This window comes from Lichenostomus cassidix, chromosome 4, assembly GCF_008360975.1.
Source record: "Lichenostomus cassidix isolate B80296 chromosome 4, HeHo_3.0, whole genome shotgun sequence".
In the NCBI taxonomy this organism is placed as follows: domain Eukaryota; kingdom Metazoa; phylum Chordata; class Aves; order Passeriformes; family Meliphagidae; genus Lichenostomus; species Lichenostomus cassidix.
Genome location: NC_139484.1, coordinates 23488432 through 23596525, shown reverse-complemented (window position 1 = coordinate 23596525; position 108094 = coordinate 23488432). Strand labels below are relative to the sequence as shown.

The 108094-nt window shown below is 41.9% G+C and overlaps 1 long non-coding RNA gene across 2 annotated transcripts; it reads left to right on the top strand.

The window, feature by feature from the left end:
* The first annotated feature begins 2367 nt into the window (after window positions 1–2367).
* LOC146438060 (uncharacterized) lies at window positions 2368–72963 on the top strand. Of its 2 annotated transcripts, none has more exons than XR_014852017.1 (4): window positions 2368–2443; window positions 69264–69449; window positions 69638–69709; window positions 71528–72963. It is a non-coding gene; the product is annotated as an uncharacterized LOC146438060 (long non-coding RNA). The 2 variants fall into 2 exon arrangements; XR_014852016.1 differs by lacking the exon at window positions 2368–2443 and adding an exon at window positions 65449–65596.
* Window positions 72964–108094: the final 35131 nt, after the last annotated feature.

Here is a 108094-nt window from a genome sequence, read left to right as displayed (position 1 = left end):
TTTAAACTTTGGAATGTCACCACTATTTCCAGTTGTCTTGTCAGGCTGGGCTGCACTGAAAACAGTAAGTAAAACTTCTAATGATTACTTGATTCCTACTGAAAACAAAGGCAGAGGGTAACTTAGTTCTTGTCACCTGCAGTGCAAAGTGACAGGTCATCATCAGAGGAATGAGATCAGGATTTATGGAAAGACTTGCTCTATGGCAAGTGGGTGAATGTAGTGTGATGCTTCCCATGAATATTCATTCCCATTTTAAAAGTGGCTTTACATCAGCCATTCTGGGGTAGTTGGTGCCTCTGGAGACAATTACCCACTTAGGGGTACTTGCTAATTTGTTTGCCTTGAGTTTTTTAAAAGCAAAGGTCCTGTGCAGTGTGTTTTCCAAGTGAAAATTTTTTTTACAGAGATGGGAGTAATGAACAGCACCCTGTGGGGTCCTCTCCCCATGCCTGCTGCAGGAATGAATCTTCCAAATGCTCGGGGGGTGGGGAAGGCTTTTTACCATGGTAGTGAAGGGAACTGAGGACGAGTCAAAATATGGCTGCTACTGTCTTTCTGAATTCAGAAGGAAATTATCTTGATATCAGGTATTTTATAGCATCCCTCAAACTTCCTCTCACCTTTTTTTCAGATTTCATGCAATGAAGTTTTTTTTCCAAACACACACATCAGAGTCTAGATTGCTAACAGTGCTGGGTTAGGGCTGTGTCCAAATAACTGTGCTGAAGCTGAGTAACACCACCTCGCTAGGCAGCAGTTTTGCTCTTTATATCCAGGAGTGTGGCAGAAATGGGAATACACAGCACAGATAGAGGGGGCTGGTTGTCAGCATGCAAAGTTGGAGGCTGCAGCATGCAGGCTGACCAAGTCCAGCCTGCATGGGTTGTAGGAAAAGCATCACTCCAGAAAAGCTGGAGATCTTTAAAACCTGAGGTGCTGACCATCCTCTGGAGTCCCACCTGGCTCCCCTCTCTGCTCCCCACAGCTGCCTGGCAGGCAGGGACAGGTCTGACAGCCACTGGGAATACATTTGGTCTAAACATGCTGTTTAGATCATTAAGAGCCTGTTTGCATTAGGAGAGGGGAAAAGGGGCCATGCAGTGGACAAAAGAGCTCCTGCAAATCTTCCAGTGTTCTCCAGCTTGGCTGCAGGTGAACTGGTTACAGAAAACACGTATGTTGGACCACGTGGGACTAAAACCATGGGACAGCCCCTGCTCTGATGCCTGGGACATGAAAGGGGTCTGTGGGAGTTGCCAGCATCTCTCCTTGAACTGGTCCTGCCCCAGACTACAGTGATGACACGTGTGGGACCCAGAGGGAGGGGAGGATGCATGGAGAGGCAGCCCAGCAAGCCCCACCAGTGAATTTTTCGTGGGGTATCACTGTAGGTTGGTTATTTGGGTTGCATATGTTATTTCTGTAAAACATTTACTGCATTAATAAAGAATATTTTGCAGGGCTCTGCTCCTAAAAGGAAAACCAAAGTAACTTTGCAGGGTGTTGCCAGCCCTACCCACTCAGCTACTTTTAGCTTTAAAAGACCTTATCAAGTTGAACACAACTGACAGGTCATATTTCAAGGAAGCAAGCCAAAAATGTTTTCACTATTTAGCTGGGTAAATTTGAGTGCTGAGCAGTTTAACCCCAATGCACCCTCCTCATCTGCTCCTCACACACCTTTTAAAATTGGTTTTGTAAAGGAAAAATGTAGCTTGACTGTTTGTGCACTAAACATAAGTGTGTTTTCTACACTGTTATAAATATGTGGATGATCATTTAGTAGAAGGTAACCGGGGGGAAGGGGAAGAAAACCCTCAAAGGTTATTTCCATCAGTGTTTCCAGGCTCCACTTCCACTGTTATGCAATTAAATCCAATTCAGTTGATGCATTAGTTACCCAAAATGGAAAGACAGAAGGTTTATATCGCTTTCCATTATTATGGGTATGATGAAAGTACCACAGGACCCCATCCCTGATAGAGACTGCTATTGTCTGACACACAAAGCTGAGTAATAAACACAGTCCCCAGGGGAGATTCTCAGCTGGTGTAAATTATCACAGCAATTAATGTGCTATTTTGAAGTATGACAATTTACAACAGATGATAATCTTCCTCCTGGCCTGGAAGAATTACTGATTTTAGCACACGATTTGATAAAGCCAGCTACAATTGCAAACTGCCCTGATTTACATGCTTGGCTAAAAACTGCCTTCTCTGCCACGTTCCTCTGAGTTAAGATGATTAAGTGCAACATTTAGGTTCTCCGTCTTCTTTACAACAGACACCTGTTGAGCACCCTCCTTCCAGGTGCAGCCAGGAGTTTTTAGGCATTGCTCTTCTAGTGAAGAGAATTACCTCAGCCTTGTGAAGGCCACCTGGACCTGCCCTGTTAACCTCAGCCTGCCTGTGCTGTCTTCCTGCCTGGTGTCCTGGAGGTATGTTGCTCTGGTGGTGTGGGGTTTTACAGTTGCTGCCTTAAGGAGTCTCTGGAATGATCTTTGGAAACGAGATGGGAATGCAGGCTTTGAAAAGCAAAACAGCAGGCAAAGGTAGTGTAATTCTGCAGCTGTGTTGTGACCTGAAGGATAAAGAGTGAGGAGGTTAGTGGGAAATCCTTCCTGAGCCCCGTTCTTGTCACGGTAGCTGTCAGCATTGGCTTCTCTTTGCCTCGCAGGGTACACACATCCAGCACCTTTAGTGCACATGAGTATTTATCTGCTATTACTTTTGTTACTCCATTTGGGCTTTGGTGTATGCAGGACACCATCATCACAGAATCACAGAATAAGCTGAAGTGACCCACAGGGATCACTGGTTCCAGCTCCTGGCCCTGATGTACAGGAACATCCACAAGAATCATACCAGGGGTCTGAGAGTGTTGTCCAAACACTTTTTAAACTCAAACAGGCTCCATGCTGTGACCACTTCCCTGGGGAGCCTGTTCCAGTATCCAACCACCCACTTGGTGAATATTCTTTCTCTAATATCTTATTATGATCTCTGCCATTGCTGAAATATTTCTGTCTCTCCAGAAGACCCTTGAGGAGCTCTGCATTATTTAAAGAGGTGCATACAGATTTCCACAACATCTAAAGGAGAAATTTCAGAGTCTGGCTATGGATTTAGGCATCTAAATTATCTAAACTCCTGTCAAGCAAAGTTATTTTTTAATTTCCTTTTACTTTGTAGAGGTTGGGTTGCTGTTGTTTCTTCTATACACATTTGTTTTTAAACCTATGAATTACACTGAAAACTCACACGACTGAGGACCCCTCAGGTGTACTTTACACCTAGCACAAATACACACTAGATTGAATCCTGGCTTGATTTTTTTTTTTTTTTTAAATTTTTTTTTCAAATTTTTTTAGCCTAGAGATGTTCCAGATGCTACTGCTGTTACATGTATGCAATGAAAACAGGATTTCTTTTTTGGATCCTGCAGGATGTAGACATTACTATTATAATAATGGTTATGGTAATTTTCAAGATAGGCGATAAATCTATCGCTTAATCCATCTCTTCCTTAATTAGACAGCAAGCATAACATCACTATCTGGGATAGAAGGAGTCTCAAGTGAGATCAGTGTTTAAAATCTAAAATTCAAATAATCCTTTCCTTTCTGAAGATGGGGTGGAGGGCACTGTTTAAAAATAACAGACTCCAGTGATTTTATATGGTATCCTCTTGTCTTATCAAAAAAACACAGATTCAAATTGAAAAAGCTTTAGTGGTCCTAATGGAGAAAAGTCTTGAGTTTAATCCTACCAGGCATTTAAAAACCATCAGATGATGCAGAGCACAGATTTTAAGAGGCAAAATGAAATACTTAATCTTCATCAGTTAAAAAAAGGCCACTTCAATAACACAGAAGATTATGTAACTTTGAGGAGAGGATTTAAGTGGTTACCACAACCCAACTAAACCAGGACAATGGGAGCTGCAAACAGGAGATGTGAATGGGGGTTTTGGGTCTGACTCTGTGTTAGAGGGGACAGTGTGTGCAAATTCTAGACCTAACTGTGTAAGTTGAGACCCTGGCTCACCCAGGGCCCCCCTTATGCAGGAAAAGTCCAAAATATTTTAATAACTCAAAGGAGCAGGATGAGCCATGCATGTCCCTGAGATGCTGAAGCAAGGGCCAAAGTGGTGTGGGAAGGAGGTTTGGCTGCTCTAGCTCGTATGGGAATGGCTTGCTGGTCACAGTCTGTATTGTGTTTTACTGCCCCCATTTTAATCTGCTAAAAATAGTTCTTTTGGAAAGGTTTTGCAGCTAATTTTATTGGTTCAAGCAGCCGTTCAACTGCTGGCTTAAGAGGTCTCCTGCCCATGAACTGGAGATCTCATAAAGGGCTCTGTGCTCTTGCCTATGGCTTCTGGGTTAGTGTTATTATTACAGTGCACTTGGCATCAAACCTACATGAGCTGCTTTCTCCAAAGACCTTAGAGGTGAGAATAAATTCCAGTTTTTGCAGGAAAAATGAAAAAAAAGTGAGTCAATTGGTTTAAAATTTCATCCAGTGAGAGCTTGCAGGTGATCTGCTAGTGCTGTGTAACTTTTTATTCCATGAACTTCTAACAGAATGTGTTTGAAGCTGGGCTGTGGCTGCAGTTCATCCTTTCCCCTTTTATTTTTTTATTGCTCTAAACTTTTTCTTTCATTTAAAAAAATAAGGTGCTTCCTACACACTAATCTGAATGTTCTCAATGCCTTTGATGTAACAGGTGGCTTTGAGAAGAAAAATGTTTGTATTTAGGGTACTTTTAGCTGATTTGCAACACAACAAGCTGCTTATGTCTGTGGCCTTAAACATGAGTGGCAGGGGCTTGTCACTCATAAAACCTTATCTGATGCAGAAGATTTCCTCCATCTGGAGCTTCTCTGTTCTGCCAACTTTTATTCTACTGTGGAGAAGCTATAAGGATTGGATCATTAATTAATAGTGGTACCCTAAGGATATTGTCTCAAGCCAATGCAGAGCAGAAATAGAGCACTTATTTAGTTTTATTTAGTTATTTCTTTTCCCTGCCTTAAAAGACTGAAAAAAGTCCCCCCTCCCTGCCCCCCCCCCCCAATAAAACCAACTCACCCAAAAAAACCAAACCGCAGGAGCGGGGTTTGTTAGAGTGGCAAAATCTAGACACAGTGAAAGTGCTGCATGTGCTGGAGGATGGGGGAAGAGGGAGGAAAATCCCATCTTGCTTCACTCTCTGTCAGGAGCGTGGTGTGTATGAAACAGCTACAGTAGTTTACAAAGAAAAGCTCTGCAAACAAGGCTGAAAGCAGCATTCACCCCTGCCTCAACAACAGTCCCTGGGATATCCTGTGGCTGGGATGGACAGGGCCACTCAGGGTCAGTCTGTAAAGAATCACTCCTTTGGAGGAGATGTGCAGATTAATACCAGCCATGGGCCTCCCCCCACCAGCCATCTTTTTTCTTTTTCCTTTTTAGTTTTAATTTATATCGGCTTAACTCAGATCAAAATTGGGACCAGTGTGCCAATAAACCCATGACCACTGTCCTGATGGGATATGAATTGGTGGCCTTTTACTTAGACCTGCTTGCATTAATTTCATATACCAACATAATCATCTGGCATTAGCAACCAGATGAGGGTCTTAAAACAGGAAAATTAATGCGACATATCAGAGGTGACATTCACATACAAAATTCCCATAATTTTCTTGACTAGAATTCAGCAATTAGAAAAAAAAATGAGCCCATTATGTGCTGGAAGTCCTTTCAGACTGCAGGACAGCCTTGCAGGCAGGGAGTGCAGCAATAACACGAACCACACTTTGTGTTCAAACAGTACTTGACAGCATTAAATATAACACAGGCTCATCTACCCTTCACGTCTCCATTCAGGTGCCTGACAGTGGTAGCAGTGCTGTTTTGTTATGGATTGAAGTGCATCTTGACTGGCTTTTCTTTGCCCTTCAGAGTGTGCTGGAGAGATCGAGATATCCTTTTTTTTTTTTTTTTTTTTTGTGTACTGAGGGAGCTGAGGCGATTCTCTTAACTCACTTATCTTTCCCATGGGATGGACAGCCAGCTGTGGGGGCTCAGTGTCTCTGTAGTCCTGTCAGGGGCTGAGCTTCCTGCTCTCAGTTCAAGGGCAGCCCTGAGTATTTGGTGAGTGGCAAGGGGCTGTGAGGAGGGGATGAAAAATGAAGGAGCAACAGATCAGCCACACTGGTACTGTTTGACTTTTCACACAATCAGCAGCAGCGTGGAGGGATGCAGGGGTCTATGGCTGTGGGTAATCTATCCTGACAGCAGAGCTGGCAAGCTGTCTTTGCTTAATGGGACCTGGAGATAATTAGATTTAGCACTCAGGGCCAAACTGTGAACTTCTGGAGTGAAGGGGCTGGTAACTGGGATTACTCCCTGTGGTGGGGTTGGGGTGTCTGCCCAGCCAGGAGGTGGCTGGGGTGAAATCCTTGCTACAGTCCCCCTTGCATTCTGCTGAGCATGGGGCAATAAGCCAGATCCACAGCTCCTTCCTCAGGGTGAAATTCCTTTCAGTGTCACCTTATTTTGCTCCATCTCTATTGATTGTTTCCCCCCCACCAATGGTTAATCTCAAAGGAATACTTAAAAAAAGAAATACACTGATACAATTTTTTTTTTCTTTTTTAATTGTAGTCTTATACAGCATTTCAAACCGTTGTTAGGAAATAATAAAAGTTACAGAAGTCAGAGTGAACAGAAAGATGAAACACAATTATGCCAAAATGTAATTTAAAATGCAGATTTGCTGGGGAAACTGCAAGCCCCTAATTGCAGTGTTCTCTCTTATCGAGGCTTCAAAAGCTCTGTGTGCTCCCTTACTCCCTCCAGGAAGGGCCTCAGCCGCGGCTGTGCTGCCACACTCTGACCTCTCCGGTGAAATACGGGTGACCCAAAATAAAACCAAGAGGGAGAGGAGGTGGCTGGGGCACCTGCACCCCCTGGGACTCAGTGGTCTGTGGTGGGTGCCCCAGGAGGGGTGGGAGTGATGCTTTACAGGGAATAGTTTATGAACATGTAGGTCTGGAGAACACCACCCTGCTGCCTGCACCTTCAAGTCTGTAATGCCAAAAAAACCTTAATTGCACTTTGAAAAAAGCTTAGCTGAGAAACTGGAAAATACTGCAGCTATTGAGATGTCTTTTCACAGAACCTGGTTAGTGAAATTTGAAAAAATATACTTGGTTGTTGAGCAAGATGTTTGTAGCTCTAAAAAGTTCTCCTTGGTAGCTGAAATTCCTGGTTGGACTATGTAGCAGACAGCCCCAGCGCGCTCCACACACCACCATGGCCTCCAGGAGGGCACCTCTCACCTCTGGTTGGGTGGCCAGAGGCAGAGGGACCTCTCTGGTGTCCTTGCCCCTGCCTTCATGGGCTGCCACTGCCATGGGTTATGGTAGAAGTTCCAGTCTTTGCCAGCCAGCATGTGGATGTGTGGCGATGCTCTGGTCAATCAAAGAAGTCCTCAAGGACAACACAGAAGCAATTACAGCCCATGGTCTCAGCAGGCTGCCTTTCTGTGAACATCTCTAAGTGCTTTGTAAAGCTGTTTGTGTTTAAACCTTTGCATTAAGTAGCCTCCATGGTTTTACCCCGATTCCTTGCATGGCCTTGGAGGATCTTGGCCAGGCTTTGGGCTCAGCATCTCTCAGTGAATTCAGAAGAACTGGGTTATTTCTAACCAGTTCAGCTGTACTGTGGCTTTTCCCGCTTGTGGTCTGTCTCACTTTCCCTTTAGTTATGCTTAAGGTGTGAGCTTGAGGTGCCTAGAGACTGGTTCCTAGCAGGCAGTGGAGTCATTTCAGAAGCTCTGATTGCTGTGGGAGGGGCTGATGCCTCCATCTCCCCTGCACTTGATGGTGACAGCCACTGGGGTGTCATCGGTCACCCCCTGCCTGCCACAGGACTGTGAGGTTTCAGCACAAGGGGAAACAGCAATCACAGATCTCTGCTGAAGGCACAAACAGTCAGGTGCCTCTGGCCAAAATCACAGAGTCACAGATGGGATTTGCTGGCCATGTACTCACCATGGTTGCAGGACACATTTCCCTTTCCAGCCCCCCTGTGCTGTAGAGTGCTGTACTTTGCCAAAATTTTGGCAATACACTGAGCTGAAGCACATACTTTGTCGTTTCACTGGCAAGGTTTCCCAGAGGCTGGGTCACATCTGGGATGCAGGTAGGATGTCTCTCTGGTGCTTGCCAGAGCCTGAAGCTGTGGTGGGTCTGAGGGTGCTGGGCTGGGAGGTTTTTCTTGTGCTTCTGACCCAGCAGGGTGCTAATGTGAGCAGCAGAAAATCCATGCCAGGGTATCATCTTTTTAATGGTCCTAGATGGCATTTGGGAAGGAGTAGGTAAAAAAGAGGGTGAAGGCAGGCATACAACACTGTTTCTACTTGCACAAGGAGCTCAGGAAATAGTCAGATGCATTGTGCTGGTCCAAATACTCAGAGTCCTGCTCTGTTTTCCATCTTTCCTGTTGCAGCATGAGGTAGTAGAGCCAAATCAGCCCACTTGGTGACTCGTGTTTTAGTTTAAATCCACTTCCATTGATAATACGGGCTCAGATCCTGCGCTGAAATGTCTGAGCTGCATCCTGCCCAGTCAGCATCCAGAGTAGGAGCTGCAAGATAAGGAGTTGTGGGCCCAGATTCTGGGTAGCCATGTGTAAGATCTGCTGCTGCAGTGGCTCCTGATCGCTGCTTAATTTTGCTTATCGTTGCTCTGCCTTTTGCAGATTCTGGCCTGCTTGTTAGGGTTGCATCCTGCACAGCTGCTCTTCAGCCATGGGGGGCTGAGTTTCCTCTGTTATTCCCCATCAAAGGTGCATCTGAGCATGATAAGGACTTCACAGCCTCTATGCTGGCTCTTGTGGGACAGAATTGTCGTGGTTAATTGTCATGGAAATGGGTTTCTCAGGGTAGTTACTGGCTTCTCCTCTGGGCTTGCAGTGGGGGACACCTGTGGCACAGCCAGTCACATGCTTCTTTGGTCTGCCAGGGAGAGGGGACAGGGCAGGCAGGCTGGCACGTGTGTTGCTATCCAAGCTGGTTTGGGTAAAATGACTATTTCTTGGCACACCCAGCGCCGTTTAACTGCGTGAACAGCTTGCTGGCAGGTATGGCGCCAGCTGGAAGCACAGCTACAAATGTAAGCACGAGGAAGAGGCATTCACATAATCTGAGAATCAAAACCTGACTCTTAAAGGCCGGTGTGTTGTTTTTCCTGAGCTGGGATCTTCAATTATTAATGCAGCTTTATGCTGGAAATATGTATTAGATGTGGAAATTTTTGGTGTTACCATTTGTTGTTGACATTTCTGAGTTGGATTTTGCCAATCTCATTGACTTGATCAGCACTTCATTGAAAAATGTCCTGCATTTTCTCTGGAAATACTTGTATAGTGCTACTTACCTTATGGCCTAATGACATGGTTTAATTTGGCATATCATTAATGCTGCTGCTCACAGTGTGTCCTCAAAGCACCGCAGCAGTGTCTCAAGCCCTCACTGTGCCAGGGCTGGCCTGGAGGGTGGCAGCAGCAGTAGTTGGCTTAAGGAGCCTAAAGCAGCAAGTTAAGTTTCAAAATGAGCTTCTGAATGTTATTCCTGCCCCAAACCTGGGTTGGATGTTGTGCCCATTCAAACACAGGCATCACCCCACTCCTGCAAGCTTCTAATGGCTTTCATTCCAAGAGTGTCAGAAATCTAACCACAAGGCACAAACAGTAGTTGAAAAGATGTTTCTAAAGCCAAAATGTGGATCATCCTTAGTTTGTGTAGATGGGTGAAAGCAGCAGGCATTTGCCCTCATGCTAACTGCAATGTGACTTTAAATTTTGGAGCTGGAGGTTGGGTGCTTACACACAGTCAAGGGAGCTGCAGCCAATGGTTGTGGCTTGACAGCAGCAGAGTGAGTGAAATTATTCATTTCCACCTAGCAGAGCCATAATAAAAAACTTCTTGCCTCAGACAGGTGCAGTGCTCACCTGGCTCCTTCTGTGCTGATGGATGGGAAAGTGAATGAGGTTTTACTTGCCTGTGGAAAAAACATTCACAAAGAAAGCCAGCCTGAGCTCAACTCGTTGGAAGGGCTGCCAAGGCCTTTTAAAGCCATTTTTGGGGGTAGGGCAGTAGTGAAGTAATTATTATCTGAACGCATGCATACAGTAAAATGGGTATGTTTTCTAAATGGTCTCTTAAAGCAAAACTGAGTAGTAAGTAGGAATGCTTCCCTGCAGGCTGGCAGAAGGACACAGTTGGTATCACACATTTTAGCAGCTGGCATGTTAATGAGGCCATTTTTATTGAAATGAGCTAAATACTATTAACATTTGTGGACTCCCAACTGATTTCTGAAGCATTTATTGAACTTCAAAAACTGCCTCAAGAATCAATTAAAAATAATTTTTTAGATTTGATAGAAAGAAGACCAAAGGAAATTGTGCCGTCACGTTTATGTTTATCTGAAAAGATCTTACCTTTCTGTCGCTGACTTTAAAGAGTTCCCCCTCTTTTTTTTCCTTTTTTGTGCTCAAAATACCACTGAAAAATATCTCTTTGGAGAAAGTGGGAAGGTAGTTTGTAGTCAAGATGAGTTTTTGTTGGTGTGGGTTCCCTTCTGCACAGGAAGATGGTTGGTGTGCGGTTGAAAATGAATATATGGCTCTTTTATACAGTGGTTGCACTTGGTCAATTTTACCATTGAACTTAAAGTGCATTTAAATTATTAATTAAAATATTTAGAAGTTTTAGAAAGGAAGAAAGCAATGAAGAGGTGTCTGGCTTAACATTGTGGGGGATTGGATGACAAACAGTACTTCCCATTTATCCTTTCGCCAGGCAGATCTGGGGGAAACCCTTGAGCTTTGATATGTTTTGGGAAGCCTGAGCAGTCAATTCTGGGAGCAGTGGGGAGGAGCTGCCCATCCTCACCAGGGCATCTGGTGGTCCAGCACACCCAAGCCCACCATAGCATGGGTAGGTGAGGCCTTGTTGGCTCCTCGGCTGCTCCTCTTGGCTTTGGGAGAGCTGCAACCCGATATTTAAAGGATTGTGACAAGCTCTACTATCTTCAAGGCAGAGTCAATTATTCCTGCTAAGGTGAGGGGCTCGTTGGTAAAGACAAATGTTAAAAAGAAAAATCAAGCCACGTTCTTGAAAGCGACATTAATCTAAGCGGTGTGTCAGCCTGCAGATGCTGCCAGAGTCATTATCCTGAGCTGAAACAACAACCTATGCAATTTTATTTCCCTTGTTTTGTATTTTTTTGTCACAGCAGGGATTCATTGCCTGCAAATACATGTAATGTTCATCAAAGACAGTCAAAGGCTGCCCCAAGCCTTGACAGTGCATTAGGGTGGCAGGAGCCAGGCACAGAGTGGTGGCTGGGGGCACCCCCTGAGTGATTGGCTTGGGGTGTCCTGTGCAGCTGCTTCAGGTGGGGGCAAACTCACCAAAAGGGATGACTGACTGGTGTGTTGAAATAATCTGAGTAAGGATGGCTGGGCCATCGTGTGGACTCCCCCCAGGGACTGCAGGGCTGTAGGTCCTTCCTTGCTGTCAGATGTGCTTTATGGCTGGAGCAGAAAACCTGCTCATCAGCAAGGATCCCAGAAAAGCAAGCTTGTGCACTGAATACTGCTGGAGGGACTGACTTAAAAAAACTGGAGCAGAAATTTTAGTCTATTTCCCAAGTGCATCTTGCCTATTTACTGATGAATCCAGTTTGTGGCAGAAAAATCCTCTTGGCTCCATTTAACAGCTCTGGAGAGGAAGGCAGAGCGTTAGAGTACGATCTCCAGTTACATACCAAAAATACAGGCTGTTAGGTCTGCGAGACCACAGCCTGCCACAAATGAGCAACAGTGCAGCAGCTGAAATGAGCAGCGCTTCTGTTTCTGTACTCCCTCCAAAAAGTTGTAGCATTGCTTCTAATTTTGCCTCATATCTAACCTGAGAACTACTAGCCACTAGGATGATGATTTTTTCATTGGTTTCCTTTGAAAGAAAAATAGACAACAAAATGAACCCTCAAAAGAAGCACAAAGATCCCATTATGAAAGCACAGCCTGTGCAAAAATAAACCAGTAGGCCAAAAAAAAAAAAAAAAAGACTACTTGTTGTATAAATATGCCTAGAAGTGGTTGGATTTTTTTTTTTTTCCTCATTTGACTTGAATCCTTTCCCAAACTTTAAAAATATCCTCATCTGCAGGAAGGATAAAGAAACAAGAAGAAACAGCCTGTCACCCTGGTGCCTTTAATAGTAAACCTGTGCTTCCCCAAGCTGCTAGGCAGTCTCTGAGCCCACACTAAGTTGGTGGGAGCATGGCACACAAGAGAAGGAGACCAGAGCTCATCAGGAGGTGATGGAAGGAGCTCTTCCCACCCTTAAGTGCTGGAGATGAGACATATGCCTGGCAGGGCAGGATGTTGTGGAGGAGCGAAGGTGAGCATCTGTGGTGCAGGCTGGAGCTGTGGCAGCAGCATGGGAGGTGCAGGCTCATCCCACTAGCAGAGCAATGTCCCCCACCTGCTTCCTTCACCCTTCCTTGCTGACAGCATCCCTTGTGTTCTCATGCTTCTGGAGAACAAGCTTGATGCACTCTGCATGGATGTTTCAGGGATCTAGATCATGGCTGACAAAGTCAGCACACTACCGCTGGAGAAATTACTCAATGTACATTTCTTCACTCTTCTGAGTTCCATTTTGTCATATGAAAAGGCATGGATGATGCTGTTGCCTAAGTTAATTGCTAAACACTGATCTTTGTTATTTACCCCTGTGGCAAAATCTGGTTTAGCTGCTCGTTGTCTCTGAGGCTGTACAGTCACCTCAAGCTTCATCTAGGGAAGACTTTGTCCTTTCACCATTATGAAAATCATGGGCTGTTTCTCAGCATGTGAGACAGCCCTCTCAGTCAAGCACATGGCGACTCACCTTCTGTTGGGCACAAACACATCCAAGCAGCCAAGATGTGCTTCAACGTCTCTGTCACTCCCTCTGTGAATAATTTCTGTACTTTTATATTGTATTTATTTAGAGTCCGTGGTTAGTGATCTATCTGGCAAAACTTGACCTCTTTTAAGACTACTTTAATTATGCTGATATAGTACAGCTATGGATCTTGATTATTCTTTGAATATGCAGATTCAAAATACTCTTAAAATGCTTTCTGGTAATGTTTTGAGTAACCAGAAAGCCTCTTTCAGCTCCTTCATGCTGAGCTCCACATTACTCACTCAATTTCCAGGACAGGGGCAGCATGCAGGTAAGCCTGCTAAATGGAGGCCATGAGCATCAGTGTGGCAGAAATCCAAGATGTGCTTGTAGCTGTGCTGCAATTACAACACACAAGTAATTAACACACTTAAATAAAAAACCCAGCCAATGTGTTTGATGATAAAGGCAAAGTTCAAAAGCTCTGTCAATTAATCCCTGGGAAGGGCTGGTGCTCCACAAACCCAAGGGCTGTTGTGGGGCTGGAGGCTGGGCAGGGGTAAGGGCTCCAGCCCTGGCATTGTGCAACCAGGCACAAATCCAGTAGGTTATTGTTGGTTATAGCATTGCTTAAACAATTTGTATAGGTCTTTTTAGATGCTCAACAGTTTTATGGCAGCTGCTGCCTGGAAAGCTTCATGTGCCAGGACCCTGATTCTGAAATAGTGATTTAGGTGGTAACTCTTACTAAGACTAGTAGTTCTGTTTTACTGGGATGGGATTTTTCCCAGTAGTTAACCATGCAAGAGTTTGATGGAAGATGAGCAGCTGAAGATCTGAAGTCAGCAAGAGGATGTGATAACTGATAGGTGTTGAAGGAAGCAGAAAGAAGAATTATACTGAAATCCTGTCTCACTAATGCCATCATCTTAGTTATCCTTTCTGCCATACAGCTTCCTTTATATAGTTTATTCTTGGTCCTGTTTTTGTTTGGAGTATTTTTTGGTTGATTGGTTGGGGGTTTTTTTTGGTTTTTTTGGTTTGTTTGGTTTTTGTGGTCCTCCCCCGTTGTCCCCCCCCCCTCCCCGCCCCTTTCTACAGGTCTCCATTTTCTCCTGTTACTGTTCAGGGAAATCCACCTTATCCAGCCCCCACCTGTCTCAGTGCCTTTTCTGTTGCCAGGATGTTCCTGCTCCTCTGCCCAATTTGGCCACGAGGAGCACTGGCAATGCATCTCCTTGGGAAGCTTTGCAGTTTGGATGCTGTTTCACTTAAATTTCCATTTAAAAAATTAAAAATGTACCAGCAGCAGGAACCTTGCCCACAGGACTCCAGCTTGCCAAAGGAGGGGAGCCAAATGGCATTGGTTGCAGCTCCCTGTTCATACTGTGCCACTGGATCCAAGCATCATTTGCTGAAGCTGGATGATGAGATTGATGGTTCTAATATGATACAGTGAGAAGTATTAAAAAGCAGGGCTCGCTCTTGCCTGCAGAGAAAGTGGGTGGCTGCTGAAGAGCAGCACGAAAACCCTCAAAAACATAATGGCCATTTGTTGCCTGAGAGAACAAATGGCTGTTTTTCTTGCAAATGAGAGTTTAGTGTTGGCATGGGTAAGGATTCTCTTTCCCCCATGCCTCCTGTGCATGAGTCTGTGCCTGAATGAAAGTTTGGGAGGGAAGGGTTTGCTGAGCAGGGAGTGACCTGTACAGGCACTTGGAATGGGAAATCCCAAAACAAACACCGTGGCTCTGCTTTGATTGCCTATTTGCTGGGAAGGTGTCTGCCTTCCTGGGACAGGCAGCCCTCACCCAGCATGTGTGACAAGCAAGAGCTGCAAAGAGTTACAGAGATGAGTGAGTTCCTTGAGTGCCAGAATAAAAAATAAGTTCCGACAGGAGCCGGCATCTCCTTTATTACTCACTGAGTGACAGCACCAACCTCAGCTGCTGTACACAGCCCAGAGGCTTTAACTCGAGGTGACTCATTCAGGAAATAACATTTTCCCTCCCTCGCCATCCAACCATCCCACTCTTCCAGAGCGGTGATGCCCTCTCTGGCTGCTCGGCTGTTCTCCGTCCAAGCACATGGGAATACTGGCAGCCCAGAGCTCAGCTCCTTGCCCGTGCCTGCTGGTGGTTTGCCCAGGGCAGCAGCACGGAGCTGGGGGCTCCCCTGCAGACTTGCGAGGGACACGACAGTCGTTTTGCAGGGACTTGTCCCAAACCAAGCAGGCTTCTCGATGTGATGCTGCCAGAATCAGCGTTGCCCCACACCTGGCCGTGTGCACAGTGCTGTACTGAGCCCCTGCTTTTTCCAACTGCACTTGGTTGTGTTCAGACTTGGTTGTGTTCAGGCACCTCTCTGCCTCCCTAAAAACAAATGAACAAGAAAAACCCAGCCCAAACTTCCCCCCTTCCCAGCCCCCAACCCCAGCTCTGTGAGATAAAGGGTGTTACGACGAAATGAGTAAAATGAAAGTGTTTTCTTCTGAGCTCTGTTCTCTGATATTGCAGTGTGGTCAAAGCAAAGAAATTAGAGGTCAGGTGTTTTTAAGGCTTAAATAATTAATTTTTAGTGCAAATAAGGCATAAGGGCTGACATGGGACTAGACTCAAAGATTCCTGAGTAGCAGTGGGTGCCATTAGATGTGTAAAACCAGGGCAAATGGGACTGTTTGAGGACCTGGTACAGTCTTTTGAAGGTAAAGCTGGACACAAAATTGGCATTCAGACCAAAATCAGTGCAATTAGTAAAAACAACTCTTCTCTCAAGCTTACTATTTTTGCGAACACTCACTGTATCGTTGCCAGCCACTCATTGTGAAGAATACAAAGAGCTGCCTTCTGAATTATCTATTTCATTTATATAGAAACACCTTGAAATAATGTGATGGTGCTGTAGTCTTCTCCAGAAAAATGCTGCTTTAAACAGAAATCTCTCTGCCTGTAGAAATATAAAAAATGTATGACTCTGTAAGCACAAACTAAAAGGGCTGAATTTATCTTTCTTGTAACTTTGCTAAAGCTGATGCTATGAGCTGTGTGTGTATGAATGAAATCAGCCTGAAAAGCAAGGGAACCAACTTTATACCAGATTATTGCAAATGTTTGCAGATATTCCACTTTGCTACCAGAAGCACATCACTGTCACACAAATTTTAAGTACAATGTATTACATAAAACCAGAAACAGGAAGCTCTGTTTTGTTAAATGACTGAATATCAAGTATTTGTTATAAACACCACACTTTGTGAATCACTGGGAAAGTGCTATCACTTACATTTTAAGAGCCCACTTGCAAACCAGCAGTCACTAGGAAAACACAGTTTGAACCTTGATTTTGTAATGGGGTGGCTTAAATGGCTAGATTTGGTGAATTTTTGCTGTTCTGGATTGTAAGCAAAGTTATTGTTCTGCTGCTGTCTCTTCAAGGAATCATGCTGGTTTTTTTTCACTTCCCTGTGAATGGGAAAAACATAAAGCAAGCTGGCATCAAGGATTGTGCTTTATAAGAAAGGAACGAGGAAAGATAAAATGGCTACATATGGCAATATGGACAGTTTCCAACTAAATGGAAATAAGAGTCAGATTTTTGCAGCATATAGTGAGAACTGAACTGTATTTTTATGCAAATGCTATAGAAAATGCAGCTCAGCAAAGGCTATTTTCCTCCTGTTGGCTGGAAAGCATTTTGAGTGCCTAAAGACTTATATTTTCCACAAGAACTTGGTGAGAAAGAATACAAAGGGATTATAGAGCATCTAAATCCATTATGCCTACCAGAGGTTTCTTTTTTTTAAAAATCCAAGAATCAGCGATGAGGAGGAAATAGTACTGAGCTTGTAACAAGCCTAATTAGTGATTCTTCCTTGCTAGTTTGTTTGTTTGTTTGTTTGTTGTTTTTAAATGCAGGTCAAACCCAAATTTATTTATGTAGTAAAACACCAGGAAAAGTGGTGTATGTCTGTTGCTCTGAAAACAAACCAGATGGCATTAAGCCTGGGAGACTGTCAAAGAAAAATTTCTTGAGTAATCTGAAGGAAATTACCTTCATGTTAAGGTGTCCCAGAAAGGAGAGATAAGGAGTTTTAGGCTGTCTTGTTGTCACAATTACTTCTCCATACACCTGTTTGCCCTTAGAGGTAACTGGGCCTGAAGGAGACGGTCTCCTGCCACCGGGGAGAAAGTGACAATATATAAGTGTAAGCCAGACCAAAGAGCATCACGCTGGAGACTTGCCAGGAAGGGGAGCCGAGAGGTAAAATGTAGAGCCCTGTGTAGGGCAGACATTTGTTTTATAAGCAGCACAACAGGAAGGCTGGAGGAGCAGGCGATGCCATTTCTCAGTTGGTGTGGGTGACACTGGTGCCATTTGTGAAGGGGAGGGTGGCTGTGGAGAGGTGGTTGGATAGATTGGAGGAGCAGTGGGATGGATTGCAGAGGCAGGGTATAATTTCACCTGCAGATTCCAGGGCAGCAGCTATATCAGCAATACATGCTCCCAAGACTGGATAAGGATGAGTAGGAACTAAAAAGTCACTGTACATCCTTGTTTACAAATAGGTCAATACCCAATTCCTACACCGTAAGATTCATTCACACCAGTTTTGAGAAGGGGGGAATTCACATTTCCTGGCTGGTTCCAGGTCTTCCAAAACGATTTGATGGTGAAGATACCCCAGGGGCCATTTACAAACATGTCAGTAACCCTCAGAGTGGCCAATCTATATGCCACAGGATGAGGCGTAGGAGTTACCTGGACTTTTTGTAAAGTATTTTAATGAACAGGCTGAGTTCAGAGGAACAGTTCTAAAAGTTGGAGGGGATGCTAAAGAGACTGGAAATACATGGCTGTACTACTCAGAGAAGTAAGCTCATTTCACTTCACCAGACTTAGTTGCACTGTATAAGAGCAGGAGCAATCTGCTTATTAAAAGGGAAAACAAAAATGACTAAGAATGTAGTGGTACCACAGAATACTGTTTCTGGTCACGCTAAGTTTTCTTCAAATATATTAGCTTTGATCAGCTTGACGTGTACCTTGCTTAAAAACCAAAAGAAAAGCTTCATTCAAAGGAGTGAAATTAGATATTTTGGCAATCAAATATCTTGAACCCTTTCATACATTTGTTCTTTAATGTTAACATTAGTACCTGTCCTGGTAGGACTGGTTCCTGAAATTTCAAACATCTATTAAGAGATGAGTAAAAAAACCTCCTGTATCATTATCTTACTGGACATTTCAAAACTGGCCATCATTCATCTTAAATAATGCTGCTCTGCTGTGCTCCTTTCACTGCAAAACCCTTTTATCCATCATTTGGAGATAAATGCTAAAATGATTTGTTGGGATGAAAATACTGTCCTCGTCCCCAATCCAAAGCTACTGCTAGAAGCATGGAGGCTGAGAATATGCATTTCTCCACTGGCAGAAGCCAGATAGCAGAAACTGAATTTTGTTAGGTAAGTATTTTACCAAAATACCTTCTAGAATAGACCCTCAAAAATGTTTTCTTGTACTCATGGGGGAAAAAGAAAGAAAAGCAGTTCAGTGTATATTTTCTATTATACAGACCTTTCTTACTAGTGCAAAAGAAATTGTTCTGGAAACAAGAAATAACTTCATTTTGGTTATAGTTGTACACTCTGGACTTTAGGGATGGCCACATTACATCACTGGCGGCCAGCTTAAGCCAGAGTGCTTTAAGAAAATTGATGTTTCCCTTAGTTCTTTGCCGAGGGAATACTAGGGACAATAAAAAAAGCTTACAAAGAGACACACTGGTATAATTACCTGAGTAGTACCAAGAGACTGTTAAATTGAAACGCAGGAAAAAACTCATTTTGTGTGCCTGCTGCTTTCCCGCAGGGTAGATGCAGGCAGCGGTTTGTGCCCTTGCAGCAGATCATGGCCCTTGCAGAAGCCAGGTGTAATGTTACCTGGGGATCTGTGCTGTGCCACCACGTGTTAATTTTGTAGAGGGGAGAAAACCTGCTGCTTTCACTGCTGGCTGGGGTGTATTACTGGTGCCAGGACAGGGTATGAGGGATGAGAACATGGGCTGTGAAACAGCCCAAGCATTTCATGGAAAAAAATTTGCTGAAACTAGACCTAGACGATCCCCATGCCAATCCCAGTCCTGGGATGCCCACCCTGCCAACCATATCAAGTGCTTCAGAAGGGAGTGGGAGATGTTGCCTGCTTTGCAGCACTGCTACAGTTTCATGTATATCAGCCACCTGACTGGAAACAGCTTATAGAAATGAATATGAAAGATAACAGCAGAAATCTGAAAAACTGTGGAGAAATTAATTGAAAAAGTGAATGGTAATAACCTCATTTAGATTTTTGCAATGGGCAGCACAAATTACTTACAGCTGATAATGTTCCTCATCAGAGAGACTGCACCTCGCTCTCTTGGAAGACAAACACCCAGAAGCCTTTACGAGTCAGGTCCCTGACAGACTGGGAAAACCCATCCTTCCCCACGGTGTGACTGCTCATTTGGGCATGAGCCATGATTTGGCCCTGGTAAAGGGGTGCTCCCCAGGTGATGGCCCAGGGGGAACTTGGCCAGATGCTGACTTTGTTGGTTTGTTGACCCCCAGCAAAGGCAGGAGAGGGGCTGTGTTAGGACAGGTTTGTGCCAGGCTTGGCACATGAGCAGAAGGCTGAGGGTGGCCCTGGACAGCCCTGTGCCTCTTTCTTTAAGGGCTAAGCCTTGCAAGGTGTGCATACTCCAGCTGCCTGCTTTTACAGTCTGCCTCATTTTTCTACTACGTGATTCAAAAAGAAAAAAAAAAGTCAGATTGTACTTCTCAGCTCTTCTTAGAGGGATGAAAGTTTGCTCCTATGGAGCCCATTAGTGTTGCCAAAGGTTGCTTATTAAATGCTTATCTCTTATGGACCATCCCTGTAAGTCTCAGAGATGTCTGTCTATGCCTTTAGCACTACCAAATCACAAGCTGAAGGGGAAAGAACTTTCCTTGAAGCTTTAGCTCTGGAATTCGTGTGATTAAACTGGATTCTCATTTTCTGTTGAAAAAAAGTAAGTTTCCAGCTGCTGTGGTTGCAAAGAAAAGGTTGAAAGTCTAAGCCCAAAGTATGCAAAGCAAGAGAAGCAAATATAAAGAATATGAGGAGTTTTTTTCATTTAGTCCTATGTTTTGAACTACTCTTTTCTCCAGGAGGCTGATTCATTCTTTTGAAGGGATTGTGCTGGTTGTACTGTATTTTTTTGTTCCCTAAGGGATAACTTCAGGGCTTTTGTCCAAAACTTCTCTGCCCCATTTAGACATCTCTTAGAAAAATTAAATGAGAGGGAATTTGTTAGAAAAATTAATGATCTGGTATATAAATTTTTCACAACATTGTACATGGATGGAGTGGATTTGTAGAATTACAGGATTGCAGTGACTAATTATAGCAATAAAGTATCTGATTGTATTATGTAGTTAAATAGTCTCATTGTCTTGTCTTCCCACTCCTTGCTGTGACATCAGCCCATCCCAGACCATCACATCCTGCTGATGGCTGTGTCTTTGTTGATAAATAATGAGTCATTATATGCTCTGCTCTATGACTCGTGCAGCTGTATTGCCCAATTTTCCTCTCTCCAGAATGAAATCCCCCTTTGCAAGGATTTACTATGCTTTTAAAACAGCAAAGTTTGTCTTGTGACAAATGTGCACATCAGCAGAAGTAAGAATGAATGAAATAAGTTTTTTTTCTGCATGTTTGGTGCCTGAAGTAGGCTTACCTACTGTAAATTATGTATTTTTATTAGTAAATTATGTATTTTTATGTATTTTTATTAGAACTCCACCACCACTATGTACTGATGGCACTATCTACCACATGCTGAAGCCACCACTTCCATGCCTTGTCCCTGCAGGACACATTTGACCTGTAGAGCCCTGCTACACAGGCACAAAATTCTGCATGGAATATTCGGATGCTTACATGTAAACAGACACGTGGAAGTTACATGTTTTCACCACAAATACCAAACTCATTTAGTAATACTGAAATCAGAACTTCTTGCTCTCCGGTGTGTTGCTACCTACACAGCATACTCAGGAAGCTCTTCTAAAATGAAAAGGATAACAAAATCATTATTAAAAGTAAAAGAAATAATCAGAATGTGCTCCAAAAAGACAAAAATATGCTCTGACACTGAGAACATTGAAGAAATTAGTCTGGCACTCTAAATAGCTGATTTGCATAGTTGGGAGATAATTTTATTTAAATTTAAAAGTATGCTCAAGTATGTGGTGTAGCAAACTTCGAGCTCTGCGAACCTGCTGAAGTAGTATGAATTTCTTATCAAGAGCCAATGAGCAATCCAGTATGCCTGCCTTGTACAGATGAGTTGGGGGGAAAGATTCAAAGGTCTAACAGATCCTCAGTGAGGCAAGATACATCATGTGTTTAACTTCTTGCATGTTACTTGGGTATTTTGTAACTCACCCTTGGAAAGCTTGAGAGATCGGGTGACCCAGGGCGTTACACTGAGAGTATTCATGGGTAAAGAAGGGATAGTGGAAACCACAGTAAAACATTTCCTTGGGATGGATGGATGGAAGGAGGGAAGGAGGGATGGATGGATGGATGGATGGATGGATGGATGGATGGATGGTCGGTCTTTAATCCAAAGTTTGGCTGTAAGGCTCTGCTTGGTGACCTCCTGTGGGGCTGCACCTGTGTCCCTCAACAACCTTCTCCCACCCTTTGCCTGTGTGGAAGCACAGAGATGCAATGCCTGTCCCAGCAGCAGGATGAGGTGGTCAGGGTGTGCTGTTCTGCAACAATGCCTACACTTGGAAATGTTGCATGCATGTGTTTAGGGGGTGCTGTATAGAAAAATACCACCTCTCTGGCCTGTGTGTTGCACTGGGTGTGCCTTTCCTCATGAGCATCTCCTTTCCACTAGACCTAAAGTGATCCAGGAAAGTCCTGTCCTGAATCTCTCCCAGAAGGATCCTGAGTGAAACTTTCTCACCCCTGCCTGTTTGCCATGAGCTGGCCTGGGGCAGGTGAAGGAATGCTGCTTTTCCCTTGCTAACAGAAACGAAGGTGTTTTCACTGCAACAAAGCAGTGTATTTCATTGCAAAACAACTCTGTTGACTGTTTGCACATCTGTTCCTTTCTTCCCTGTATCACAGTCTCCTCCTTTGGGTTTCTGAGTGCTTTGGGCACCATTAAATACTGCTCATGGTGCACCAGACCTGCACGAGGAATCCCCTGCTCCCTAGCCCCAGCTGGGCACAGGAGGGACTGGCTTTGGACAAACAGAGAAGAGCCCCTGCAGCCCTGCATGGGAGATGAGTCAACTGCCCATTTGCTGCCTTTCTCTCTCTGCTCCTTCTGACATATTTTTGGGTGGAGGGATTGCAAATTTGATTTGTTAAATAGGTTTAAGAAAATATAAATGATAATTATAAAATTCCCCAAGTCTTTTTTTTCCATGATAAATTTTTTGTAGCTGGCAGTTAAAATAAGTGATTACCTCATAAATACCACTTTAATAGCCTAGTCAATGGTGTAGCCTCTGCTGTTCTGAGATTTTTATCTCAGAAAAGGGAGGAGAAAAATCCTTTCCCGTGGATTTATATTGCTGTAGCGGCTGCTGCTGCCGCTCATTGCTTGCTGAGTAATTTGGGGGGAACATATTCTTCTCACACAGGCAGACACAGATTGAGTGAGAATGGATGCTGTTGGGAGCTGCCCACCCTGTGTCCACTCAGCCAGCTGTGCCCTGGCCAATGCTGGCCCTGACCAGCATGTCAAGTGATCCAGCTGCAGCTTTCGTGGTAACAACCTCATGTTTTCCAAAGCCAGTCATTTCTGCACACATCCTCCTCCATCAGCAACAGGCAAGCAGGCCAGGACCCTGCCCACATCCTTGTTACTAAATTGGAAAGAGATTAATTTGGTGAATGGACTATTCACTGGACAAGGAATTGGCTGGATGGCTGCATCCCAATAATTTTGCAGTCAGTGACTCAGTGTCCAAGTGGAGATTGGTTACAAGGGATCTCTCTTAGGGGTCTGTATTGTGACTGGAAGTGTTCAATATCTTTATTATTGCTCCAGACAGTGGTGGCCAGTGCTGCCTTGGCAGGTTTGTGGATGACAGCAAGCAGAGGGTGCAGTGGATTTGCCTGGGGGAAGGGAAGGACCTGGACAGGCTGGAGGGGTGGTCCTGTGTGAACCTCAGAGAATTCAACAAGGCCAAGGGACACCTTTTTGACCCCTTTCAATACATAAAAAGGGCTTTTGAGAAGGATGGAGAAAGACTTATTACCAAGACCTGCAGTGACAGGGCAAAGGGCAACAGTTTTGAACTGAAAGAGGATAGGTTTAGGTTGGATGTAAGTAAGGAATGCTTTACTTTGAGAGTGGTGAGGCACTGGAACAGGTTGCCCAGAGAAGCAGTGGATGCCTCATCCCTGGCAATGTTCGAGGCCAGGTTGTAGGGGCTTTGTGAAAGGTGTCCTTGGCCCATAGCGGGGGGTTGGAGCACAGACGGTCATTAAGCTCCCTTCCCGCCCAAACCATTCCTGGGGCACGCTCGGATTTCAGGGTAAAACCACCAAACCCCGAACGCAGCCGCGCCGCCCCTCCTCCCCGCCTGTCCCCGGGAGCGGCGGGCGGCGCTGCGGGGCGGCGCCAGGGGGCGCTGCGGCCCCGCCGTTGCGGCGGCGCGGGGGCGGCGGGAGCGTTGATCCTAATTGGAGCCGACGCGCGGCTCCTCCATAATCCTCCGACATCCCCCCGCCGGCTCGTAATTCCTGGGCGGGCGCTGCCGCGGGCTCTGCGGGGGAGCCGCCGCCGCAGCCGGGCAGGTGTTGCCGCCGGGCGAGCCGCGCCGCGCCGCCCCCTGCCCGCCTCCCGCCGCGGGGGGCCCGGCGGCCATGTTGGCCCCTGGCGTGAGGGAGCGGGAGGTGCGGGAGCGGCGCCGCCGGCCGCGGGTAATAATAGAGCGGTAAAAGCTCCTTTGTGGCGGTAATTGGCGCACGTAGCCCCGGCGTGCGAGCGCTGGCGTCATTCCCGCAGAGGCGAGGGATGCCTGTGCTGCCCGCGGTTCCCGCAGGGGAGGATGGGGATCCCTGGGATGTGGTCCCTCCGCCCGCGGCTCGGGGCACCGCCGGAGCCTGCCGGGGGTAAACGCCAGGTCTGTCGTGTCCCACTCGCACGCAGGCCGTGTTGGCCTGTGCCGTGCGGCACTCGCTGTTCTGCTGGAGAGGCTGCTTGTGGCTGGGTGGTATTTGAGGGAAAAATTGGAGCAACTGGGTCACGCTCTAAGGCCGTGTATGTGTGGGTACCAGTGCTTTCAGTAGTAATACCGGAGACTTTCTAGGCTGTATCGGAGCTCTTGGCACAGGGGAGGAATTGAGTTCGGCATGGCTGCTGGTCAGCAGGAGAAGCTGCCAAGTGCTGTCTCTTCCCTCCCATAGCATCTGCCCGGCTCTGTCTGAGAGGTAGAGTTCCTTTGCTCTGTGCACTTTCTGAACAAAGGGCATGCATTGATTTTACTCCAGGGGTTGTGTAGGGCCTCTGGACCTCCAGTGCTAGAGCCATTGCAACGTGTGCATGTATGTGGGACAGTGGGGCAGAGATACCAGGGTTTGCCTGCTGGCTCCCAGCCCTGCTCTCTGGCTGGCATTATCAGGTGACTGCTCTGTCTCTGTATTCATGTAGGTACTCAATTTTTTCCTCTCCCTGTGAGCACACAAATTCATCTTGCTAGGGATGGTGTGCCTTCTGCAGGTTTGCCAGAAGTAGAAATACAAATGGTTCAAGCTCAGCCTTAAAGGTTTGGACCCTAAGGTTGTTTCCACACTCTTTTTAAACAGATGTAAATCTAGAGTTAACTGTGCTGAAAGAAGAGTTGTGTGGCACAAAACCATTGTGCGTTTCTGTGAACGGATACAGCTGACTGTCAGAGAAATAAAATTTTGAAGTGGCAGTGAATAAGCCAGGTACCTTGCTTTCGGCTGTAATAGGCAGAGTTTCTGGGGAGCAGATGTTCTTCCTCAACTCAACTGCTGGTCTCTAGCTGAACACGGCTGAGGAGGCAGTGAGGTCCCCTGAGCTTGTGTGAGGCATGAATGTATCTACAGGTTCTAATGATGTTTTAAAAGCAGAGTCCCTGCAATCTGATCCTTAGATGTAGAATTACAGTATTAGATGTGCTACCAGACGCGTTATAGACATGGATTAGCTTTACAGGGACCTGCCTTTGCATGTCTCTTGATGTGTGCAATTAAGGCAAGATTAATGGACATACTCTTCAGCAGTTCCGTGCTTTCAGGACAGATTTATATCTCTAGGTGGGTCCTGTAATCACTGGTGCCATACATTACACCTCTTGCTGATTGCTTGTGCCATAGTGTAAGGACTCTTTCAGTCCTTTACAGCAGGTAGGAAGTTGCCATTTCCGACAGGGCTGGGCAGCTCTTCCACAGCCTGGGCTCTTGTGTATTAGCAGGATTGATGAAGGTTTCTCCCATCCATTCACTTTAACATGCTCCCTGATCCCAGCAAATAGCTGTGTACTGAACTGGGACGGTGATTCTCTGACCTTTACATGAGCCTGGAACAGGCATGAGGAGAAACTGCACTAGTCTTCTCCTCTGTTTCTGCATGTGGACTTGAGGTAAACGTATCATCTAAGAGTATTCCATTCTCAAATGCTTCTGGTTTTCTTTTTTCTAGTGGCCACCTAGAGAAGCTTGTTTATTATATACTTTAAGAATGTTTGCTTTACAGAAGTTTCTAACTATTCGCTCTATTTAAATAGCTCTTCTCTCTCTTTTCATCAACTTTTTTCCCTTATAACACCTTCAAGCTTTCTTCTCTGCTATCTGAGAGTCACCTAGAATGGAAAGTAAGGATGTATTTATTCATTTTTGCTGTTACACAATCAAAGAACACTCTGCATTCCCCAATAAAAAATTATTTTCCCTTTTTGTGTGTTTACTATTGGATTTTATGCTCCCAGCCCCCCTGTACATTGTAATACCTTTCTAGCTATACTCTTTTCAAAATCCATCAAGTTTTTGTTTCCTCCCACTCAGCCCCGGCCTTTACATTCTGGAGTTATTTTTTTAATTTCTTCTTTGTCATTTTTTGTCTGTTTGAAGTCCTGGTTTTGCTTTGCCATTGTGTCTTCCAGCTTCTTAATGCTGGCTGTCAGGTTCCTCCTCACAGCTTCTCTTTTTAGCTATTCCCCTTGTGTGCAAAGCTGCTGGTAAACTTCAAAAGAGCTCAATCTCTCTTCTGGTTGTGTTTCTAGGGTGTTTCATTTGCCTGTGCCCTGTTGCCTTTTCACTTTGGAGCTGAGTATTACCTGGAGATGGTCACTGCAGTGTGAAAGGTGTTTTAGTTCTGAATGTTTGCACTTGGAAGTGCTGAACAAGTCGAGTGTCATCCTGGGAATGGTACCTCTTCTGTAGCATTACTGCCCAGGGTTGTGGGCTCATATTTGTCTAACACACATGCAAGTGCTGCACTGACATCTGGATTCAGGAATCATGTCTTTCTCTAGCTTTAATAATTTGTCCCTTGAAGCCTGGGCTGTGTAGGGAAGGTGAGTGAAGATGGGTTAATAAGTAGCAATTTCCATTGTGGTCTTGTGATCCAAGGCAGTGAACATTTGTGTGGATACTCCTTGGTAGAATGTCGCTTAAATATTGGCCAGTGCCTTGTTCTGCATTTAGCATGGGGCTCGAGCAAAGAGGTTTAAACCTCTGCCTGTCTCCTGCTATATTCAACAGCGGCTTAATGAAGTCTAGAGGACTGGACTTTATGATTTGGGATTGACCTGGACACTTCAGAATCCTTCCCACTTCTCTCATTCTGAGCAAATTTTGCTGCGATTTTGGTGTATATCCACTTACGTATCTGTTTCCTCTAGTGACTGTTACTGCTCATTTTTACTGGTAGCAGTTCTACTATATATGTGCTGAAAGCAGAAGTCTGAGGACCTATGAACTTTTTTCTTTTTTGTCCTCCCAAACAAATTTAATTCCAATTTTGGTGTATGTAGTAGAGAGTATCTCTTCATATTTAGTCAAGTAAATTTGGCTTCATAAGCCTTGGGTCCAGTTTAGCTGATTCTGTGGAATTGAAGGAGCCAGCTACCAACCCCACCAGTCCTTGTAGAGCTGTAGGATAACTGAGACCCAGAGTGGTTTCCAAGTGTGCTCACTGCCTGCCATATGCAGGAAGTTACACAAACTTGTGGAAATGTGCCTGTGGTATCTCATGGACTTTACTGCAACCAGTGGAATCCATCTGTGCCTTTCATTTCGCATAGGTACTGCAGCAGGAGAGCTAAACAAACGCTGTTTCTCTGTCCTTCAAAGAATGGTATTTGGTCCTCTTTGTGGGAAAAATATTCCATCAATCACATTTTTGATCCATAGTGATGGAACTGATGAGTTTTCTTACTTGAACACTTGATTCTTCTTAGACAAAGATGTGATCACTGAATCCCGAATCCCTGTAGTTCAGACTGTACAGTTCTTCCTAGAACTTGATCTCAGAGAAGTGTTTTAAATAGTAGGTTTGCTGAAGAAAACAAATTTACAGGGAGACCAGATCTACTTTGGTATGACAAGAAATTTGGTGAAGTTTATTACAAAAAAAAAAATCTCCCACAAATCAAAGAAAAGGTTAAAAGGAAATATTAAAAAAAACCCAACCCTAGTTTTGTGGGCATTTTTTTTCCTTTTCAGGTAAAAAATAGGGAGCAGAGTATTTATTATTTTAAAGGCAAACATTTCTTCCTTAGTTGTATTTTTTTTTTTTTGTTTGGTTTGGTTTTCCTTTCACTTAGCCAAACCGTCCCCCTTTGCTTTTACTTCAGGTAGATTCAGCTGAAATTTTTTCTACCCATGATTGTTTTTTGTTTGGCCATTGAACCAGATAATCCAATATTTGCAAAGCACTCCCTGGAGCTGCATGAAGAGGTAATGTTGTCATTATGACAGGTAGACCTCAGGAGATTATGTGGAAATGCGGGGTCTCCTAGCAGAAGCACCTTGGCCTTTAAATGTTCACTCTCAGATCCTTAGGATTTCCCTGCAGATCTCTGGACTCTGTTGTATTAGAGGGGGTTGAAGTGTTGAGGGGTCTATGGTTTCTCAAAGGAAGGAAGAGGAATAATGGTATTCAGCAACAGGGCATGGAATTTCTGGACTGTTCATGAGTATTTTTCCCCTGAGGGAAAGATAAGGCTTCTAGTGCTAAATTCTGGTATTTACTCCTGTGTATATTTGAAATTTATTTTCTTTTCAGTTTGTGGCTTTTTATAGTTCTGAAAATATGGTGGTGTGTATATATATATATGTATTTTTTTTTTTCTGCTATGGGTTCTTGCTTAGGTCAGTGTACCATGTTCTGTTTGTACAAAAATATTTGTTCCTAATTAAACTCACCTTCTTCTGTTTATACCAAAACATCTTGGGCTCATGAAAATTGCCTGACCTGTGAAGTTATCTGCTGGGACAAGGATTTTGCAGATCTCTCTGCACACAGAAATTCAAAATTTTTCCTGCCTGGCTCAGATGGTTAGTAGTGTAAATTTTCTAAGAAAATGCCCAGTGTTACAAGCAGCTGCAGGTTTTGTGCTTGTGAAACCTATTTGCACAAATATTAAAAGCCACCAAAGTCTCCACTCAAATCTGCCACAATTGCTCAGATCTCCAAACAATTACAATCTAATTAGAGCCGGCATTCAAAGTTGCCTCCAGCATTTGAAACAAAAGTAATTTAGCGGTAATAAAAGTGTAGATTGGCAGCTCTGGAGGCTGAACTCTGCTTATCCGCAAAGCATACCCGGGGTGGGAAAGAGCTACAAGAATCACCACAATGACTGAAGGGCCTGACCCCCTGCCTTGAGATGACAACCCCCAAGGGATGAACAAATGGGTAATTTTCTACAGGTCTCTTTACTGCCACTGCCAAGAGTGTTGCTAATTACTGACAATAATTAGTATGTTGTCTGTGGCATGAATACTTTTCTGCTAGGAAAAGCACCTGATTCGTTGTATGATAACAATCAAATGCCCATCATGTAATGATGGTGTTTATGAAGTTAAGGATTATTCTGAATTTGAACCACAGCCTTTGAGGTGAAAGGCTTTATCCTGTTACCAGCCATGTGTGAGGCACAGGGCTGTGATTACCAATTCATTTCATAAAGGCCAACCATTTAAAATTCTCTCAAACTAGCAGCTGCTGGAGGAATGAAAAAGCAGCTGGGTCTGGACAAATATCTTTTTTTTTCTCTGTGTTAATTTAAAAAGAATCCCCTCAATTCTTCCCCCTGATGAATGAGACTTTCAATCAGTGTTGAGCTACCACTGATGAATGATAGCTTGTCTATGTTTGCTTGACATAAGGAATTCTTCCAGTTCCAGAGGTGGAAGCTGTGGTTAGGCTGAAGAGCACCTGAGAAAATAAGCTGCTTCGTGTTACCAGTCATGCTTTGATGTGGAGGTGGGTTCTAGATGAACCTGCTTTAACAAGGGAGTTCTGTTAGATGATCTTAAGAGGTCCTTCCCACCACAACCATTCTGTGAGAAAATCTACTCCCTTCAGTTCCTTGTGGTGCTACTGGATTCTTTTATTGCTGTCACTTATATCCAAAAGCAGAGGAAAGAAACACTTTTCTTTCTTTCCTCTGTCTCTATTTCCCTCTCTCCAGCCACTGGCTCTAAAATATTATTTTAGCGTTATGAATTATGATGTAGAAAGGATCACTGGTGACTTCTGAAAACGCAAATCTTAGCTTTTGTCCAGCCAAGTTAGCATGCGCCTTTTACTGCGGCAGGCAAACCTTAATTCAGTTGGCAGTAGGATTACAGCAGGTATATTTACCCTCAAGAACACTCATTTTCCATTTATAATTATACTCTTCTCTGCTGAGTCAGGAGGAAAATAAAAATTATCATCTGTTTTAGATTATGTTTTCCTTGGACTGACATGAAGATTCTGGGTGACATTGTCAAAAGCATCCAATTTATGTAGGATCAAAAGACTGCAGCTTTCAAGATCATCTGCTCCTCAGATGTATAAGGGACATTAGAAAACAGTACCTTTTGGTTTCTAATGCTGAAGATGGAGACACAGATAGAAGGTTGCTGCTTCTATTACTGTTAGTATAGGATAAGATCATAATTTATGTTTTCAGATGAGGCTTTGAATTTGATGATCTTATGTGTTCTAACTGGAAGCCAAGTTGCCCCTGGGGCATGTTTAAAAAGAGTATGAGTGTGCACTAATAGTTCTACTGTAATTTTTTTCTTCGTCCCTCTGCAATATGTATTTCTGTCAGCCACGATCCACTCCAGAGGATGAAGAAGAGGGTAGGAAGCTTTGTGGTTGCATGTGTGAAAAAGTATTTTTTCTGGGGGAAATTACGATTTGGGGTTTTGTTTTTTGTTGGTTTTTTTTTTTTCTGTAACATTCCTCTCATCTACAAATTACTATTTCCTGTTTGCAAACTGTGTGTAAGCAAGATGCTTTTATGCCTCCTTCGTCAGTGTGTTCCACTTTCCCTCCAAGCAGACCCAGACAGAGGATGCTCCTCATTCCAAGGAGTATGTATGCCACCAATATTCATGCCTCAGTGATCTAGAAAAAATAATGTGTCCCACTCATAAGCCGCAGCTGATGGAGAGCAGTTGTACCTAGAGACATGCAGTGCAGGCCCTTTTCTCTTCCAATTCTGTTCCCTCATCCCTATTTAAGAAAAGCAGAATTCTGTGAACAACTATGACAGCCAGAAACCTGTCTCCTCATCTGACTGCATGGAGCTATATCAGCAATTTGGCCCAGCATCTAACCCAACACCTCGTGAATCTCACCAAAATACAAGATAACAATACAGATGGAGTAAGATAACAATACAGATGGAAGTATTTAAGTTAGTATACGTATGTAGAGTAATTTTTGTTGATAAATGCTGTAGAAGTTTAAAGCACTATTTTGTCTCACGCTCACATAAACTTGCATTCCTTGGCTTTGTATTTTGCTGTGTGGATTAAATTATAGCAGATATGTCTGGAACACCCGTTGAGGCTAAACAGTGATGCTTCAGTGTTTAATATCAGCTGCTTTATTATGGGAATTTGAATAAAACTTGACCTAAACAAGGCAGGCCTTCCTGCTATTTTTAGAATGTTATGCCATATCCTATGTCCGTGTTTCACAGGCCGGTGTGTAATTAATGATGTGTGTCCTTTCTTCACTTGTTAATTGATGCACAAGCTTTTGTGAAGTTTATAATCGTGCAGAAATGTGAAAAGTGGAAAAGGGAAGAAAAGGAAAAAAATCTGCATGCCTTGATACCACAGTAGAAGTGGGAGCAGGGGTGGGTTGCTCTAGGCAAGTTCAAAACTGGACTGCCTCACAGCATTGCTGGGATCCGTGAGCTTTGAACAGTGTCTGGCTCCAATGCCTCCATGATCCTGTTCAGAGAAGTTGTTTCAAATGTCTTTTCCTTCTGTTGCCCCTTGCCCTGGCACCTGGCAAGAGGGCAGAGGAGCCTCTCCGTCAATTTTCTCCTGAGTGATCTCCATCTCACCGTTGTTCGCTTTCAGGTTGGAGGCAGGTGTGCAGGAGACCATAGGTTCCTTTAATCCCTATTAAGAGCAGCAGATCACAGTGGCCCCTCTGGCCTTGTTCCCTATGACTAAGAAACTAGCTTTAGCAGCAGAGAGATTTAATCTTTCTAGTGGAAATGTAGTTGTGGTCAAAGGTCTGTGCTGCATCTTTTAGGACAGTTTCTTAGCTGTGTGAAGTTAATTGTGAGGCAGTGTCCGTTCCAAGTCACAGATTTTGGCAGAGGGCTTGTGCTACACTCTTGCCTTTCTGCAGCTCTGCTCCCTTCCCTGGGAGAGATCCCAAAGAGGCAAGCCACAAACTATGCCAGACGTGCAAAGAGGCCTCCTGCCCCTCTTAGAGGCTCCTTTATTTGCCTGCCTCCTCTTCCCATCACCTATCTGGTGACCAGAGGGAGGGAACAAGCAGTTCTGGGATGCACTACAAGCTGTGTGGGGATGATAAGCAGCTCTGTTTTTCTTTGTTATCTTTAAAACCTACCCGCTGTAGGCTGTCAGCTGCTTCAGGTGCTCTTGGAGAGCACAGTTGAGGATGAGCCAAGGTGTCTGAGCTACATGTTACTCTGGCTGTACCCTTGCCAGTGCCTGCAGCAGATAGGACAGGCTGATAGGAAGCAGCCAGTCACTCCTTCAGCAGTTGCTGCCCAGTTTTGTTCCTCCATCTTCAGTAATTTAGATCATACCTTAAGTGCGTCCACAACTACGTTTAAGCACAAACTGTTACCATAGTAACACTGGTTTCTAAATGCAGTCTATGATGTAAACAACTAAAATGACTGTCACCCCAAATAGTTTATTTCTTCTGTGTAGTTTATTGAGTATTTAAATCTGTTTTGGCACACACAGATTTACCACTTCTAAGTATAACTTGGAGGAGTAACACATCTTTTCTTACTGCTTCCATTTCAGCAGATCTGTTTCCATGTCAACAGCTCACATTGATAAAGAATTGACATTCCGACTGCATTTGGCAGTGTAGGATAGAAGGTGACAATTAAAATAAATCAATGTTTCTAATGATGCTGATGTTAAAACCATGCCAAAATACTGGGATTCCCATGCACAGTAGGCAGAGATTGCTTCTTTTAATCTGCAGAGAATGAGGCAGGAATTCTCATGGGAACAGACTTTCTTTGCAAGGTTTTTAAGCCTTCCTGCTTACAGATGCAGAAAGACTGGGAAAGCAAACTCTCTCTCTCTCTCTCTCACAGAAAAATGCACCTAGCATTTTGTGTGTATGTGGACATGTGTGTTTGCTTTGGCTCATCCACTTCTAATCTAGGTGAGGACTAGGAATGCATAAAGCATGTAATAAAAGATAGAATGCAGTTCTTGGACTAGAAACCTGTTTTGGGCTGAGTTTCTAGCAAAAACTATGAAGCAGTAGGGCTTAATTAATGCCCCCTCTTTCCGCTCTTGATTTTCTTGTACATTAAACATATGTACAAGTGAATATATGTGTTGACATTACTGAGGGACAAGAAACATGGAGGCCCAAAGGAGCATTTTTTAAGCCTGGAGGCCCAGAGGGGAATTTTTTAAGCTTCCAAGCCTGTTCAACAAAGACTGGCATTTCAGATTTTGTATTTGGGGGATGCTTTTCTCTGTCTCTGTGAGCAGCATGTAGATATGTAGTTGTTACTGTTGTGGTATCATCACTGTGCTTGTTTCCCCTTAGCTCATGAGGGCTGAGATTAGAGGCCCAATGAGTTAAGCACCCCAATTATACATGATATGACAGAAACGTGACCACCATTTTACAGGGGCAGAGAGGGAATAAAATAAGTTTGTCAGAGATGCAGTTTGGAGTGGAGGTTTCCAGGTGATGCAAGGTCCCTACCTGTGGCTGAGATGCCAGAAAATCCCTTATCTGGTATTGGCCCATGCTGAAGTCTAATGGCAGACATGGAAATCCATCCTAGCTCTCCTGATTTATAATTTACTCACCTTCAAGGGTGAGCAAAATTTGGGAGAACATTTCCATGGAGCATTCAGCTTGTGTCAAGGCACTCTGTCTAGTTTGAAGTAGGTTAAAATCCATAATTTCTGTGGCACCTGGGGGCTATAAATGCCTCCTAATGTTAGGCATGTAGGTGATGTGCCTAGTGATCTTAGTTACTGTGGATTCTCTTACAATCCAATGAAAAGAAATAGTTGTGTCCAAACAACAGTTCACATCACCTTCAGCATGTGTGTAGCACTGCCTGATACTGCTTTGTGAGTGTGCCAATTCACTTGCTACATCTTTCATATTATGGAATTACATAATTTTTGTGGGTTTGACAAGTGCACAAATTTACTTTGCTTAGTGAGGCTTCTATTTTTGAATGTAATTCTTAGGTATGGTTTTAGAAAAAGAATTTAAAAGCAGAAATACCAGTAAAAGTAATGTGATTCCTGGTACCACTGAGGTAAACCAAAATGTGGTGAGCTTTAGCTCTTGTACACAGGATCAGTCATTTGGGTAGCGGAGAATGTAGATGAATATAATAAATCACTCAGATTTACTAATGACAGCTTTATTTTCAGATTGCATTCTTTTGAGGATCTCTGGGCACTTCAGAAAAATCAGTGGATTATGCCTCACAGCAGCCCATAAGGTGTTATTATTACTATATTTTGTAAATGTGTAAGAATTGTTTTATTACTAAACAGGGAACTTGCAAAATCAGTCAAGTCCATGGCAAATAACTTCCCTATAGAAAAATCCCACTCTTTCAAATACAAGACGTGCAACATTTATTTTTCAGCAAACGAGTCATTACTGAATGACTTTAATTTGATTGTGCAGGAGTGAGATACTTTTAGGACATACACTGTGAATGTCACTGAAGTGCTATAGCATAGAAAATAGATTGCAGCCGAGACAGGATGTGTAATCTCTGTTCTTTGGTCTTGAATATTGGCTGTAGCTGACAGCAGAACAGCAGCTGGTTAGACGGGGCTGCACAATAATTAGGACTAAGAAAATCCAGCCCTCTCTGTTGAACTGCTGTTGGCCTTCCTTATCATATTACCTCATCTCCTTGCTGCAGGGATTGGCAGTCCTTCAAGGAGGAGTGCACAATGTTGTTTCCCCCCACCTTGAGTTAGAGGTATGAAAGTAGCGGGGGCTGTATGTGCTGCTTCTCAGAGATTGGGCAGAGTGAGGGGTCCTGTGAGGGGGTAGCCTCCAGTAGCTGTGGGACTTGGCTTTGAAGGGCACCAGGGTCGGGCAGGTGTCCCTCCCAGTGCCACTGCTTTCAGTACCTGACTCTGCCTGAGTTCTAGTGTCTCTGGACTCTAGAAGATTTTACCACACACTTGGGGCTGTTCCCTCTCAAGCTAAGTTTCAGTACCTATAGCCATTGTTCCATGGAGGCATGACTAACCATATGGTAGTGCTGCTTCTACCCATTTTATTAGCTAAATTTAATTAACAGGCAATTATAATATCTACACAGACAAATATAATAACATACTGTCATGCTTCATTGTAGATAATGTCTGTAGTAGCCAAAGCAATGTTATTTGACTTAGCATGAATGTGCATGACAGATGCCATCTAGAGTGAGATGAACATGAAGCCTAAGACAAAGTCTGTAGTAACATGTGGTCGCTGTTGTTCAAAAGCTCTGGAAACCCATCCGTAATCAATAACAGCGAAGTTCTAAAGAATGAAAGGGTGGTCATAATCATTTATATATGAGTTAATGCAAGCCAGAAGAAATGCATAACCAAACAGAGACAGGAATTGAAGAACAGCTATAACTTAGTCCAAGAAATTCTGTACTAGAGACCCTGACTTTACCAAGACCTGGGCCTAAGACACGGCTGAGAAACCTTTGTGCAAAACAGAATGAATGTTTAAATGAAGGATGTTAACTGGTCTTTGGATACAGCATAAACGGCCTGAAAATGTTAACCTAATTCTATCAGAATCTGAAAAAAAACTTTCCTCTTTCCACCCAAAATTTCTTCTAATTTTGCAGAGGTGCACTTGTGAACCACTAATTGAAAGAAAACTTTAAATCATATAGCTTAGCAAACACTGTTCCAATCCACCACTAGAAAGTGGAGAAGGAAAGAAATTAGCTATAACCTCTCATGTAGGAAAAAAAAAAGGTGGGAAATAATAAAAAAATAATTTTCCTAATAAATCAAATGTGTTACAGTTTAGGCTTCTGCCCTTCTAAAATAAATGAATGCAAGAGGTTGTCAGTGGCAAAAATACTACATTGTTGGATTTTAACAGAATTGTAAAACCCATTCCTCAGCCTTTGTGGTGATGTAGTGGAAATGCAAGATGCTACTCACAGTTCTGCTTGGTTTCATTCAGTGTCAGAGTTGCCTTTTGTTGTCAGTGGGGTGCAGTTCCTATGGAGTGAAACAGTGCATACAGCATGGACTAAAGTGCCTCAAAACAGCTGTGGGCTGCCTCAGGCAGTACCTCAGTGGTTAATAGGGATAATGAATGTGCACGCTAACAACAGTCGACACAGCCAGTTTAAGGATCAAGACCTTAAGGATCAAGGTTATTTTTGGGTAAGAGAAGGAAGAGGGTGAAGATGTACAGGCATGCAGGAATACAGTGCTGTGAGCAGATTTAGGGCCTTGGCAAAAAGCAAAGATTCTTCTTCCTTTGCTGTTACTTTGCAACAAAGGTTTTAACCTGAAACATACATAGCTAAAATATTGCTTCAAGCTGCCTTAAAGTTCACAGAGGCTCTCTTCTCCTGAGGGCAGGGTAGAGTGGAATGGAAGGGTAGTAACTAGGGTTTACCAAAAACTAGTGGGGCTTTCTGCTGGGGTACACATTACTTTGCCACATTTTGAAGGGATAGGGACTCCCCTCCTAGACTCTTCATGCTGGTGGAGGTAGGTGTGCAGACGCAGAAATGTGGTACCAGAGAGAATGCTACAGCGTTTCAAGAGTAATCGATTTTTGGCCAAAAAGAGAGTGAAAGAGCATGCAGGGACGCATGCAATATACTTGTCTACCTTTCCTGCCCTGGATGTTCCAAGTCTTCCTGCTCTTTTTCTAGTCCACAGCAGAGGAGCCATACAGCAAGTTGACCTGTTGCTCCATTCACTCTCCTGTACCTGTAAGATGACAAGCTGTTGCTACCACTGGAAGAGTGGTACTGGGTCTCTGGTGACAAAGTAAGCAGGTGCCAGTGACTGGCAAGTGCATACTGTAGCAAAAGGGAGATTCCAGGGTGTCAGAAATGTCTCATTTTGGTTCTGCATCTGGATGTTTAAATGCTGAGTCAGCATCCCAGTGCACTGTGTTATTCTGGAAGAAAGTTACTCCATTTACTCCTCAGGTTCCTGATTGCTGGGGTCACAGACTGGCCTATAATTGCAGCTGTCAGCTCACTGTTAAATAGAGAGATGTAAAATACCTCCTTGCACATCATTTATTAACATTTAAAACCCATCAGGGGACATATAAAACATTCCTTTTTTTGTAGCATTTATAAACTACTGAGGAGCGCAGAAATATTCCACTATATTAATTACCGTAATTTAGGTGATGTCCATGGAGAGCCAGTGAGCACAGCAGCTATGATTCTCCCCCACAATTCTCTTATTTCTGGGCACTGAGGTTCCCCTGAGCCTCTTCCAGCTGCAAATTCTCCTGGCATGAAGCAGGGTAATGCTGGAGAGTGAATGTATTTTCAGACCATGTATACATGAGGGAGTTGCACAAAGATTACTGGTAAGCCTGCTTAGTTAAACCAATGGAAAATGTGGCATGGACAGTCTTATTTCATCTGGTCACTTCTTTTAGATTTGGATTAGGTTTGAAATCAAGTGAACTCCCATTTAACATCTTTAAATAAAGACGTATGAAGGCATTCACATCAGTTTAACTTGAATTGTTTCAGTCAGATTTAAATGAAACTGGTGAAACTTTCTTGTACTGAGGTGCCCTCAGTAAGTACAAATTTCTGTCTCTATTCTACAGAGCAGAGGAGCTGCAGCTCTTCTGGGTTTTCACAAGGCATAATTTTAGTCACCTCTGCCAGTAGCCAGTGGGGATTATAAACTTCGCTGGATGAGGGTAAATCAAGTGAGGGACATTTAGTGGTCAGGATAGGAACATGAAGGAAGGCAGGTTTACTTGTCACTTGATGAAAATGAGCACAGCAGCTTATTTGACCCTCTACAAGGCTAGTGTTGTGAACGGTTGGGCCTGCCATAGCCCCGCAGTGTCTTGTTATTGTCAGAGTATCCAGTGAGGCTAGCACAAGCACAGATGGGGTAGTCCAAGTGATGCATCTGACTGGGGAAGGGTCAACCTGCAGCATGTATAGATGGCAAATTCCCTTTAGAGCATCTGTTCCTCTGCTGGGCCAATACATAGCTATTGGCACCTATGTGTGAGAGCAAGAGAATGGGCAGGTACCTAATTCCCTTTGGTTGTTTCAGCCAGCTGATGCAAAGTAAGAAATGCAGCTGCTTTCACTTAATGAAACCTTTGTAGTGGGCATGTTCTTCTGCAGTAGTGTGACATTTGGAGAATAGAGTATGTTATGCTGAATGTCATCTTGACTTTCCCCCATGAAATAATTTGAAGTGTGTTTCCCAGTGGCACATGCTGAGCTGTGAGAATTGTTGCTGAAAGCACATAATGTTGTGTATACTTAATTTTAAATGACTCCATCATGGAGAAGTGTTAGGGAATTACTGTGGTTTTGAAGGGTACAGATACGTGGTTTTCTTGATCAGAGGTGAAGCCATATAAACACTGCTTGTCACTTGTTTGTTATGCATTTTCTGTGTCACCTGTGTTTCAGTAAGTGTCCCAAATCAGCGATGGAAAAGCACTGGATCTATAGCAGTAGGGTTCTTGAGTGGAGGGGAGCTGTTTAGATGCAGTGCCCAAAGGGGAATTCTTCTGCAGAGGTATTCTTCCCGTTACTGTGCCGCTAAGCCATATATCATTGGAGGGCTGAAATTTGTTTTTATCAATTCAGGAACAAGATCCTACATCTGTTCCTAATTACAGGTAGGGGTCTCAGAGGAGGTCTGAGTTATCGTGTATGTGGATATCAAAATGCATAGCTCTCATTACTTGAATAGGTAAATAATTTTATTCATCATCTGTGCAGGGACATAGGAAGCATAGCCCTGGAGATGTTAACAATTAACAGCAATCTCATCTGTATTACTGGCTATCAATATCTTCAGCTCTTCTGCTCAGTAGTTTTATTTTGGCTGTTTAAACTTTCTGAAAAGGGGTACTCTTTTTTTTCATGTGAATTGGACATTTACAAATATATTTCTGGTTTTGTTCAGATTGAATTTACATCATATTTTTCTACAGAGGATATGATTCATGGTTTTTGCTTTCTGTGGGGGAATAAGGGACCAAGTGTCTTATGTAAAATCTGCACTTCCACAGCTTGTGACTGGCTTTCATTCAGGTCAAAGTGCTAACCACTGTGCAGGACTGCTTCCTGTGCCTGAAGTGGATAATTTCCCTGGACCCAAAATTTTAGTTTTGGCAGAGCTGGTATTGTTTCTTGTCATTTTGAGGGCATCTGTCCCTGTCCCATACAGTGTACAGTTTTGCCTTTCAGTAAATGCAAGGATTTGCTCTTAGTTTTTAAAAGACCTTGCCCCACTGTGGGGTTATTCTAGTTGCTTTCATAAAGGTCACATGTAACAAATGTACCAACCCATATTGATACAATTTATTGCTATTGATTCAAACAGACATGAGAGAAAAATAACAAGAACACTACTGTTAATATTTTTAACTTGAGCTGGCTTACCTGTAGCACACTGGTGCCTTTTATTGAAGTCATCTGCGTAGGCACAGAGTATAGGCAAGAAATAGAGTTAGTACCACATACCAGATGCTGATATGACTCCTCTGTGTAGTTTAACCATGGCACTACAGCATGGCTCTTCTCCCTGTAGAAACTGTAACTCAAGGGTTGTTTACTCAACCCCCTGTTAAACTGTAACTGCTGGGAAACTTTCTTTTCTGTTAGAAACTCAACTGTATTCCAGGCAGTGCAAAGGACTGCTGACAGATTTGTTCTGCCCGCTGCTAATTGTGGTAGTAGAAGTGCTTTGATGGTTTCTGTGTATGAAGCTGGGAAATCCCTCTGAGAAACTTAACACATGCAGTAATATAAAATACCCTGATGCTGTTACTTGAATTTTTCAGTTTGTTGAGGTGAACAGCAGTTACCTGCAAATGGGAACAGGAGGCAGTCTGGTGGTTTCAAATCGGTGCATTTAATTTTAATTCAGTACCAAGCACATTGCTGGAGTTATTAGTAAAGCAATCAGTTTGGAAGCAACTACAGCAATACGGGTGGTAAATAGATGGCAGCATGGATTTATTAAAAGTAAATCATACAAACTAACTTAATTTCTTTCTCTGATAGGATAAAAAGCTTAGGAATAAGGTACATACACCAGAATCGTGTATTTCTGTTTCACGGACATTTTTCTTACAGTTCTGAGTCTCATAAGAAAATTAGAAGTGTGGATAAGATATAATTTTATAAAATGTGATGGATTGTAAGTCATTTTGAGTGACAGTAAATATATATGTCAAGGTATATCTGAAGTGCTTGTCACATTGGTGCTTATATATGCATTAATAACTCAGTTTTGAGAGAGGATAGTGCTGTCTTCTAGGAATCAATTCTGGCTCAAATACTAAGTTAATGTGCTCTATTTTCATTAATTGTTTTGATGGTAGGATTAAGATTTCGTTGATTGTATGTGTAAATGATATTAGTCTTTTTGGGACTGCAAATACTATGCAGAGAGTAGTCATTAAAATACCTGCTTCTCTCTGTGTTCCTGACATATGCACTAGAATCTTGGACAGGGAATATGTGCATAGCTGTGCCACTTCAGAATTTTGTCTGTAAAGAAAAGCTGCTTCTGTTCCACCTGGGACTAAGAAATTGTCTTTCTGTCTGCAATTACTCTAAAAAACCCAAACCCCAAAAAACCTCACCTTGAAAAACTTACATTAAAAGAACATTAAGGTTGTAAAGCCAACCACTGAGTAATTAGGAAATAATAGAATTCAAGTGGCCTGTATAATTTTATTTCAGCTTCCTAATGCATATGTATTATGAAGCAGTCTTTAATTCCAGGAATTCACAGTATTTTTAACTCAGGATTCTCCTTAGGTAGCTGTCTGCAAAGGGAGGAATTTCATCTAGACAGAGTCTGGCTTCATGCAATTTCATGAGAAAATACTCAGAACTTCATTGCAGGCCAGTTTGCAGCCCACCACTCGTAATTATATTCTTGCAAAATGGAGAAGTGCAGGCAGAGACATTGAAGCAATTCAGAGTAACATTTCAGAAGCACTGCAAAGAAACACGTGGTTCTGAAGTGCAACAATGATTAAAGAAATTGGTGAAATGAATTTAAAAAAACAAACAAAAAACTTTAACAATCCTTCCAAAGTCAAGTTTCAGTGCAGCTATTTTGCAAGGTCTGTAATTAAAGTCATAATATGATCTATACATACACTGAATCTTTGTGTCTGAAGGTTTGCACTGTTGCCTTAGATGCATGACAAGTAGGCATTTTCTGTTGGATGCTCTGGATAATACCATTAGATGCACAATAATTAGGTGTTTTCATCTCATTAATATTCATTTTCATACATTTAAATGCCACTCTTATAGCATTTGTTAATTAACATACATTTACAATGGTATATTCCTCTTCCCCATTCACCCATTCTGACTAATTTAATGAGCTGACATATCAGATGACTTCTCTTACAGGATTCTGCTGTTGTGTCTTTGGTGGGAACAAAGGAGTGGTTATCGTGCTGTTTGCAAGCGGTATTAGTGTGGCTATTTTTTCTCATAAGGAATCTGGGCCATGGAGAATCTGCTCTTAGTGATGCTGTTGCAAAATAGAGGGCTCCTTACTGTCTATTTCCTTTTATTCATATTGCTAAAACCTGCATCTCAGAAGTGAAGTTTGTGCCCTAATGTATTATTCAAATTGAAGGCAAATACATTTTGTACCCCCAAAAGTCTGTGGTTTGTGCATATCAGAGAGTGGAGTGCAGCCTGTGAGACTGTAGTGAGGGACACACCAACATTAAAAAAACCCCAACCACTTACTCATTCTTTTAAGTAGGGCTAATTTAAAAGGTAAACGAAAACATTCAGGGGAGTTGAAGGAAATTCCCATATCCTGATAATGTCTGCAAGGAGGTAAAATAGTAACTGGAATGCTGCTGTATAATTACACCTGCTGGGGATATTCATTATGATTCTTTGGTTTCTCTGGAGTCTGACTATTAGTATTAAGTTAGACAGCTTGCCTGTGTATCATACAAATATTTTAACAAACCATGCACAGCACCTCCCACAATAAAATCTGTGGTTTCAGTTTCTGTGTTGCTGCTGAAGGACTAATAATAATAATAATAATAATAGCAGCAAAACACATACAGAAAATAAACCTTCTGTAGGTTTAGCAGATAAAGTTTTTGTGACAGTACACTACAGTTTTTCAAGTCTCATTTCACCAAAAATTAAGGTGGAAAACTCCTGCAAAATTCTTCATCAAAAAGCAATCTCAGCAGTTAACAGATTATTCAAATTCAAAGGGAGAAAACACACCTGGAGGGGAATTTTCAAAAAGGCTCAATGTCAACTTAATTCTGTTCCCACTGAAGTCAATGGGAGTTAAGCCAGTACAGAGCGTTTTTAAAAATCTTAACCCTGGGATCTGCATACCCATCTAAGTTCGATGAGGTTTACTCTTTAGGAGATTCCAAGTTATTAAGGGAGAGATTTTCAGTAGCACCTGAGGGATTTAGAAGCACAGTTCAATTAGTCTTTCAGTGCAATTTGTGCTTCTAAATACCTGAGACAGGTTTGAAAATCTCACGCTAAAACCCTGTCTCAGCTGTTGGTTAAAGCCTCAGTGCACATGTCTATTCTGATAAAAATAGGATTGCAGTGTGAGGCACATGCAGAATTTTGTGTGTGGTTGGATGGTACGCCAGGAGAATAGGCTGTCACATCCTCGTTAACTATAAATGAAGGGCACTGTCAAGTGAGGAGCGTTTGAACAACACTGCAAACACTGCCGCTGCCGCCATCCTGTGCTGGGCTCTGCTTAATACTGAGGAGTCACGTTCCGTGACCTGTGTTAAACCGAGAGGCATAGAACTCCCTGAAGATGCAAGGAGGGTAAGTTAGTATTCATTTTGTGCGCGATGGAAGGATCTGGTGCCCCACTTTTTGGATTGGCATATCGTTTAGGAGTGATGGATGCGGTTATACGTCAGTGAACATGATTTACATGGGTTTAAATGGCTCCTTTTGACGTGGTTTTTATACAGTGTTACTGCAGCCACCCAATAAAACCCTGCCCTGATATTGCACTGAAGATGATCAGATTTAGGTGTCTTGACAGCCCTTGCTTTTTCTGCTGGCAAGAAGAGACATAACCCTCCTTTCCCAAATTTCATGGAAGAGAAAACACACTTCCTTTTAAATGTCTGAAAGAGAAAAGAGCAGAGAATTCTGTCAGTCTGTTAGAAACTGGGAGATTCATCTGTGGCTCTTAGGAGGAAGGGTTCAAAGTCCAGTGTTCCTTCATTTGAGGGCAGCTTGGCTGGCAATGCCAAGTTAACCCCCTCACTGTTTTGACGCTCCAGCTATGACATGCCATTGGTTCAAAGCTTAGTCTGCCTTCATTGCTCACAGGATGCAGTGTATGTTTCACACAGAAATGGGCAATATGCCTCTTTTAGAGGTCAGATTCTCCTTGAGATACATCTAAGCACTCCCACTGATGGAAAGTACTTGGATGGCTACTGAACAACATTACTGCCGGAATGATGTTTTTTACCATACTGGTCCTCCTCAAGACCTCTTGTGAAAGTGCCTTGCTTTACATTTTATGTCTGCTGTGGTGTTCCTGAACAGTAATTTGGGAGTCAGGAAGGAGGAAATGGGAGTAAGAAGTTGATAAAGAAGCTGTTTTCCTTTAAAAAGGATGGCTAAAAATGGATACTAAATTTGACTTAGTTTAGTGTGCAGTCCACCACACAAAAATGAAGAGGAAGCTTGTAATTTATTGCAGGGGCTGTCCTAGTCTCTCTGAAATTAAGCCTAACAGAAAAATCAGTCTTAGTCTTTACTTGGGTAAGCAGATGGGTGAAAGAAAGTAAGTCTGTTTCTGTACCGTCTCTTCTTCCCAGCAAGCCTTGTACTCATGTCACGGGGAGGAGCAGCAGGAACATTACAGCAGCAGACCTAGAGAAATGCCAGATGCTCTTCTGTGAGCAAAGGGGGATGAAGCAGCAGGAAATGAAAGGAGTCTCATCCTGATGAATGCAGAGAGGTAGCAAGCTCTGCAAAGCAGGGTGAAATAGCTCCCCACTCTGTAAAAGGAAGGAGTCTGGGAGGTGAAGTAGCTGTAATTCACACAACCCATGCCAGCCTATTCAAGGGACTACTGTGTAATTCAATACAGAGTGAAGAATTACCATCTTTATACACTATTGAACCTAAACCAAGCCCACAGCCAAACAAATGTTTGAAGGGAAAGCATTTGCACTTGTACTGGAAGTAACAGTTAATGAATGGCTCTAGAAGCTTCAGATTACGTTAAGAGTTGAGATTTACTGTCTGAGTAGGATATCTCTTATGACAGTACTTTTGTTTAAATATAGATTCCCCTCTGGAGCTGCTTGATAGAAGAAAATACAACCAACAATGTTATGGAGCTCACATTTCAGGGAGAAGGACTCTGCAGAGAACTGCTGCTTCCGAGGCCTTCTGAGTACCCTAAAGAAGGAAAGCTCTGTGTGTCAGAAGGGTGGAAGAGGATTTGTAATAGGCAGTTCCTAAATTGAATAAGGCAAGGCAGTGTGTGGCTGGCTCATCATCAGGACAAAAAATGGTTGCATTATGGGGAGGCAAATGTCATGGAACCTGGGATAGGTCAGGAGACAACTGAATTAGAGGTGAGAAAAGTGAATCAGAGAATGGTTTGGGTTGGAAGGGACCTTTGAAGGCCATATAGAGCAAGCCCCCTATAATAAGCAGGGACATCTTCAACTATATCAAGTTGCTCAGAGTCCTGTCTAACCTGACCTTGAATGTTTACAGGGATGAGGGTCTACAGCTTCTCTGGGCAAATTGTTCCAGTGTTTCACCACGCTCACAGTAAAAAATTTCTTCTAATATGTCTAGTCTGAATCTACCCTTTTTTGGTTTAAACCCATTCCCCCTGGTCCTATCCGTACAGGCTCTGTTAAAAAGTCTGTCTTATGAGACCCTTTTATGTAGTCTAAGGCTGCTGTTAGGTCTTCCCAGAGCTTTTTCTTTTTCAGGCTGAACAGCCACAAGTCTCTCAGCATGTATTCACAGCAGAGGTGCTCCAGCCCTCTGATCATTCTGATGGCCCTACTCTGGACTCACAACATCATGGCCATGTCTTTCCTGTGCTCAGCTGGATGCAGCACTTCGGGTTGCATCTCACCAGAGAGAGTAAATGGGAAGAATCAGCCCCCTTGACCTGCTGGCCGTGTTCTTTTGATGCAGCCCAGGGTATGGCTGGTTTCCTGGGCTGCCAGCACTCATTCCTGCGTTGAGGTTCTCATCAACCAGCACTCCACGTCTTTCTCCTCAGGGCTGCTCTCAATCCATTCTCTGCCCAGTTTGTATTTGTGTTTGGCATCACCCCAAGCTACATGCAGGATCTTACACTAGGCCTTGTTAAATTGTATGTGATTCCTATGGGTGCATTTCTCAAGCTTGTCCAGGTCCCTCTGGAGGGCATCCCATCCCTCAGGTGTTTCAGCTGCACCACATAGCTTGGTGTCACATGCAAATTTGCTGAGGGTGCACTCTATCCCTTTGTCTACATCACTGGTGAAGGTGTTAAACAGTATCAGTCCCAGTACAGACCCCTGAGAGACACCATTGTCACCAGTCTCCATCCAGACATTGGTTCATTTACTGCAACTCTTTGAGTGTGACCATTCAGCTAATTCCTTATCCATGGAATAGTCCACCCTTCAAATCTGTGTCTCTCCATTTAGAGAGGAGGATCTTGTGGGGGACTGTGTCAAAGGCCTTACAGAGGTCCAGATGGAGGACATCTGTAGCTCTTGCCTTGTCCACTTAATGGAAAAGCTGTTGGAGTAGTCACAGGAAAATGTAGCATGAGGAGAAGGATGTAAAGAAGTGAGGAGAAGACAAAAGTGTCCCTATGACCCAGATAAAAGACTGAAGAGCTCTGGATAACTTTTCTGATTTGGGCTGCAAAAATGTCTGATGCACAGAGACTCCTACATAGTGGTCAGTCTCAGAACAGCCACTTAATGCAGTCTTATTTTAGTTTAGATTTTGTGAACAACTGCAGCTCCTGTTAACCAAGCACTGGAGATATCCTTTTCATGATTCTGCATGACTTGCCTGGCCTGTAGGTTAGATCCAGAATGATGGGTAACAGGAGGTTTGACAGGAGCTCTGCACAGGTTGGTGATTTGTAGAGTAACATTTTCTTCACTCTTGGTCTGATCTTGGAGGAAGTGAGTCACTGCTATCTTTCTTTCATTTACTTGGAAGTTGTGCTGGTAGCAAGAACACATTATAGAAGAGTCAAATTTGCTATCCTTCCTTCCCATACTTGTGTCTCTCTTGTGCTAACTTATCCCACTTGATGCAGAAGAAACCACTCCTCTTGAAATGGGGTCCATGAACAAGTGGCTCTAAAAGGGACAGAGGAGCTGTTTAATTACTGACTTCTGTTCATCTCCACCACCCAGTCCAGCCTACTCCTGCCTTTACCTGGCTCAAGGGGAACAGATGATAGGGCAATAGTGCTGTAGTGTTCCCATCCAGGCAGAACTTGAGATCTGTTCAGCTTCATGGGGAAGTAGTGACCCTGGACCAGCAAACCCTCTGCAAGGTGTTAATCCTGCTGTAAGGATGACAGTGGTGAAAAGCTGCCTTAATGTTGGCATTAGTAGGATGGGCAGGTGTGGTGTACAAATAGATGATACAAGAATTTCGGAACATTCCTTGGGGCTATCCATAAGATGGTGCAAATCCAGGTTCTCTGAAGATGCTTCTCTTCCCTGACCCCCAGATGAGCTGTTCTCACAACACTGAAGCTGAAGGCTGGGACAGAGGGCATATCCTGAGGTAAAGTGGTAATAGAAATATATACCACAATTTGTGCTGTTCTCCTTCCTGACGTAATCAAGCACTGTAAGTTTTACACACCAGTGCACAGATTACTGGCATTTACTAGGAAGAATGAGGAGCAGGCTGGCAACTGCTTGGAGGCACATGGAATATACAGGCAATTGCTCTGGAGCATGGGGAACACACAGGCAATTCAATTCCCAACTGGTTTCTAGGCAGGAGCTACCAATTAAAATTAAAAGAATAAAAGACCGCAAGCTTGGGACTGATGATACACTCTGGAGAGAGGAGTTGCCAACAGCTTGTGCTACAAAGATGCCTCTCTTTCAATGGATTTCAAATGGTGAAAGAAACTCAGGTAACAGATCATTCTTTTCTTCTGGCTTCCCTGATTTTCATGTACTCAGTCATACAGCCAGAATTCCTACAAAGACAGACGGGGCTGCTCCCCATGAATTCCAAACAACGAGCCAGCCTTTTGAGAGCTGATGCAGTGAATATGCCAGCAGTCAGCTATACCTAGGAAGTGAGATTTTAAAACAGGGCATCAGGTACCTGAGCAGAGAATATTGAATGATGAGGCTCAGATAATCTACTAATGAGAGCGTGAGATATATGTATATACAGACAGATATAGATATATATATAGATGAAATTATGTAGGAATAAAAAAATTATCCATCTGATGTGCCTTTCACATTAATTGTTTATGTCTCTGAAGCAGACCTCCCCTTCTGATGAAGAAAACTGAAGTCTAAGTGAGGTTATTAGACATATATGGGATCTGCAAAGCTGTGTCCATCATAGTGGTCTCTGAGGATCATGTGGAAAGTGTGTAAGTTTTAACTGTAATTACCAAACTGGAGTTACCGTGGGGCAGATGAAGTTGTACATCATAATCTGTCATTGGTTGTGAAGTCAAAACATGCTTCCCTTGCCTCTCATGTGAATGTTGATTAACTAGTCAAGTAGAGCCTGCTAGTGAGGAGAATTTTCACAAAAAGCAGTGAGTTTACTCAATTTTTAAAATTATTTGTATAAAAGAAGATAAAGATTCTTAGTGCTTCAGGATGTGGAAGTCACAATGGTGGTGCAGGACAAGAATTGTGATCTTACCTGAATTCCCTGCCAGCCAGAGAAAAAGCCCTGCCCACTGGCCACTGAAAAATGGTGGCATTAATGCAGTCAAAATGTCTGGAGGTAGCGTATGCATTGTTTTAAGATGCGTTTTTTCACATGTGGCCTTTGCTTGGGAATCAGAGTAAGAAAGTTAAAACCTTTCAGGCACTTTGCCTCTGTTGGGAAACTTAGGAACCAGACTCCACACCACAGTACCTCAAAGTCATTGTGGTTCCTCTTGTTAACACAATTCTGCTTCAGTAGGGTTTGCTTTGTGAAGGATAAACTGTGTGGCTTTCAGATTTCTCTTTCAGAGAGCTTAATGCAGAAACTGATCCACTAGCAGGTGCAGGATGGAATCATTAATTATTGCTTAGCTTAACAAACTGCATCTTAAATTATGATATCGATTACAATGCTGAATGAAAAGGCTGAGCTGGCATTATAGTATTTGACACAAGCAGCATTTTAAAGTGTTCACACTGATTGCATGATGCACCAGTATTGTTTTTGGAAAGCAGTAGGCTTAAAATACGGCACTGTATAAAGTGCTAGGTGCTTCTGGATTCATTTACTTAAACTTTGATTAAAAAATTTTATATGGCAAAAGGTGCTCACCCAGAGTTCTTGTTCTCCTTAACAAGTACAAGCCAATGTTTGCTGTATCAGTTCACCAAATTAATGACATTAAAGCACAGCAAAAATACATTTGCAGCATCCCTAGTAAGTTCTGTAGGATCTCCTGACAGGATAAACATGTCTTTTCTGCCCTCCTTTTTTTCCCTCCCCCCCAAACGAGCAATAAAAACATTTTGCATAAACAAATTCCAAATTACAACTAATCATAGGAAAGCTGACAAATGTATGCTATGCTAGTCTGTGAAAATACTAATCAAAGCAGTCTGTCAATTGTTAAAGTTAATGATTTAGATATGCAAAACTCTGACTAAATTTTTGTGGATAATTACATAATTACGCCTGGGTTAACACAATCAAAAATAGCAATTGCATGCTCCATCTTGAAACCACCACGGCAGTTCCCTACTATCTTTTAAAGGCCTCCTTACTCTTGTTCCCCCTGCACACAAAGAGCAGTAGGAAAATAAAAAACTGGGAGTCACCTGGGAAGGAAAAGCAACTGTGGTAGGTGCCTCATACCTATTCCAGTCACTCTTTGCCCTCTGCAAAAACAATCCTCTGGAGAACAAAGAACCTGCTAGCGTGGGTGGAGGTGTGGGAAAAGACAGCCAGATAATGGAGGATTGGAAACAGGAGAGTTATCTGCTGTAACAAGCTGAAGGAGCAGCGCCTCTACCCATGGATTAAAATGTGTGTGACAGTGAGCTTTTCCTGGGGGAGGCATTGCAGGTTGAAGGGGAGAGAGTTTATACTTTGTTTTAAAGGTTCTGTTGTGATGAAGGAACCCAGGACTGGCAAGGCTTACCTAGGTCATTCATTATTTCATTAAATTATCAAATCACTCCAAAGTTCCTTTTGAACCCAGACAGCCCCCTCACAGGTGTTTGCCCTAGAAAGTGCTATCAAGCTCTTCCATCCAAGCCCCATCCCTTGGAGCTAGGAAGTGACCCCTCCACCTGACCACATGCTTAAAGACTTTGCTGATATGCCAGAGGAAGGGACATTTTGGCAGAGGGGAAACAAAAGGGGTAAGCAAACCAGATCCTGGTGGGCACTGGTCTTTTTTCAGCTCTTTGAAAATAGCTCTGAATCTATTCTAGACACCTTTGAAAACCCTAGTCCTTGGAAATCATAATTTTCTTTTGCAACACGGCTTCTTTTTCCTTCTCATGTTGTCTTCTTGCTCTCTTTTTATACTAGGTCTAACTAATACTGTATAGAGATTGCAGTTGTCAGGAATCTCAAGAAGGTGACACAGTATAAATAAAATGAATGTTGGGCTCTTTGCTGAATGTCACATTAGCTGGGATGGGGTAATGGTAGTGATGGGGATTTAAAAAGTAATATATCTCTTGTGTAATTTTTTATCATAATTTTTCTATACAGTTTCAATTAAACAGATGAATGACCTAAATGAAAAAGAAATAAAGTGGAAGTATAAAATCAGTCCCTGTCAAGAGCTACGTAAAAAGACCCAGTGCCCCAGCCTTCTGAAACTAGCTGCCTAAATTCCAGAATCTGCAAGTAGGTGAATTGACTGGCTTTACTAGTGGCTTACTACTAGTAAGGATGTAACATGTAAGGAAAGCAAATGCTTATTGATGCAGATGCATTCACACCACCAGCCCTCTGTCCAGAATATGCTGTCAAAGTCTGCTTTACCTCATTGATGTTATGAAGTCCATTATTGGTTTTGATATATTTTCAAGTGTAACTATTAGAAATGCAGTTGGTGAGTTGCTCAGTGTGGATTAAGGGTGTGAAATTAAATAGCAGTGCAGTTGGATGTCTGAATGAAACCCAAAATGTTGTTTTGGAAACCTCGCAAGCACCTGGAACAATATCAGAACTCTGAGGCACTATTCAGCAGACTTACACTGCTTACTTCTGCTGCACTGATGAAGCAAAAATAAACTTCCTGTACTTAGACAGATTTTAAACATTTTTCTACAAGACAGAAACCAGATGGAATATTTTCACAGCTGACACAAAAATTCACAGTTTTCGTGACTTCTGTGATACTGTGATTTATACAGGGACTTTCTGTATCAGCAGCCCTGAGCAGACAGCTTCATGCCATTCAAGCTTTTAAACATTATTTGGATTGGTAGGTCAAAAGATTGTATTAGCTGTGTGAAACGTGAAATATCAGTGGATTTAAATGATAGTTCTGTGAGCTGTTCTGTTTTCACATCTTGACTGTAAGTCATAGTAATAAAATATGTTAAAAGTACACTGCTCCAAAATGGATAGCAAGCCCTTAAGTCATTTCTAGAAGCAAACAAGAAATTCTTATGTCAGGGCATGAGCACAAGGCAGGCAATTGCTTTACGCATTTGCTAGATCTTTTAAAGGGGGGGACGTGAGTGGCAGAAGGCATTCTGTGTGGGGCTGCATGTTTCACAGGCAGTATTTTCAGATAAAGATAAACCTGACAAAAAAGCACTGATTTGGGGAGGTGGATTTTTTGTTTGTTTGATTGTGTTCTCCTGCTGGGAATTAAGAAGCGAAGTCAAAATTGCTGGCAGACCAGTCGGAAGGAACTGGTGGTTTGTGTGGGACCTGGCAGAGTTTAATGCAGGTAGGGGTTTTTTCTACATGTCCTATTTCATTTGCCCTCCATTTGTGCCTGGATTAACTTGTTGTTCTTTGCAGTCGAGATTCTTCCCATCTTTGTGGGAATTCACGGTTTCATGGGAAACTTGTCTTGACCTGTACCTGGAAAAAAAACCTTCTGAAATGTATTGATTTTTCTGGTTTTACAAGACTTTCTCTACACATGAGAGCAGTATTTCAGCAACCCTGGTGGCTACCTGCCTGTTTCCAGATGCAGTTCCAGATTTTACGTTTTCCTTTCACAGTCGTAGCTGATGCGACTTCTGGCTGTGTGGTATCCTTCCTAATCTGGAGCAGCATCTTGGTGGTTTTAATTCTAATACTCTAATTCTAGTTCAGTTTACTGAAGGAGGCAGTGTTGGAGATATTCCTTATATGTGTGTATTTATAGGATCCCATACTCTGAAAATCCACTTTTCTCCCTGTCCAAGCAAGGTGGTTTGCATAGGACTCCAGAGATCAGAGAATTGTCTTTAATCAGGTGTTTGTTTAGGAAGGATTGTCTTATTGTTAGGGAATGTAATTTAATAGAATAGTAGAATGGTTTGGGTAGGAAGGGACTTTAAAGACCATCTTATTCTAATGCCCCCACCATGGACAGAGACACCTTCCACTGGACCAGGTTGCTCCAAGCCCCATCCAACACTGGCCTTGAATGCTTCCAGGGATGAGGCATCCACAGGTTCTCTGGGAAGCCTGTTCCAGTGCCTCACCACCCTCATAGTGAAGAATTTCTTCCTAATACCTACTCTAAACCTACTCTTCATCAGTTTGTGGCCATTCCCCCTTGTCCTATCCCTACATGGTTGGGAGCTGTGGAGCTGGATTCAGTGTTCTAGGTGGAGCCTCATGAGAGTAGAAGGGAAGGATCCCCTCCCTTGGCCTGCTGGCTGCACTGCTTTTGATGCAGCCCAGGACACATCCTTATCCGTCAAGTGGTCCATCCTTCAAATCCATGTCTCTACAGATGAAAGACAAGGATATCGAGCAGGACAGCACCAAGTGTTTTGTACAAGTTCAGGTAGATGATATAAGTCCCTCTTCCATCATCTACCATTGCTGTAACCCTGTTATAGAAGGTCACCAAATATGTCAGGCATGATTTGCTCTTAGTGAAGCCATGCTGGTTGTCACTAATCACCTCCTTATTTTCCATGTGCCTTAGCATAATAGTTTCCAGAAGGATCTGCTCCATGATGGTTTTGGGCACAGTTGTGAAACTGACCAGCCTGTAATTCCCTAGGTCTTTCTTTTTAATAATGGGGGTTATGTTTCCCTTTTTCCATTTTCCAGTTTCTTGACAGCTCTGAGAAAGATGGAGGTATATGCAATTGTAGGTGATTATAATATGTGCACCTCACCTTTACAGAAGGATGTATTGTGTAAATCATTATCTGTTAACCATTTATTTTGATCTTATGCAGCCAGGGCAAGGGCAAGGCTCAGTCTCCAATGTGTTTTTCCTGCCTAACCAGTTCTTAAGACATGCCAAAGTATCCTTCAGTCTTTTGGAACATGTGTGCCAGACTCAACTCCAATGCAATGGTCAAACGAAATAGTGTTGAACCACACATATCCTTTACAGTGAAATGAAACTTGATGTTGTTGGACTCCCACACACCATCTTCCCCCCTAGAAAAAAGGTGGAAATACAGTAGAGACAGAGCAGGAGGATGGTTAATAATTTATAGCAAATCTTACTGAATTTTGTGTAAAATATTGTTTCCAATGCTATCTGTTGAAAATTGGCATACAATGAAACATTTGGTGATAACATATGGAAGGAGGTGTGAGAGACATTTGAAGAAGCTTTTCACTTTTCTGTACATGTTTATAATCTAGTGTCCTCAACATTATAGATACTACATATTGAAAATGTCTGTATGCAACCTGGCTTACAAAAAAAAAAAAAAAAGTGCTGTTAGGAGTAGAAAACACTGGCATTTTCAACATTTTACTTCCCCATTGGACCTTTTTTGCCTGTTTCTTTTCTTTTTTCACCCCCAGCCAGCTTCAATGAATATAGATACTGTTTTTACAAGGTTCATGCCAATGACCAATTGTTTAGGAGGCTGTAGCACAAATCCATGCTGTTCTTCTATAGACAGTCACTGAAATCCAGGAAACCACATTTTAAATATAATGCTGATACATATCTAGGGCAGTTTAAACAAATGCAGTCAGTTTTGCAAGATACTTCCTTTGGCTACACTGATCTGGCAAGTTTTACATATATATGTGCTTAAATCCCATGTGTACTTGCTTTGAAGTCAATTGGATTACTTGTATGTTTATACACTCTGGTGGTTTGAGGCTTTAAAACATAGGAGGACATTTGACATTTAGAAAAGTAGAGCTGGAAGGGGCCTCAAGAAGCCCCCCTTCTGCAGGATTGGTTATATTTATATCATTCCTCAAAGAATTGGGTTTTTTTCTAGGCTGTTCTTAAAAACATCTGGTACAAGAGATTCCATATTCTGCAGTTTTCCCAGGCTCCATCCCAGTGCTTCACTATCTTCGTTGTTATAAATGTTTTTTCTGTAATGTCTGACCTGCATCTGTCTTGCTGCAAATTAAAGCTGTTATTCTTCAAACTTTCTAACATGCAACAACCTTGTGTGTGACAAACTTGTACACATTCAAAGTCTTAAAATTGCCTTCCCAAGAATTCTCTTCTCTGAAGACACCAGAATTTTCAAATCATTTCCCCTGGACACATTTTCTGAACCTTTCTTCACTTCCACTGTTTTTCTTCTGGGGTTGTCCAATTAGACCATCTCTGCCTTGCAGTCTCCTTCTTTCCATCTCCCATTGTCATCCCTTTTCTTGCCACCATGGTTGTTTGTCAGCATCTCTTCAAACTCTGAGCCTCCCTACTTGCAGTTGTCCTATGCATGCCATTTGTATAGTCTGCAAGCACAGTAAGTGTTCTGTGTCATGGCCAGATGATTTATGAAAGTACTGAAACACAATCATATCCACAGCAGAGTTTTCTAATCCTCCTGTCCCCATAGATGGCTTTGACTAAGAGCAAATGATAACTTTCTCTACATATAACACCCAAACACTTTCGTACCTGTCTTGCAATTTTGTTCAGCCCGTGTTTTGTTAGTGTGCATGAGAGTGACATTTGAGACAGCACCACAGGCTTTACTAAATCAGGAAACGTGTCATCTCCTGCTCTGCTTCTGCCACAAGGCCTGCTCCCATATGGTAAAAGGAAATTACATTGATTTGACAGGATTTATTCTCTAGAAATCCATACTAGCTGCTATTCATTTCCATGTTATCTTCTAGACACTTACAAGTAGTTTGAATTCTTGTTCTGGTGTTTTTCTGAGGATTGAAGACAAATTGACTGGCTTGTAACTCCTGAGTTCTGCTTCCTCTGCTTTGCAGAGCTGGATGTTCTGTTTACTTTTTCCCAGCCTTTTAGTACCTCATCTTCTATTTTTGCATTCTCAGAGGTGACTGTACAATTATTCAGAGAGCTTTCAAGTGGCCATATAAGATTCCTGAGTTGAAATGCATTGTGCCCAATCAGTTTGAAGACCTCTGACTTATTTAAGGGCATATTAATCTGCTCGTTTTAGGCCGTTATCTTCCTGCTACTGTAACTTCTGTTCCTTGTCTTCACTGGCACCTGTGTCCTGTAGAAGTTTTTTAGCAGCAATTTCAATTCTCGTAAACTTTATTTTGCCTTGCATGAAATCTCTCAAATTTAGATTGACTGACAGAGTTAAATCCTGCTGATATCGATGGTTGTGTTGCTTTTGGATTAAGGCTTAATTGCCGACCATGGAAAGAACCTTGATTTTTGGTTCCTTCTTGGACAGTCTTGCTGAAGAGTGACTGGAACTAACTGCAATAATGGGACCTGGGGTGGGTTGTGATTTGGGATGCCTGCTGACCAACTTGTGTAAGGTAGGGTTTGAGCTCTTGTATTGATTTGTTTTCAACCAGAACAAATGGTTCAGCTGTCACTCTGGGAGCTTAATGAACACTTATGCCACAGTGTCTGCTCCTCTTTGTTAGATCAAAGAATTTATTTTAGCAAATTGTATGTTTAGAGAATAAATTGACCACATTGTATTTACCTGCTGAAGTTCTTGTTTGTGGTGGCACTTCCTCATTTGCAGTTCTTCACTGTTGGTCAGGTACCAGAATGGTAGCTTCATCCTTTATCTGCTTCCCTAAAAAAGTGAAGTAGGGAGCATCGTTAGAAACTTGCGTACATTTTCGTGCATGACAGTTTCTGTAATGTCATTTTTTCCTTAGTCAAAAGAGGAATGTTCAGTTAAGGTTGCTCTTGAGCTGGTAAGAATTCACTGTATATAAACTAAAACTTTCTGTGCTAATTATAATACATTTATGAGGGCTTCTGGTTTCCTTCCTATAGGAGAGTATTTTCATGCCTATTATATTTTTGCATAAGCTATTTTTCAGAAAGGAAGAACTGTAAAAATTCAGTAGCTGAGATGGTAATTTTAAAGAGGTGCAGTGAGAGACTAGGCTAAAAGAAAATGAAATATTCTGTATAATTTCATGGAATGTTCTAAGAAAATGTGTCAATTTTATGAGGGCTCTTATGGAAAAATTCTGATTTCGTGTGGATTCAGGTAAAAAGGTAAATTTCATGGGATTTCTGAAAATGGCTGGATTTCACTGGTTCCATGAAATCTATGACAGCCATGGAAAAATGCACAGTGCTTGTCATGGAGGAAATTTTTATTGCAGTTTGCAGAACTTTTATTTCCTGTGTGCATCTGTTCCTCTGACACATATTATGCATTCTGGACCTCTTCCTCATCTTGTAGTCTCTTCCTGTGAATATTTTACCCTTCTTGATGGATGCATAGCGCTCTGATCCTCAGATGATAGAAACACATGACTGCCTACAAAGGAGGTTCAGTGAGCGAATGTGGGTGGGGGAAGTGCACAAAACGTAAGAAATACTAAATACACTCCTGGGGATTTTGTATTTTATGGTAATGCCAGCTTATTTCATGCAATATAGGAGGGAAAATAATCAGGACTAAGGAATGGGAATGATTTATTATATTCAACATGAGATCTAAGCAATGTAGCATCAAAAGCCACCTACCTGCAATCTGTAGAGTCTGGGCTTGTGTGGAGGGTCCAGCACAAGACCATCTGAGGAGCATATAAAGCTTCAGAGGAGAACAAGTGTATTGTGGCGTCTCAATCTATCCTGTAAGCAATGCTCTCGCTGGCTAGGACACAAGTGTGACTGTAGCATCCTTGTGTTGTTCCCTGTCTTCATAGAGGCAGCAGAGCTGAAATAGATCTTGCTTTTCAAGGAGAGAAATTAAGACATAGAGGAGAAAAGGAATGCATCCTCAGATAGGGCTTGAAAATCAATGATGAGGTGAGGTAAAAACTTACAGGAAGTCTGTGTCAGAAGGGCATGGGAAATGACAAAGAAAAAGCAATATTAGATAAGTGCAGGAATTGGAAAAGAAAGAGTTGTGAAGCAGATTAAGCCAAATCTATGCAGGGTTTTAAATTAAGAAGTCTGAACAGTGTCTTAAGACAAACAGGGAGCCATCTGATTAGCTTTGATTTAATGATATTTTTTAACATGTTTGTGTGCCTGTGCAGCCAGAACTGAGAACATTCCTGACAGTGGAGAGAAGCCTCTTCTGGGGAATTGCCTTCCCCTTAGCTGAGGAAAGATGTGGAGTGTCCTGGTTTTGGCTGGGATAGAGTTCATTTTCTTCTTAGTAGCTGTTGCAGTGCTGTGTTTCGGATTTAGTGTGAGAATAGTGTTGATAACACAGGGATGTTTTCGTTACTGCTGAGCAGTGCTTACACAGAGTCTCAAGGGCTTTTCTGTGCCTCATCGCATCCCACCCCACCAGTGAGGAGGCTGGGGGTGCACAAGGAGTTGGTAGGGGACACAACTGGGACAGCTGACCTCAAAGGATATCCCAAACCAACTGGTGTCATCATGGTCAGCCTATAGAGCTGGGGGAGGAAGAAGGAAGATGGGGTCATTTGGAATGATGATGTTTGTCTCTTCCCAAATAATTGCCATGTGTGATGGAGCTGTGCTTTCCTGGGGTGGCTGAACACCTGCCTGTCCATGGGAAGTGGTGAATGAATTCTTTGCTTTGCTTTTTGCAAATGGATTTTGCTTTGGCTATTAAACATAGTCACCTTTTGTTATATGTTTTTGAAGGAGGTTTTGGCCTGCTGAGACCTCAAACTGCTTTTCCCACTTCACCATCAAAAAACCTACAGTCCAGCTCTTCTTTGTATCTGTGCTGCATTTCAAGGTTCGGTTGGATAGGACTTTGAGCAACCTTGTCTAGTGGAAGGTGTCCTTTCCCATGGCAGGTGATATTTAAGTTTCCTTCCAACCCAAAGGATTCTATAAATCTGTGAACTCCATGAATTTTCTCACTTTTACATTTTGATTCTCTTCCCCCATTCCCACCAGCAGGGAGTCAGCAAGTGGCTGCATGGGGCTTAGTTGCCAGCTGGGGTTAAACCATGGCATGGAGAAACATCACAAAGTACAGCAGAGGTGATGGTACCATGGCTTATTAATCATGCAGGAAATGGAGAGGACATAAATATCAGGGTCCTGGGTGATGTCCTGTACCACTCCCACTTCCGTGAGAAACAGGAAGCAGAAAGCTGACACTAAGGCTGGTTATTGATGCACATCAAGGCTTGTCTTTAGCAAATACTTGTATTTAGCACAGCCAAGGGGAGGTTCTGAGGGGCAAAAGGAACAAATGGGAAGCAATTTCAAGGGTTTGAAGGAGTTGTTTTTATTAACTGCAGCAGACACTGGTATTTGTGCTGCATGTTGCACTGCTGATTATTGACTACTACCCCCTCTCTTCACTGAACCTAATAAGTTCCTAGGATCTGTATTCCCTTTTGCTCTGTTTGTGTAAATGCTAAATAGATTTTTGCCATGTATAATGCTTTCCAGAGAAAACATCATCACCTTTTGTTATATTATTTTGAAGGAGTTTTTGGTCTGCTGGGACCCAGAACTGCTTTTCCCACTTCCCCATCAAACAACTTGCAATCCAGCTCTCCTTTGCATAATCCTATTTCAAATACGAATAATATGAATCCTCCAGTTTATGCTAGCAAGGAAATTTGCGTGGTTATATTTCATCATTGCCTTAGAGAAGAAGGGCAGGGCGGCTGCCAGGCTGTCTTTGTACATATTTTCTGTGCTGAAATCTAGTGAAGAAACTGTAGTTGCCTTAATAACATATTCAAGATTTTCCCCCCCCTCTTTTGCTAGCTCACAATATGAGCAAGCTGTGCACAGTATCAGCAGTGCACTTGTAGTAGATAACAGCCTACCCACCTCATCCTCAAAGTGTACAGGTCAGACAAGGTCCTACTGTCTTGTTTTCTGGCTTCAGCATCCTGATGTATCTGGCTCTGTCTTGGTGACACTCAGATCTCTCTAGTGATGCCTATATCACCTCTAGTTTTAGTGAGCTTTTCAACATAGAAAGGTGTGTTCAGCTCAAGGACAGCAAAGCCTGTAAGGAGATGACTGTATTGGCATTGACCAAGTCAACTTGCAGGCCAGGGAGCATGCACAGGGAGCTGTGGGGGGTTAGAGTGAGTGGTCTGCATCTGGCCTGTGTTGTAGTGACCTCTCCTTTGCCAGGGAGCTAAAGCATGCAGTGTTGATTACCAGCAGAACTTCTCCAACCCCATTCTTTGTGTATGACAGAGCAGGGTTGGAGTCTGTGTCTCACTGGGGCTCCCATGCTGCACCTGCTCTCTGTGGTGTAGGAATCAATGCCCAGCGTGATTTCTTGCAGGGCCAGAACAGGATGTGTTGGTACTTCTAGTCAAGAACATAGATCAGTTTTGTTGTTTGAAACTTTCCCAGTTGCTCCTTTTCCTTACATCCAGTGTATGGTTGTGTTTTGTCAAATCAGGTAGGAAGAAATTGTCCACTTGGTGTAATATGTTTTGGCAGACTGTCCCTTTTGCCCCAGAAGCTACTTGTGCCAATATTCTATCTATTCTATCAACTAAATATTCATGGCTAATGTATAGAAATTTATTCATGCTGATGGGTCCCACTTGCTGAAAGTGTTCTGTTCACACCAGATGCTGCAACTTTGGCCATACATTTGTGGATTAGCACACTTGATTAAATATGAGTATAGAAATGGAGATCTTAGTGCAAGGGCACAGGCTATGTCAGCCTTTAATCTCAAGTGTACCCCAAGAGCAAGGTAGATGGATTAGTACTATCACATGTAAGTATATAATTTCACCTCTCAACCTCCTTGATTGTCTCCACCTTGGGAATCTCCAAAGATCCATAGAGAGATGTGAGGCCCTAGGACACCTGAGTTCATATTACCTGTGGTGGTGGTTTCTTTCCACCAAGGAAGAACTAGGTGACAACCCAGCTATGTCCTTTTGAGTGTTTCCTTTCAAAACAGTCAGAGGCAGTGGGACTTGGAGTGCCTGACGCCCTGCTTTTTGCATGTATCTGACATCATCATTTCTTCTCCAGAGTAAGCTGGCTAAATTAATTTGATTTTAAAGGAGTGAAGCACTGAGACTGTGCCTGACATTTTCAGAATTCCAGGACGCTGTGTTCCCAAATCAATATGCTGATTTAGTAACATAATTTATGCTCAGGAAGGCCACGTGACACTCTCAGACCCATCTATCTTAGTCGAGCATTTCTATTAGAGCTGTGCAAATCCTTTCCAGGACTGCAAGTGAGATTTTAAGAGTTTCCCAGTTGAAGGGGATAGTGTGGAATTACAAACACCCTGCTATCCCCTGCACCAAATACCAGATTTGAATACACCCCTTTTCTTGTTTGAGTCTCAAGTAGACCCTGACACAGGAGCACCTCTGTATTGCTAGCAGTCAAATACACAGGTGCACACATGCATCGATGTGCAGATATAGCAATAACAGCCTACTGCCCATAAACAGTGCACTTACATATGCAGATAAAGAAGATCCATTTTTAAGCAGGCACTTTTGGGAATTAAAAGATGCACTTCAAAAGGTAAAAGGGTACCTTGAGAGGTTTAAGTCCTTCACAGACTTAAATAGAATCAGAATAATGCACAAACGTAGTCTGAGTGTCTACATGAAAACAAACCTGGTACCATTTGGCCAGGTAGCTCATTTAATATGTATCAAAAGTGTTTCGCTGTAGGCCATTCATGTTTATGATACTCATGGAAACAACATATTGAAGTCAGCAATGGCTGAGTCACTCAAAAAGTGATTTTAGGACTTTTTTCACTCACAGACAATGTGAGTGAACTTCTTTGTCTGGCAAATGAGTTGATAAAAGTATATTAAAAAAATGCTACTTTCCTTTTCATGTTAAACAACTGGTGGTATAGCTTTCTTTCATGACACAATGCTTTGAGTTTATACTTCCTTTTACTTTAGAGGTGCTGGCAGCTGAATCTCCTAATAGTGCTAGAAAAAAACTTTGTTATTCCAAGGTGCACAGAAAGTCTGTGTTTTAAATAGTGAAAGAGTTGATTGTAGTGGTGAAGTTGCCCACCTTTTAAAACGATACCACTTTTTTCTGTGTAGGCCCAGCTTTGATTGAGTCTATTTCAGTACCGTGCTGTTTACCTGTAGGGACATTTGTCTGATTACAACTTTTAAAAACAGGCTTAAATTTATGTTGTAAAGTGTCTGCACCTTACCAAAGGATACGAAATTTCATCTAAGTGCATTTCTTTAATCCAAGTAGCCCAACTACTCCTGAAGGCATCACATCTTTTATGCCCTATGCAGTGGCTGGCAGAGCCTTGTACAACAGAACCCTTTGTGCTCACCAGGGAACCGTGATTTGAAGGATCACTAAACTTAGCCATTTTGTATACCAATCCACAAGGCAGAACTTTAATCATGTATTTTCAAGGTTAGAGTGTTCATTTTGGCCTCATACTTGCTAAGTGGCATAGAGATGTTATGCACAGTACATGGTAATGCTATAATTTATTGCTTTCTAAAAGCCACCCAAAGTACTGCACTGTAATCAAATAGCACTTCTTGATGACATTGCGTGCTCCAGATATAGCCTGAAACAGACTGACACAAATAAGTCATTTAAAGGTGCACAGCCAATCAGAAATTCTTGCCAAATGGAGATTTGTGAATAAGCTGTTTTCTATTTTTAAATTATGGCTTTTTCTTAATGAGACATTTGCTAACAATGAAGCTATGTACATGCATTTGGTCTGTCCCTGCTTCTCTAAACAGGGTAACTGATATGGCCATATTCTGATCTGCAATGTGGGACCAACCTGAGCTTAGTTTGTCTCTATGAGGAAAAAAATAGTCCTGTTATTCCTACTCCTTACTTGACTTTGGTTACTGACCAAAAAAGTGCACAGTTTTTATAGTGGGGGAAAAAAATCAGAAGACTTACACAGAAGATGAAAGTTGCACTCCAAGTGGCTGTTTCTAAGTAGGCTTTTTTTTTTTTTTTAAACTGTAGAACTTGTGACTCTCCCAGAATCTAGCTGCTTTCTGCCTCAGTTGGTTCTTACAAATGTTATCAGGTTACTTTAGATAATATGGAAATCATTCATTTTTGTCAGGTTTGTATCATTTAAAATGTCTTCTCTCTCTTTTGTTACCCCTTGAAAGTCACTGTAGACAGTCTCCCTCCTGCATTCCCCTTTTTTTGTGGGGACCCTCAAGTGACCACTTCCTACTGTGTTCCTCCAGGAACTCTGGCTGAGCAAGCTCAGAGTTTGTAGTGCTTCACCTCTTACCTTTGCTGAGGTGCTTCCAACTCCTTGCATGGCCAGGCTTTTGCCTGTGCTGCCTTCCTGGCTCTACCAGACATCTGTGCTCAATGTCTGTGTGTTTACTGAGGTGTTGTACAGCCCAGCCCAGGCATCCTTTCTGCACACTGTCCTGTCATTCACCCACCAGTTACAGGAGCTGCTCTTTTGTGCCTCAAGCTACCTTGTCCAGCACCTTCAGGTAAGGAAAACAGCCTCAATTTCTTGTGACTGGGGGAGATGGATAAATCCTAGCACTTTTGTTTGCTGTATTTCTGAGAGTACTGAAGAGGTATTTGTAGGGGTAGGTCAGCCACTGCCACTGTGTGAGGCCAGATAACATTTACTAAGTGTCCACTGGATTTTTAGAGCTCTCAGGCATCTTACTTCATTACCAATCATTATTGACAACAAGTAAACAATGTTCATAGTACATTCAATATTACACCTAATTCTTGGTGTGTAATATTGCTTTGTGTCTTTGTAGGAATGTAACCTGTATTCCAGGAAACAATGGACCACATTTGACATCGGGAGTGTGTCCAGCAACATAAATACAATTTTGGCACCCTGATTTGTAGAAATGTAATATTTAGCTATGTCTGGTATATTTTTAAATGCTTTTCAGCACAATCCACTTGAAGATAATTTATTCTGTAAGACAACTTGGTCAATGCTATGGTTCTTGGAGTCCTGTGGTCCGTAGCATAAAGAGAAGCTGCAGTATTTATGCCTTCTGAAGCCAGTGGAAGTCTGTCTGTTGACTTTCATTGGGCTCTGGATTAGATCTTTAATGAACATCTCCTGATATCATTATGGGAGCAAATATTGGAGCAGCATCATGAAAACTTCAGATTTAGCAGATACAAAGGATTTATTAAATTTTTTTAGAATATACAGTAGTTTGAAAATTGCTTCTTGAAAATTGCTTCTTCACCTGCTGCTCTGTTCATGCTTATCCCACAGTGACCTGAGCCACCCAAAAGATTACTTTTTCAGAAAGGAGCTGAGGTCAAGGTTAGGACAAATGAAGAAACCATGCAAAATAAAAGCAACCAGTTGTTTTGAAACAAATAGAAAAGGTGCAAATCCAAAAATCAAATCTGAAGGCACCCAGAGAGATGTGGGGAGAACTTTTTGAACCTGTTAATTTCAGAAGTGTGGCATGTTGGCTTGCGGAGAACCTAATAGTTTTGAAATGTAAACACATGATATGTAAAACATAAACCACAGAATTAATGAATCATGTTAATTTCACACTGCCCCCGCTTTGGACTAATTAGTGCAAATTAAATGCTGCACTTGTCAAGCAGAGCAGTTTGTGCACCATGTATTGCATTAAGAATTATTTTTGGATCCATTTGCACAATGTGAAAATAATGTGAAAATATTTTTATTTCAATTAGTGGTAGTTTTACAGTGATTAAAAGATTTCTTTAATAGGCTTAGACTCCCATGGCCTGCACAGCTGCATGAGGTCTGGTTTGCATTTAAAGGTGGGAAAAGATGTAGTGGGAAGGAGGACATTTAGCTGACTGGATTTACTTAATTACCCCCCACCCCATTCTAAAATGCCAGACCAGGCTGGTCAATTATCTGTCCCTTCGTCAGAGGCCAATTGCTTAATTGCAAATTATCCATAATAATTACACAGCCAAATAACTACTGGATTTATTTTTAATGAATGTGGAAGCCCTTAACAAGGATTTAAATGTACCCACCAGGATTAGTCAAAATTGACAGCTATCAAAGGGCTGGAATCTGCCACTCTCACTTCTGTGGAGGAGAGCGTCGCTCTGCTTATTTTCTGTTCATTTTCAGTGAGACTCAGAGAAGTGAAGATGCTGTGTTCCATGCCCTGTAATGCTTTTGGGGTCTAACATTTCCATTGTTTCTGTGAGACAGGCTGAAAAAGAGGGATTACTGAAAATGGGAAAGGCTGTCAGAACATAGGATGCTGCGAAGCCAGGGCAGAATATAGGACAGAGTGGAAATACTGCCTTTGCTGAAATGAGATGGAGCTCTGCCAGGCGGCAAAAAAAGGGATTGTCAAAACAGCAGAGCTCTCCCCTCGGAGGCATTCCTGGTGTGGGAGAGGAGGGTCTGCCCACTGCAGGGAGATGGAGGCCTTCCCTCTCGGTGGGAAGCAGCGCTCAGAACTGGCCGGCAGCAGCAGGGATGTAATTAGCACTGACACAAAACACAAGGCAAGGCTTTTGACGCTTATTTTTCAGTTTTGACAGAGAGGAAAACCATCAGAAAGGTGGCTTTTTTTTTTCTGTTTTTTTGCCTTTTGCGTTTTCCCTTCCCCCCATTTCTCTCCCCCCTTAAATAGCTTTCTTTCTTCAAATTACCTGAAATCACTGGGTACGTGGGCCACGTTCCATAGCGCTGCCCACTCCTCCACACTTGTCAGCCTGGAAAAAAGAGGTGTACTTTATTGAAATACTAAACGAAATGAGAACAGGAATTTAAATATAATGCTCTGTCTGCTCACAGGCAAATGAAGAAGATTCAGTAGTTGAAGACATAACAGAAAATTTGGAGTGTGAAGGAAGAAATAAACTGAATGCAAAGGAGCATGCAGAGGGGAGCTAAACTACATAACGCGGTGAAGGTAAATTAAAGTGGCTGAACTGTTTTTGAAATGGAAATTCGGCATCTGTCTGCTCTGTCTTGCCTATATTGGTATCCAGAGGTCCAGTTCAGAAATCTGTGTCCCACTGTGCTAAGCTCAGTAAAAACACTGTAACTTGGTGTCTCCCACCACTATTGCCCAGCATCTAAGCAAAAGCATTCTCTCAGTTCTGATTTTCTTTTTTACTTCTATGTTGCCCGCTCTTTGTAGGTCATGTGTAAGCAATTTTTTCTGCTGCTTTTTCTAGGAGGTTAAGTAATTAACTTGGAGGAGAATGGGAAGCTGTGATCTCGCCTCACTTTGAAAGGCCATTTCCTGAGATTTTTGCAGCATGCTTCTTCCTCCTCTGAAATTTCTTACACTGAATTCTTGCATGGGGAGTTGATATTCTTGACATCAAAGCTCTGGCTGGGATCTTTTTTGATTGTGAATCATCCTATGGAATATTATACTCCCAGATGGACTTTACAATGATAGAGTGAGGCCTGATGAAATATTGGACTATTTTGTTTTAAGGCTTTTTTTAATGGCTGAGCCCTGTCTATTTGTACCCTGCCATGATGGGTGTCAAAGTTTGCTAATGCAAACGCAGCCTGAAAATTTCAGATTGTTCTTCATGGCTCAGTGGTTACAGGATGCAGTCCTGAAGTTTCTGCAACAAGTCTGGATCTCGTGGATGTCACTACATGAAATAGTGACCCCATAACTGGTAGAAACTTGACTTGTCATCTAAAATCTGGATTTATTTAAGATATAGCTGATCCCTCAAATATAATTTCAGTACCATTCATCATTTTCATCTATGACTTTGAATAGCTTCTCTAGTCTGTCTCTGCTGTTGTCAGTCTGACAGGTTTGTTCCTTACAGGGTTAATTAAGAATACAGTCTGGTTCCTGTACAAGGAATCTTCACGTTAAAATCAATGTGGATTTCTACCTACACTCCTTGTTTGCAGAAAGGAAATGAAGACCCTGCACTATGAAAACAGTTGCTGAATTTATTCTCTGTACCAGATGCCAGTAATGAGGTAGGGAGGAAGAATCATCCATCCATTCTTTTAAATTGAGCAGATTATTTTCTTCCCAGTTTTTCTAATTGATATACCTTACCCTTCAATGTTTTTATTATCACTTTGTCATTCCTTCCTTCTTGGTTTCTTTTCACCTTAAATACACATCTTAGTTTGCACTGCTGTTTGCTCTTAAGTCGTGGTGTAGTTTTGACTCTTAGTCACATTAAGAATATCTGTTTCCAGTATTTCCAGCCCTGAAATAAATGCCTGTAATGGTTAAGGGTGCCAGAAAATTCCAGCACTGTTGTTTTTTCTTATACTTTAATCAGGAACCAAAGCATCTTCCAGCTTCCTAAACTCCCTCATAATTTGTTTAGGGAAAACACTTTTCTGAGAGCAAGACTAGGTACAGTCATCTTACTTTTTTTTTTTTTAAGATTTCTCTTTTCCATCCTATCTCTAATGTGGGGTTTTTTTGCACTAGAAATGATTGTAAAGCAACCTTTTCCTCAGCCCGTGTTTCTCAATGACTCTAATGACTCTTACCTTCCCATGTTCTTTTTCTTGTCACAATAAACAATCAACAGCTCCAAATAATGTTGTAATTAAAATGTCCTCAAGGAATAGTTGTTATGGATACTGTTAAGGATACCGAGAAATGTCGGGGGTTACCGGGAAAGAGGAAACAGAGGAATTAGAAGCGATAGAAGGCAATAACCCGGCCCGCCGCCCCCGGGAGGGCGGATCTTGTGACGCGCCCGGCGGAGCGCTGCGATGAGCTCCTCCCGCAGCATCCCCGGAGCATCCCCGGACAAACGCGGCTGCCTGGGGCTCCCCCGTGTCCGGGACCTGCCCGGGGCTCCCCCATGTCCGGGACCTCCCCGCTCTCACCGGCGGCATCGCTTCGTGCTCTGAGCCTGGCAGCGCCTTCGCTTGCCGGGATGGCAGCCTGTGTGTCGCTGCGGTGTTCTCGCCTTGCTCTGGCTGGCAGCCTCGGAAGGGACTGGCAGATCAGAGAGGAGCTCCCCCTTCCCTTCCCCGCAGCTGGAGCTTCAGCTGCTATTGCCTGTACTAAAGTAAGGCTCTGCAGGCACTCTTAGCCATATACACTTATAAATTTACTTTACAGCATGTTTGTTTTGTAAAAAAAGTCATTACAAATTTGGCCGAAAATAACGTTTGTTTCTACTCAACTATTTAACTTCTTAACTCCTTAATTTTATTTTATTTTTTTTAAAATATAATTTAATCTGGCCCATCCACTTCATTTATTCGGCCTGGTACCCCGTGGTTTTCTCCTCCTAAATGAAAAGCAAAGCATATTGGAGCAGCAGTCTCTGTTGTGAATATACATTCAGGGAATTCAGAGAATCTCTTTGCAAAATAGATATTGGCTCACCCAAGACAGAAACTGTGGCTTTGCCTCAACGCCCTGTTGTAACTACGTCAGTGCTGCTGGCATTGCTCACTAGGAAGGACAGCAATCTGCCCAATAACTCTTTAAAATGCATAAAATCAGATCAGAGGGAAAAGAGGAAATTACCCTGGGTCATCCTGGGAAGCCCTGGAAAGTCCCACAAACAAAAGTAAGGAACATCTAGAATGAGCTAAAAGAAAGAAAACTTGAAAAGCAGTTGTAACAGGGAAAGCATGGAATGGCCTCTCAAGTGATGGGAAGGCTTCTTGTATTTGAATACCCCATTAAGCAGCTGCATGGGAACTGGGCACCTAAATATCTTAAAATATGGTCCCAAACAACTAAGATTTTAAGCTGTCTGAAAAGGGAAGTGATCTTCTGTTTCAGGACATGAAAATGTGGGATGAACAGTTACTTTCTACTCCATGTGTTTAAGATTTGTATGATCAATCACAAACCTAGGAAATAATAGCAAAGATTTATATTCCATATGGCTATGCACTGGTTTATTCTGAGAAATACAGAAAGAGAAGGGATGTTAGAGGTCCTACTTTATGAATGAAATACTTTGTAAGTGCAAGCTGTATCCTGTGAAGTGATTGGTTCTGAGCATGTACTGAGCTCTATGAGACTATCCCTATTCTCGGTTAGGTGGGTATGTGTGCATTCCTTGCGAGATCAAGGTGCATCCTAGTTCGGCCTGGACAAGCTCAGAGGCTGGGGCAAAAGCCTTCAAGGTGTACAGAAATACTCTTTCCTGATGCAGATATTTCAGTCTTTTGTTACTTCAAAAAGACAAGCCCAACCTTTTTCATTCAATCTTAGGCATGACAAATTTGAAGTTTTAGGAGAAAACGTCTTTTGGTTTATGATGCTAAGCTAAATTTTAAAATGGAGGGGAGGAAAAAAAGGCATTCCAAAGGTGAAATATGGACTTATTGCTAAAAAAACATCAGTATCTAGACAAAATTATAAGTAGCTAAGAATAGGAATTCAAAAACTACTCTGCCGTCTCAGTACGGTGCTACCATGACACTACAGTAATTTATTGCTGCAGAACATTCCCTTCTAGAACTCTCTAAATATTTTAAGGCATTTCAATTACATATTGCAGGGGAACATCTTTAAAAGCGTTCAGGTTTGCTAGCTTTAAGGACCTTAGAGGAATCCATATACAGAAAAGCAAACAAACTCCAGTGAGAAATGTACACTGTTTAATTAAAACACTAGGTTTTGGCACATTCTTCTTCTTACTAACCATGGCTTATTAAGGAAAAAATACCTGCATAAAATCCTTTAAGAGTACAGATATTTTTTTCCTGAGCTTTGTATAAATGGCTTGTATTGTCACCAAGAAAAAAAGTTAAAGATTTAGGTATATGTTTTGTTCTTTTCATATATTAATGAGTTATGGACTGTGTTGCACCATTTATACGATCAGCAGTTAAAAGCTCATTGTCCTGAGAAATGTTGAACTCATTATGAGAGAGAGAAGTAATAGATTCCCTATCTTCATCTCAGTAATCAATTGTTATGATAGATGCTCAATTGCTGTGGAGGCAGGCAGACAGGAGAGTTTCTTGTGAAGAGAATTGCCAACCCTCAGTGCCAGTCAGAACTCTCTGGCTCTTTAGTGTCATATGGAAACACACTGGTTATTTTTGCTACACAAGTGTATGCAACTAGGAGGTGTAGTTTCCAGGCTGTTGCAACTATGGAGTTGGTGCAAAACAGCTCTTCTCTTTGTACTCAATGCGAATCTTTAATGATTTCAAAGAATATAATTAAGAAGGGGAGGAAGGCTTGGATGCTTCAGTAACTTGTTAAGGGCTCAGTTATAGCTGTCAGTCCTGTACTGCCTGTTTCTGCAGTGCAACGCATGGTACTTCACAGCAAATTAATGCTAGGTAAAGCATACTTCAAAATTTCGGTTTGGGTGGCAGTAAACAGTTTCTGCTTTCTAACTGACATTTACTTGGGAGCTAGAATTTTCCTGTGACATTCTGTGCTTCACTTTAATGCTGGACTCTGCTTTTGCCTTTTTTGTGAAGCTGCATAATATAAGTAACATGTCTCAATGTTTAGAAATAGGTATTTGCTTCCTTTCAAAGTCTAAACTACTGCAGGTAGATTAAAGTTAAAAGGAGCTGTGAGAGGGTTAAGCCTCAACCGTGATGATAAGTAACAGAGGCCCTTTGGGGAGTAATGCAGAAATCTTGGGGCATCAGGAGAGACGTGCTCATTCCTTGTTGATTTCTCTCATAGCAGGAATCAGCGCTGCAGGGGAGGGAAGATCCTGGGCATGATTCTGAGCCTTGTGGACTAGACTTGGCTACACAGCTTAGTGAAGTACTTCATGTCAGCTTGCACCAGCCTGGCTTCTCCCATGGGGTACAGCAAGGGATATGCACTGCAGGAGCTGATGAGGAGCTGTGACTATCTCTCACACAGGTATGATCAGTATTAAAAATTAGTTCCAAGTTTTGATCTTGGTGACATCCGTGGTCTCCTGAAATAAACAAGCAATGAAAATGTAGCTGAGGGCAGTGTGGCTATTTATTTTTACAATCTCTTGTATTTGCGGTCGCATTGGTGGGACATGACAGTATCAGTGCCTAACTTGTAACATCTCTCAGCAGGCACTCAGCTCACCAGCCTGATCCAGGCTGTATGGAACTAATTAATTCTGAAGAAGGCTAGGTGGATTTCAGGTATAGTATTATTAATACTGAGGTAACAGAGTGAAATACCAGAAGAATTTCAAATTGCTAGCTCAGTTGTGAGCATAGAGGACTCTGGCTTGTTCTTGCTTAAATACCCTCTTTCTATATTCCCTTGGCTGTAACTAAACTGCAGAATATTTACCTGCCTGATTGTTGTTTGTAAATCTAGGCTCTTCCCTCCCCCCAGCCCCTAAATCTTCCTTAGATGTCGAGAGGAAAAAATAGCATACAAGAAAGTGGCTGTAAAGCATTTCTTTTCTGTTCTGCCTCTCTGTGTAGAGCTTTTTGTGGCACTCAGGGGTGCAATAGGGCTTGAACAGTCCAGACAGTGTGCCAAGGCATATTCCTGTAGGACACCACTAGAGATCCCTGCTCGTAAACCCTGCCTGCAGAGCTGTAACTGGAGAAAAAGAGAGAGAGAGAAAGAGAAAGGGAAAGAGGTGAAGCAGGGAGGACACAGAGGTGTGATTAAGGACTTACAGGGAAGACAGAGAGAGAAAACCGAGAGAGAGAACATAGTGAACAGATTGGTAGATGGGAAACAACCTCCCAGGGCCAGGCTGAAGACAAAGGGGCTGAAACAGAGAGTAAAGTAAAAAAGGTAATTGCAATTTTGGGGTATTATATTAAGAAGAAAAGCTGGGCCAGTCCCAACCAGCCTATGTGGAAAGTCCAAGAGCTGGATGGAAATCAGGAAGCAGAGGCTGTGAAAAAAAGGAAGAGGTGGAAGAAAGGAAGGTTGGTCTTGAGAGCAATAAAATGTGCTGTGCTTTGTACAGGATTGAAAATTGTTCAGCTGGGAAGGCTGTGGACAAAATGCTCAGAAATCTACAGGGAGAGATGGAAAAGGCCTTTTGCAAAGAAGCAGTGTGAAGAGCTTTGCATAGAGATAATTTTTAACAAAGTGAAAAGGGTGGTGATTTCATTAAAAAGTGCTTGACCCTTACCACAGTTTAATCTCAGGCCACTTGCCTGAGTATCTAGACACAGATTTAAGGGTACAGCTTTACATGTGTGGAAGAAAAAGTAGTGGAGCAGCAAGCTTGGTTTACCTTGCTGGTGTAAATGTCTGGAAATCAGACTTACCTGGATGTCAGAAGGCACAGATTATTGTAGTAGATTGTTAGCAGCTCAGATTTTCACTCTTAAAACCAGGAGAGTCTGAGTTAATGGAAAGAGAAGTTGGTGGAGCTCTTGCAAGCCTTGTTAATGCAGAATCTTCCTGGATGCTTTTAGTTATGCATCAGCTTCATCTTGGTTTCTAATGAATGATTTGGAAGCTGGTGCCCATTTGTGAGAAGCACTTTTATACCAATAATATTGTCATCTGTGTTGTTAGTCTCATAATTTATTTCAGTGTTTGGCTAGCTTTTCTCAGGCAAATACAGTCTAAAATTGAACATAAGTTCCATACCACCTATGGTGTTAAATACCAATTTTAATGCAGGTTTTTATTGTATTTGGCTGTGACTGAACAGAAAATAAAGAATACAGACAACATTAAGAGGTTCTTTAGAATTTCAGCCAGTCCCTTCATTCTGACGAGGGACGTCATGAGAAATTGGAAGTGGAATAAGTGAATGGGGCTGTTAGGGGAGTTTGAGGGCTTCTTTTCTTCCCTTCTTCAGTTTCTTGAAACTTACGTTAAATTATGGATAAACTCTCAATAAGAACAAAAGAGTAAAAGAATGACAGCTGAATTTTTAGACTCTGATGACCTAAAAAATTGCTTTGCAGACATAAAGAAACATAAAGGATTGAACTGTATGACTGTAAACATCCAGACGTTATACTGTCTTTTTTCAGATTTAGCTTCTGATATTCACGTTCATGAATAGCCCATTTCAGTGACATTACTGGGACAAAATCCCTCTGGGTGTAATTCCTGTTAGTTCACTAACATCGGTGGAAGTCAACATCTCTACACAGACTTGAACTTGCTTGATGAATTCTGTGAAGCTTGTGTTATACATGCAACAAGATGTGTCTGCTGTCACCACATGGGTGTATGTGGGAATCTGGTGGCAAGTCCTGTCAGCTTTGTGGTGAGCAGGCTGCAAAGAGCAAACAGAGTAGAACTTGACCAAGCAGCAAAGGACTGTGTGAGGTGTCCTCTGTGGGGAGGACTGGGAAGGAAGTTTGTAAGTACAGTGTTGCAGAACAGCAGCTAAGAACTGCCAGGGAACAGGTACTCAGAAAAGCACTGAATGCCTAAAAGCAGTACAGCAAACACCCTTCTATGAATTTGAAAGGGACTGTGAACAACAGACAAGTAGATTTATTAAAATGGCTTGTTCTGCAAGCTAACATTAAGCTAAGTGAGGGAGTAAGAAACTGTTAACAGACCACTGCAAAAATGTGAGGTTTATTGCAGTTGGAAAGCATGAAACTCTGCAAGTACATTATTAGTATGAGAGGCCTGAACAAAGGGGCGACACTTGAAACACATAGATTTAAAATTTAGGAGTTGCACAGGTAATTTGGAAACCTTCCTTCAGAAACAGATTGTAATAGGCATCAGAGACCCAAGATGTTTGAATATCCTGAGTTAACCTTAGAAAAACAGTAGGGATGGAGGAGGCCACAGCACAGAGGCAGACCAGACTGCAGATGCTGAAAGGAAAACCAAGGCAATGATCCCCTGAATTGGGCCACAACCCATCACAAGCCCATGAGAGCACAGGAGGCAGAGCAAAACCGATGACTCCAAGGGGAAATGTGCCAACATGCACAGAGCTCTCTTTAAACGCTGCCCCAGCACACTGTGCTATCTGCATGTGATGGCTTTCAGCAGGCTGTGTGAAATGATTTGGTAGCCTTAGCTGAGTCCCACCTAGGAAATGCCAAGCTTCTTAAGCTGCTTAACAGGCTTGGCGAAGAGGATAATGATTAACCGTTTATTAAAGTCAGCCCCTCCAGGTCAGAATGAGGGATATTGGTAGTGAGAAAGCTCATGCCGCTCTTGCCTTCCCAGTGCCTTTTATGCAGATAGAGGACTTTAGCCTTTGGGGATACAGTCAGTGGTATTAAATTTACTTAAAAGTATGAAGTGCCTTCATTTCTGTACTGAATACCACTGTGGGCCATTGTAAACTTCTCCCATGCACTTTGAATCTCCTTAAAGGCAGACATGCACTGGTTTCTCAGAAAAGCTCTACTGAGAGCATGCACTGTACATGTAAACTTAATTAAATGAATTTGTTTAAAATATGATCGATGGTGTGTGAAATTATATAATTATTCCATAAATACAGTTTGTTAATTAATTAATATTTTAATTAAAGGGTAATTGGAAACTCTTTGAGTTACTACCTTTTTTGAAGGACATGAATGTGTCTTTACCTCATCCTCACTGATTAGACCAAATAACCCTTTTTTTAAGAGAGGGTATTAAACTGGGAGCCCAGGAGATTTTAAAAAAAAAAAAAAAAAAAAAGGAAAAAATGACACAAGATGACAGCTATGTCCCAGTTTGCCATAGGAAGGAATTTGGCTGCCCTTTAAAATCTTTGCTTTCAATCAGCCCTCAGTTTTTCTAATATCCTTCGTGTCTCTTATTCTGGGAGAGTGATTGTCTCTCTGGGAGTTTTGCCTTGAAATGTCTCTCTGGAAAAAGAACTTGGAACAAAGTGTTGTGGACTAGTTGGTTGAGAGAGGCTGGTTTTAGCAGCTTGTCAGAGCCAGACAGAAATCCCTCTTTTCCCCTCATAATCATTTTCCTCCAGTATCATTCCGTTTACCTGTTTATTTTGAAGAGTATCCATATTAACAAACCCAGACTCCCTATTACTCACTGCCAGAACAGCACACCAATCCCCAGACCACTTTTTGTAACTGCTGGTGTGGAATAAATGAAAAGAAACGACTAGAAACCAAGAGAGAAATGACTGTGGCCCTTATCTTGCCCCTGGAAATTCATATATAATTCACACTGAAGCCAATAGGCTAGGAAGGGCAAATTTGAGGCCTGTCTGTGAAAAATCATCAAGGGCTCACAAATTAAGGCCCAAATTTTTGCAAACTTGCACAATTAACTGTGAATGCCTTCTCAGAAGGCAGTGGAAAGGAAACCTGCTGCTTGCAGGTCTGAACTGAGCTCATGCTTTTGTTTGAGTCTTTGGGATGTAGACAAAGATGAAGGAGGGAGTTCTAGACAGTAGATAGTTATTCTGCATATTTTAATCGTCTGCTTACCTGGCAAAATTAAACTGATACCTTTCTGCAGCTGTTAACCACTCTGCAGCTGCCTGCTGCTCCTGGGTGCATCAAGAGCTAGTAAGTGGTGTTTGACTGTGACTGGTCTAAAATGTTGATGGTTTTTGATTTCTAACCTGTCCTGCAGTACCATGCCCACTGTAGACCTAGAAGGTCCTAAGAGAAATCGTAAATTCCTCACAGTGACAGCTCTCTAGTGTGTAACATAAGAGGATTATATGAGGCTAGCACAGAAAGAACAAGGAGCACCATAACTAGCATAGGGGTGAGTGAAATCTAAGTCACTCAGGAGTAGATTACAGCGCATCTAGGAATGGCAAAGGACCCAGTGTGCATATATTTGCACAGAAAAAGTTACACAGCTTTTCAGTTATTATTAGATTTTTAAAACAAAATCTGAGATTTAAAGTATTTTTTGAATTCTTAATTGCAAAACTGGGCTCACTATGTTGTATCCTCATAGAAAAGCTACTCTTATTTGTCTTTAAATCCAACAGTGAGTCACAAGCCATGCCTGACTTATTCATGTGTGACATGTCAGGTGCATGAGAGCTTACATCACATGCTATGCCGATGCATAAAATTTTTAAGCCTGTCCTTGACAACTGAACAATTCAGCAACCTGGACACAAGCTGCAAGGATCAAAAAGTAGGACAAAATTACAACTGTTTATACAGCTTTGCACAATACCATGGCAATGCTTTTTGCAAGAAGAAATATTTACTGAGAGTAAACACGGTTTAGAATGAGATTTAGTGTCTGTGTTCTCTGCAGAGATCCACGCACAGAACGCTGGGTTTAATGCTGCTTGAAGAGCCTGAGCTTTTTCCTTGGTGGATCCTTTGTTTTTCAAAGGTACAGGAACATTTGGGGTAAGAGAAAATGTCCATGACATGAAGAAATACTTGCATAAGCAAAAGGGAAATTTAATGTAAGTTCTTCTTCTGTTTTTCTGCCATACTGCAGATTGTTTGACAAGAATAATACCAATTAGTGCCAAGGATAGCATAGTTTATGATACTGACATCTGTCCAAGAGAAACTGGCCCAAAAACATCAAACTTATTTTGCAGATGTCACTGAATAATCATTAGGTGGTGATAATTTTCAGTTGCCCGGTGGGGAAAGGCTCCAGCATATTAAATGGTTGAAGTTTCTGAATTTCAAAAATATTACGGTGAGAATTTTCACTTGAGACAGCAGGCTGAGGGTTTGCAATCCATCTTTCGCTTCCTTGCAAAGCATAGGAGTAGAGGGAATGGTCTTTTCAGCAAGGCTGAAGAAAGTCTGAAATATTTCTGGAGTTCTATGTTCTGAGTGGATTTACAGTCCAAATTTGTCTTGGGGCTAGTTACACTGGCATCTCTGAAGTTGTGCTTATCTCCATGCTGAATTTGCATCAACAAAAATCTGATCGTTGAGTAATGGACATTTTATTACATTCAGGAGCTACATAATTGTTGGGGTGACTTTAGCTGTTATCTGTTTCATATATTTTTATATCATCTGCAAACATTCAAGCTTGCAAAACTGAAAATACAAACCTCCATCTATAAGAAGTCACCAAAATAAATAGCTTGATTTCCCCCAGGAATGTTGTCAACAGCCAGGGCTCAGTGCAAGCTGTAGCCACACAGCAGCTCTGGTCATTGAGCTTCCCATGTAAGTGAATAGAAATGAAGTTAGATGTCACTGGACGTTCATGTGGCTTGCATTTAGAGATTCAAGGACATCCTAAGTTATACTGTGGGCTGTACATTTTTATATATTCTTTTGGGTTTTTTTTGTTTAACTCCAGAATTAAGTCTCTATGAGAGAGCCTCTCACAATTCCCAGACGAAGCCTTAAATTTGGAAGGGGCAAGTCCATGCAATACTCATATCAGAGTCAAACTAAGAGATGAGTCTGAATAAATCTAAGCTGCTATTTTGTGTACTTCTAGATTCCTCAGCCTCTTCCTGGCAGTGATAAAGGGATTTGGATTCCTTTCTGTGTAAATCCAGGAGGAGGACAGCCAAAGCCTTGAGGGAAAATCTTGTCCTTTCTCACACCCCAGTGTAGAATTTACACCTTCTTACACATCAGCTCTGAAATTAATCCTCTTGGTCTAACTGAATCTGAAATAGTCTAACATGGAATAATTTACATGGATGAGAGTCTGAAAGAGATGTGTAGCAAGAAAGACAGCAATCAGAAGGATATAAGAAGATAGAAACTAAAGTAAGGGGTAGCATATTTATAATTCAGATTCACTTAGATTTGTACATGAATTTGGCCCTTACTCTGTGAGGGAGAAAGCAAGACCTCAATGTTATTTGTTGTGTCTAGATGAGACAGATGTAATGATATCAATATTTTTAATTCATATGTACCTGGCTTTAGAAGGAATTATGAAATGGATATGGTTCTTCTTTTATTTTTGAGTTGCGTGCTGGGAAAACAATGCACTCATGTAGATATGAACAGAAATTATTGCTGCTTGTTAGAACAAATTAGGAAACATGCTTTAAAATCTAAATATAATTCCTAGAGGAAGGAGCCTCTTGACTTGGATGGTAAAGGTCTGAAAATGGTCAGACAGAGTCACAGCGCTAAGTGGGGATCCCAATTACAGATTAGCAGTAATGCAAATGTTGCTGCAGAGGGACCACTCAGCTTGTGCAGCTCAGGAGCTGTGTCTGTGCCTAGAGCGCAGGCATAGAAAACCTCCCTTTCATTATTGTTTTTAATTATCTGCACAATGACAGAGCTGGAATACCTGCTGCACACTGAGGCCCTTTGTGCAAGCCCATCAGCACAGACTACGCAGCCAAAGCCCTTATTTTTTTCCTTCTGCAGCTCTTCCAGCTGAATTTTGTTTTCATGCAGCTGCCTTTCTTTCCTGTTTACTCCTTATCTTCGCTGGCTGTTTCCTCTGCTCCACTGGACATAGGCAATAGATGCAGCTTTATGTGATGACACCAGGTTTTGGCTATCCACCTGTGATCCTGAAGTTCTCATGTGCAACTGTAAGACTCTGGTGTTACTGTGAGGAAGTAAGGGTGCTCTGCACAAGATGGAGCACAGATGCCTTGGCGATGAGCAGCGTGTGTCTAGCCTGCTCCCCTTTCATAAAGGAGCTTGCAGGTTTGGATGAAGAGCAAGAGGCTGAAACACTCTTCATTAAAATCAGGAATTTGGTATTAGTCTGTTCTCTGGTCTTGTCATGTGTTAGACTTATATTCAGCGTCCCCTCATTCTTGTTGCTTATCCCTGTGTTTTTCCCATGTATTTAGCAGGCATGATATACCTTCAGGGGAGGGCAAAGGAACCAGGAAAACTAAGAGGAAGAGTTGGCAAAGGGAAGTTCACTTTCTGGTAGACAATCACTGAAAGTAATCCCCTCTAAGGAAATATTTCCAAAGTTATATTTTGAATTATGTCTCCAACTAGACGCTGCACAGTTTGAGGCCATGTGAAAACAAAATACTGTTGGTGTACCTTTGATTTGGACCTACTTGATCAAGTGTTGGAAATGCTTTGCTTGTAGCACTGGGAGGATAAAAGGGCCTGACTGAGCAATCTGTGTATCCTGGGGCAGAAGAGTCCAGGCGAAAGCATATGGACAGGTGAGCACAGGCAAAGTGAATACCCACTGAGCAATGGTAAGGAATCATAACTGGAACCAGTCAGGAAGAGGGAAGTGCAAGGAAACTTGGCCCAGGTGTTTGGCCTCTTGGCAGCAGCGCTGAGTTGTTCTAACATGATATGAAAGAGGCAGAAACAAGGTAGCTCAGCCCCTCTTCACATGAGCGCCTTTTGCCCATTGCAGAGCCTTTGCCACCAACTGAGTTTCATTGTGAGGCGTCTGAGGAATGATTAATAGCAAAGAATGCAGGCAACTTCTGATGGATGCTCTTGAGGTATCAAGGCTTGTGATAATGCAGATACTCCTTGTTCACCTTACCTGCTTTCCTGATGGCTCTGTGCCAAAGATTCATGTGGCAGCAAATTTCTACCTTTTGTAGACACATGAAGGATGACTTGTATATATGAGGGCATAAGGTACCCTTTTGTCAAAAGAGAAGCAGGCAGATGAAAGCAAGAGTACAGCCTGGAAAAAGCTGTGTAGGTGAGGATAGGGGAAAGTAGCAAAGTTAGCTGAGGCTGGTCTGGGGAATGAGAATTGACTGCACAAATGCATCAGCAGGAGGACAGATGCTTACAAAGAGCGTGTCCATTAGTAAGTGACGAGGAGGAGGAGGAAAGGAGTGATGAGGAAAGCCATAGCAACTTTATACTTCTTTTAAAATGAAGAAAGATTGGAAAGTAATACAGATCTCAGGAAGATAGCTCTTTGAAAGCATCGAGGGGATAGCAGGAATAAATGCAAATCAGCTGGCCTATATCATACGTATGCACATGAAGGCAATAAGGGGACAAACTTAGTGAATTGCTAATCGCTGTTCCTCAGAAATCACTGAGAGCTGCTGCAGCTCCGGAGGGCAAGGGAGGGGGAGAAGCGAAGGTGAAATTCCACCCTGAGCCTGGCAGGGCTGAGCAATTAAAGCCCAGTCAATCCAGGAGCAGTCCTCTGGGAAATAACGCAGCAAGCGAACGGAGCAAAGAAAAATCTTTCAGAAAAAAGGAAATGATGAATGGTGGCAGGTGGCCTGGTGCAGCTCTTCTCAAGGTGATAGGAGCAGTGCAAAGTGAATTCCTGAAAGTTAAGCTTTGAACCCTGTGTTGTGATCTGGGGCTCCATGTTGTTCTCTGGGCAATTCAGAAGGGCAGTGTAGGGGGAAGCTTTACATGGATATATCTGCAAGGCACTTCTTGTTTTTGTTGTGAGAAAGGAGTCTTGAAGGGGGAAGCAAATTCTGTTTGGGAGTTAATAAGCTGTTTAAACATTAATAGTACTGAATATCATAAGGATATATAATGTGTAAACTCATACCAGTAGCACTGTGCCATTTAGGATCTAAATGAATACAGGAAAAAAAAGGGATGCAGAATTCAGGGGACAAAACAAGTGGTAAGAGTTGAAAATGTATTTTAATTTCGTACTGTAGTTATCCCATTATTCAAATGTTTAGCTGATGTTATTTCAAATCAAAACATCTGCTTTACTCAGCAAAGGCTATTTTTCAATTGGAGTCTTCCTCTAAGTAACCCAAAGTTTCTGCCCTGAACCCCAGAAACCTTACCAACTTAAATACTGCCAAAAGCTGGGATGTCTCTGCAGGGCATCTAAACTTTGTCAGGGTCTTGCCAAAATTCTTTTCCTGAAATATGGAATTGTGTTTCACAGACCTGTGCCACATTAATAATTGGATATGGCTGGAAAGGGGTGTCCTTTTTAGTCAGGTTTGGTTTTAAGCTGGGTTGGGTTTTGGAACAGAATTTGGGCTTATTTGTGCCATTTTATGCATGCTGATCTCAATGAGAGGGATCAAGAAGATACCTTGGAGGGGACTGCGTATTATTGTCCTGGTGGCAGCAGCAGGGACCCCCAGTTACCACTGTGTTATGGGCTTTCAGGATTCATCATGTTGATGAGTCAGGCAGGCCAGACAACGATTTCAGTTTGCTTGTCTTTCACTTTTTTTTTTTCCTGGAAAGCGAGGGCAGGTAGGGAAAAAGGAAGGGGAGCTGGGATTTTTTTAGACATTTTTAAATTTTTTTGTTCATCAAGGTGGCTCTGAATGGCTCTGATTCGGATGCAGTGATACAGCAAATGTAAGAAAAAAAGAAATACCAGGAAAGCTGGATAGCTGGAAAATAAGAGTGGGGAAAGTAATAAAAAAGAGGATCAGATTGGAAAAAGAATGCAAAATACTTGATGTGAGGACAGAGTGCTTGGGAAGGGTGGGAAGGCACAGAGAGCTGAGAGATTTCTAGCAGGTGTTGAGCCTGATGTGCACATCCTTTGCACAACAGCGAGTGGCTAGGCAGGGAGAATACAAAGAAGCATGACTGACATAAGCACAGTCACCATGCCAATGAGCACAAGTGGCTGTATATATTAATAGGCCAGAGGGAAGATGTGAATGCAACAGGAGTGCAAGCTGCTGAAGGTGAGCTCTATCATCAGCAATATGTGAAGTGGGGTGAGAATTTGACACCCGATTGCACTGCTCGCTCTCTCTGGGGGGAAAGGGCTGTTCAGGTATTTTGGAAACGTGCCTCCCAGAGACAGCACAGGTATTCTGAGGTTGGAGCAGGGGATGGTGGTGGTGGGACTCGGTAACATGCAGCTAACAGTGCAAAAATACCCACTGGTGCTGAGCCTGTGTTGCAGCTGAGGACAGATGTTATACCATCAGGATAGCCTTTATTGGCTGGGGTCGGAGAGCAGCCTGCAGACAATGACTCCAAAAACTGCAGCTGCTCTCCAGGGCACCATAGCAGGGAGCTACTTCCTGTCCCTGGTGAACAAACCTGGGCAGCTGTGGCCCCTGGAGGAGCTGAGCCTAGACAGTCAGTCTCAGCTCTTATGACATGGCTCTGGCTTCCAGGATTTAAACTCCCTGCTTTGTGCTTTCCCTTATTTCTAAAACATAGGGACAGATAGGAATGCACTCCCTATTTCCTGTTCTTGATCTGAAGGCTTGGGTACCCTTCCCCAACTCTCTGGCAGTGTAACTGTTCTCTTTCTGTGGATTATCCTGGCCCTGTCACCCTCTCCGTGTGTTAATCACTGAGCACAGTAAACATGCAAATGGCCTGGGATGTTTTAACACTGGGGACAGCTATTCTCCTTGCTGATTGACAGCCAGACCTCCACTGGCACACTGGTTTTCATGGTATGAGGGTGAATGGATGTGTAGATAAACAGTGGAGCTTTCATAAACGTTTCAGTAGCTATTGTGTGTCTCTGTGCATGTACCCACACATGCACTTCTTGCTCCACGTGGGAGACCACTTTGCTTTCTGAATGCAGATGGTTTCTGCTTTAACTATGGCTCTTCATTTGTTGCTGTGGCTTCTCATCACTTCCCTCTGATATTAGAGCCACTTTCCACAGAATTTGCCCTTGCTAAGTAAGCAGACCCCCAGTTTTATGCTCCATGCCTGTGCCATTTCTTTGCTTTGCAGAATATTGGAAAAGCCATTTGCCTATTGAGGTTGCATTTGAAGCATCTCACCTAATTTAATCTTTTTTATTTAGTCCTTCTACCTGTCAGTGGTTGCTCCTGGTTGAGAAACTGCCTCCTAGGGTATTTCCCCCCCTCCCCCAGTCAGGTTTCCAGCCCTTTTATTCCCTTGCAAAAGGCTCTCCATTGTGTTTGCACACCTATGATGTAGCACCTGGTAGCTGTAACAAATCTGGCATGTGCAAATGTGAAAACCAAATAGTTTCTAACAGATTTAAGAGCAAACCCAACAATTTTGTCCTCTTTTAATATTTGTGTTTCTTTGAGGGAATTAATTTATTTGGTTACAAACACCTGAAGAAGTCCTTGGCTGAATTCTTAGTTGTTCATTTTTTAGCAGGTTTCTACAGGTCTTTGTGATTCCTATCTTCATTCTCTTTTCCTTGTAGACATGGATAGGAAAAACTTGCAAGAATGTGCTAAAACGCGTGCATGCAAAAAAAAAAAAAAAATTGTGATATATGCTAGCATAATAGCAAGTAGTGAAGAGGGAATTTAGTAGGCTGGAGGAGTTTTCTAAAGCCCTACTCAACATTTAATTTTATGATTCTTAATGACAAATGGTGATTGTGAATATTCATGAATTTTTCCCTGGGTTAATGTCATAACCTTTGCAGTAAAAAGGCTGTTTTCACCGGTAATAACTACCTTTCAATTTATTTATGCTTGTTTTTTTCTTTTTTTACAGAAATAGACCCTAAATTAACATTCAAAATGCAAGAAAGTAATTTCGAATGCTTGTTTGCTGGGGGGAGGGGACAATATATTTTATAAGTCTTATCATGGTGTGTCTTTATTGAGACAATGCAGTTCTTTACTTTCAAACTCTTGAATTATAATCTCAGCATTTTTAGAGTGCTGGAAAAGATGTCTCAATTCAGCTTTACTGAAGAGACAACTCAGCATGTAGTATGAAGAATTTGTTTGTCTCTTTAAGCATGAAGAATTTGCCTGTCTTTTTTTCCCAGTTATTCTAAGCATTCATTTAGTATTTGATCAGTAATTATCTTACATCCTTTCCCCTGGACAGTATTCCCTCTTCTCCTTCCTTTTTCCTGCCTATGATTATATTTGGTGCCTTGCAGTCATTATGTCTTACTCTGCTGCACTGAACTGGATGTGCCCTTTATCTGTCCATAAGCCTAATTTATTCAAATCATTTTAAATTTGCTTGCTCTGTGCACCATTTTACACTTACGTGCTATCAGCAAAAAATTCCACTTTAAAAATTATATCCCCTGCGGGCCATTTATATACAAGTTGAATAAAAACGGGTAGGGTGCTTAAATTTGGGAGAACTGTCTTGTTCCTGTCCCTCTAGTCACCCTGAACTGTGCTGTTTTGCTGACACCTTGTTTCTTGTCCCACAGATAATTTTGAAGGCATTTGGTATTGCGCTTTGTCTGTGCTGTGCTTTACGGATTCTACAGAACAATCTCTCTATGTCAGGTGCAGCACCAAATGAATCTCTTCCATCTGGATAAATTATGCCCGTCACTTCACTTTCAACTCTCTGTCGAGAAATGTATTGAGAGAACTTAAAGCACACTTGACAGACATGACATGAATCCAGCTGCCTCTCCTGCCCTGGGCTGACCGTTTCTACATGTTGCATAACCCCATCCCATACTAATGTTTCCAATATCCGTCCTGTGGCTGCAGCTACGATTACTGGTGAATGGACTCCTAAATCCTCCCTTGATTTAAAAGAGAAAATTTTTTTTTTGTTCTTTGTCTTTAGATAGTATTATCTTTAAAAAGTAAAGTTGGAGCAGTTACTTTCCAGGCATTTCCAGATATACCATCCTCAGGAAGCTATCAAGCAGTATTACTAAAGGTTTGCCAATTTCCCTGGCTATTTCCTTCCAAATTCGGAGATGCAGTTAATCTAAGTCTCAGGTCCTGTCAACTTTTAATAGTTCTAATTAACTAACTACCTGTCCAGATTGGATCATAAAGCCTTTTAACATTTCATTTTTTCCCCTCATGAAAATGAATCCCTGTTTCCAGGATGTGACCTTCAACTTCTTCTGTAAATACTCAGGCAAAGGATATTAATTCAGGCTTAGTGCAGCGTCAGTCTCATCTGTCACTGACTTCTCACTCATTCCCGTTCATGGCCTCACTGATTCTATCCCTGGTCATCTGCTTTTCATATATCAGATGAAAGATCTCCATTGAGTTTCTTCACATCCTTGCCATTTTTTAAAAAGCATTTGCTACTCCAGCGTTTCCTGCCAGTGTTTATAATTGCTCCATTTTGAACGCAATGTCATTGGCAGACCTGCTAAGTAATATCATAACAGCGCAATAGAGGAAACTGAAACCATGGTAGGGGCCTGAGTGGCAAACTTCTCTAGATCTGGATATACTGAAGTGGAAGTGGCTCTACTTTTACAGCATGTGGCGCAAGACCAGCATCTGGCCTTGTATGTGAAAGAGCTCATAAATTACCCGAGGCTTTTTAGCACACATAGCAGTGATGCTGCCTCATGTTAAGAGCTCTAAACAATGTTTTGTAGGGCAATCACACAGAAACATGAAACTTGCCAGAATGCCTTTTGGAAGAAGGCTTGTATTTCCTCATGAAGAAAAATATCTGACCTGGTTCTGAAGTAAATACCTTTTTCTTCCTAAAAGGTTATAACTGCTGTATGTCTGCACTAGGTTTTTTCTGTGGCAGCTCTGTACATTTTTGTGTTTGATTACATGGCTGTGTTTGATTTACTGTGTTGTGTTCCATCCCACTGTCATTACAAGTGCAAGTCCCCTTCTGATAAACTTTTTCCTTTCACGCATGAAGATGTTACACATCAGAGACCTGCTGTGAGGTTCTCCATGTGCAGGGAGGGCTTGGAGTGAGTTGCCTTGGGAGGGATGTGTCTGGTGTGCAACTGAGGTGACTCCTGACAGCTCTGTGACCCGGAAAGCACCTTTGAGAGGCAGCTAAAATATAAACAGGTCCTCAAGCCTGCAGGCATCGCTCACCTGCTTTTGCAGATTATTAAGCAGATCAAGAGAGGGCAGAGGTGATGTAAAATGACCATAGTTTATCTATGAGATTTCTGTAGCATGAGAGACAGCAGGTTTGCCAGTGGGCTGCAGAAGGCACTTTGCACTGGAGCAGAGCTGTGCAGTGGGGTGAGGGTTTTTTTTGTAGGACCAACTATTGCTCCAGCAAGGACGTATAGCCACGCCAGCTTGCACCTCTGCCCTCTGTTTTGGAGGGTACATACACCTTGTAGCTGGAGTAGAGAATGCTGCTGCAGAAGCTCTTTTAGCTTAGCAGTCACTGCACCTTCTACCTTTTTTTTTTGATTTTGTACCTTAATGTCCTAAATCATATTCTCTCTGTTGCTTAATACCACATCTGGCATTCTTCCCTTCCTTGTGGGTTTATGTACACATTAAATTAGAAAGCAGTTCTCTACCAGATCAAGCTTTGCTTCCTCCCCTTAATCTACTCTGAGGTCTAGATAATTAAACTCTCCCACTATCGCTGCCACAGTCTTTCACATGTTTTGCTTCTTATATGCTATGCTTCACACCTCTTTCCCTGTCAAACTGTGGCACAACACATTCGTTTTAGTACATCTCCAGTGTAGGTATAATCCATAGCGCTCTGCTACAGCCTAGTTTATCCCAGGCTTCAATTTTCTAGATGGGCCAGATTCTCTTTCGGAAACATTAGAAGCCTCTAGAGATGAAAAAGGAAGGGAGGGAGAACCAAAAATATTTCTCTAATTCTTTGTGCACAAGGCTTGCTCTGTTCTAGCCAAGACTATTAATTTAAATCCAAAATTGTTCCAACCTTATTTCAAAATACAAATAAGGTGTTGCATTTCTGTACACAGGTGTTTTCCCAGTTAAAGTTCTTCAGTTAGCAAAAGCATAAATAATGTAAAATATGATATCACTTGAGGAATAGAATTCTGATGCTCTTTGTCATGTTCTGTAGTGAAAATACCACTAGATAGTATTAGAGATTTAAATATGTTGGTCTATATCAGGACATGACCTGCTTCCAACTTATTCTGAAAATGAAATACAGAAATTCTCCTTTCAGTTGATTTTAATTTTACTGTCTATATTTTTCTCTGATTTGATATGTGATCATCAAAAGTCTTTCTGCCAACCAGTGCAGGTATTTTTTAGTGCCTACAGGGTACTAAATATTGGTATTTATGTTAAAGTTCAAGCCGTACATGCTGTACTTCAGCGCAGCACTTGCTGTTTCTTTCCCACATGGGTAGACATGCAACTTCATTGGTAGTTTGGTTTCATGAAGGTCGGTAGGGGCTTGTGTAAGCAATAGCAGTGTTTTGCCTTCAGGACTGGTAATATTTAGAGGCCAAAATAGCAAGAAAAATTCCCTGAGATTTGAGCATATTGTGTTTTTTCAGGATTACTGAGTAAGGAAGTACTTTGAATGTTTGTGCAGAAATTACATTGGAAATCTTATGTGGTTGAGTAACACTGGAATCCTAGGTTGACAAGGTATCCACAACACTGCCTGCCATCACCACAGCCAGAAAGACTCATGAGGGTCCTGGATGTCTTCTACTAAGCTCAACGCTGAGGTTGGAAGAGTCAGCTTTTCCTTCTTTTATTTCCAGCTGAAGGGCCTTCTCAAGGAGTCCCCTGTGCCATTCTCCAGCAGCAGCCAGCGCATCAAATCATGGTCTGTATCTTTCCACCCCTCTTTTGTTGCAGAAAAGGCCTGCTGCCTCAATACCCTTTTCTCCCTGAGCAGGTAAGTGACTGTCACTGTTACATTTGCCAGCCCCCCTGGGAGACTGACGAATGAAGCTGTGCTCCTGAGACCTGAACATATAATTTGCAACACGCAATTTATGTCGCATCATGCCTAGCTGGAGCTCTAGTGCCTGGAGTACCCGAAACATATCTACAAATAGATCATGTCATGTCAAAAATGAAATGGAAGGTGATAGTAATTGTGGACTATATAATTAGAAAGCAAGAATCAGAGTGTCTAACTAATGGCAACACCTGGAATACCTGCACAAAAAGCTAATCAAAAGTTAACTTGAAATCCAGGGAAAGCCTATATATGGCTGTTTCTGCCACTTAAAAAAAACTGCTCAGAACATTGCAAATTACACTTCTGCTGGTGTAAACCACATGGAAATAAAGCATAAAACAATAATTTGGCTTTTCAAGAAGGTTACATCCACGTGCTTGTACAAAGCTGGACACGGTAGGTTTTTCTAAATGTAGAATCTGTATATAAAATCGTGGTGATTCCAAGTCTAATAAAGTTTGCTTGATGTTATGGAGCCTAAAAGTCTGTCAGAAGTACAGGGTAGGAGGAGAAGGAGGAGGGAGCAGCAGCTTTAAGGCCATGTGAAAACAAAAGCCTTTCTTCTCTCCTTTTAAATATTTCTGCTGAGCCTGATTGAACACAGGATGAAAAGCTCCTGTCTTGAGATTTGAGGAAAGCAAAGGATTTCTGTTTCCACTATTACATTGAAAAGTTCTTTACTGCATGAAAGGTCGTCCCTTCTAAACGTCCTCAGACTTATGGCTTAAGTTTTGGGGGAATAGAGCTGCTAGTACCATGGGAATCTATTATCAATAGGATGTGGTATCTCTGAGTAGTCCATTTGGTCAGGAACATTAGCTCTCTATTCTTTTTATTAATTTTACATTGAACCTTGTGTTAAATATTCTGAGAATGAGGTTTTTACTTGTAAAAGTAGTGTGATAGCATAGAGAGGTGGTGTGTTTTGACAAAACCTCTCTGTTATTGCATGGTAAGAGTGGCAGAATAAGGATCTGAGGTGTTGTACTGAGACTGGCAGTCAGTGTCAGTATGAGCAGTGGGCTCCTCCAGAATCAGGCCTAAATATTTGCTTTTGAGCTGATGTTTCTCTCTATTGTCTAGATTGTCAAAACCACACCTAGCATCCATTAGAGCCTTGTCATGACAATTGTTTGGAAAAAAAACCCAAAACCCTTCTAGAACACATTCTTCTGTCAAAATACAGCATTTTACAAAAATACAAAATGTTTCTGGAAGTACATTTGTTTCAATGAAAATTTCTCGGGGAAAACTTCTCAGGGCTATACTGGAATTTTTAGGGGGGAAAAAAAAAAGGGAAGACGAGAGAAAATGACTGCCTGGGAAATAGTGTGACTACTTGGACACTGGTGACACCATATATGTCCAGCGTCAACTCCTGCTGAGTTGATTTGTACTGCATGTCTGCCTATCTACCTGCTTCTGCAATTTCTCTGAGCCTTATGAGAGCTATTTAGTGGTGTGAATAGTTCACCATTCTCTAGTCCAAAGAGTTACTCTGCAAGTCAGGGGTTAGATTCCTGGTATCCACCATAGATGCCAGAGTTCTGTAGGGATAAAGCAGGACATGAATTTAAATTCACGTTTTCCACTTGTAAGCAAGCAAGTTGCTCACCTTGTTATTACTCCTGTGGTGGATATGTCCAAATGTTCCTCTTAACTTTTTAACTTCTAAAAAGAATTTCATTCAATGCTGAAGTGAAAGTCAGCTGTGAAACTGGACTTTTCTTCTTGTCCCTGAAATAAAATTGTATTCCTGATTGCTTCTCAAGTACGTTGTCCATCAGGTAAAACCAAGATGAAACAGGCTGTAGTCCAGTAGATGCTAGATCCAGTCATGCATGGTTGATACACAGACCTTACTAGCGGTCAGGGGGAAGGTTTTATGTGTTTGGATGAGCAGAAGAGGAAATCCTGCCTGCCAAGGAGTATCTTCATTTGTGCTTGTGTGATCTTCTCCACAGTTTGAAGATGGCTCTTCTATGAGGAGTAGCTCCTATTGTGATGTTTGTACTAAGAGCCAAAAATTTAGCTTCAATTTGAAGACAGGAGAGGTTTGAAATCAGCACCAGGTTCTGGCTGGCTGAGTTGTGTAGTATGCTGATGAAAATGGTGTTAGCATGAACAATGCACAGTTGTGCTTTCAACCATATTTTCAGGTCAAGAGCATCCTCTTGCATTCTCACTCAATTATGTATCAGAGTGGAGGGAAGCAGGACTGTAGTCTGCTTCCTTCTCGCCTCATATCATGCTATTTATTGTTTGAAGCAGGTGGGAAGAGGCAAGCAGGCTCATCTTGGACCCTGCTGTTGTAAGAGACTGCTCCATGGACAGCTCACACAGGAGCTGGGATCTCATCTTTTTCTTCCTCACTTCATGACCAACCACAGCCTATCCCACAGGAAGTATTTCCAAAAGAATCATGTATCACTGAGATCTTCATGACAAACCATTTAAACACAGAATCAGACTCACCTTTAGACGTTTCCATGGAAGTTGTTTTCAGAGAAAAATATGAAGAGGAAAACTCTGCTCTCCTTGATATGTTTATAAATATGGTGCAACTCCACTGAAATTAAGAGGTAAAACTGAAATAAGGCCTGGAAATGTTATCTTCTGGCTCACAAAACAGAACTCTACATAGGGCCTGATTCATTGTGGAGGAAAGCTAAGTCAACACCAAATGTTCATTTTAACTTGATGGTTTGGTTTAGGACTTGACTGGTGAGGCAAGGTGACCCCCTAAAGCATTGCTTTCAGTCAACTTGAGCTGTTCTTAAAATGTTATGTTGAAGACAGGCAGTGCTCTAACTGCAGAAGGGCACAGATTTGGAATGTATTATTACTGAGGGACTGGGCAGCCTAGTCCCAGACTGTGATGCAAGTCTGATGGGTGCTGAAAAAACACCGAGAATAAGGACAATAAATCCTACATACATTTCCAAGTGCAGGGGACCTGTGTAATATTCAGGTATTAGTTCACATTACAATACTTGAAGGAGATCTTTGTCCTGTGTGCAGTTGTCCAAGCCCAGCAGCATGCAGATCTTCCAAGTGGCTAGTCTTAGAAGGCTCCCCCATAAAAAAAAAGAGACTTTTCCAAATGTCATGCTGGAAATGGCAGTCTGGCCCCAAATCCAGTTCATCTGATCCACATAAAGAAGTGGATGGAATGATTTCCACAGGTAAGTTGCTTGAAAGGCTTTGGAATTGAAGTGAAAACCATTGGGTGGTTGAAGCTATAGGTGAACTAATTGCCGCATTTCCTACTGTAACTCCACATTGAAAATATAGCCTTATTTGGGAGAATAATATGGGAGATATTATTGTTTATTTACAAATTATTTCTTTGCAGTAATTGTATGAATTTGAACAAAATGATACAGGGGCCTTATTTGTTTGAAATAAGAAAAAGACGATCTATAGAATTCATCTGTTCCAACTAAAAATCTCCAATAATCTATTATTAAATCATTAAGATATTTTAAAGTAAATTGGTTGTAATATTTTTATGAATGGTTAGCTTGTGAAGGCAGTAGTTTCCTACCATATGCAATAAAAAGCATTTCACATGCATGAAAAACTAGTGCACCAAACTCCAGGCTATAAATAAGGCAATTGTAAAATGTAAATGCTTAGAAACACTAGCAAAATTCAGCCAACAAAGCAGGGATCAGAAATTTATACCCTCGTTACTGGTAATTACGGTTGCATTCTTTACTGATCTGTATTCCCAGCCAGCACATAAAAGTGTCCTGGTGCATTACCTGCTTAGAACTAAGTCACCCCAAACACATGTGTTCCAGAAAGCCAATCTGTGGCCATGTTAGCACACAGAGCTCTGCATGTGCTGCTGCAAATGTATCTGTCTACCTTTTAAGCAAAGTAACTGAAAGCCCCTCAGGGTGTTCTTACGAAATGTAAATTCACTGACTTGGAGACCTCAGCATAAAATCGCTGCTTTTAGTGGATGGCAGTTTAACCCCCTCCTTCCCATAATAAAGTGAGGAATGAGAAATTCAGTCCCACGGTTGTTTTTACGTACATGCAGCATTTATCTTTTTACTTCTTAGACAAGATAAGTAATTTAGGGATCCAAAGTAATGTAGGTATCTAAAAGTAGCTGCTTTTGGGTTTTTTTCACAGAAATAAGCAATAAATTCTTAGTGCCCTTGTGAGAGATTAATCTCAACCTGTCAATAATTCATATTTGAAGCTTCCACTATGCAAGAAGGAATTGTGAGGGAAGATGGGCCCTCTTTTGGGTCCAGACTGACATCTCCTGCCAAATACTAATATGCTTAAGAAAAAAACAAAAACCCACACTTGGGAGCTTAAATTCATTAGCAGTTGTCTTGTAAATATTTTGACAACACAGCATGAATCACATGGTTTTCTTTGAATGATGTGCACACACACACTAATGATTAATGTGTCTTAAAAAGTCCAACTAACTAGTCTTGGTTACATAAAATTACCCATGCAGAGTGGCAAGCACCTACATATTTGACTTCAGTGGAACTGCTGCACTTCCTTCATACCTGATAACTGGGCCCTTTTCCATGTGGAATGGCAAGTGCTGCCTGTCCAGTTCCAAGGCCTCTAAGCTGTAGCCATGAAGCAAGAGGAAAAGACCAGGGTCCTAGGGATGAGAGGTTGTTGCCTGGAAGACTGCTGTGACTTGAGCACCTTCAAGAGGCAGTCATTCACGTCTAAAAACAATTTTGTGGTAAGATGGCTTTCTTGATGCGACAGGAATTTCAGGACATGTTACAGAAGTCCTCAGTACTGATAGCCAAATTCTGATGCTCTCAATTTGAAAAAGGGGGATCTAAGAAATTACAGAAGTCAGAACCAAATTTCTCACTGATCATAGAATGGTTTGGGTTGGAAGGGACCTTAAAGTTTAAGTAGTTCCAGCACCAGAGCCCCATCCAACCTGGCCTTGAATGCTTCCAGGGATGGGCATCCACAGCTTCTTTGAGCAATCTTTTCTAGTGCCTTGCCAGCCTCACAGTAAAGAATTTCTTCCTAATATCTACTCTAAACCTACTCTCTTTCAGTTTGAGAATTCTCCATTGTTCTGTCACTACATGCCCATGTAAATAGTCTCTCTTTATTTTTTTTGTAGACTCCTTAATTCTTGTGGATACTGGAAGCCTGCAGTTAGGACTCCCCGGAGTCTTCTGTTCTCCAGGCTGAACAGACCCAATTGTCTCAGCCTTTCCTTGTAGGAGAGGTTCTCCATCCGTCTAATCATTTTGGTGGCCTTCTCTGGACTCACCCCAACAGGTCCATATCCTTCCTGTGTTGGGGACCCCAGAGCTGATGTAGCACTGCAGGTGGGGTCTCATCAGAGCAGAGCAGAGGTGCAGAATCTCCTCCCTCCCCTGCTGGTCATACTGCTTTGGATGAGCCCAGAACACATTTGGCTTTCTGGACTGTGTGTGCACATTCCTGGATCATGTCCAACCTCTTATTCACCAGCACCCCCAAGTCCTTCTTGACAGGGCTGCTCTTCATCTGTTCATCCCCCAGCCTGTATTGATAAGGTGTAAACCTTCTCACAAAAGACTTCCTTTTTTTCCTGTTACTTTTTCATCCTCTTGAAAGTAGTTAATGGAAAGTCACCAGTCTTAATGCATTTCAATAAGCTGATTCTCTTTGGGATCTTTCAAAGGCAATGCTGAAACAACCTTGAGTTTTAAAGCATAGTGACACTTTATGTAAAAATATTCTCCAGGATTTTTTCTCTATGTTGCTAATGATGTAAACAATAAGCTTTCTTCCATTTAAAAGTTAAAATGCTACTTTTCCTTGTCCAGGTCTCCAAATTTGTTTGGGCTCTAGTCATCATGTCTCTGTTCTTTCTATTTTTCATCACCACCTTTTTTTTTTTTTTCCTTCTATTTCAGATGAAGTAAACTGTTTCATAGACTTGCCAATTAATACTAGTTGTCTCCTCTCCTAAGTGCTATACAAACATAGAGAAAGAAACAGTCTCTTCCCTGAAGGTCTTCGCTGATGATCTAAGACAAGAAGGAGCTGATGGAGATGTACTAAAATAGGCCTTGCAGGTCAGTGATGTTGGCTGGTGGGGTTGATTGAACAAGCTAGAGAAAAATGTCATTGACAGTACACAAATTGCAAAATTTTATCCAGTGCCAGATCAGAGGCAGATCAGACAGCTGTGCAGAAGCCAGGAAGACCTTCCTGATGGTATGCTAAGGGAAGAAGTCTCACTCCTTCTGTTCTCAGGGGTGTGTATGAGCTGCTTGACAAAGCTTAAATGGTACCTTGTAGGGCTACAGGAAGGGTGCAGTTCTGCCTGCCCCCCAGGGAATAGGTAAGAGGAAAGCCACCTGAGCCCTCCTGTTATATCATGCATTGTTCCTGATGTGCTTTATTTATTTCTCCGAGCCAGTGTGGTTCTGCCACTGTCTCCTCTGAATTAATCACAGCTGGTTTCTCAACCCAAGCAAATTTTTACAGAAACTTGTTTCTCTCTCCTGTGAATGCATGCAAGGAAGGAAGTGCTATTTTTTAAATGTAGTCACATTTTAGATTAGAACTCGATGATATAAGCACGAGACACATCATTAACTACAGGAGTCTGTTAATACTCATAATCAATAAATGGGTACAGGACTTTTTCTTGTATTACAGTCACAACACGATGCATAGTGTTTGCTAACTGCGGTTCACTTCTAAATACTGCATGTTACTCACTCATTAATTACTTCCACAATTTGCAGGAATTATTCCATAATTAATTGGCCTCTAAAACACTCTGCTATATCTCTTTCACATTTGGGAAGTGCTGTTCAACATCCGATTTTTCATGCAAGTTTTTCGTACAAGCTTTGCTAAAGCTCTTTGAACATGTCATCTTGGCAGATAAAAACATGGCATGGGAAGGGCTACAAGAAATGGGAATGACTACAAGAAATGAGATAGTGTGAAAAGTTTTGGAAGCAGTAAAATACCACTATTAAATGTAAAATGCATGTGGCATTCCTACATTGTGAAATTCTTCCTACAAACTATGAACCAGGCAATCCTGTAAAAAGTTTGATTGCAGACTACTTAATAATTTATCTAGTAATTCAGGAATTGGTTCAAATCTTAGAAAAAACTAATTTATTTGAATCTATTTGAACAACATGACTGACATAGTGGCGTAAATAATAACCTATATAAACCCAGCAACCTTCACTAGAGTGGATCCCAAAGTAAAGCATCAGTTGTGGAAATGAAGCCACCACTTCAGGCACCTCTGCCAGCTGTATTATCGACCCACTCTTCCCCAGTACCTCTGGTGAGCCATTTGTGAATTGCAGGGATTCAGCGTCACAGATGAGTGAGCCAGTCTCTGTTGGGAAAGAAGTATCTTCTCTACAGAGAATTCCAGAGAAAGGGGGCAGGCAGAGATGTAATTATTTATGTGGTACATAGCTCCTTATGATCTCTAATGACTGAAAATACTGGGAATGATTTTAAGTCTCATTTTAAAAAGCATCACAAATAGTAAGTAGTACAATCCCCACTTCACAGGACTCTTTCAAGAGCCAATCTCAATAGTGCCAGTCCACACAGCACTGAACATGTAGAGCTCTGGGAAAATCTTGACATTTATTTAGGTGCTTACAAGGGATAAGAAATCTTCTGAAAATTTAGTCCCAGATGCAGGGGCTGCGAGGCCTTTGGTAAATTCCTACCAATAGCTGGATTGTAAAGCTAGAGATCACACAACAGCCTTGGAGTAAATCAGTATTATGCACTGTTAATCCACACCCACTCTCCAGCCAAAACAAATAAAATAAATGCTCTTAGTGCATTACAGTAATGCAAAGCCCAAGAGAATACAGGGAACGTTCTCCCATGAGCCAGAAGGCCTGTTCAGCTGAGGTTCTGAGCACTGGTGATCAGAGCATGGCCAAGCACACCCAGGAAGAAGCATCAGGGGCAGAATAGGAGAAGTATCCTACTAGAGGCCAGAGGATGGTGTCGCTCCATCTGTCACACTACATATGCCAGAACCTAGTAACTTCTGCCTGCTCTGTGCTGGTCACCGTATTCATGAGAACCTGCCCATTGGCTACTCTGGCAAGTACTGTCTCATCCAGTCAAAACAACTAAATGTCATTTCATTTTCCTGTGCTGCTCTCCCTAAAAATCCTTTATCATGAAGCTTTTGGAATGCTCCTCTTTGGCTTTGGTTAGACCAAATGGCAAGTTGACATATTTGTTCTTCTACTAAACCGTTTTGCATCTATCACCACTGATTCCCTATCATGGTCTGTTTTGTCTGTGCACTGAAGCCATACTCAGAAGGCAAACTCTTAAAGGAGAACAAAATCTTCCTAGGCACAAATTCTGCAGTGCACAGCAAAGAGGGTTGAAAAGTGCCTCTGTGAAAATGAGTTCTTAAGCTATGTAGTAGATACAGTCATGGATTTTTATTAGAGAAAAATGATTCTGTTCTATATATTAATTTAAAAAGCAGGTGGTGGTTGTGAAGATGGAGGAGATCAGTATTGTGGTGGCTTCCTTTAGTAGTAACTAAAGATTGATACAATTTGATGTGATTTTGGGTGCTTGGTAAGAGTTGAAGATGAATAGGTGTGAATAGGTATTGAATACAGAATGAAAATAAATTGTAACCATAGCTAGCACGTGATCTGCTCTCTGGAGTCGAAAGGAATAAATGGGTAGTGGCACTGAAGGACTGACCTGCAAAAGAGGGCTTCCAAAATAAAAAGTGATACACATTACACTGCTAAATAGATTGTACAGTTTCATGTTCAGCTCCTGTAAATACATTAGTGTACTTTGATCTCCAGGGCTGCCAAGCCAGCTTCCACTTTTGTTAAATCAGATGCTTTTTTTTGATGAATCTGCAGTGGATGTGGTGGTTTGTTGAGTATTACACTGAGCTAAAACTACTGAGACAAGCAATTGTGGACCATCTAAGCTGAAGAGCATTAACAATTAAGCTTTGGTGGCAGTATTTGATAAAAGAATATACATTTCCCTAACTTTGCTGAAAGGACTGCTAATGTTGTCAAGTATTGGTCATGACTGAGAAGAGTATGAATGTGAATTTGGACTAAATGAGTAAAATGTGAAGGAAGTTAGTTTTGAATTAAATATGAAAATGGTTCAACTGTAGATTTAGCCTGAAAGTTACTTAGAAAGTTTAGTCTGAATTTTTGCATAGTAACAGAAATGTTACCAGCTATTTGATGAATGTATCATTGCACATGAAAATGTTTGATTAGAAACCAGTGACCAACAATGATACAGAGCACAAGAGATTACACAGAAATGTACTGAGGAATGCAGAAACAACTGGCTCGTATTAATACTGTGACAGCAAATACAGCTAAGCTATCAAGATAGTAGAAAGGCTTTCTAGCTTTAATACAAATTCCCAAATTGTTTTGGCACTGAACTCAGAATTGCACAGGCAGATGCATAGGATGACTCTGAACATCATAGGAACGCAAATAGCTGCTTTTGCTGAAACATGGAAATGCTAACCTTAGTACTAAATGGAAAAAAACATGATTTGGGGAGACATCAGTAAAAAAGCCGAGTGTTGTCAGGTGAGAAAATGAGGTCAAAGAAAAAGAAATGTACTTTCTTCTAATGTTTAAGGAGGCAGAACCAAAACTGAGTTTCAAACTGGCAGAAAAAAAACTGAGGGAGATAAAATGATGCAGGAATCTGACTGAGAGGGCAGCTAAATCAAAGAGGTAAGAATTAATGATCTACCCTGAGGTATAATACACATGGCACAGTTTAGGTGGCCCAATAGAAGCAGCAAATCAAGCTTAGTGAGAGGTTTAGAATCAGAAAAACTGAAAAGAAAAAAAAAAAGAAAAGGATTAATAAAAAAAATTTATTGCAGAGGGAGAGAAATTTATAATAAATGGGAAGCAAGGTATAATGCAAAGTGAATATGTGGGATTAGCTGGATGTATTGTTTGCTTCTTGAGCAATATGACTGAACATCAACATAGCTTCTATATATGGGAAAAGTAGCAAGGCTTTGCAAGGGAAGCCTTAATGGCTTATTAGGATATGGTTCTCAACCTAGAACTTGAGGTGAAACACTGAAGTTGTCACCCCCCCTCACCAAAATTATACTGGTGAGACTGAGTTGGACCAGCTGATAGACTGTACTTTCCTACAACACACAACTAAGCCAAAACCTTATCTAATTGCTACCCCAAACCATACAGTAATGTTACTAGATCCTGTTTGTCTGCCATATGTGTATGGCACTTGAGGGCAAAAATGAGTTTAGGTTGACTGGGGAAGCAATCCATTCCCTTCACTGATGTATGCTAATGCTGTTAGAGCATACACAGAAGATACCATTTTCTACTTCTCTACCTGGCTTCATCTCAAGTGCTTTAAAGGATGGTCAGAATGAAGGGAAACATCAAACAAGGAGCTTTAACTGAGATGAGAGTATGACTGAAGGGAAAATGCAGGTTAAAATTGTTGATGCTTTTTACAAATTACAGCAACTGAGTCATTTATTCCCTTTCCTACCACTGTGAAGTCAAACAATGCACAACCGAGAGAACTGTTCTTGTGAGAGAAGCAGCCTGTGATCATGAATATATAGCTTATGTTTTTTATACTGTGTCAAGCCATAGATCCACTTTTTCCTGGGTCATAACCAGCTACAACCAGGAGACAGATAACTTCCTAATGAAATGGAAGCGTTATGATATCTAACTGTTATCGCTGTTACAGAGCCAGCAGACTTCCCTGCCTGCTAGATCTATTTCACAGCCTACAAGATAAAGCCTTTTGGGTAAAAAGCACCAGAGGAATTTGCTTTATTAGAGACATATGCATATATGCATATTCCTGTGTATTCTAAGACTCTCCCTAGAAATTTAAAAAACTCTTTTAAAGGATATACCCAGTGTACAAAAATGATCTCCAGAAATCACTTATTGGGCAACCTTTAACAGTACCTCTTAAGGCAGTTCCTCTTATAAGATGGAGATTGCAGCAGAGGTTGCAAACTTGGTTGTCTTTGACTTAAAAGTGTTTAGATTTTCCAGCAATGCCAGAGGTACACTCTTTCCCTAGTACAATACATGTACAGTACTAGATGCTTCTGTTCTGAGAGCTCTGTTTATATTATCCTTAACAAAAGAGAAAAGGTGAGAGTTTCAGCTCTTTTACTCCTTTACACCAGATAAAAGGGAAAGAATAAATTAAAGCCACCTGCAGTGTCCTTTGTCCAGCTGACAGAGATTGCTGGAAGCATGGCAGAAACCATCTGTGAGGGCTTCATTTTCCCTGTGGCATGTATTGGCAAGTAGAGGGCTTGGAGTGACAAGGCAAGGAAAAAACCACACATCTGAGGAGGATAACCTTGGAATGTTTATGAAGACTGCAAGACTTTCTTAATTATATCATTGACTTCTCCAGCACCTCAAATCAGGGTGATCTAAAGCTCTAGGACAGCTTCTCACTCTGAAATAACTGTGATTTTTGTCTTTTTAATTACATTATTGGCAAAATGGATAATCAATTAGAATCACATAAAACAAGGAGGAAACATCCAGGTATTTAAGTTACTTGGAGACAAGAGAGATTTCCTAAATACAACAGTAAATATGAAATTTCAAAGTATAATTTTTATTTTTAATTCCGTAAGTGGAAACATAGTAGGGAGAAACTCTTGACTTGTTGAATGACATCAATTGTGAAAACCTAAAAGCTGCAGAGAAAATAAACAGCAAACAGAAAAAATTCAATAGAACCAGAGGAAACTGTTAAAATAAGAAAAATAGCCCTTAGGGTTATTATTTGGGTTTTTTCTGGAACCTGACTGCTTTTTATGACCAACATATATTTCCGCATGTTCCCTCTTTCACTTCCTTTCTTCCTTCTAAAAGTTGTGAGTGAGGAGCATGTGAGGGTCGATGGAGAACACACTGTGGCTGTACATGAATGGATTGTGAGGCTTCCTGAAGTGCTTATTTCCAGGCTAGGCTACAGTACTTGCAATAATTATAATTATTCTTAATATGTTTATTCATATAGGTAGTAAGATTTACTTTGAGTGAAATGTTAGCAGGTGTTTGATGGAGGAAGAGAGTAAGACTTGCAAGCTAGAAATTCCTGGAAATGGCTAATATGGTTAATCTCACAACTGGAGCAGGCCCTTCTAAAGTGACAGATCTGATGTCTCTGCTAGACAGAAGGAAGACCAGTGAGTCTTCCATGCCCACCTTTCCCTCCCATGACAGTATTAATTTTCTTTCATTCCATAAGGATCTCTAATCCATGCCAGCTGTGTCTGCCTTTTAAATCCTTCTTCAAAACAAACTTCTCACTGCAATGCCTGAAGGAAACACCTTGCCAAAGATACCTAGCTTGATAGATAATTTATGAGATTACTTTATTTATAGTTAAAGAGAACATACATGAACCAGACCTAGTAGTAACCAAAACTACTTTGATTCACAGCTACCCCATTGTGCATAGTTGCTGTGAATATATGACTGTCCTACTAATGCTCATATCTTCTCCTGTCTTCCCTTTTTCATTGCTTCCCACCTTAATAATTGTATTGCTTCTTAAATTAAGTCTGCCATAAATCTGGTAAGTATTTGAGTTTGGGGTCTTCTCTGGATCAGTCTTGCATTGAACTTTGGAAACCTCAGGTTCCCCTGCACATCTTACACCATCTGATGCATGAGCCTTTTTTTTGCAAATGGATCATTTCAGCAGTGTGTGTTGGACTCATCTCACCTGTCTTCACCTCCTAACGTATAAATATGAGTCAAGAAAGAGAGATAAGAATTATTAAGATGCCAATCAGACTTATCTGTGACCTGTACTCTAAAGAGGATAACATTACTGACAGTTCAGTTTTGGTCTCCCCCAGGACCACTGCACAAGCAAATGGCCACTGTATGTATGTAAATGTACATATGTATGTACAGGTGTTTGTTTTGAAGTCCACCCTAGGAAGCAAAAATCATTCCAAAACTTTCCGTGTTTCATAGGAAAAAATAATGGGTTTGTTGAGTTGGATCAGAAGCAGAGAAAGTTCAGTGAACTGATGGTTCTGTGAGGTGCTGTGGCCAAGGAAGAAGATCAGCCAAAATTCTGGAGGCTTCTATGGGCATGTTTAAGCAGGGGGTGCATATATTGTCTGTAGATTCATACATCACACTGGAATGAGCAGGATGCAGACAGATATTTGAAATACAGATTTGATAACAACAGAAATGAAAGATGAATAACCCTGAAATACCTAAATATAAAAGAACATTTGTCATGGCTGAAGCAGGAAGTGAACCACAGGAATGCAGATAGAATTATACACAGTGATGAATTTCATATGGTTGGAAAACATGGGATCTTAGTACCCCTGTCAATGTGTGAAAACATACACTTCTTAAAGGTCCATTTCATTTACATACTGTACAGGTCTGCTGTGACTCCATTGTTTTGCAGTCACAGCATGGCACAAACAGGAAGCTCGAGTGTTCCTGTTTCATTGAACTTTCTCTTTTGTCCACAGTTTGCAGCAGATTTGGCAGTGGTGGGTTTTAGCAGCTGAGATTCTCCAGACAGGAGAAGGAATTATGTGGGGGAGGGGGAGCAACAAAAAGCTAATTCTGAGGCTGACTTTAACAAAAAGGAAGGCTAAAATGCTCCAGTCATTAAAGTCAAGATATTTAGAATCATTCCCAAAACATACATTTAATTCCTGATTTGGAACAAAACTATTCCACTATTTAACCTACAAGTTTACATGAGACTTAAGTGATACACAGTATCTCCAAAGAGATACAATGTGCAGAATGCATTGGATGGTGCATGAAGACATTAATGTTTCTGAGGTAAACATATAATTGGTGTTCTCAGTATCTTGCTTTTATAGATGCAAAATCAATACCTATTTTAGGCAACTATTTATTCACTCATACTAGTACTTTAATAATAACAGACATTTAAAGAATCATAAGGTAACACTTGCAATATGTCTAGAAGAACTAAAAGAAAATAATGTATTGTTAAACAAAATTATCAATGTTTGAGGGTTTTGACAACTGTAAAAACAACACCCATTCACAGGCAGCACTATTAAATAGTTTCTATTTGCAATAATAGTGGGGTTCAGATTCTCTAATGTGAAACATTAGAGACCTGTGAAAACCTGTACAAATATATTGAGAGAAGTTTCATTTTGTGGCAGTACTAATCCTAGGTGATAGACAGTGTTCTCAAGGCTTTTTTTGATTACAAAGACAGCAGCAATGCTTCTTTTAAAATAGCTGTATGACAACAATCTGCAAAATCCAGAGTCATTAAAAAAATCTACATTCAGAGAACACAGTCCTCACTTTTTTTGAAAGGTAGTTTCTTTCTTGTGGCTTTTTCTGTTTTGATTGAGCCAGATGCCAACAAATTTCTTTTGGGGTCTATTTAAAAACCAAGAGCAAATTATTAGCGGAAGGCAGCAGGAAAGTAACAGCAAAGTGCAGTTTGCCATAACAAACTTGAGAAATAATTACCACTCCCCTTATGCATCTTTACTTTCTCCATGGTTTTGTTCCTGAAGAGTGGGATCATCACTTCCATGCAGATGCCAGGGCACAACTCCTTACTCATAGCAGGACTTGGTTCAGCACAGCAGCAATGGAGAACATGGATTTACACCATCTTAATGGGCCAGCTGGCAATCCCTGGGACTGGAGAAGACTGGCAGAGTCTCTAAATAATCTTGGATAACATCATTTTGTCCTAAGGACATCAAATACTGCTGACCTCTGGTAAGTCTGACCCACATCTTGTGATCAGAGCCAAGAAATACACATCAGTCTCAAATTAGCATTTTTCAGTGTCACAACCCCATTAGAATTGGCATAAACAAAAGCAAGCAGCACTACTTTCCCCTTCCCACCTTCTGGCTTCCTCCTAGGATGGCTGTGACCATAAAATGAAGATCATTACAGAGGACTTTTGTATTAATGATTGAGTGTATGTTACAGTAATCAGATAATAGCTATATCAGCTTTCATTAGAAGTCTCAAGAAACCAATCTTTGCTATGCATGATAAACTAATTTCTTCTAGATACTTTGACAGCATTGTTGATTAAAGCCTTACTTAATGTTCACTTTATATCTATAAGGCCAATTGTTTTTTTTGGTAGTTTATTGCTTTGTGTAACAGCAAACCTGAATATTAAATGGGTTTGAGAAGTGTTAAGGGAAACTTCACATACTGAGTATGTGGAATTCTACCATAAAGTATTTGCACAGATGAGAAAGAGAGAGAGAGAGAGAGAGAGAGAGATAGATAGATAGACAGACTTACATACAGTACGGTATAACAGAAATAACTCTGTTATTTGATCTCAATTATCAGCTAAAATGTCTCGGGCCAATAAGAACCGAGAGTAATAAAATGATAACATTAATTAACAATTGGCATTTCTGTCATCCTGCTTAGAGTAACACTTTTGCAACTTGGAATCAAGCAGATTAAGCAGAGCAGTGATAACAAACAAATGTTCAGGCATGAAGGTATATTGGTCCTTGTTCAATTGGCTGATAATATCTCCTGGTCTGCCTATAGCATGTTTTAACAAGATCTCTGCGCTCGGGGCTTTGTTTCTTCTGTTCTGCAGACGCAGCGTAAAGCAGGTATGTGACTCCTCAAGGGGGCTAAAGTTACACCCAGAAAGGGTTGGAGCACTCAGTGAAACGTGCCCGCCATTCCGAGCACGTCGGATGGTGTGCCGGGAATGGCAGGGAATCACACCGGCACACCAGTGAGAGGCGAGAGGGCTTTCTCTGGGGGCTCATCTCGGCAGCACAGCGCCGGCTGCCATGATAACAACTCTTGCTGGCAGGAGAGAGCAGCTTAAAATATTTGTGTGACAGCACATTTGGACAGGATTGCACATGCGTGAGAAAGGATAGCTATCTTGTTGAAACAAGAAAGTTTGCTCATGTCCCTTGTGGTGCCTTCTGTGTTTTGTTCTGCCCTGATTTTCCTGTTAAATTGTCACAGTACTGTTTATCCATATTTCTTCTGCTCTTACCAGTTTGCCAGGGTTTTTTTGTGTTTGCCTTTTGTGTTCATTCTTGTTCTTCCCAAATCCAGTGGCTCACATTTTGTTGCCATTTTTGGGATTTTAGTGTATTCTCCTGACCACACATTGCCATGTGAAATATAATTTCCCTTTCCTAGCATCCTCATTCTTGAACCTCTGGGTCCACAGCTGTAAGTAGGTGAATATTGAAAAGCACTCAGGAAACTGGGGTAACTGTGATAAAATAATGGGAACTGGAATTATCTAAGCCTCAGCAATTGCCTTCTCTGTGAGACAATGCCTGCTGCTGAATGTCCTGCCTTACAAAGGAGATGCTATGTTGTGGTCATCTAAATGCCAGACACTGTGCTGTCAGCATCCAGCTACTTGCAGCACCTTTTAAACCACTTGAGGAGTGGAGTAGCTAGCTGGCCTCTGCATCCCTAATTATCTGTAGATACCTCTGAAACCAGAGAAAGAAGAAAGTTCTGGGGACATCAGCAGAGGATCAACAGTATTCCTCTGGGGTCATCCATCAGTCCTACACTGTGCAGTATGTGAAGTCCCATTTTTATGCCTTCTGACAGTAAAGCTGAAGGATGATTAACATGACCTCAGGGAACAGTAAGGGAAATGGCCATCCACTGCCTGCTGATGCTTATTGTAAGTCAGAATGATGGCCTATAGAAGGATACGAGTGCTTCTGGCACTGAAACCATCTTTGAGTCATGATTGATTGTCATTCTTTCCAATGAAGCCTTAACCATAAATAGTAGTAGTATGTGAAATCAAGTATTTAAAAACATAAGCTTATTCCAGACGAGCCTTAACAGTGAAAATGTGACAACAGATGAGGGGAGCAAAGTATTAACAAAACTGGGTAGTAAAATATACATGTCTTTTGTCAGAGTGTGAGAACTGAGATGAAAGCAGAATCTCTGGCTATTTCAATGAGAAGGTAACCAAAGCTGTGCAACATCGCAACTGCAGAGAAAAGACTTTTCTCTAGAGAAAAATCCCTCTCAAATTTCCCTTCCTATAGCAATTACCTGAAGCAGATACTACTTCTTCTTTTGTTGTTTTATGAGGTACTGAAAAAGTTTGATGTACTTGCTATTTTGGTTTCAGACGTTCTTCCAGGCCAACAGAACCTGGCATAGTTTGATGTAGCTATCCTGTGCATCCCAGGGCCAAAGTCACAGCTCAGTGATATGAGCTTGATTTTCACTGCTGTATTTTACCAGAGGTGTTTGATCACAGTGATATGAAAACCTGCCATAAGCTGACTGTCATTCTTCTGAAGATGGTGTTAAATTGTCAAAACTCTGCTTTCTAATTAAGTCTTTACTCTCCCCAATTTACTAAATGAGAAAGGGGAACTAGCTCATGCAAAACTTACATACAGAGGTAAAGCAAAACCTGTCACTTCAAAGATAAGTACCAAAATTCAAAAAGCAGCCAAGCCAAGGAGGTAAAACCTCCAGCATGTTTGCAAAGGTCACAGACTGAAGTGCTGGAAAGCTAGGAGATGCCTGAATTGTGTTTATTCATTAAATCCTTACTCTACCAGTTCCGTATATATGTCTGATTGCGTACTAGTCTCCCCACAGGATTGTTTCTTCATTTGGTCCCTGGTCCCTTCTCAGCATCCGTCTTTTCTTCCTTCACACAGTTGCCCCAAGTCCACACAGCCATATTCCAAAACTGGAATTCCAAAATCCATATTTCTACAGGTTCTCTCTGTGATATCTATGTGCTTCTCAAGCATCAAGGAGTCAGTCTCCATACTCTGGGATATCTTCCATGCTTTGAAAATCTGTTAAGAGAGATCACTAAATTTGAATGCTCTGTGGCTGATGCTGACCTTTTGCTACTGTCACATCACTTAGCAGTTCCAGTTCAGGGAATGTGTCTGCAGAGGGAATCTTATTCAAAGATCAGCCAGAATTAGACACTTCAGAGTATTTTCTGCTGTTGCGCTTCTAGCAATTCTCTTGTGTGTGAACTAAGATTTCTTGCTTGTAGCTCAGAAATTTGTGCAATTTGGCCAAATGAGGTATGTTCAAGCAAAATTTCAAACTTTTTGCTTCTAAGTGCAAAGGCATTACAGCTCCTTAGAAAAGTAGCTCTTAGATAGTTATTATTTTAGCACAGAAAATGTGTTAGTTAAGAATGAACTCTGGAAACCAGCTGAATGGTTTTATAGACTGCATACCTTTCAAACAGGGAACTTTTAGTTCAAAGAGTAAAACTCGACAAATTGAGAAGTATCTGAAAATAGGGCCCAAAAGGAAAGAAAAACTGTCAGGCATCCTGAACTAGCAGTGGTGATTCAAACCTTTCTCACAGTTTTTTTTGGGACATGCAAGCCCTGAAAGAACAAATACACTTTCTGAGTAGCTGCCCCAGAGGAGTGTTGGTGTGATGCCATTTGAAAAAAACAGAATGCAGCCTTAGCACTGAGGAGCCCAAAAGCTGATTAGGTGAACAAGCCCATGCTTACTGTGTACTGGCCAGGGAGTGCTTATTCTAAAGCCCCTTGTTAGTTGCTGGCATGATACCCCTGGCTTGACATTTAGATTCATACAGCATTCACAGGGTAAAAGCCACTCCAGTCCACCTCCAATAAAGGGTAGTTCTTAAGAACCATAAAGAAATGAAACTGTAGGACTGACACATGGGCTGCCAGTCACAGGGGATGGCACCTGGAGGTACTGAGTTAATCTAGACAAATCCAGGTGGTTTTAATAGCTAGCTCTTCTTCAGACCCAGGTTTCAGAGCTCTCCGTCTGTGTCCTGTCAGAGTCCCAGTATGAAGACTATGAGGATCCCTGTGTGTTTTCTTTTTCCTGGGCACTGCTATTTCTCATCTGGCAGCATCCTATCAAATGCAGAGCTGCGTTGTTGACTTGCATCAGTGACGGATCGAGCCCTCTGGGAGTCGGCATAATTGGAGATCAGCAATCTGAATTCCTGCCTTGGAAGCATCAGGAAAGCGTCTGTACCTGATGCAGAATCAAACCATATTCAAAGTAATGGGAATGTTTGAGCTGTGATAACTTTTAAAAAAATCCCTCTGCTACATTATTTTAGTAAATATTTGTAGGTGTCTGTAATAGGGGGTAATCACTGCATTTCCTTTCAAACTAAAGGAGAGCAGTTTTCAGTAATATTGGATGAAAGCAAGGAATTCTAATGGATGGGTTTAACCTGATTTTTGCTGGCATATAGTGCTTTTCAACAGTTGTCAGGTGTCCCTTCTTGCAGCACACAAAAACTAGTTTGTGCCTGGTCTTTCCCTTTACTGATACAAGAATTCCACAGTACCTGGCAAGCAGTGAGGCATTGCCCTTCGTCAGGGTGCTGGGACAGGTTGCATATGTGGAAAGCAAGGGGGCAGGTGTGAGGAAGGTGAATAGGATATGGAAGGAAGGAAAGGAAGGAAGGCAGGCAGGAAGGAAGGGAGGAATGAGTCTAGCACTGCTGTAAGTTGGTGTTTCTTGCACCAATGGAGTAAAAAAAGAATTTGGTTTGGGAATTTTGAGAAAACTTCTGCATCTCTTTAATTTATCCTTTTCTCAGAAGGGAAGGACCATCAGTTCAGAGTGCCCACAAGACTGGTACTAGAAGAAAGGTTGTGCCAGATGTGTTTCTTTTGAGGGTGGAAAACAGCTGAGCCACCATTTCCATTTTCATCAAGGGGTGAGGCACAGAGCTGGGGGCAGGTAAAGGGATATAGTGCTGAAGGAAAACCTACCATTTCCATTTCCATGTGGGAGATTTCCTAATGAGAAAGTGAGGAAAGCAGAGGCAGCTACTTTAGCTCCTTTTCCAGTCCCTATCCACAGTTCTTCTGTAACAAAGGCCCACGCCCCAAGGTTAGCCTGCTTAGGATGTGCACCACGTGGACCACCCAGAGGAGAGCCAGAGTTGCAGCATGTGTGGTTTAGAGCTCTTGGCCCCAGCAGAAGGGAACACAAACAGCAAAAGAGTCAGAGTCTAGCCCTGACAGTGGATCCATGAGCTTTAGGAGGCCTAGGAAAAGAGCACAAAAAAGGAAAGAGTAATAATATTAGAAAAAAACCCCAAACCAGGTATCAGTCTAATGAACTGCTGTATTCCCCAAGGACTTGCTTCACCTCCTATTTCTAATTCTGGTGCAATGCTTATAATACTTGATGGATCTGAGTAGGTTTACAGTGACCAGTTTGTAGGTGCACGAGTCAGTAACAGAATGAACAAGAACTGAATGTGATTTTCAGTTTCTCTATGTTTTTTTGCAACTCTCTTTCAGAACAACCTCAACATTTACGAAGGTAGGGCAGCTCCCATGTTCCTATGTCACAACATGCTGCTCTAGCTGCATTCCTGCTAAAAATGAAATAGGAATGATTTTTGAACAAAAAACAGAGCCTGTGGTTTTTAACTTTCTGTCCCTCCCGTCAAAGCACAGATTGTGGTGAAAATGACAATCTGGAATTGCTTTCTTAGGATTCGTCACGAGACAGTTGTAGCTACCTCACGGATAGACTCCTATACAAAACAGTCCTCCTCAGGTCCCAGGCTCAGGGCAGAATGCAGGATAAAACAGATTTGTATACAAAAACCAACCAAAAATCAGAAATACTTCTCCCCTCCCAAACCCCAAACAAACAAAAGCCCCTCCAGACTCTACTAAACAAAAGGTTTCAGAAAAAGTCGGTCTGAATTGGATTCCATGCTTCGTCCCCAACACCAAAAAAGTGTACAACTTTCCAGAGTAGAAAGGTTATATATAGCATTACAATTTAATTCACATGACAATTAAAAAATACATGAAATGGTCTTCCTTATGCATGAGAAAAGATTATCAGAGTTTTCTCCTTTTCCTCTTTTAGCTTATTAAAAATGTAACTCCTTCAAGAGTAATAAATTAACTCGGAAAGGATTGCTTAAGTGAGACACAGGTTGTGATTAAAGGAAGTTTGGAGTTCAGGAGAAGTCTGTGTTTGAAAAACGTCCTCAGTGTTTGGAGTATTGCATATGGCTTTTGACAACTAATTTGGGGGAAAAGTGGTTCGGAATGAACCTCAACAGGAAAAGCTCTTGTTTTTTGTCACTTTGTGACATTAGTGAAACACTGTTTCCCCTCATTTGTATTTCCCCCTCCCCATAAGTTTGTGTTAAAATGTATCAAAACAGAAAGGACTTTGAAAAAGGCAGCAGAACTGTCATAAAGGATGACGCTAGCTAGTCGGGAGGTTATGCTTTATTATGTAAATCCATGTTTGGGGGTATTTTAAAATGCATATCGTGTGTTTAGAGGCAGCTAATTAGCTAGATAAACTATACTGCTTCCAAATAAAGCGTACCAATCCATAATATAAATGCCAGGGACGCCACTTCTTGCAGATCTGCAACCTACCTGATTGACCAAAACTGTGCCTCATCTGTACCAGTCAGTCTCACTTGATGGAGCATCAGCCACGAGGCTGCTGGTCCTTGCCAACCTCCACTGCTCAGATCCACCTTGTCTTGCTGCTCCTGGAAAAAGATTCCTGCAGCACTTTCCCATGGGTAATTCCCTAGTGTTAAGCACCCTGAGCTTGAATTCATCTTGGAGCAGAAGGAAATAAAACTTCAGTCTGCACATAAATCCTTCATTTACTTACATATAAAACCAATGAAACAGTACAATTTCCCCTTCTTTTTCCGTAATTTACAAATGGTTAATATTATTTTCTTGGCAGAAACATCCATTTCTTAACTGCTTAGTGCCCACGCTGGCAGCACCAGGCTGCAGCAATGGCTCTGAGTACCAGCGCTCACTCTGGAGGTACCAAGAGCGAGAGGATGAACAACTTGCAATGCATAATTTATTCAGTGAATATAGGCCCTTTTTTGTGCTTGCAAGAACTCCAGGGAAGGTAAGTGGGCTTGGTTGGGTTTTTTTTCAATAGTTTGCTGAAATTCTCTAAGGAACTGCAGTGTGTTTGCATGCAGTACCTGTACATCAGCGACTTGTTGAGAGAAGCATTTTAACGTTGGCAGTTCGGGTGTGGGGTACGCGTGGCCTGCCCGGACAGGTGCCGTGCACCTCCTGTGCACCTCCTGGGCTCTGGCACAGGCAAA